Source organism: Chroicocephalus ridibundus, chromosome 2, assembly GCF_963924245.1.
Source record: "Chroicocephalus ridibundus chromosome 2, bChrRid1.1, whole genome shotgun sequence".
In the NCBI taxonomy this organism is placed as follows: domain Eukaryota; kingdom Metazoa; phylum Chordata; class Aves; order Charadriiformes; family Laridae; genus Chroicocephalus; species Chroicocephalus ridibundus.
This window is the reverse complement of record NC_086285.1, coordinates 30,961,561-31,105,739: the sequence shown is the minus strand read 5'-3', so window position 1 is coordinate 31,105,739 and position 144,179 is coordinate 30,961,561. Positions and strand designations below refer to the sequence as shown.

The 144,179-nt window shown below is 41.9% G+C and overlaps 3 protein-coding genes and 1 long non-coding RNA gene across 5 annotated transcripts; all 4 read right to left on the bottom strand.

Moving 5' to 3' along the window:
• Positions 1–48,063: 48,063 nt before the first annotated feature.
• On the bottom strand, positions 48,064–51,392 carry ARL4A (ADP ribosylation factor like GTPase 4A). 2 transcript variants are annotated; one of them, XM_063324924.1, is made up of 2 exons: positions 51,254–51,392; positions 48,064–50,634 (listed from the first exon to the last, which is right to left on the bottom strand). In XM_063324924.1, the coding sequence occupies exon 2, from the start codon at positions 50,548–50,550 to the stop codon at positions 49,948–49,950; it is 603 nt and encodes a 200-aa protein (XP_063180994.1). In that variant the 5' UTR covers positions 50,551–50,634; positions 51,254–51,392; the 3' UTR covers positions 48,064–49,947. The 2 variants fall into 2 exon arrangements, with proteins under 2 accessions (XP_063180994.1, XP_063180993.1); XM_063324923.1 differs by lacking the exon at positions 51,254–51,392 and adding an exon at positions 50,899–51,047.
• Positions 51,393–67,196: 15,804 nt separating this feature from the next.
• SCIN (scinderin) lies at positions 67,197–119,517 on the bottom strand. Its single transcript, XM_063324922.1, has 16 exons — positions 119,287–119,517; positions 113,423–113,577; positions 111,766–111,927; positions 99,123–99,272; positions 83,660–83,752; positions 80,681–80,813; positions 78,842–78,930; positions 78,415–78,630; positions 77,092–77,213; positions 76,817–76,907; positions 74,184–74,354; positions 73,675–73,852; positions 73,068–73,189; positions 71,246–71,323; positions 69,861–69,921; positions 67,197–68,906 (listed from the first exon to the last, which is right to left on the bottom strand). Exons 1-16 carry the CDS (start codon positions 119,483–119,485, stop codon positions 68,773–68,775), a joined length of 2,154 nt encoding a protein of 717 aa, XP_063180992.1. The 5' UTR covers positions 119,486–119,517; the 3' UTR covers positions 67,197–68,772.
• A 729-nt stretch (positions 119,518–120,246) lies between these two features.
• On the bottom strand, positions 120,247–133,582 carry LOC134510598 (uncharacterized). Its single transcript, XR_010069667.1, has 4 exons — positions 133,444–133,582; positions 122,371–122,550; positions 121,504–121,617; positions 120,247–120,462 (listed from the first exon to the last, which is right to left on the bottom strand). It is a non-coding gene; the product is annotated as an uncharacterized LOC134510598 (long non-coding RNA).
• A 1,910-nt stretch (positions 133,583–135,492) lies between these two features.
• LOC134510562 (uncharacterized) lies at positions 135,493–143,621 on the bottom strand. The gene is made up of 5 exons (XM_063323857.1): positions 143,567–143,621; positions 140,334–140,623; positions 140,146–140,301; positions 136,394–136,484; positions 135,493–135,641 (listed from the first exon to the last, which is right to left on the bottom strand). The coding sequence occupies exons 1-5, from the start codon at positions 143,619–143,621 to the stop codon at positions 135,493–135,495; spliced, it is 741 nt and encodes a 246-aa protein (XP_063179927.1).
• Between the last annotated feature and the right edge of the window lie 558 nt (positions 143,622–144,179).

The following is a 144,179-nucleotide window of genomic DNA, read 5'->3' as shown; positions in this document are numbered from 1 at the left end:
GGCACCCAATTCTTTAATTTAATTTAAAAAAAAAAAAAAAAAAAAAAAAAAAAAAAAAAAAAGGCTGTGGGACCGAGCAGCAGGAAACAAGGAGGGGAATGGAGAACTTGAAAAATTTTCACGGTCTTGAAATTCATCGGTTACTGCAATCTGTTTGCTATTGCTGATGTGAATAGAAAAAGGAGGGATTAACATCACTGCAAAAAACCATAAGCTTTGACATCTACCTGCAGGTGTAGTAGGGCTTTAGAATAGTTTGCCCAGGAAGGATGTGGAATTTGTATCCTCCGAGGTTTCAAAGAACACAAACAATAGCCATGCTCCTTCAAAGTCTTAAACAAAAGCATAACTTTCACAGGTAGTTACTTTCTTTGAAGTCAATGAGAACATTTGCACGTGAAAGTTTAAGTATCCTTAAATCAGTAGTCTCTATTCTCCCAAGCCATATCCAGAGCAGGAAAAAGAAAATCAGCAGTCCAAATGATTTAAAACATTAATAAAAAAAGCCCAAGTAAGTTACCACTTACTTACATGAATGTTTTGTAATTGATTTTAGCAGAAGTGGTGACCAAAAAAAAAAAAACAACACACAACAACAAAAAAAACAAACCACACAGCAACTTTATTACTAATTTAATAATTTCCAACTATTCTACTTTATTTTTCAGAAGCCTTACTTTCTGAAGAGCAGAATAGCTGGCCTCATGCTCCAGTGATGATGACAAAAAAAAAAAAAAAACAACACAGAAAACCCACTCAAAAATACTCAGGTAATTGTTTTGGGAAAAGAATATTCATTTACAAGAAAAATATAAGGTTTTTACTGTTGAAGCCAAAGACATCAGTTAAACTCTTATAAGAACACTTCCAGAGCCTAAGCTGACACAAATAAGCAATTTATCAGAAAACTCTCAAGTCACGGAAGAAAAATGCTCTCTACAACCAGCATAAGGACTCTTTAGAAAAATCAATTTGGTTCCTAATAACATTAAAATTCTCTAAAAATATTTTAAGATGGATAGGCGAACTGAGAGAACAAGAGGAAAAAACCCACCCCCCAATTATTGCAGTAAATAGTTCTGGCCAAAATTATGTAATGAAAAAAAAATCTCTGTAAGTCCCAACAGAAAAGAAGGTGTCAGAGGAAAGGGTCAACATTCAGGACCTGGGAAAACTTAATATCAGAAGTGATAGCAGGCTTAGTAACCTCAAAGTTTAGGTGCTTGCCTTCCCTCCCACTCCCAGTTCTGTAATGGTACAGGCTCCTCCATGAGGAGGAATGAAATGGGTTATTTTCCCCCCTTCTCTGTATCTATGCATCGTATGATCATTTGCACCCAGACAACGATGTTCTGGAGCATCCTGTCACGGATTTAAAACAATACCAAGGCTACATTTATGCAAACGCTTTGAAAAAATAAGCTTTGCTGATTTTCACTGCTCAGCTGGAAGATGACCAGGAGCTCATCACACTGACTAAAACTTCCAAGAACTCATTAACCCTATAACTAAAAGGAAAGTGGAAAAAAACCACAATTGCTACTGCTCCTAACTTCTTATGCTATTTACTGGGTTCCACTGAGCAATACCTAGAAAGTTTGGTAAGGGCAGTACATAAAACAGTCAGCTCATCCTTAGCTACTTTGCTCCATGTTATGAATTATCATCCTGCTGAGATGGCGCTACGCCTTGTCCAAGTAAGCTTATATTTATTGCATAGCCACAAGTAAATGCTTCAGCACAAGGGAAGTATTAATTATGTTGTATATTAATGAATCTGGATACACTTTTCTAAACAGTGTTTCCTACAACTGCTTTTCATAGGGGTTTCTTTCCACCCCCTACTCCATATGTGAATGCCATTTTGCCCAACGTAATGCCAAGCCATTCTAGTTGCCAGCAACAGCTGCACTCGCAGCACCATCCTCCAAGCGAAAACAGCTTTACAAATGCCGCAGTGCTGTTTTCTCGTTGCTATCTGTGGTAGAATAGTTACGATAGACTGTGAGTAAAACTCCACTTTCTGCAGAAATAAGAGCTCCAAATGCCTGACGGTGTTTGGCATGACACCATCTGATGTTACCCATCTGAAACCTGCAACTTCCACACTACGGCGTGCTGCGCTACCGAGGGAGCCTTCAGACAGGGTTCCTGCAGCCGTACTTCAGCACAGTTGTCAGGTGCTGTTTATCTAATGTCCAAGACCTAATAACACATCTAATTTAATGTGAAGAATGAGCTTCATTAACCAGTTGCGATGGCCAGCAGAGATAGGTGTTAGGAAGCAGGGTAACGCAGAGGAGCCTCCAGGGGAGCAGGCACTACGGACCCCTTCCCAACACAGCGAGTGCAGTCAATGCCTTGAGCGCTTCCCTGGGTGGTATCCGCACATCAGGAAGTCGGGAGCAGTTTCATAGCTTTTTCTGTGATCTGTCACTCGGCACCAGCGTGCCTCTCTGAGCAGTTACTCGGTGTAAGAACCTTCATCTGCCCTTTCCTTCAGTGTGCAGGTCATTTTCTTGCAGGCAGGCAGGATTATTTAGCTATTATGTGTGGCAAGATGATTGAAAGCCTAGGAGACCTACTTTTAGCAGGTCAGCCCCAGTGTTGCAAGGGGGTGCCCATAGGGATTCACATGCAAATAGCTTTAGAAATGACTGATGGGGATGAAGGGGGAAGGGAGGAATTGGTGTTGACATGGCAAGGGCCCACATATCCATGAGAATAAAGGCAGCATAAGAATTATAGGCATTTAGACCTCAGCATTATTCATACCCATCACCTCTCGCTATTGTAGGAAAGCAAAGCACAATCAGTGATTCAGCAGCGCTGGCCCTCTGCACACAGGCTCTCCTGCTGAATGCAAATGCAACCAACAATGAGTAATTTCTGTTCAGGTCTGGGCTTATTCTCCTTGGGAGAGAAACTGGCTGTTCCACTCACACACCATAAATGAAATATTTTCTGCCGTTCAACACTTAGGAGCGCAACCAAAATTCTTAAATTATTCTGCTCCCGCTACAGCTGCTGTTCATGGCTGCAGTGACAGAGGGATGGCCAAGCAAGGGATGCTGTTTAGAAGAGACAGCCACTAAAACAACATCACTGCAGTCAGATTTCTTCACTTACAGACAGCCCTTGGAATCTGTTGAGGTGCATCGTTAACAAATATTAAAAACTTTATCATGAAACTTGACCACAGGTATCTTGGGGGATTTCCTGGCCTTTTGGCTGATTTAATAATAAATACCTGTGGTGGGAAAAAGCAAATGTGTTTACTGCCAAACGCCTATAAGGAGCGCAGGGCATTGGATCGGAAGTGGGTGCAAAGTAGCTGAACAAAAGGCAAGGACTGGTGAGGGATAGGAAACTAGAGATAACATTTACACTTTTCCCACAGCAGTATTTGATTAAACAATCCACACAGGTAACATAAGATATCAATCATTTGAAGCCTTTAGAAAGAGACATCTGGTGTTAAATAAAACATTCCTGCCCTATCTCAGCCAGGAGAACCAAGATGGCTATAGAAAACACAGGGTGACATTTTCTAGATGATCATAATGGTCTGAGTGATGTTCACACCTCTGAGAGCCACCTACATCCCATAGGAAAGTCTGGTGTACTTTTGTTTGTTTACCTTTATGTAGGAGTAAAAGAGCTGCTGAGGAATTTAGTTTCCCTTTAGCATTTTGCAGCCTCTCCCTCTGATCTTCTTGAGGTTTATGTTAAACCAGAGGGATGCTACAGCAAAATACAACCTTGGGAGAGGTGCAGGAAAAACAAGAAGTATGCAAGAGGGCTACGGAAAGGACAGGGTGACATTAAATACCATTTGGATACCCAGAATGGAAGCCGTAAGTATATTAAAATTACATTATAAGTGTATATCTCCAGTTTACAGCTTTAGTAAAGGTTCGTCAAAATTGTCTGATCTGTTAGACCCCATCTCTACTGCAATAAAATTTCACATAGGAAATTTAGAAGAGGGCAACAGAAGCAGTGGGGAAAAAAAAAAAAATCAACTGCCATATTTGATTAGGAAAAAAATAATGCCAGAGACAGATGTGATATTAGTTTTCAAACTAAAAGAAAACAGCACACGATTATTTTTCATGGCTGCTAGGAATAGGAAAATAAGAACTCCAGCTTAATTTGCAATAACTAGCACTCAGCTTGAATACTGGAGGAAATTCTGAAGGCACTGAGAAAGAGATGAAACACTAAGTTAGAGCAGCCGAGAGACTGGAAAATCATCCCTGAAGGTTTTCAAGAGCAGATACTGGCAGAACACATGTTAGGGAGGGCTGAGTACACTTGACCTCACATCAGCACACAGGCACGGATTAACTGGTCCCTGGGATGCCTCCCGGCCCACAGCTCCAGACTTTGTATAAGGATAGAGAATAGAAACTGTCTTATCTGAAGAACAAAGCAAGTTTCTGTGCTTCCTTTTTCTTCAAGTGAGCACAATATGCCTGTCTGCAATCAAGGTATCTCTTAAATCAGTCACTAAACTATGACTATTTCCAACATTGTTGCTGAATAAGGGAATGGAAGTTTCTACTGTGATTTGAAGTCATATTTTCTACCAGATGATCCTACTCATTAACCAAAAAAAAAAAAAAAAAAAAGAGAGCTTCAGTGCACACTCATACTGTAAACTTCAATTCTTTCTCACAAACGTTGCAGAGAACAGAGAAACCTTGGGAAGTCATCGAGTAGTTCATCTTAAGTAAGGTCTAACTCATTTACAAGCTCTGAAAAGTCAGTGAATTTCAGTCTTGCTCCATTGCGTAGTAGGACTGACCCAAGAGAAAATGCAGCTGTCCCAAGACTGGAGCTTGCTTTCTGAAGAGATAAAGATGAGAGCTAACCTGGAGGGGACCACACAGAAAGAAAATAAATAAAATAAAGTCATCTTAGCTTTCTTTCATTAAGTTTATCACACAGTCTACAAAAAAAAAGGCAAAAAACAAACCAAAACTATTACTCCCACTAACAGCATAGTTAATATTAGTCTGACTAATTTTAGTGGGAAGGAAGTGTTGAGGTCTACAGTGAAGCTAAACAGGCTGTATACTGAGGTCATTATTTGTAAGCAGAAAAAGGTACTAAAGTAAGTTCCTTTCTCTCTCTTTTACACGCTTTATTTTGAAGTTACACACACCCTTTGGCATATGTAGAGATGTATCCTGCGGACCTCTGTTAGTACTTCCATAGCATTCCAATTGCTACTCTATGTCCAAAATGCACTACCTCTCCCAGACCAGACCTTTCAAATTATCCAAACACAATTTAAGATCAAACACACCTAACATTATTCAGCATAACTTTCATATTCCTTGTTGTTTCTATCAGGATCACCAAGAACATTTGCTTTCCCTTTTTCTGTTGTTGTTGCTGTTGAGAGCGGAGTTAGCGCTTTGCCGAATAACAAGTGCTGCCTGTTGGTTTCAGGCCTTTTCCTGCTATTTTCCTTCTGCCTTGACCTCCTGCCCCGCTACTCGCAGCTGATGTGCATTTCTTTTGTCACATCAGCTCCAAGCCCCCTCATTTGCCCATGTTACAAGTCAGCCCTTCCAAAAAGGTCTCTCACAACTTCCATATCCTACTAAAGCTTCAGTCCAACCCCACGCCTTTCCCACTGCTGCCACAAAGCATGCCAAACCTGTGCAAGTTCAAAAATCACAGCAATCCACTTCTGCCTACACTTTTATATTAAATATGCACTTTACGCGTATTACATGTGCAAGCTTTCATAATTTTTTTTTCCTTGGTTTCTAGTCATTTAAGAAGTCTAGAGTAAGACTTTTTTAGGATCCCCTCTCCAATGAGAAAAAGAGGTTTTAAAAAAACCCAAACACCCCACAAAAAAACACCCCAAAAAACACCCAAAACCCCACAACACAAAACAAAAACCCACCCACACCCAAAATTCTTAACTTCCAGTCTTTGTGTTTTAAGAAATTTATTAACACTGGAGATTTTTCATAGCTGAGTTAAATCACCTAAGCTTTTTGTTTTATAGGTTTAGATGGTAAAACAGCTTCTGTGACAAAATAGGCTTCCACACTGATGTAAACATGGCCCTGCTAGGCAGAAGACGCTGATTTGTTTCCAGTTCAGTAAGCACCAGAGAAGCCATTACTCTTGACAGGGACACCTCGACTCTGACCCAAATGGCATCAGCTGTTCTAGCCTTAAAAAGTGGAGAGGTCAAAGACCTGGTAGAAAGAGTGCTAAACCAGATGTCATGAATAATTAACTGATTAGGAAATTTACAGCAGGGGAATAAAGAACACTGAATATACACTCAAAATACTGTTTCCATGTAAAGGAGGACACACGACCTTCTCATCAAGAGCCCCCTTTAACAAAGGCAAGTTTTAGAACGAAGCTTTTCTAATTCTCACAAGTACCCCCAACAACTTTGTAGCTCAATAATATAGAGAGGGAAAAGATTAAAAGTTATCCTTGCAGAAATAAAGAATTACTTTATTTCTGCACATCTCTCTCTAGCTCTCTCTCTGTTGTACTCGAGTTGTACAAGGTTTTTATTTTTAACCATAAGCCTCAGGTGGTAAGGGATGCTCTCAGAGTGATGGGCAAACTGCATTCCATTCCCCAGGGAGCGGCCACCTCTCCTAACAGTGCTCTGGATCGTTCAGTACCCAGCCCTGTAATTAATAGGGAATAGAGAGGTGAAAGACTATCCCTTCATCTGAGCCAGTCTAGGAACAGGTAACTCACGATGCCTGCACTGAGCGAGGGTTTCTGTTGACAGGAATTAGCCAGGAACTCCTTGGAAGGCAGGCGTGACTGCAAGGAGCGTGCCTGAACTCGAACACTGGGTTGCCAACGAGCGTGTAAAAAACCAAAAATGTATACAACAGTTAGCTGGCAATTCAGGATTAATTTATTTACGTCTACACCTCTCTGGAAGCAAATAAAAGGTTATCACTTCAGTGAACACTGCTTCACTTGAAATCAGCAGACCCTTCCTAAGCAGAGAGGCTTGCGAGGCTGCACAGCAAAAATAAAAGAAAGAATCCACATTCCTTTACTGTGCCAGCAATGATTAGAAATAAAGGCCAAAAAAACCTCCCAAAATAACAGTTGGATGGTGTTCTGAGCCTGAACTGCTGCCAGTTACTACATTTTGAGTTAAATCAGCAGAGTTTCACCTAGTCGCTATGCAAACTACACTCAATTTCACACACGGCTCTTACGCGAGACCTCAGCTCCACGGCGCCTTGTGCTTACCGCTTTACTTCTAGCGGCGATCCAGCTGCCTGGATGAGCTAGCATGGCCAAAATATTTGCTCCTGATCATTTAAAAGAAAGTGCTTTTTTGAACGGAGCGGCCAAGGGCAAGGCTTAAAAACCCTGTTTCTGAAATAAAGCTCTGTTGCATTTCTGGGGTGGGGTATGGCGACAAGCTGTGGGCTTCTGCTTTGGTCCCAGCTGAGGCAGCCGGTCCCCAGCACGCCCCGCTGCACTTTGTGCCCTGTTATTTACACACCCAACACGCCAGCCCTGACGGCTTTGCAGCAAGTTGAGGAATGTACAGTATTTTCACAGTATTTTCCTTTAAGCCCCAGCTACTGCACATGGTGGTGGGGGGGAAAAACCCAACCATCCTCCCTCTGACACTGTTTCAGGTTTACTGCCCAGCCTGCAAGCCGGGGGAGGTGCCCTGACACAATGCCAATCTCTTGGGTTTCCAACAGTACAATTACAAGACAAAAGCCAAGCCTTGTGCTAATTACAGGTTCACCTGCCTCAGGAAGCTGGAGCTTTAAGGACAAAAACCCAAACAGCTCTTGACTCAGCGGTACAAGCACCTGCCTCCTGCGCCGGGCTGTGCTGCCCAGCACCAGGGCTGGCTTCAGGTAGCGCCCTGCACTTCGGTTGTTCCTGTCCCTTCACATTAAACGCTGAAATCTTCTGGTCACAAACCGTCAGAGGAAAACTGTAACCCAAGCCAATGACATCAAAATGAAAAGGCGCACTTGTTTGCTAGGCGGATGGTGTTTGCTCAATGCTAAGCTGTTCATTTCTATAGGCTTTACAGTATCTCATTCTAAAACTTGAAAAATATCATTTCTGTTAGCAGAGAACAGCATCTAGCAAGAACGATAACACCTCACGCAGCAGATAAGTGGCTCTTTTGACAGGCCAAATAATGTGAAAACAAGTAATAAATTAGCTGAAAAATTGAGTCCTTCTGGATGTAGTGCCTGAGCACGTTTGCTTTGTAATTTATTTCGCTAATACATATAGAATTATTCAACCTTCCAGACTAAGAAGTGAGGTTATTTGTTTGCAACCAACTTCTCATTATACCTGTCTTGATTGTCTTTTCATAAAACAAAGATCCCAAGGTCTTAATTCATGAATTCTTTCTAAAGTGTCTCATGGCAGCAGTCTGGAAAGCCTGGTCAGGTAAAGGATCACATAATCACAGAATGGTTCGGGTTGGAAGGGACATTAAAGATACCTAGTTCCAGCGCCCCTGCCCTGGGCAGGGACACCTCCCACTAGACCAGGCTGCTCAAAGCCCCATCCAGCCTGGCCTTGAACACTTCCAGGGATGGGGCATCCACAACTTCCCTGGGCAACCTGTTCCAGTGTCTCACCACCCTTACCGTAAAGAATTTCTTCCTAAAAGGGTCCATGGATCCCATATCAACGCTTGGAATGGGAAAAAGCACAGGGCAGCTCAGACCACACATTTTCATGAAATCTTTAACTTGGTTTCTTTGGTCATAAGAAAAAGGAAATTGATTTATTTGGTCATAGTTCCTCTATGTTCTCGAACTGCAGAGCAGAAACGGGGGGGGGGGGGGGGAGAATTAATAAAAAATGCTCCAACCTACCACCCCAGGACCTTAATAGAAGGGAATAAACCAACACAAGGCAAATAGAAAGTAAACACAACTCAAGGAAGTCTGCAAAAACTTTTCAGTTTAAGCTGCAAGGGTTTGTTTGTTTGCATTCATATTTTATAAATAGTTGGCAGAGTAAGTTTGCCAGTGTGGACATTCAGGGTAAATTAAAAGCAAACATTGAAAATCATTCATGAGTAGCAAATTTTGATGCAGTAAACCTTATAAGTATGGAATTTCTTATAGCTACCTATTCCAAAGCTGAAGTCACAGACTATATTAACAGCCCTGCTGAAAAGGGTGGGGAGAAAAAGAAAATGAAGCATTTTTCAGCAACATTATCTGTCTAAAACCAAACGCTTTCGACCAGCTACCCATGTGATTTATGTATCTGATCATAAGAGCTCAGCTTTCAAATATCAAAGGCTTTCAGCTCATTCCTAGTGAAGCAGCAACAGACCAAGGCCTTTTTTTTATAAAGTCAGAGAAAATACCTATGAGAATAAATGTTCTTTTTCTGGAAAGCTGCTCAGGGAGCTATCTCAAAGAAGGAGCCCCATATACTTTGAGGCTTGCAGCCCAGGCTCCATACAGCCAGAAGCAGATCAAAACCAGTAACACCAACAGGACATCTGGAGGCAGTGGTTACTGATGTCTGGGTCTGGGCCACCCAGGAGAGTTTTTAAGGAGTAGGTGGGAGAGATGCGAGACAGCAGTGGAAACAAAGCGCTGCAGCACAGCCCTGCTCAGGATCCTCCAGCCAGGATTTTCATCTGTATATCCCCCTTCCCACCCCTTCTCTCTTTCCCTGCGTAAGAAAGGGACTTCAGTCACACCAGCACTTCCCATCACCACCAATTCATCAGTAGGATGTTTGCCTGACACACAGGGAAAAGGCTTTCAGCAAAAGCCCCCTCTGGAGTGACACTATCAGCAGGGGCCACACAAAGGGAGCACACCGACCTCCAACTTCCAGTACTGTCACTCTGACCCTGTGGTCCCACTCGGGCAAGTTAGCAATGTAAAGACTGTGGTTTGCTATCAAAAAAAAAAAAAAAAAAAAAGAAGGTATGGCTTGTTTGTAACTTTTTTTTTTAAAAAATAAACAGCTTCCTATCAGTATTAAACTGAAAGAAAACAAGTTTCTATGGTGAGGGCTGCTCTGAAAAAAAAATGAATTCTTTATCAAAAGAAAACATTTTTCAGGCACACCCAGGGACACTGCAGAAAAAAAAAAAAAACACACCCTACTTACCCCCACAGATATTGCAGGAAGCCAAACTCAAAAATTAGGAAACAGGTCTATGAAGAGAAAACTGTGGATTAGAGATACCCATAGACCTTATAAATTGCAAGTAAGTAAGAATATTATTTAGCCTCTTGAGGTTTCCAGGTAGCAGAAAACTACTGAAGCTATGCAAATCATTCTGGAGCTGCCCTTGCTACAAATTTATCCTTGTTGTAGTACTGCTATGTTTCAGCTTCTAATTCCATTCAGCTCTATTAATAAATTCTCTTCAGAGACCTTGACTTTCCATAGGAAACTATCCAAAAGGGTACTATGTATTCATACCCTTGGTAGCACGCATGTATATGTGAAATCATACTGGAATCCTGCAAAAATAGGAACCAACAAGTTTGGAAACAGGCAAGAGGATCTTCTGTTTCTGTGTTGCAGTCAGTTGGAGACAGACATAGAATGACAGGACAAAAAGTTTGCTACAATACAATTTTGTATACTGTCTGAATCGGGGTGTCTGTTCATTTTGCTCATTGAAACGTCTCCCTGAACTGATCTTTCAGAGGCTACAAGCCCTGTCATTGACATTCAAAGAAGAAATTTAAACAATCACACACACACACCCCCCAAAAAAAAAACAAAACACCACACCAGCAAACAAACAAACAAAGAAAAAACAGACACACCAACAACAACTTTTTAGGAGAATCCAGGCCTGTTGAGTAAAAGGTCTGCAGTATAAGAGAATGTGAAATCACCAGCTCCAGCAATCCAATATCAACTAAGACAGCTGGGTCTCGAGGACAATCTCTACATATCTCACCTCATAGACTAATTCTTTCATTTTTTTCCACAAAAGAGCCTCCCTCTACACATATATAAACACACAAAGGTAGTCAACATTAAAATTGTATCAACTGCCAAGAATTCAGCTATCTGTACTTCCCCTAATTTTACTTTTGTAGTTCCTACACCAAGGAGGCAAACATTTAACCAAAAAAACCCCCCACAAAACCCCCTTTGACCTTCAAGCCATCCTTTGAATTTGACATTAAAGAACACATTCTGCAACCAGGTGGGGACCCTGGCTGACACGTGCTTACCCCAGATAGACCATCTTCAGTCATAAGGAACACCTGCATCAAGTGGGAGGCAGTGCCCTTGGGAAAGCAAATTGGGCAACAGGGAAAAGCAAAAAAAGGAACCGATGAGCAGAAGTCTACATTAAGAGCAATGATTTTTTTTTTTTTTTTTTCCTCCAGAGCTGCAGAGAGTGTTACAATAGCCTTTATTTTCCCCCTGGTTATCTGCCATCAGCTACCGTACATCTTGAAAACATCTAGGAGAAAGGCAAGCAGGCACATCCTAACGTCCTCAGCCAAAACAGAGAGGCACCTTGGGAACAGGGATCAAACACAGTTAAAAACAGATGGTGGGTAGAGTGAAATGGTTGAGGGTCATGGATTTTGGAGGCAGCAGCTTGAGGGGAGGAAGAGAGAATACCTGATCATTATTCAACATCATTAAACAGCAGCCGACAGTTTCTGAAGGCATTCAGGGAACTATGAGCTCTCCCCAAGAGTGACAAGTGCTGCCCTGAGCCAGTGGACACAAAATCTGACCAGGTAGTTGCGGACTGATGGAGATGTCTGGACCCCCCACCCTGCCTGCAAACAAGTATCAAAACCGAAAGATTTAATGGCACCAGCCTGCATTTGGAACTGCTTTGCTTGATCATCACCCCCAACCTGTGGCACTGGGTCACACGGCACAGTGTTTGGGAGGAAAGCATGCGTCACTTCCCTCAAAAATACCCACTGTCACTCCAATGAAACGGAGCTAATTTTCATTATCTCCATAATTCTATAGACCACTTCTTTTGTAATGCTGTAACCTCCCTTTGGGGCAGATTTCCCACCACCGGACATGTACATCCCGTTGCTAGAGCAGAGGACTTTGTCAGAGCTGGCAGATACACAGTCTGACCTACCCTTCTTACCCACTATTTCGTTCTTTGGAATGAGTCTTTTAAAAAGAAGATGGATATCACGCTCCTGTTGTATACCGTACTGTTTACAGTGCGCCAAGCAACAAGAAGCTCATGTTGGATTTATGACAGTGTAACGGGCTGTAGTTTCAAATTTGTGAGGATAAGTAACCTAGCTGTAACATCATAACAGCTGCAGGAAAGCAGTTACACCGACTAGGAATCATCCTTCTCAAGCTAAACCCTGCTCATAGAGAACTGCCTGTAATTAGCTATCCTTTGATGTTGTTTTTGATGAAAAAAAAATTTACAGATTAGCAGCTGTCAATATCCACAATTTCATTTTTCAAAGATGCAAGATGTTGCTAAGTTTGAACTCCATAATCTTTCCTCCCCACCTTCATCCTCGCCATCTCCCCCTGGCAGCGATGGGTTTGAATGTCTGTCTGCACAACTGCCCTGCATATTAATAGCTGGCAGGGATGGGCTCAAGAGCAGAGTACATTTGTGACCAAATAGGGTCACCAAAAGACAAAATAGGGATTTATACTTCATTTTTTGTGCCTATGCCTCCTACAGATGCAGTTTGCTAGTGTGGCAAGCTGGGTGTATCTTTATTCTATTCAACATAAGGAGATAACAGTAAGATCCTTAGTTAGTCATAACTGATGCAATTCTGAAGATAATCTTGACTCTCCACTAACACAGTCAGGCTAAATCAGTAAAAAAAAAAAAAAAAAAACAAACAAACAAAAAAACCAAAAAATCACCACCATAAAAATAACAGTAAGTGCCTGGTCTAGCCCCTCTTAAAGTCAGGGAAAGTCCCTTGCTCACATCAGTTATTTTAGCGATAGTTCCTACTATGAAGACAGTGTATGATCTAAGTTCAACCGACTTAAAACACAAGTTTAAACGAGTTTTCTTGCCATAAACAAACACTACGCAAACCAGTCGTTAAAGAACATCTGCCCAGGTTTGCAGCGCCTTGATGCTGGCGTCCTGCGATGGTCTGTACAGCAGCGCAACGCAGCAGAAAGCGCAGCCCCGCGCTTCCAACTACGTGCTCTCAGACAGGATTCCCAGAGCAGGGCTTGCTGCTGCTGCTGCCTTGCGTAACGTGCTTCTGGAAGGGAGCCAGCGCCGCAACTTGATGTCCATTTTTCTTAACGCACACAGCTCAAACGAGAATCCAGTGAAACAAAAATTAGCTGGCTGTGTTACCAATTAGAGCTTAGGAAACAAATTACGAGTTCTAACTAAGTTATTAGATTTTGGTGGGTTTTCCTTTTTTTTTTTTTTTTTTTAGTGAAAAATTTATGATTGCAGATGCTGAAGAGTATCTGCTATTGAACAAAAAAAAAAATAAAATCAAGTATTTCCCAACTTTGGAGCCAACAAACTATTAGCGAAGAGAATTTTTAGCTGCTTATGCAGGTAAGAGGTTAAGGAAACTTGTGTTTTAAGAAACTGAAAAGATAGGTTTTTACTCTATAATTTTCCACAGTACTGTATTAATGCAGGAAAATCAGTTCCCAAACGTTTTAGATTTTTGTTGGAAGTCTTTGGACTCAGTTCATTGGGGGATCCAAGACACCTGCCTAAGGCTGTATATTTAATCAGACTTTATGGGACCTCTACCCTCCTGGAAGAGCAGCTAGAGGCAAGGCAGGAATAACCAAAGTGCCTGGTGCTGGTTGAATTATCCTGTGTTATTAGGCAAATGAAATGAGGACTTTCTGGCAAGATTCTCTGATGAGGGGAAGAAAACAAATAAACAAACAAACAAAAAAACCACCACAAGCAAACAAAAAGCCAAAACAAAGCAAACAAACAACTTTTCTGCAACAGCGCCTTGAAGTTTCTTTCCCTAGTTCCACAACTGGCTGAATTCTGTTCCTACAAAATGGGCTGATTCTTTTTATACAGATTTTATTCTTTCACAGATGCTTTCAAGGATATAATCAGGACTTCTGAGTTTTTCAAGCCATAGCTCAAAAAAATGACGTGTATCGGATGCAGAGGATGCAGTATAGTTACATACAGACTCCTCAGGGTGAATTATTGGTACCTAAAGGTTTTATCTCTCTGGCTTTCATAGCCTCAGCCATTATTTTTTTTTTTATTATTATTTTTTTAAACACGTCCTATGCTGTTAGAGCTAGCCTGAAGTTTGGCACTGGTGAGGAAACAATATACACCCTATGCCAAACAGGTAACAAATTAGCTACTATCGTGACTATTTATACAAGATTGTGTATGTGCTAGCATACGCGCTAGCATTAGGACCATGAATATGCTAATCTACTTCAAATTCAATTACTTGGCGACTCTGCAAATTGCTGCAGTGCTTATCAGGCATTAATACTTCCTTATGCTTGCTTTAACATCTGCGTCACAGCTTATAAAATAGCAAGCCGAGCCAGTGAAAGTGAGAGTCACGTAGGGTTGCTAAAGTCCCGCGGGACTACTTGTTAAGACTTCAGTCTCCATCCCAAAGCCTGGTTTGCTCAGCTTTAAGAGATCCCTCAAACATTGAAAATACCACAGGGGCTTTCCTAATTAACCCTTGGTTATACGATTATACATAATAAGCACCTGAAGGCTGCATTTCTCTTAATTCAGACACCTTCGGGGAGACCCAAATTCCATTTCTTTCTTCCCTGAGCTGCTGGCAGATAGTAGATAATGATTCCTCTCATCAGACTCTTCTAGGACCTGCCAAGAGTGAGAACTGCTGCTTTGCAATCCTAACAGGTCTCTCACAACAGCACGATGCAGCCACAGGGCAAGGGAAAAAAGGAAAAAAGAACTAGAAAGGACTGTTTATGGAATGTTTTGCTTGGGGTCTTGGTTGTTTTTTGGGTTTAGTTTTTGGGGTTTTTTTCTCCCCCAGAAGAAGGTTAAATCCTTTACTCCTTACCACACCCAAAACCTCTGATTTTACCATCAATGCCTTTATGAGAAAGGAATGCATAGGAAAGAAAGAGTCCTGGAGCTATCTGTGCCACAGACTAAAACCAGCTAATTAAACCTGATAGACACTTAGAACTGTGGTACATACCCTCCAAACATACTGTCTGATAGGATTTTACTTATTGCATTTGCAGCCTCTGATCTCCCTCGAGAATATATTTCTTTTTTTTTGGCTGAAAGCTTTCCTGGCTTAAAAAAAAAAAAAAAAAAAAAGAGGCAGGAGAGGTTTTCGGATTACAGCTGAAGACAAGGAGAGACTGATCTGCTGACGGCCTCTAGAACAAGACGCTATCCCCAACCTTAGTGAGCAGCGTCTCAGTGAGACGAAGCCACCAGCAGAAAAAATCTCCGAACTAGAAACAAAGCCTCAATTTTACTGGAATTTAATCAAACATGTTTAGATTTACGGGACAGAAGCAAAAGTTACTATTCCTGTCAGGCTTAGGAAAAGCATTGGTACTACCAAAGACAATCATTAGGGTGGTGAAACGGCAGCAATGCCATGAACTCAGGGATATCACTGCATGAAGACCAGTCAAAACTCGTTCTCTCTCACTGGAGTAATGCCTGAGAGGAAAAGAATTGGGTTGTATGTCAGCAGCCTGAGCAGCTGGAAGCGACGAGGTACATTCCTACCAGTAACACTTTACATCAATTAAACACCTTTCATCCAAAGCATCTTAACAAAAGGAAGAACGAATTATCCTCATTTTACAGGGAAGGACTGAGGAATGCACGCTTGGTGTAACTCACTTGGATGCCAGAGAGGGATCTGTTTGCACTACATACTGTGGGCTTCTGCCAAGCAGATGAAAGTTTTTTTTCAGTTGATGTGCCATCCTGGAAAAAAGAAACATCTGCGTGAGCGTGTTAGGACAGCACCAAGGCCCAACTTCGCAGAGAAAGTCTTTCACCGTGACTTTGTAGCCTCAGGCGTGGCACTACCTCAGCTAACATGGTCACCTGGTTTTAAAGCAAAACGTATAGGTAGATACGAGTGCATATCTGCCTCTGTGTCAGAGGCTGGACGAAAAAACCCTGAGACTTACAAGCCTGAGTCCATAGAAATTAATGAGAGCTTGGCTACTAATGCAGCTAAAGCCAGGTGTTCACCACAGAGCTCTGACTTGCATGAGCACTGCCCAAAGTCACTTTGCGGTATAACATGCAACGGGCAGAGCCAAATTTCCCAGCGCACAGCCTAAACCTCACCAGAGACCCAGAATAAGTTAGGTGTCAGTCCTCTAGCATAAAAAATTAGAAGTGACAAGGGTCCATCTCAGTTTTGTTTGAGACCCAACGAATTTGCACCTGTGCTGTCATACCAGCAAAGCTATTGTAATTTCAAGAGCCAACTGGCACTAAAATGGGAAAACCTACTCAGAATGCCAAGCACAGAGCAAGTTTCTTGAGTGAACATAATGTACTCTAAGAGAAGAGCTTTCCGAGATAAACTCTTGGTAGATGTTCTGCTGGTCAGGAAGCCCAGCCCATTATTAAAAAAAAAAAAAAGGTCCACTAAACATAATAAAAGCCTATTGTTGAAAAGCATTGTATAAAAATAAAATGAAAACATCAGGTCACGGGGTGGGAGGAGTGGTTACACCACCTGGTCCCTTCTAGGAATGCTACGTCCTAACAATTTGCAACTACCTACTCCAACAGAAGACCACATTCAAATAAACCGTCCTTTATTTGATGACATTCTGATACAGTCTGAAGAATTCAAATTCATTTCTTCCTACACCTCCCTTCACATCACCAATGTATTTTTGTTGTTGCATTGGACTGTATCACAAAAATATCCAATTTAAAAAAACAAACAACCGGTCAAAGAGTAGCTGTGCATAAGGTTTTGGCATTGGTGCTCGACTTGGATTTGTACTGACCTCAGGGAAGAGCTCAGAGCTGCTCTGATGCAATTGACAAACAAGATTAACCCGTTGCATGAAAAGAGGCTGTGCTCATAAAAATAACGTCATCAGAGAGAAGTATGGTGACACAGCACAAAACCAACACCCACAAACAGACATTGTTAATTGCAAGAACTTTCAACTAAATTGCAGCAATAAGACAAATGTGTCCCCTACTGGATCCCTGCTTTGAGCCCTACTTACCTTCCCCCGCTGTGAACATGAGCAAAAAGTATTTCTATCCCAATAAAAGGGGAGGAAATAGATTATTATTTACCTACCGAATCTTTCTTACCCCAAGTTAGCTACAGACTGTAAAAACAAGCCCACGTATTTAGGGGGCAAAGACAATAGGCACTATGGCTGCCCTACATCCTTGCCAAGGAGAGTGTTTATGATTCAGAGGGCGACAAAGCCTTTGTGTCTGAGCACCACACGCTTTTCAGGACGTGTGCTATTCGGAACGGCGTATTTCAGAGCAGTTCGGAGATGCCATGGTCCGTCATGTCACCCTGAGTCACCTTGACATTTCTAAGATTATGCATCATTGAGATGATAGCCTCGGGGCTATAAACCTTCTTTTTAATACATTATTAATGATAATGGCTGTTACAGACTGACTGCATAGTCCTAACACCTCCTTTTCCTCTCAGAAATCTAACCGCAACTATTGTGTGCTCTTAACACAACAATATCCTGCAGGTCTAGATTAGGTTTTTGAGGATCACAGAAGATTGTGAGAGACGCGACTGTCTCAGCATTAGCGAGCGTCTGCACAGGAAAGTGTAGTCCGGGTCCCCAGTTCCCCCCCTTGCTTTATGAACCAAAGGACACGGGAATTACGAAGGCACCACTAGCCTTAAGTGTCATCTAATAGAAATCTTGAATGTAAGTTTGTTGTTTCCATTAGCCCCACAGTTAACCTAAGTTTCTCCTGACAGTTGTACTGAAAGATCTAGACAACATACCTATCCTACACATAGAAGAAAACGTTTGCCAAGCTCTCAAATTGTACACAGAATTGAAGAGTAACGTTAGTACACTATAAAGGAGACTACACTGAAGGCAGCCTTCAGTCTATTGGGCACAACTTAGCTAGGTACAAAAAAAAAAAAAAAAAAAAAAAATTTCTGTCTGGAGACTCCCTCCAGAGCCTTTGGTGGTTTCCAGGAGCTGAGATGGCATGCAGCTGTAGAGCCTCACATTCTTGGTACCAAGAAAGAGCTTTCCAGAAGAGCACTAGCTAAATCCCTGCTGCTTGCATGCACTTTGCTTACTTGTGGGATGCGATACAAGGGTGTTTGATGCAGAGCCTCCTCTTCTTTTACCTGCCAGTTTCATACAGGAGGTACAGCTGGGTTTAGTTGGGTTTTTTTTGTTTTTTATTTACTTTTAACAACTATCCAAAATAAAGGTCAGAAATTTCATGTACACCCCTTTTTCTCAGTGGGTTAGCCCAGCCTACGTGTTACAAGCAGGAGTGCCTGGCTGAAAGTCTTCCATTATCTCTTGAAAGTCAGCACTATCTGAATATTAACAACATTACATGGATATTCATCTCCTGCTCTGATAACACTGTTATCTCCCCAAGCTCTTGGGTGTAGAAGCAGGCGGCTCATATTCCCGGCTCGGCTTTGCACATCAAAGGCAAAGCAACAATAGCGTGGCTTTGGAGGGGAAAAAAAAAAAAAAAGAAAATGCCTCAAACTGGCCAAAGTACAGGATTCATAAGCAGCCGGAGCGTTGTGTTTATCTGGCGGGCGGGTGGGGTCCAGGGGCACCGCAAGAGCCCGGCCATGGAGCGGCAGCTGCCAGGAACAGCCCCCCCGTCCCGTCCCGTCCCCCCCGCGCTGCTCTGACTCAGCGGAAAGCAGTGGGAAAGGAAACGCGCTCTTGGATTTCTAAACCCCACCAAAGCCACCCTCTCCCCTCCTCGATGCTGTCATCACAAGAGAGGAAAGGGGCTCCGCCAGCACACACACAAAAAAAGAAAAAAAAAAAAAAGAGAGAAAGAGTTTAGACAAGATGAGGAAGAAGGAAAAAAAAAAAGTCACTTGGAAGAAAAAAACCACCATATGGCATCAGCGCACTTGACTCTTTCTTTGACCTCATGCTTACGCTCGTCTTGTACAGTTCAGGGGTGAATGGAGCCACACACACCTTCCCTCCCCCAGCAGGGCCACAGCAAGCCAGTGCTGGCACGGGGAACCGCTCTGCCGCCGTGCTCTCCGCGCTTTTGTGTGTGTGTGAGGGGCAGCCACATAACACACACACAACCAAGTACACAAGTGTATATGTTTATGCATGCATGTATACACACCATCATTACAGAATGGCTTTCTAAGAGCTCTGAGCCTCCCGCACCAGGGGCTCAATTCCTGCAGTGCATTTTAAACAGTTGCCAGAGTTCAGGAACACGAGGTCAAAATATTTCCATCTTCTATGTCATTCCAGAAAGTCTCATTTCACTTTTAGACAGATTTTCAGTTGTTCAGCTATCTTTTCTCTACACCAAAGTACAGTGTTTTTGATACATGTTACGCAAGCGGACAGAGGCATCACTTTGCAGGGGATGAAGAAAAAAACAGGACTGTGAAATAAGAGAGCAACGTAACCACACATTTCCTTCTGCCTGCCTTTGTTTCGCTCAGCAGAGTGCCACTTCTCAGGTCCACCTAATCAGCATTCATCAGTAACACGAGATATCAGGGTGCAGGGAGAGCCCTAGACGTGTTTATCTTCCTCTTCTCTGAAACGTGAAGCTTTTCAGGGGGTATTTTCGCAAGACAAGAGGATTGTTCATGAGTATCTTGTAGATCAGCAGTGTGACTTCGCAGTGATTGCTGAAAAGCAGAAAGGACAATAGAAATGCTGCATCTCTCAGGAGCCTCTAGCCTTTCCCTATCTGTCTCATTCTAGATATTTGTGATCTTTTTTTTGTCCCATATCAGAAAGACAGACCCGTTAATAGGTACCTAGAGAATCTGGAAAGATTTTTGTAATGCTATGAATAGCCAGAGAGGTTTCCTGGCCAGCAAAAGCAGCGCTGTGTTTATACCCAGAGAACGTAGACAGAGGAAGATAACAGTTTGTTTTGTTTAAGGTGGAATGACTTTGGCATAGAAGAGTTGTATTGTTACTAATTTTTATACAATTAAATACAACAATAAAATCTTAAGTGTACTTTTCAAGGCAGTTGCAACACAGACTTAAAGACATCTGGAATAGGGCTGGTATACCAAATTGTCAGCATAAATACATAGATCGAGTCACAGTGATATAACACTGACAGGGCTTTTTTTTCCTTTTTTTTTTTATTTTTATTTACTCGTTTTTGCTGGGGCACACCACTGTACGGTGGTACCCTGAACACCTTGTATTCATATGAGAACCTTGCAGAGCCGGGCTGGAGCTGCACGTTGCACAGATTTGCACTACAGTAACGTTACCTACTTCGGAAGTCTCCTGCATAACGCCCAGCTTCCTCTCCTCCAAACCGCTCTCTTGTTTTCATCCATTCACCCATCCACAACTGCTTGGCACAGTTTCAGTTCTCCTTCCAATTTCCCCTCCTCCAGCCTGCCCCCCTCCCTTTTTTTTTTTGTTTTCAATAGACTTTGTCAAGTCCACTCCTAAATCTTCCTGTTCATTTTGTTTCAGGGTCATATTTGAGGTGGTTTAATTTAAACAAAAGAAAACACAGGGGTTTTCAGGTAAGACTTACTCACAAAGTGAGCAACGAGGAGTTACAGCTCAACTAACAACACGTGTCTCCACGTGAGCTATGCCAGCTTCCTGGAAGGAAGAGGACACACAGTACCCCCAACTGCAGCTCCAGCACTTCTTGCCATAGGCTGCCCTTTGAGATTCAACCCAACTAGCTCTGCAGCATGTTTAAGGGCCTATAAGGAATGGTTGCCATAATATTGCAGTATGATACCCTAGAGAAGGCATGATGAACACCACCGACACCAAACAAAAAAAGTCTGTGGCCAGAAAGAGCCCATGATGAAATATAGTACAATAATTCCCTCCCTCAAGTGCTGGTGTTGCCAGACAGCATCTGCTCTCCAGTGCTGTGCCTACATGCTCCACAGGGCATTAACGAAGTCCACGGGGCCACGCAAACCTCCTGCCTCCCAGCCCAACCCTGGGCACATGCTACCGATCCAGCCTCAGAGATCAGGTGCCCTCTATCCCCCTTCACTTCTGCCCACCAAGCCACACATGCTGATTTCCTGCACCAGCAGAGTTCGGTGTCATCTGACTAATATAATAATGCTTTATATCAGCTCCAAAATGACAAAGTAATCATAGAATCATAGAACCATAGGGTTGGAAGGGACTTCCAACAAGAAACTGTTGCAAGCGGACGGATTATTATAAAATAACTGGTTTAAATGAACGTTCCATCCCACAAACACTTCATTATAAGTCTCAGTCAGAACTTGCATTGCTTTTTCCACTACAGTCAATCAACTGAGATTTTCAAATTCATCAAAAAAGTCACAGAATGGTAGGGGTTGGAAGGGACCTCTGGAGATAATCTAGTCCAACCCCCCTGCCAGAGCAGGGTCACCTAGAACAGGTTACACAGGAATGTGTCCAGGCGGGTTTTGAATGTCTCCAGAGATGGAGACTCCACCACCTCTCTGGGCAGCCTGTGCCAGTGCTCTGCCACCCTCAGAGTAAAGAAGTTCCTCCTCATGTTTAGGTGGAACTTCCTATGCTCAAGTTTGTGCCCATTACCTCTTGTCCTGTCCCCAGGTACCACTGAAAAGAGCCTGGTCCCACCCTCCTGACACCCACCCTTTAAGTATTTATGAGTGTCGATAAGATCCCCCCTCAGTTGTCTTTTTTCCAGACTGAAGAGACCCAAATCCCTCAGCCTTTCTTCATGAGAGAGGTGCTCCAGTCCCCTAATCATCTTGGTAGTTCTCTGCTGCACCCTCTCCAGCAGTTCCCTGTCCTTCTTGAATCGGGGAGCCCAGAACTGGACACAGTACTCCAGGTGTGGCCTCACCAAGGCAGAGTAGAGGGGGAGGATGACCTCCCTCGACCTGCTGGCCACACTCTTCTTGATGCACCCCAGGATGCCATTGGCCTTCTTGGCCACAAGGTCCCATTGCTGGCTCATGGTCGTCCTGTTGTCCACCAGGACTCCCAGGTCTCTTTCCACCGAGCTGGTCTTCAGCAGGTCAGCCCCCAACCTGTACTGGGGCATGGGGTTATTCCTCCCCAGGTGCAGCACCCTACACTTGCCCATATTGAATTTCATAAGGTTCCTCTCTGCCCAACTCTCCAGCCTGTTCAGGTCTCTCTGTATGGCGGCACAGCCTTCCGGTGTGCCAGCCATCCCCCCCCAGCTTTGTGTCATCAGCAAACTTGCTGAGGGTGCACTCTATCCCCTCATCCAGGTCATTGATGAATATATTGAAGAGGACTGTACCCCATACTGACCCCTGGAGAACACCACTCGTCACTGACCTCCAACTAGACTCTGTGCCCCTAATCACTACCCTCTGAGCTCTGTCTTTCAACCAGTTATCTATCCACCTTACTGTCCATTCATCAAGCCCACTTTTCCTAAGCTTCCCTAGGAGGATGCTGCGGGAGACCATGTCGAACGCCTTGCTTAAGTCAAGGTAGACCACATCTACTGCCCTCCCCTCGTCTATCCATCCAGTCATGCCATCATAGGAGGCTATCAGATTAGTCAGACATGATTTCCCCTTGGTGAATCCATGCTGAGTAGTTCTGATAGCTTTCTTTTCCTCCACATGTCTTGAGATGCTGCCCAGAACGAGCTGTTCCATCATCTTTCCAGGGATGGAGGTGAGGCTGACCGGCCTGTAATTCCCCGGCTCCTCCTTCTTGCCTTTTTTGAAGACTGTAGTGACATTGGCTTTCCTCCAGTCCTCAGGCACCTTGCCTGTTCTCCAGGACTTTTCAAAGATGATGGAGAGCAGCCCAGCAATGACTTCTCCCAGCTCCCTCAGCACTCTCGGGTGCATCCTATCGGAGCCCATGGACTTGTGAATATCTAATTGACCTAACTGATCCCTCACTTGATCCTCCTCAACCCAAGGGAATTCTTCTTCTTTCCCCGTTACTTCCCCCAAAGCCTGGGTCTCCTGAGGGCTGGGCCGAGCAATAAAGACCAAAGCAAAGAAGGTATTCAGTAACTCCGCCTTCTCCACATCCTCCATCACCACGTCTGTCACCACTGGCTCATTCAACAGTGGGCCCACTTCTCTGGTCTTCCTTTTGCCTCCAATATACTTGTAGAAGCCCTTCCTGTTGAGCTTGACATCCCTAGCCAGGTTTAATTCCAAGGCAGCCTTGTCTTTCCTCGTTTCATCCCTGCACGCTCTGGTGGCATTCTTGTAATCCTCCCAAGGGGTCAGTCCCTTCTTCCACTTATTATAAACTTCCTTCTTCCACTTGAGCTTTTTCAGAAGCTCCCTGCTCAACCATGCAGGTCTCCTGTGTCCCTTGGCCGATTTCTTGCTCTTAGGGATGCACTGATCCTGAGCTTGGAGCTAATGTTTAGACTCAATGCCTTCAAGCTATCTTACACAAGACCACATTATTCAGAGGGATTCCACCAAGAAAGAAGAGGCCGAAATAGAAGAGGTGCGGAAATAAATACCTATATGCACACATGCACTTAAAATTTTCCAAGAAGGTGTCCCTGTTAAAAACAGGAACCTAAGATATACCTTGCCTTGATAATCTGTGTACTCATGGGTGTATATAGTTCTTGAAATATATATTCAGGAATATATATCCTGGTTAGCTAGAAAACCTCTAGTTCTGTCAGCCAACTTCAGTGGGGTCAGCCTGGTTAGCTTTGCAGGGAGACAAGGCGCTTCAGCTGAGGAACAGCATCAGGCTGATGTAGCTATGCTGCGTGTCACTGAGGCTAACGTGGTTTGTACTGTGCCATGTGGACATATCAGCCACCTCAAAGCCAAATAAGGACTCTGAACTTCACTCCAAAGAGTGGGTACACCCATATGTTTGCACATTGAGGGCAAAGTACACGCAGGTAGTTAAATTGTCTGCAGAAAGGCTTTGGAATCCATCAAGCTTTTCCACTGGGGTTACAAATCGTAGAGGCAACTTAATAAAATAAGTAAAATAAATCTCACATGACTAAAAAAAAAAAAAGTCTTTAACCTCATATGGATTAACGTGCATTAAAATCTTAGTCTGCAATGGTTTAAGGCAGGGTGGTTGTTTGTACGTACACACACACACCCCCCACAAGCCCCAGCCCCTTATTCAAATCCATTTCCCACCACTTAGCAGAACAACGGTCAGAAGTACAGTGGTAGATAAGACCACGTTTTAGGTTTGTTAAACTAGCTTAGATGACTACGAAAATAAAAAGGTAGAAAAAAGAATAAGCAAAAACCAAGGTTGGTGATGTCTCAGGCCAAAAAAAAAAAAAAAAGAGAGAGTGTGTTCTCGGAAATGAATTTTCTGTTTGAGGAATCTTTAACCAAGCGTTCCTCTTTGGTTTTGACAGGTCACAGGGTTGAGCCTTGAATTACTCCTTCCCTGTTTATCGCATCAACAGGAATTTGTACGCATGCTCTAGAGTTTCAATTTTGTCATCCCTACTAGGGATGACAAACCAGGTCACCACCCATGACTAAAAACAGCACCGAGTACGATAGACGTAATGCAGTCCTGGCTAAAACTTGCCATAAACTGAAGTAACAGACAAATATAGCTGTGCACATGCCAACACGCAACAAAGGTGTTTCTTCAACAGTGGAAAGTACAAAGATAAACTAACATGACTTCCTAATGACAAGCAAAACCTTGCCCTGCAGACACTACCACTCTAGCTCACACGATGTGGGTAAAGTTCACATGAACTCTTACAGTGGTCTCATCCATTCCATGTTGGAGTAACGTCACTTCGAAGGTAGGTTAATTATAGCAGGATGCGACAAGATTAAAAAAAAAGGACAGAAGACAACTGTGTGAGCATGAAGCAATTTAAGCCAAACAGCACCCACCTACACATTGCAGAGACCTGTGTAGACAAGAACTCATGGAGCCAGACCTCAGATAGATAGAAGTCCAGGAAAATATGCCTGTTTAGAACAAATCTGACTCCATACGTTTATTTAGATCCAAACTAAGAGCGGTCACTACATTGTGGGTGACCTATTCGTTACTGCATGCCATTTATAGTTCACTGTTTTTCAGAATTAATGTGAAATGGGAAGATTCTCCCACAGGCCCAGTAGCCATCTGGTGCTATTGCTGTACTTCATGAAAAATTCATTGCCATTTTATCATAGTAGGTTATTTCAGAGATTGTAGTGATTTATGTTTTATAAGCAGAATATTTTCTTCACTTTTGATGTTCGCAAATCTGCTTCAGCATCACAGTTCAACAGATTATGTTCTTTCTGGCTTCAGCCTATGTATTTCTAGCAGCCTTGAACGCAGCAGCAGCTGAAAAAAATTAGTTTTAGTAATAGCTTTATAAAATGGATGTCACAGAGTAGTCTGTTTTCCCAATCTAAATAAAGCAAAAAATCAGTGCCAGTGAAACATGTCCAGACATTAAGAGCCACATTACAGCTCCAAACTCTCATTCAGCCATTCAACTCCAACAGAGCGATCTGTCAACTTGTGTGCAGTGTAGTTTGATGTTCACTCTAGCTCAAAGAAATTTGACATTTCTGTCATGTTCTACTCGCAGGAGATTCTGCGTCCGGAAGTGTTTCAGCAAGCTGTACAGAGACCAAAATGAAGTCAGTGGGTTAAGGAGCGCACAGGCTAAACCCCTCCTTGCGAGCGCTGGGGGAAGCGTCAGCAGTGACGGACTGGACTCGTAACAAGTTCTCAGAAGCTTGGCTATAGCACCCACCCTGACGCTGGCCCGTACCACACCGGTATGAGCTGCCTGTGCTGTGGCTTTTGACTCGGAGCACTTAAAGTTTATATGCTTTTTCTCTCCCCCCTTTCAAGCTAACATGAATAAGGCCAAAAGAATTCAGGTAATATAGCCAGGCAATTCCTTTAATCAGAATGAGAGTGCTTGTGAGAGTTGGCAACACCTGAGGAGTGGGTGTAGAATATGTCCCAAACAATTCAATGCACAAGAGGCTGCAGTAGGAAGGAGCTACTAAAATTGAGAAGGAAGTGAGTGAATATTCATAAGTTCTCATCAAAACTAAAATCACCTTTAGCAGTCCCTATTCATATCTGCAAATACTTTATCAGCCCACACAAGACTTCAGTCTCAAGCTCTGCAAGTTACCTCAACCGTGGGTATTCATATATGCTAGTAAGGTACCTTTTTTTTTTTTTTAAGTCTTAAAAATATTGCCTTTACCCAAGCAAAATCTCAGGGCAGGTATTTTACTTCCTTAGTTAAAAAAAAAACAAAAACACAACAAAACCAAACAAACAGCAAAACGACAAACTAAAATTCTATGACAGCCCTGAATGAGTTGATGAGATCTCACAGAAGCACGCAGAAAAAGTAGGATGAAGGGAAACAGGGACATTGCCTAGGTGTATAGGGATGGTCCTAGGGAGGCTGAAGCTCCCTTGGAGCCAGAATCTGTAAAAAATGCAAGAGGCAACAACAAGGGCTTCTCCTGGTACAGAGTCAGCAATAGCAATATTAAAAAAACAGCATGGTTCCATTGCTGAATGGGCTGTGGGACATGGTGGTAACAGAAGCAGAAGAGGACCTTACTGGTAAGGTCTGCTCTCAGGCCTTTTCGGTTCCTCTGCCTAATGGAAGAGTCTGGGAGAGCAGACTGAATATCTGCCTGGTCCTACAGGCTCGCATGGCAAATGAGGGCACTGAGACTCCTGGCCAGCACCACTGAGATGCCACTCTGAATCACCTTTAAAAGGGCATGACAATTTCATAAGGACCCCAATAACTACATAAAGGCAGAAATGTCACATTCCTCTTCAAGAAGGATGATCTTGGGAAACCACAGACTTCATCACAGTCCCTGGAAAGACTGTGGAGCAAATCTTCACAGAATGGTTCGGGTTGGAAGGGACCTTAAAGACCACCTAGTTCCAACCCCCCTACCATAAGCAGGGACACCTCCCACCAGACTAGGTTGGTCGAAGCCCCATCCAACCTGGCCTTGAACACTTCCAGGGATGGGGCACCCGCAGCTTCCCTGGGCAACATGTTCCAGTGCCGCACCACCCTTACAGTAAAGGATTTTTTCCTGATATCCAATCTAAACCTACCCTCTTTCAGTTTGAAGCCATTACCCTGTGTCCTATCACTACACTCCCTGATAAAGAGTCCCTCCCCATCTCTCCTGTAGGCCCCCTTCAGGTACTGGAAGGCTGCTATAAGGTCTCCTGGGAGCCTTCTCTTCTCCAGGCTGAAATCTTCAAAGCCATTTCTAAGCACACTAAGGATGAGAAGGTCACGGGGAGCTGCCAATAGGGAGTTACCAAAAGGAAATGGTGCTCGACTGACCTGGTCTCTTTCTATGAAGAGAAGGGTGACCTCGAACAAAGGAAGAGCAGCAGATATCATTTACCTTGACTCTAGCAAAGCTTTCAACAGCCTCCCTCAGCATCCAGATCAGTCAAATCATAGAGGTGTGGGCTGGATGGGTGGCACAGAAGTAGAGAACTGTCTGGGCCATCAGGCTGAAAGGGTAAATCATCAAAAGCCCTTTGCTCCCTTGAAGAAGGAGGATCAAAATAAGGATGACCAAATATTGGACCAGGCTGCCCATGCCCATGGAGGCTGTAGAATCTCAGTCCATTGAGACAGTCACAATTTGACTGAGCAAGGCTCTGAGAAACTGTACCCAGCTTCAGAGATGGCCCTGCTTTGAGTGGGGAGTTGGACCAGGCATCCTGCAAGAGTTTAATTCAATGATCTTGAGTGCCAAGACCCAGGCTGTTCTTGTCCAGGGAATAAGAAGATACTCAAGTACAACCTCACATGAAGTTTCTTTCACCTAAAGGAGGGAAGAAATAATTCAAAGTGGGATTTTCAGAGGCACTCACAGTTCCCCCTACTTTCCATCTATTTTTGAGACGGAAAATTCCAATCTCTTGGACATTCTGAGCAGAATCCACAAACAGGCAGAAGAGGTTATAAACTGCCAAGTTTAAAAGAGTAAACTATGCAAACTGCAGAACAGCTTGAACTTTCAGCTTTTGTGCATTACAGATGTCTGCATGGTCAGGCTCCAGTTGCTCTGTTGAGCTAGCTTTGCAGGAAATACCCACACACCTAAACAAACAATAATAGCAGGAGAGGTAAGAGCCCTCATACCCGATCGTTCCAATAAGATCGCCTCAAGATGGTGTCAGAAACATTTACATGCCAACCAGTCAGTCAGTCAAATCCTCAACTCAAAAAAAAAAAAATATCTCAAGGAGCAGGGAAGAGACTTTGTGCTTTCAGAACAGTTCTTTCCCACTTAGGACAGAAAGAGACCGTGGCCTCTCTTCACCTATATCAATCTTCACACAGTAACATTATTACCAACTGCTGTGGCATAAGGCAGGTGGCTGTTTTAGTTAGTTATTGCGTTAAGCTGCTGATAAATCATTTCCCAGGGGAGAGAGTGGAGCCATTGTACCTGCATCAGTTCTCACAGACGCTAACACCTCTTTCCAAAGCCAGCAGCATTAGCATTCAGCTAACAGAAGTGAGAATAATCCCCTGCTTCCTTCCAGTACATCTTCTGTCTCACCCATTCCAATCTCCAAGGGATAAAGACTATGAATAGGGAGCCTTCAGCGTGGTTTTCCAAGGCATTTTTAGTTTGCGGTTCAAAAAATAAAATAAAATTACTATAATATTCAAAGCACGGTATTTCTGTTGGAAGGGGTCTAATTTAGATGACAGCACTAGGAAACCTCAGAAGCCAGAGTTGCCCCTGTGTTTTGTTTCATTACCAGTATGCTATAGCTGTATCCCAGCTCTGAAGGATGCTGGTCTTACATGTGGCCACATAGCACATCAGCATCTGGTCACTACTCTCTTAGGTTCCTCCCACTTTCCATCATCCTGTGTTCCTCTTCTTCCTATTCATCTCATTTAAATTACAAGGCTGAGTATGGACATTTTGGTCTGCGTTTGCATAGCCCTTTGCACAATGACATGCAGGTCTATAAGTAGGTCTTAAGTGCAATGTTCCTACAAATGAGACCAGTTAGATCTACTAACTGGGAGCGCAGCGCTCCCATTACAAGTTCTAACATATTTTCTTCAGTCACTCTAGTTTATCGTATAGTAATTCGACTGCTGTCCCAATTCTAACAACAAAGCCACCAGCAATATAACATGAAGTTGCAATAGAAATAATATTGCCACACTCTACAAGTGAACTCCTCTCTCCAAAAAGGAGGTGAGCGGGATGGCTTGGAAGCAATTAAGCAATTCAGTCAGTGGACAAACAAGAACAAGAGATTTCAGAATCAAAAGTCCCTTCCAAGGAAAGCCAGTTTTAGCATTCACTGCTCTGAGAGTCCTTCTGTTTAACTGCCTCCATCAGTGTCAAGCATGGTTGCTCATTAGTATTCCCAGTGCTCGACAGGTTTGGTTAATAGCCTAAAGCTCCATCTCTGATAGGCAGCATTTACTTAACAAGGAGATAACCCACGGGCTTCAGTGGGATTGCTTATTTCTGCTCATGCTGTAGCAGGCCCCAGACATTTTGTACTGATGGAAAGGAAAGAGATAGGATCTGGTCCTCCTCAGCTTACATGTGAGAGTCTTTCTGCTAAGAGGGAACAGAACAAGAATCTGAGTCAACACCCACTGAAATCAGTGGAAACTCTCCCATCCTTTTCTACTTGCTTTTCCCCACCCCCATGTCAAATTCAAGGCTTGATCCAAGCATATGCAAGTAAGAGACATGTTTTACTTTTGGCTGCATACATTGAATCAGACCCAGAACTTAAGTTTTGGCTTCTTCAGTTTAGTTCGTTTTGTTTTCCCAACCAGAGCAAGATGACAATCAGTTTAAGAGCTTTTATTGCTTGCTGTATGTAGATATGTCAGACACCTAGCTCATTTTAAAAAAAATAATAAATAGTTCTTCAAACACCACCTCTAGACACACAATTTGTTCCTAATATATTTCCAAGTTTGTTGCAAGAAAGCATCTTCCAGTGCAATAAATTCAAACTTTCACTTCTAAAGGGTCTTAGCTAAATTGAGACTGTTCACAAAAAAGATAAATATAGTTTTTAAGATAAACACATTCTTACTAGAACATTCAATTACAGTGTTACCGTAGTAACAGTAATACATACTTGCACCTCTTCACAGCTAAGAAAAAAAAAAAATGAGATGAGGCCAACTGTCAGGCAAGCGCTGAAGTAAAGTTCTCGGATCACATCCAAAAAGAAGTGGTCACATCAGCTGAGGTGGCATCCGGCAGCGTGACTGATATTTCAGTAACTCACTTTGGTTTTCATTAAGGCAGGAATGCTGATTCATATAATCCAGCTGTCAGGTTTAGCCAGCTAAGCTGCTGCAGCATCATTTCCTCAACCCAAAACTGCCCGTGCACACAGTGCTGGACACCATTAGTAGTCATTTGCATCACACAGAAAAAGCAGGAGTCTAAGGCTTCTGCTACAAGGAGTCCAGAGCCTATTGCACTTTAAGATGTATAGAAAAGAGATTGCCTCGGAGTTCAATTTAATTTCAGCAGCAAAGAGACACTATGGTTTTACCTGTCCGTCTGAAGGAAACGGTAACCAAAATTAACTATTTTTAGTGCACTGACCAAGGGACAGTGCAAAGCCTACAGTTTTCCTAAAATCCAGCTGCATTGCCTAGTTCCATTCAGGATCGTAGCTGGCCCCGCTTGCCTTTGAAACATGCGGTGCTTGGCCTTCATAGGGAAGACCTGGGCTATTACAGCTGCCTCAGCCAGTCCTGTGATACTGCTGAAAGGACTTTGCCTCCAACATGCCCTGGCATGGGCCATAAAGTATATGGTATGGGGGAGGTGTCCACCCTTTCCTCCCAGGTGTGCCAGAGCCACCTCATAATAATAGACTTGGTCAACGAATGAGAAGCCCCAAGTCCACTATACACAGCCAGGGAGGCAAGCGGTCACAGTGGAACAGTAGCATCAAGACAGTAACAGCTCAAGGGAACAAATCTTCGTAGTCACCATGGCAGACGACAGGTTAAGGATGTTGGAAAGAGCTAATTTAGGCAGTGACAAAGACTTCTCCATACATGCAAGTGGCTATAGCTGTGCTAACGGATGCACTGGCATTGGTCCCACACGCCTTCACAACCTGTAGAAGGAAAGAGACTTCCAGATAAGCATTTTGTTTTCGAGCAGAAGTGACAGTCTTCCCTTTGAAATTAATCTTTTCTAACTGTTTATCACTATTAGCTTATATGATCAGATTCAGATTAGGTAGGATGAGAAAGACCCACTAAGATCACAGACATACCCAAGATAGACTAGTAAAACTGGAAGGTCCTTCCTTATCTGCAACTTCATGTTATGAGAAAAAGCATTTGTTGTGGTACACTGCTTTAACTTCACTTACCTCACCAGCATAATTATACCAGGACAAGCATTTATTCTGTTATGATCGAGTCTACACCACCAGTACATACGTGTAACAGCATTGCCAAGGTGTCATCCTGCACCAGTGCTTTGCCAGGTAAGGTTCCAAAGATGGAAGCACGAAGCCCAGCACGTAAGAGGAGAAACAATAGGTACAGAGATACAACTGCATCTTCGTCAGATCTGTCTTTTTAATACCCCTGCCCCCACCAAAAAGTGATTGCTGCAGAAAAGATTACAAAAAGAACAGGTGTATGAAATACTAGCAGTGCAACGGTAGGACTAGCAGCTGGGGACAGCAAGCAGACAAGTCTCCCACGAGAAGGAGCAAGGGAAATATTCCCAAAGGCAGTACTGATCCCTTACATTTGATCTTATCCCCACATCACAACTCTACACGTTGTTTTTTGGCAAGATGACAGGTAGATGGAGAACGAGTTAACTTCTCTATCAGTGGGATGGTTTGGCATGGTACAAGAGGCACGTATCCTATAACTACAAAGTCAGAAGACTTAGCAGAACCACCCTGTTTACTTAACGAAGTGACGTCAGCCACACAACCACGCAGGCGTAGCCTTTGTTCTTTCCTCCAAACTATTCCTGTTTTTCCTCGATGCCCTCCAACTAGCGTCTCTAGTCTGTAAACCCTAAAGTGGGTACTGCATCTTTTTAACATCCAAGCATGGTCCAAGTAGGAACCTTAAGTACCTAAATCATGATAAACCTGAATATAACTGCTGGCAACTGGAACGTTCCTAGAAGCTCCATATATATATATATGTTTTACCATTAATAAATTCTGCTTTAGGAAGTTGAGTGCTTTGAAGATGTGATTATGCTTCACAAAGTATGTATGAACATCTCTTTGTACTAAGAAATTACCAAACAATTGACAGATGGTGTTACACCATCCTAAGTTCAATTCTTTACAGTGATGTACCTAAAGATGGTGAAGCCTTCTATTAACGTGCTTAAGACATGCTACTCACGTGTGGAACAAGATTATGGCGTCTATTAATCAATTCTATTGAGGATAAATTCCTGATCTATAAAGTGTGACAGAAAAAACAATTACCTAATACAATGGCAGACTAAGCAGAACATATCTCAACCGAACTGTAAGATATTTGCCTGTACATCACAAGACAGGCAATTAGGATAATAAAGAGAATCACACCACTTTTTATTATTATATTTTAAGTCTCAGCAGGCTTGTTTTCAGTCATTTCAAGATCTTTTATCATCTCGCTACCCAAAGAGACACAGAAATCACAACGAAGTTTGCCAGATTTAGAGGCAAGTCACATCCCTCAGCTAAGACTGTTTTCACTTTAGATACTGCAGCAGAACGTCATAATCTATCTATTTTTGTCTAAATAAACACACAAAAAGCAAGGCTGCACAAAAGGTTAGGGGGGACCACATCTGAATTGTGTTTTCATTTACCAAACAATGGGTACATTATTATTATTTTACACGTATAAGCCCGGGTTTCCGGCCTGATGCAAGCAGTGCCACAGGATGCAGTGGGATGAGCCCCAAGTCGAGGTCTGGCTGGGCAGGAGGAAGAGGGATGCTGTGGGCTGGAGGCAGTTCCCCTGACTGGCAGCAGTGGAACCTGCAGCATCCATCAGGGACAGCCCAAGCTCCTAGTGCTGTTGCAACAAGGTGTTAATTTAGAAGGGAGTAAAGAAGAGGTTGAAACTTCCTTAAGTACACACACACACCCCTTTAAACCCTAATAAATCGACACACAGGAAGCGAGAGGATGGTTTGCTATGAAAGAGGGAGCTCATCTGCGTAAGTTCCAGTTTACGTAGTCACCAGAGTTGGAGATGCCTCAACAGTGAGTCATCAGTTCCCATGGGTCAGATGTGACCAGCAAGACAGAAAGCTGCCCTCCGCCAGAGCACATCCTCATAGCATAAGGAGAGCACCCAAACCGTTCAGGCACCTTGCAGGCAGCTATTTGGGCTGTCCAGAAGCAGTAGCCTTCCAGTACACACTGGTATTTCTCACCCCAGGAGCGGCCGCTGCTGCCCCTTGCCTCACAGGCTGCCCAGCTGGCAGGGGGAGGGAGGGAATGGCAAGGCTGTTGTGCCAGAGGAGATCAATTACATCCTCCTTCTCAGTGTTATTAGGTAATCTAATTACTAATCTAAGAATGTGACAGACTGACAGTAGCCAACTCTGCCATTACTGCCTCTTTTAAAGAGTTATTTATATCCATCTCAAAAGAAGCTACAGCTCACCTCCTTCTGAAAGGAAAATAAACACTGTCTGAGACAACCAAATAGTGTTTCACTTCAAACATTCAATTCAAAAACAATGAAACTGGAAGTAAAAGTGACATTCACTTCATCACCAAAACAAGCTTTCATACATGTCTAAAATTCTCTAGCCAAGGACTGAGTTGACCAAGATGATTTGAGAAGCCGTCAGCGGACAATATCGCTTGAAAAGTTGAATAATGAAATTTGAAGACAAAGAATTCCACATCAGAATTTAAGATGCAGTATTGCTCAATACTCAAGACAGCTATTGCATACTTTGAACAACCCCACACTAACTGAGGAAACAAAGGTTAAAAAGATAAGGCACCTACAACTTAAGCAAACATGACATTTTTAAGGTATCATATTTTTTCCCTACAACATTGGTGGGAGAAACAAGAAGAGGGAAAGGAAGAAGTACAGGTACCATTAAGATCAAGGCCTGCCTTTCTTACGCGCCACATCAAGAAACAGTCAAGTGGGTCAAGGTACTGTAGTACAATCCTCAGAAGACACAGTTCCTTGTCCTCAACCACCATGAGATCTCCAGGCTTTATTGGCCAACCTTCAGGGAAGGGTCAAGTTCTTAGTCTTCTGTCCTTGCAAGTTGGGGCCCCCAACTTGGGGGGGGGGGGGGGGGGGGGGACAGCAACAAAAAAAAAAAAGCCAACACCCAACAACTAGAACAAGACCCCCACAAAACCAAAAAACACTACACAAAAAAAATCCAACCTTCAACAGTCATTACAGGTCTTGTAATTGACCTCACACACATCCTGGTACTCCAGAAATTATCAAACGTAATAAGGGTTTTCACCCTCTGATTTCACTTTTTGCTTCCCAGGTGGTTGCTTTGAAGCTGAAAGCAGGCTTATAGCATTATAGCCTACAAAATTTCCTGTTCTGCAGAAACAAGCCTGTATTTTGGTCAGTGAATCAGAGAGTGAATCACCCTAAATATACATAGCAATTACATACTTACAAAGTTTTCAGAAACTTAGAATCCTTGCTTTGAGACTGAAAAAAATGCCATCGGTACACTCTACAGTGATGTAACAGATGTGAGCGTGTGTCAGAAAAATATCAGTCATAAGAAACCTTTGTAGATTAAGGCAGACACTGTCAAGAACTGAGGTTCACCTCTTGCTTCTGCTTACAGCAATTTCAGCTCTTCATTTTGGCGCTGGCAGTCAGTGAGACAAACGACACCTATCTGGGAATCCTTTGGAGTCTGTAATTATATTCTTTTTTTGCAGCTTTCCAAAAACAAACAAGAAAGTACCATTTTATTGAATTATGTTTTGCGCATGTTGTTATTACTTTGCAAACACACCAAGGCTCTGGTTTCACGGTCCAGAGTTCTTCAGCAGCAAGAGCGCTAGTTTAAGGTACTGCCACTGCTCAGCCCCACCTCTTGAATCCCTGCACGCTCCCCCGCCTCCAGTTTTACTGTCACAGGAGCCTGGCCAGCTGCAGTCTGAACTGGTAAACTGGAATCTGAACTGGTAAACTGGAAGTTAACCCAGAAAATTTTGCTGAAGCCAGATCAGCTCACTGTAAGGGCCACGATACAGCTGTACAGGCGACGGCGCCAGCACAGCTACAGGATGCAAGGCAACACTTTTACTGAACACATCATACCATAACGACACAGCCAAAGAACCTAGCAGGTTTTCTGAGGGGAGGGGACTGTTGTTCGTTTTTCTCGCCCCCTCCAAATCTTCTGCCTCATTCTATAAGAGTCAGAGAGATATAAACAAGTCAAAGATTCCACTTTTTAAAAAAATCCATCCTTAATATTGGAAGAGAGTTCGATAAATAAATAGATAGACAGACCATAATCCAAGAAGTTGAATAAAACCCCCAATCTACTTTAAGGATCATTAAAAAAACAAACTGTTAAGAAAATGCTAATGCTGGAAATAACATTCTTAAAAGACTGCAAACTCTGGCTACAGGAAAGCCTTTTTCCAGGCAACATTCCCCTGGGACAAGCAGCACTCCACCGGATTGTATCTCTTGTGCTTAATCACAGCGAAGAAATTGAGAAGTTGGTAATACCTGGAAGCCACAGAAATGTTTCCAAGAGGAGACACTGAAGGAGCTTGCCATAACAAGACCAGGCACACACTACAAGGCACAGAAACGCACTGTGTTTTGTTGAAGCACTAGAGAAGGTGTTGGGCACGTATTGCCTGGAACAGACACTCCCCCCGTCTTGAACAGGTAGTGGGGAACAGCAGACCCATCTCCCCCTCTCTTCCAGAGGATCCTGAGGCAACGCCACACCAGCTGTGGTGCCCAGGGCTTGCAGAAGAGGAGGCAGCAGCCCCCCATGGGGCTGCACCGTGGAAGCGTTATGCAGCCAGGAGCCGCAGTGGGAGCCACTGCTGAGGAGAAGGCTGAGGCTTGGCCCATCTCTGCATTTCCACTGAAGGAAGCGGTTTAACTGAGTATCAGAAGAAGAAATTAAAAATAAAAAAAAGGAAATAAATAAGGCTAGGCCCCGCCTGTCAACTCCATCTGAACACTTCCCAAAGCACCAATTTATTCGAGTGTGCAAACCCCCCAGAGTAAAACCTGCACAGAGCTGGTCTCCAACCGCGCCTGCCGAGGCTGGGCAGAAGCCCTGCGCACGACATCCACCCTGTCCCCAACTTGTTGCAGCCCCTCTCCTTGGGCAGGCTCCCGAGGTGAGGCCGCCAAGGGCTGAGCGCCCAGGCCGGCCTCTCCCGCCCATCCTGAGGGACAACTGCTCTGCGTGAGCAGAGGACTTTGAACCGCAGGGCCGCCGCCTCCAGCTGCGCCTGCATGTGACCGCATAGCGAGGCTGCGCTCTGGTACGTTGTCACAGGCCTGCCAGGAGACCTGAAGCCTTGCTGAGGAAAGGAGGAAGACAGAAAAGCCATCACTGGGATATACCCTGGGATGGGGCAGCACCTCCAGTCCAGTCACACAGAGGCAGGGGCTTCCTGGTGGTCCCCCGCTCCCCCTGCTTTGCGCCCCTTTTCCCTGAGGGAGAGCCTGCCCATCTGTAACCAAGAGCCCCTCTGAACACCTAGCAGACCGAGAGTCACCAGTGAAAGTATCCAAACGGGAGACCTAAGAGACATTCACTGCTTTTTCCATGCCAGCTTCAGCAAAAGATAGATCATTTCACCAAACCAGCACAAACAGAGGACCACGGTGCACGGAGAGGCGAGCGTCAGCACCAAGCGCTGGCAGCGATACCCACCCCACCGCCGGTCCTTCAGAGAGACAGAAACATGACACTGTTCAACTCAGCATTATGCAATAGCCTCTGTCAAAGTCACTCTAATCGCTTTCCCCAGGAGAGATTTCATGAGCAGGGCAGCATATTTTGGAGCCCGCAGAGGTCAGATGAAGCCTCTGGCTGGACAAGCACAGAGGAGGGCAGCACGGATGGCATTGCTCGGCAGGCCCAGAGACACCAAGGCTGACAGTTTCTAGCTCTAGACGCCACTGACAACTGACCAAAGAAATGCAGCAAAGGGCTCTTCAAACACAATAACAACAAATTAGTCATTAGTCTCCCTATCAAAATATTTCTCAAGAGATCTTATCCTGTTTTTACATTCCTTATGGAAGAGTAGCAAGGTTATTGCAATACCCTCAGTGTTTTCTTTGAGCTCTTTTGAAGGTGAGGAAGAAAGAGAAAATTCAGCAATCTGCGTGGATACAGGATTATTTGATCCCCATCAGGATTTAAAGCAAGCTTTTCAGAATCACACTACAGGACACAGGTGGAAACGTGCTGGAGTCCAACACCATTGCTGCAGGGACAGGAACCTGGGGTATGGCGGGGGAAAGAAACACACAAATTGTATTCACATTGAACTGCTATTGGCACTGTAAGAGCTTTTTAGTGCATCGAAAAGGTGCTGTTTGGGGATTCCCCCAACTGAGCTGGGTCAGGCAGACTACCAGAGCCCAAGCAAGCCTGAGGAAAGGAGAGCTCTCAGCTGACAGCACACAAACCCTGGCTTTGGGACAAAAGCCACCTAGTACCTATATCAACTCAGCATGCTGAATGAAAGGAGCTCACCCACATTCGCTGCCTAGCTGACCAGCCTGTTCCAGAGGGCATCCTCGGGCCCTATTGCTGAAGGCCATTGAACAGCTTAGGAGGAGGAGTACAATTGTAGCTCGCTTTGCACCAAAAAAACCCAACAACAAACCACCAAAAACCAAACATGACACCTTGTGAAGTATTACTATTACCAAACAAAGCCTAGAGCCATTTGTTTACTGAGGTTCGTTTACTAGAAGGCAGCTATTAGGGCGAAATAAACAGATATGAGAAAAGTTTCTGTAATTAAGTTTAACTTGTCACCCACTAACTAGTGTTTACAACCATGTTCAATAGCTTTTTTTTTAATATATATATATAATGGCTTCCAAACGTTGTATTTTTCTTGCCGATTGCGTTTTTTGGTGTTTTTTGCTTGTTTGTTTTAAGTCTTTGTTCATAAATCTCTACATTTCAACACATAATAATAATAATCACAACAGGCTCAAAAAAAAAAGTCAATGGCGCAACAAACAACATTACTGCACACATTAAAAAGGAAATGAACGCTTTCCAGATTCCCATTCCTGGAACAGGGAAACTCCGTTCTGTCTGCCCCAAACATCCAAAAGCACCCCTGTTCGTCTTCTAGTCCTCTGCAGGCTCACACCCCTGCATCACTCCCCTCTTCTTCAGGACTGAAAACTCTCTGAATCCCAGCAAATTCAGCGCTAGGAAGTGGTTGCACTGTGTTATGCATTATTAATTCACTGCCACAGGCTCGAGAAGCAATAGGTAAATGCTTTCTACGCATATCTGCATTAGAAGAGAGAAAGCAAGCTAACAGGCAGAGCGCAGCTTTTCGGCGGCAGTCTCAGTTCCATCTCACACGTCCTCACAACCCCCGTTTAATCCACACAATACACAGAGCGACCAGGATGTTTACGGAAGCAGATAGTATCTGCTTTGGAGTTTATGTACAGTTATTTTCTCACTCGAGATAACTGATGGGACGTCACAGCACCTGGTCTCACATCAGAGATAACAAGCCTGCTGGAGGTGCACCCTTACTGTGCTTTCACATGATGATATGGTGATACAGGAGATGCAGATCTCCCAGTAAGCCTGCACATTAGCTTTCTTTTGAGATCAAACAATACCTCAGCAAAACAAAGTCTCACACTTTTCCCCAAGACTACAGAACTGCACAATACGCTCAGCTTAGTCATTCCCTAAACACCAAAGCTCATAGCACCGTGCCCCAACATCTTTATGTTCTAGGTGTCTTCCTTCTTCTACTACACCTCCCAGCATGTCAGTTTGGCTACTTAAAGAAGTTACGTGCAATTTCAAACCATTGGCTATACTGGCTTTTGAACCCTTTAACCAACAAAAAGTTTGACCGTAAGAGATACTTTAAAAAGTATTAAATTATTACAATTTTCAAAACATAAAGACAAGGGAGATCCCTTTTCACACCCCCTCCTACATCAGGGTTTCCTCATCAGAAAGATGATCAGTTGCTCATACCTTGCTAGACAGAAGGAAACCTGGAAACACCAGGGCAATTCACAATCTCCTCTGCTTACAGAGCTTCTTACTCACACCGCATTTATCCACTCAGCTAGCAAACTTTCTTTTAACAAATCTCTCTCAGCCTCTAACAATTTCATCCTGATTGCTGGTAGCCCCTCTGTAGTCACAGGAGAGTGATTGCAACTCCCAGCACATGCAGAAGCAGGCACAGGTGTTGCTAGGCTCAATTACAGTATCAACGAGTAGGTGGGGATTTACTTACATTTTCCAAAAAAAGGAACATAAAAGTTTACTATCTAAAAGCTTTTTAAGATGGCAGTTTTGTTGCACGATTCTACCGCCTTATCTCGCTCCCACTGAAATCAATGAAAAAGCTACCTTTGCATACACAAGTAGTTTGACTGAGCTATAAAACACTCTAAGAGGAAGTAATTTGGTTTACTGGTTTCTCTAGCAAGAATAGCTGGACTGTGAAATGTAATGTTCACTCTAAATAAAAGCTTTCACTTCACTTTTTTCTCAATATATATTATTTAATATACCGGTCCTTTTATTTGCCTTCTACGAACAGTGTGGTCATTAACCATCAGCCAGAAGCACCGGGGTGGCTTTGCCAAGGAGAAGCACTGCGACAGCCCCTCAGCTGCTGCAGCTTGACACAGATTTCTAATGGCATACACCTGCATTTTCCAGCAGAGTAGCTGGCACAGATCTGGGGCTATCATTTAGGATATAAATATAGACAGTTGGTGTAAAAGGCAGGTGTCTATATTTGAGTTAATCAGCTTAGGCTTTCTGTAGAGCAGGGAGAGAAACAAGCCACACCACAGGGTGATTTATCTGACCTGCCTTAGATGCCGTTCCTGAACTCAGATGAATCATACCCTAGACAAACATATTTCTTTCCATGAACTGTAAAAAGATCTAGAGATGCCTAAACCGGACAAGAAGGCCTAATTATTGGAGTTCTATGACTCACTAAAGTGAATCCTGACTGTTGTGCCTGTATTATACTGAAAACCCCCAGCACTGCTCCTGGGGGGGCATTATAGACATGGAAAACTTTCCTTAAGGAGGTAAATAAGAAAAGGAACGAGGTTGAGTGGAAGGGTACTCTAAACTTGACCCAAAGTGCTTGAAGCGAGTAAGGATTTTCCAACACAAAATAGATAATTATGGGCACTCCACTGAAAGTGGGAGATGCTGTTTGGAAGGAAGGAGAAAAAAAGAAAAATTGGGATTTTTTTTTTTTTTGACTACATAGGGTCTGTGCTAGCTATAAAATTGGCTGGGCAAAGTAAGAGTGAAGAGCGTGTCTAGTCTTCTGAGCAGATCAACGCTCCCTGGTAAGGAAGTGCAAGAGCTGCTCTGTGCAGGCACGTACACGCAGCTAAAATTAATGCAAAGGGAAGATAAAATATTGCAGATTCAAACAGCTGGATTCTACACCCCCTGTGCAGAGGCTTAACTGAATCCATAAGGAAAAAGCCAGAAGTGATTTAGGTCAGACTAAAGCCATCATTAATACAGGATCCCTGTATTAGTTTTACCTTTAAGAAAAAAACACCCTTCTTTGCAAGAAGATACTACGCCTAGGCAAGCTCTGCCCTTGGTAACCCTCAGGATAATCTCAGGGTTATCTAGATGGGGTGAGCAAACATCAAAAGATTCAGCACTTCTAGTGAGACTAGAGCCTTCTCCAATTTTTATTTTTTTTTTGATGGTTTAGAAAACAGCCTGGAAATCTTACAAGCACAGGCTTTTCCACAAGAGAGAGAAAACGCTGCATTTCATTTACGTTTGTGCACCATCACTGCTAAGAAAACGTACTTAGTGAATGAGAGCACTTGAAATTATATATTAAAAAAACTAAGGAAAGACATGCCCATGCTTCTGTTCTCTGTATATGTCCAATCCTACAACTGTTACTGCATAGGAATAGCTCTACTGACACTCATGAGAGAATTTCACTCACCGTGCGTGAGCTCCGCAAGTTTGCGTGGTGTGTGTAGGTCTGATTTGCAAACGCCGACGACTGCAACTTTGAACTTAAGAAATTTTTTTCAAAGTTTTCCATTTGGAACTATGAGTTCAGACCGTTGCATTTCAATAAATAAAATTAACTTTGAGATAGAAAAGGCAACAAAACCCAATAAGCTTATTTTTTTGTTTATTCACATTCCCCTCCGATATATATTTTTATTTCATGTGGTAAAAGGCAAAATAAATACTCTGTGCCAAGTTTCAGACAAGTGTGAAATTTCAAGGCTTAGTAGGTTATTAAGCTTCTGAAATAAGGATTTATATTTATAAAAGAAACGCTGACACAACCTGAGCCCCGAGCAGTGGTAATGCCACCACAACAGCATGGTTCACGTGCAGCGTGAACAGCCCGGATTACCTTATCCTAATAAAATGAATGATTTAAAACACAGGAAATTATTTCAAAGAATCATATTTCTAGTGCTGTTGTGTTTGCAGTCACATTTTGGGTTTAAATAATGGCAAAACGTGAATCTATTTATATATATTCTCGAGTTACACCCACAAAACTGGATCCCAATGAAATTCTCGCAAACAGGGTTTGCAAGAATACAGCAGAAGTGCGTGTGCCGAGATGGATTATGCGTGTAATCAACATGTAAAGCTCCATAATGCTGAAAATAATAAATTGTTGTGAACGTGTAAGGGTGGAAAGTGCATTTTACATGGATTATCTGCCCTAGTTCCTGTTCTTATTTTTGGAAAGCAATCAGCTCTTCGTGAGAACTCAGCACCACGCTGAGCCACCCTGGGGCTTTTCATGGCCCAGCCCTTCACTTTGCATTATCATCTGTTAGCAGCCACATCCTGTGCAGACTGATTCATTACAGCCAAGAAAGGCAGGGAGAACAGGAGACCCTCTGAATGCCGAGGTCCGAAACCACTCTAACATACTCCCCTCACTGCACTACGTAAAATAAAGCTGTCTTTTCAAAGGAATTTCCAGCCATTTTTGTTACTATACCAAATAAATGCTTATTTTAAGATAATGTGTTATTTTTAACTCAAGATCTTCGCAGATCACCTTTACTTGAAAACTTGCATATGCCTGATTTGGAAGGCCATGTGTTCACCCCAATTTATTTCAAAAATAAAACATAATTTTGACTACTTTTGCTTAACAGCTATGGTCAAATGCAAACAAAAATCAGGTACAGATGATCCGGTTTATGAATATTTATTCACTGATGAATATGAAATACATTATTACTTTCAACAACAGTAATATTTTTGTTTTCTGTGAAGCTGAAGCTCATGGGGTCAGAGACAATACAGTATGTTGAACTTGTATTTTTAAACTCTCAAAAGCATTATTTTTGAAATGGTATGATTTCCTGGTGCCTGCCTGACTATTGAACACAAATATGTTACAAGTCAATGGAAAAATCCAAATTACTGTTACAGTCTCTCTATTACACCGTATTTCTGTAATATCTTAATATCTCCCAGCGCTTTTAAGCATGAATTTAAACATAAAAGCAACTATGAGATTCTTGCTTTACACATAGATAAAGAGACTTCAGGGATACAATGACCAGCACCCAGTGTCTGGGCTGGATATACCAATCTTCAGTCTTAAACTTCCAGCTTTCCTCATTAATTCCGGTACTTTAAAACTAAATTACACAGCTTGATGTGTTTGTTTTAAAGTTGCAGTGCACAGCTGAGTTTTTGTACAGATTTTTTTCAAACAGTCCCCTATCATGATTACAGCAATAGCAGGACATAAGCAAAAGTTGTACATAAGCAAGTTGTATATGACAGAGTGGCAGAAATACAGTTGCTGAACCATATAGAAATATAGTTTGCTGGTACCAGTGCTACCACAGCACACAGTGAGGGATGCGTATTGACATGGCAATAGGAGATCTGTCAAAAAGAATCAGTGTGGGCTCAGTCCACGAATCCATTAGTCTCTCACTTAACATGACTGATTACAGCTGAATTACAGAGACTTTAAATGTACAAGTCAATTTTCTAAGCTAATTAAAATCAGGGAGGCTAGTATTTCTAAGGTTAGTACAATTCAGCTCCTATACGAAATACAGTATAATAAAGAAAAATGGAAGTTCAAAGGAAACAGTGCTACTAATAATCTGTAGATTGCCATTTTACTGTACCACTTTTAACAGAAACCAAATAGGAGTAAACTGTGTTTGCAGTGACACTGACACATTAATCTATGTTTCACAAAGAATCGAGTTTCTTTGAGAAATGAAATTGACCCACAGAAGCACCCCAAATAGCTAAAAACATACATCATGGATATATAAATTCAGTATTACTGTGGAGACCTTACACTCGTGGGTCTGCAAACAGCTGAAGGCATCTTAGAGATCATCATGCAACTGGTGTCAAAAACCCAGCAGCAGCCCATGCCTACAACAGCATCTGATAATTTTAAGACCAGTGGAGTTCAGATAATGTTAGAAACGAGAAGATATTTTTAGAAAATTTCCCTCTTTTAGGTCACCTTTGTCCACGTTAAGCCAGCTTTACAAAAAGCCTGGTTTTAGCTAACCCAGTCACTGCAGCAAAGGTGAACGCTCTTTCCTGACCCTCTTCACTCATGAACTCATCCCTGTGACACCCAACTCAACGATGTTCCAGTATCAAAACCTGTTAAAACTTTCAGGGCAAGTGACACTGGAATGGGAAAAGGCTGAAAATGTTATGCTCCAAAGGAAATTATTCTTATTTATCATTCATAAAGTGGTAATGGAAGATAAGCAGGTGCAGGATTGGTGGTACCTCTGGACCGTGTGTGGTATCTGAGGTATCAGGCTTCCCACCTTTACCTCGCCTGACCTAAATTCTACCATTCTGCTATTTTTAGAAAAGACCTTGAAATGCAGCAGCTTGTGTGCCAGCCAGGAGCCCTCAGCGCGGTTAACAAGGCTCAACACCCCTGCTAACCTTCTCCTTTGTCACTGGACTCGGAGATTAACGCGGTGATTAGGTGGTTTTCTTAAATGAGGTATTGTTTCATTTCAGCAATAGGAAAACTAGAGTGCATAAAACAATAAAGATTTTAAACCAATTAAGCGGCCCAAAAGCGTACTTATTTCCCTTAGGACTCAACATGTCGTGAAAAGCTCGGAAAACCCAACAGTTCCAAATCCTCTCTCCCTCCACACACCGCACAGCCAACAACTGTACTCGACCTTCTTTCTAACTGTTCTGTCATCTTTAGCTCTTAATTCTGGTGGAGCAGCTGCGTAAATATAGCTGGAACTAAGAAATCATAATCTTCACAGCTCAGGGATTAGCATCTCTCACCTTCCTGAGCTGTTTGCAAGCGGGTATTTCGTCTGGAAGCGCTGTCTGGCCTCCCTCCCTGCTTTTTCTCCTTAGATTTTGGGTTTGCCTTGGAATAAAAAAAAAATAAATCACTATGTGCAGACTGAGCGAGGGTGCCACTTGCCAGCCTGGTGGCAAGCAGGCAGAGTGCTGGCAGCCGGAGGGACACCAGCCCATCAAACAGGGCACTCCCAGAAAGGAAACTCCCAAGTCCTTAATTTGCTGCTAACGATATTTTTTTTTTTTCCAGCTAGGTCTTTGAAACTGCATTTTTGCTTCTCTACAGCTTGTTTAAGACAACTGACTAATGCTTTAGAGAAGGTGAGCTAGCAGCTGTGTATCACCCCTTTATTTGGTCCTCAGAGAGGTGGGATGGCTGTGGGAGCATCACCCTGCTGGGAAGTCTGGCTGTGTGTTCCCCCTTAGTTTAAAAGCCCAGGCAAGAGTTTATCCACACAGCTCTGCAGTCTCCTACTGCTCCTAAAAATAATCGCAGCCTGCAGAGCAGCGTGAGAGGGGCAGGCCTTCGCATACCTATGTCAATCAGGATTAAAAAAAAAAAAAAGAAAAAGGAAAAAAAAAAAGAAAAATATGCTTTCCTCATCCCCCAGACTAAACAAATAGGAGCCGCTGCCCATTGACAGCTCCCTACGCATCCCTTCCAGCAGCAGGGAGAGTTGCTTTGGCTCAAGGACAGGAGGCTATCGGCTGTCAGAGAGGGGCTGCCAGCTGTGACCCTCTCAGAAGATGGGTCACCCACCAGTAAAGTGAAAACACCGATCCAAAAAGCACCAGCTCATGCCTAGATTTCTCTCTCAAAAGAAGTTCAAGTACACATTTACGAGCCCTCATGCATTGCAACCTGCACGGCTGAATCAAGACCACGTGCTGGGGTCTGTCCCCTACACGTCGTGTGTCCCGATTGCCTTACATCTTCCACACTCTGCCTTACCCACCCCTTCTTTGTAGTATCAATGCAGCATCTAAATCCTTCTCCAATGCCAAGAACGACAGTCATCCCAACAAAAAGTTTTGACCGAACACTAACTAACTGCTATTTGCAAACAAATTATCCAAGATGCAAATAACCCCACCCCCCACCCCAAGAAGGCAGAGCTGCCTTCACGCAGACCTGCTGGGGTCTAGGAGGGCTTATCTAGCCCTCACCCAACCAGGACTGCTTCCAACTGCTCTGCAATCACTGTGTCCCAGGTAATAAACTCCTGCTGGACCAAAGTGCTGCATGAGGTGGGATAGAAGCACTTAAGTCAGGCTGGGAACCACTGACTGGCCATGGGTACTGCTTTTCACACACAGGATCAATCACGTCTCAGTAAAACATGAAAATTTAAAGAGAGGAAGGTTTCACCTATCACCCATCTGTAAAAAAAAAAATTTTTTTTTTTTTTTTTTTCAAATGTAAAGGCACATCCAGCGCAACACAACTTAAAAGCGATGTCAAGAACCTGAAGGAGTCTCACCATCCTACACTACTTTTTGTAGCTGAAACAGTCATAAGCTAATACACAGCTACGCAGCCAGAAAACAGAGACCAGATCACGAAGGCTGGTTAACTTTAAACGAGTGGATGTGCCCGAACAGCTGAGGCAACGCCATACCACCTTTTGTAAGTCAAGACAACAGCGATAAGGTTACAAGACCTTGGGGTTTGTTCTTTTTTAACAGCCGCTGCACCGATTGAAATGCAATTCCGTACCTCCTTAAAGTAGCAGCAGTTTAAGGTATTTAATTTAACTAGTGCCTTGAAGAACAGAGTGCCATTTGTAGCCCATTTTAGCAGAAACATATTTCAAACCTTAAGTTGTACAACTCCAGCATTGTAACAAAATTGCACCTGCTTATTCAGTTCCTCTAAAGATTTTCTTACCCGTACCGGTATTTAGGCCAGAACTGCCAATTCATCGTATGGAAGAAAGTGATCCCAGGCTGACAGAACTGTGCCAGCAGAAACTCAATCAGCTAAGACACCTGATGCTTTTACCACAATCATCATTTTGCTCATAGTTGAAGACTTTGTCACAGTAATACAAAATACAGTTTCAGAGGTACAGCTACATTTGTACAGTTTACTCAGAATAGCTACTGTAATATTCCAGCAAGAGTTCTAGTACAGATAAAGGTACAGCTTGAACGTAAGACTCATCCCCACTCAAAGTTTTCTACTTCCAAGTCAGTATTAAATATCACTATAACAGGCATAACATCTTAGAAAGACTACTCTCCACCTTTCCTCGCTTCTTCCTCCTGAGTGCTAGGAGTGCTAGTCCTGTCTTTGTATTTCAAATCATTCACTGAAGTTTTTATACATAGAAGAGTTTAGGGGAATAGTCATCGGATAAACACTAGCATGTTCAATATGCAGAACAAAATACAGTTCACTTTTTCCAAGCAGGATGCCTTTTCAACTACTCCCAATAGAAGCCCAGTGAATACTCAAAATAAAGGAATTACTACTTGGTATCATACGGTTTGTTTACTGGGTACAAAAAGCCAGCCTGTCATCTCACCTTCCTCAGCCTAAGTAGTACTATGCACCTGATAGGAAGGAAAACGTTAGCCAGATTATACAAATTACACCCCAAATTCATAGGACTCAACATCCCTAAAACAGCTTTTTCTCAAGACTGACAGTTAATAACCCACATATTGATGTGCCATCGGTTACATAAACAGAAATGAAGATATCAGGTTTTTGAGAGATAGGTTTGGATGTTCTTGTTCAAGCTTCGCAATTTTGATTTGTAGACTTCTAGATGAGGTTTATCTCTTGTTTATGTTCAGGTCCTGAACTAATGAGAGGCTTCCGTATCTCTTGCCATATTCTACTCACTGACGTAAAATCCAAGGAGGAAATTCACCCAAGGCTTAAGTACACGTGAATCCCTCAGACAGCTTCAGATATATGAGCCTGAAGATACTAAATTAAGTACCACCTGTGAATACACGTGATAAATGCCCAACATCACCTATTACACATTGCATGTAACACAAAACAGGTTCGGCTATATAAAAGATTGTTCAAATTATGCAAGATCCATCACTTCAGAAAGGAGTCACTGCAGTTAATATTTCTTCTGTCAATATACAGATAGGCCATTGATTTAAAGTTTGTAATGAAACACCTGCAATTTGTAACACCATGAAATTTATGAGCCTCATCACATTTATAAGACTTTGGTTTTCAACACAAGTAGTTCTACTGTTATTAGAATCAACACGTGCACAGAGGTTGATGAGAATGTACCACTGCAGTACAAGAAGTCACACACCTCCTCTCTGCAGGCTTGTTTTGAATTGTTTATTGAGGTTTAAGAAGTCATCCACATTTCTATAAATATAGACATTACTTGAGTAAGTGACTTACAATGTCACCAGTGCAGGTACATATATAACCGACATACAAAAGCTCCACTGGAAGCTACTTCAGTTTATTCAAAAAGGACCAAGATGTCATTAAAAAAAAAAACAAAACACAGCTGTCACTTTCAGTTATTGAAGACACTAAAGTGCATTTTTGGTTACCTCCCAGACAACAGCTGCTAGTTAAAAAGTTTGACTTTCTTTTTAAAAACATATCTAAGTTACATTGATTGACATTCAGGTTTGTAGCTGTCATCCTCCTAAATACATGGCAGCAAGTAAAAAAAAAAAATGTATTACTTTGCTGGTTGAGTAAAAGGAGGAAACAGATTTATAGATTTTGCCTTTGTTTATACTTTTTTTTTTAATCCGGTATTTCCACAAAAGTTTAAAGAGAATCTAACATTCTGATCAATTTTTACAGCACCACTAAAGTTAGTCTTAAAAATCCAGGCTCTTTTTTAGCCCTTTTAATTGCCAGCCAAGTATCTAAAGAGTCACTTGAAGCTCTGTACCAGTAAGAAAAACCACCCTCCCTTTCCCGTCAAGCACTATCCTGCCCAGTTAACACTGTTTCACACTCTGTAAACAAGAACAGCTTAAAGCATAATTAAAGCAGAACACAGGCCCATCTTGAAAATCTTCTTCCCCCACTCCCCCCCCCTCCCCCCCGGCAGTGTCAAATGTTTTGAGTGTATAAAGCATTATTACATTCCTAACCACAAAATACTTTAAGAGTCACGATAAAAAAAGCATACGTTGAAAGTGACATAGCAATACCACTTTAATAAAATGGGGTATTTTGGGGAGATACAAGATGTGCTCTGCTAATTTTAACTCCATCTTTACTTCATTATAATTTTGTTTTATTGCCAGAAAAGTCACCAGTAGAGCTAAGATTGCTGCACTGGTTAGGACCATAACAGCCAGAGTTGTTCTTTAGAGCTCCTTTACTGCAATTAATTTACTTTTAACTTGATAGTAGGAGGACATAATACTCAGCATTCAGAAATAAATTACTAATTTTGAGTAACAGTTTAAACCTGATTAGCACTGTATAATGATGAATGGCTACTTCTAAAAAATAAAAAACTTACATACCAAAAACATGCTATATGTTGGGAAACCACTTTTCCATGCTCCAGCGTGTTGTTTACATTTTTTACTTATCAAAAAGTCTTTCTTTTATCAGTTGAAGAATCCACAGCACTTAAATTTCAAGTATTTGAACTGAACATAATTAAATTTCAAAAAGTGCCAAATTAAAAAAAAAACCTACACGTGTAGCCAAGCTTTCATAGAAATCCCCAAACAAGATAAAAAACAGCCTCTCAAAATAATGGGTTACTAGCTTCATACATGTTTTTAAAGCTGTATAATGTTCACCTAAACACTCCACTTACGAGCATTAGAAGTTTAAAAACACAGAACACCTTCAATGCAGATTTCTTGCAGAGGGCACCCTCAAACATATGAATACAACACTAAGCAAAAAACCCTCGTTTTATTTGGCTATTTAGACATCCATGTCACATATACCCACCCATCCATTTCCTGATAGTATTACATCATCTATTAGGGCTTCTGAAATAATGCAGAGCCATAAAACTCAGAAGAAACTAGTTTAAAAAAAAAAAAGTTCCATTAAGTGCACAGCCTTCCACACGGCAAGGTTGTGCAACTGATTGTTTAACGTAACTAAGCTTAACGGCATCCAAACAAGCAGGCCTGGATTTGGAAGCTGTCTTATGTCAAATTTTGACCATGTAACTACTCTAAAATAGAAAGGTCAAAACAGAACTCATCTCTTCTTTTTCTGCTGCCTCAACATTTTCCTTCGCTTAATTATCATATCATGTAGTTTCTCCAGTCCCTCTTTGAGTCCATCGCCAATGATTGCACAGGTAGGCTGCAAATGCCATGGAGTCGAAGAACTCAGCTCACTCATTGCTAACATTTTCTCAATTTCAGAAAGGGAGAGAGAGTTCCTCAAGTCCTGCTTGTTAGCAATGATAAGGACAGGCACTCCTTGATTTTCAGATATCCTAGTAATTTTGTGAAGTTCTGTTTTGGCCTCCTCCATTCTCTCCACATCGACGGAGTCCACCACAAACACGATGCCATCGGTGCACCTTGTGTACGACTTCCACAGCGGCCTCAGCTTCTCCTGGCCGCCTACATCCCAGAAGTGGAAAGTGACCGTCTTCGAGTTGCCCAGCGTCACTTTGATTTTCTCCGTATTAAATCCTTTAGTGGGGACAGTGTTGACAAACTCATTGAACTGCAGTCTGTAGAGCACGGTCGTCTTTCCGGCGGAGTCCAGTCCCAAGATGACGATGTGGAAACTCTGGAAAGAAGGCAAGCTGGAGAAGATCGGCGTCTGGTCCGAGAGTCCATTCCCCATTGCCAGGAGGGAAGGTGACAGCAGGCTGCCACGAGCAGAGGCCGGCTCCCGCGGCTAGGCTCGCCGCCGCGCTACGCTCGGATCCTGCCAACGACACGACCGGCGTTACCACACGGCGGACCCCCCCACCTCTCCGGGGCCTCGGCCGGGCTTTAGCGGCCACAAGGCGCCGGCCCAGCGCTGCCGCCCCGGCTGCGGAGGAGACCACAGGCAGCGCAACGCGGAACGACACACGTCCCCCGGCCCGGCGGGCTTTGCCGCCCGGCGACGCGACGGCGGCCGCTACCGACACTGCAGCTCGCCGGCCACCTGCGCCCCTCACCGCCACGGCCACCGCCCCTCGCCTACCGCTGGGCCTCGCCGGCGGGCACGTCCCTCAGCGCGGGGAGGCGAAAGCAGCCCGCGCCCCCATGCCCGCGCGCCACCGCACGCGCTGCCGCTGCCGTCGCGACTCCCCCGCATCTGGCGGTGAGGCGCCTCCCAGCCCGCGCCTAGCCCCGCGCGCCCCGCCCCGCGCGCTCCCATTGGCCCCGCCGCGCGGCGGGGGCGGGGAGGAGCGCCCGCTCCGCCTCGCCGATTGGCCGGCAGCAACGGCCACTCATGGCAGACCCCGATTTTATTACCGGCCTCTACCGGACGCTGGGGCTCAAGCGCGGCTGCGGAAGGCGGCGCCGCCGCCTCCTCCGGAACGCTGGGGACGTACCGTTCTTTCCGCCCGCGCCCTGCCTGAGCGACCCCACTCTTCCCTCCGCGGGGTGGAGTCGCTGCCTCACACGGCCCCTGCGGGGAAAGCCGCCGATACCGCGCCCTTCGCCCACGGGCCCGTGGCCCAACGGGCGGGCGGCGCCAGCAGCCTCTCACCCGCTGCGGCGGGCGGGCGGCAGCGCCCTGCAGGCCTCGGCGCCCCGCCCCTTCGCCGGGGACGCGCGCGCTCACTGGCTGTGGGCGCTGTCACTCTTAACCCCGCCCCCTAGCGGCGCGGGAGAGCGCTCGGCGGCGCCTCGCGGCGCACCTGCGCCCCGTGGGGGGGACGACGAGTAGAGGCGGCAACGCCTTTCTCCGGCCGCCCGTTCCCGCTGGAATCCCCCCCGCCCCGGGAAAGCCTCCCGGTGCGGGTCGGGCGCCGCCTCCCCCGGGGCGACGAAGGGCCGCGGCTGAGGCTGCCCCGCTCGCCCGGCCGCGCCCGCTGGCGCCGCGCGCCCTCCCGTCGCCTAGCAACGGGCTCCAAACCGCCTTTCCGCAGCGGTGGCCCCGCCCACGTGACCCGCTGCGCGCGGCCCCAGCCCCGCCGCGCTGAGGGGACGCCGCCATGGTGGGGCCGGTTGTCCCTCTGGCGGCCGCCCGGAGCGGGGCCGGAGAGGCCTGGGCGAAGAGCGGTGCCCCGGGGAGGCCGGGGTGGCGCAGCGCGGGTGGTGCTGCGGTCAGAGCTTCGGTGCGCGGCCTTACAGCTCCTCATCTGTCGCAGTGACGCAGCAAAGTAGGCTTTAGGCCACTGTCCTGCCTCCGCGGCTGTGGAAAAGCGCAGGGGCTGCCTCGCCCTCGCCACCGGGAACCCCAGCGGACACTGATATAGGCGAAGTTAGAGGAGAGGGAAGCGGTGCGAGCGGGGTTTCTTGCTGTTGTTGCATAAATAAGAGTTGTCCCGGGCCTGGCTGTTTGTTCATATTGAACTCGTGCGTTTCGCTTGTCCCCATGAAACAGGAGACAGTCCTGGAGGAGCTGAGGATAAGTGAGTGGATGAAATGGTCTTTTAGATGCCTGACATATAGAGATAGCAGCAGTGCTCGGGTCTGAATGAACATAAACATCACTTAGCTTAGTTACAAGGGAGGTTTCCCACAGCACAAGGATATGTTAAGTAATTCTGCATTTTAATATCTAAGCCTGATTTGAGCAGTGAAGTCTTTCAAAGTCAGAACTAATTACTAGTGTTTAGTAAGACATTTTTATATGTTATTGTTTCCAGAGCATACTGGTTTTAGATGAGGCCTGGAGGAGCAGTTTGTCTCAGATATTCTTGCTACGTCTCCATCATTTTCTTCCTTCCCACAGCTCTCTTCACTGAGGTGTGTTTGCTACTAGTTTTCATACAGCTGTGGCAATTTAGATGGCTACTTCTGCCTGTGTTGGATGTATACCAGCTCAGCGTAAAATACCAATAGCACACAAAAGGATCAGATTTGCTGACTTCAGAGCAGGGCATACTAGGAAAATCTTAATCTATATCATAGCTAGCTAGAAATAAGTAAATCAGTCTTTCTGATAAAAGCATGCGTTTAACTGATAACTAACAGCTACTGAAGTCTGCTGTTAAAAGTGTGTGTTTTCTCTATTGTACCACAGTCATTCAAGTCTTTGACCAGCTGGGCTCCAGTAAAAGAGAAAAGGGGACATTTTCAATATTAACCTTGCATTTTTTCTAGAGGACTTCCAGTTCTCTTGATGTAGCTCCTGAAAAGTGTTGAATATTAAAGAATATTCTGGCAATCATGTTTTGTTTTGGTTTTTTTTCGTTGAAAACATTGGGCTTTATGTGTTAAATCACAAAGAGTTATTGAAGAGCGGCTGAACATGAGCCAGCAGTGTACCCAGGTGGCCAAGAGGGCCAATGGCATCCTGGCTTGTATTAGAAATAGTGTGACCAGCAGAAGGAGGGAGGTGATTGTCCCCCTGTACTCAGCACTGGTGAGGCCACACCTTGAGTATTGTGTCCAGTTCTGGGCACCTCAATACAAGAGGTGCTGGAGCGAGTGCAGAGGAGGGCAACGAAGCTGGTGAAGGGCCTGCAGAATAAATCTTATGAGGAGCGATTGAAGGAGCTGGGATTGTTTAGTTTGAGGAAGAGGAGGCTGAGGGGAGACCTCATCACTCTTTACAACTACTTGAAAGGACATTGTAGAGAGGTTGGTGCTGGTCTCTTCTCACAGGCGGTTAGTGATAGAACAAGAGGGAATGGGTTCAAGCTGCAGCAGGGTAGGTTTAGGCTGGACATGAGGAAAAAATTCCTCACAGAAAGAGTGGTCAGACACTGGAATAGGCTGCCCAGGGGGGTGGTGGAGTCACCATCCCTGGATGTGTTTAAGACTCGTTTAGATGTGGTGTTAAGGGATATGGTGTAAGGGAGAACTTTGTAGAGTGGCGTTGATGGTTGGACTCGATGATCCCAAGGGTCTTTTCCAACCTAAATGATTCTATGATGTATACAAGTAATTTACTAGTAAAAGGACATTGTATAGCAGCAAAGATTTCACAGTGTGCTTTAGGCAAGGTTTTATGTTCATAAACTGTTAAGATAGTCATTATAGTCCTGCTAAAACCAGCAAAATTCTCATTGGTTTACATCTGAGATTAATGTTTCATTGTTTTTATCTTTGTTAGTTATTTACATCCTGATCTTGCAGATGACTCTTTTTGGAGGAAGTTTGTATAGGAAAGTGATTTTATATCTATAGAAAAGTAGGGGTAAGTTACTATCCCTAAGGCCATGTAGTAAGATTTCTGCTTTGGCAGCATTTTATGCTACTTTTGCATAGTATAAAGAACAGCACAGCGCACAATGTAATAGGAAAGCATTTGTAGTGACAGTAGAAGTAGGCCTTAATTATTTCATGGATGGTTTTCAGTAATGTAAAATTGGTGGAAACCAGATAGAAATATCTTGTTAAGGACTATTACTAGAGATAATAGATTTATTCATAAAACGTGACAGGCTGAAATGAATCAAATTGACCTTTATCTCCACCTACAACATTATGTATTCCCGATTTTTAATGGAAAAATAAGCCTGTTGGATATTAAGGTCTCCTAAACTTTCATGTCTGATTGTTACCAAGATCTGTTCACGCTTTAACACAGCTTCATAATAACCTATTTTACAATTAATTCCACAGGGAGTGATATGGTCCAGCTCCTACTTTTATTGGAGGTATTTTAATTTTAACCATAAAGTGCGGAAAAATTGCCTTTATCCCTTGCTCTGCTGAAAAGCAATCAATACATAGTAACAGATTTTGGTGCCCTTGACAAGGGAAGGATACAGAACTGATGATTTTCTGGATATAGCACATCCAACACACAAGGAGAAGAAGAAATCTCATAGATATGTGTTGCTTTGGAAGGAGAGTTTTATGACATCACGGAGATAACTTTAAGATTAGAGAGAAATTAACATCTTTGGCAAAATGAGCATATCTGTATTTGTAAATATATACATGAAAATGATCCACGCTGTCCAGAACATGCTTGAAGAAGGAGATTGTTTTACTTCTCTCTCCCTCCCTCCAGTTAATTTATCTCATCCACCTGTTGTAACTTGTTATAAAGTGAATTATGAACTCTCTTGGGCAGGGACTATTTTTCATTGTAAGTCTTCTTTGTGTTTAGCACCTTGATCTTAATTAATGCCTGTAGGCATTTCTGCAAAACAGCTATTAAATAACAATCCAAGTTGATCAACTCCTCCCATGCACTTCATGCTACTTTAGAAGTCAAACGTGCAGACTGGGCAGGTGTTCCAGGTGTTATGAAGGGAGTAATGGTATCTAAATTAGTGGGAGTGTAAGAAGGCTGACACATTCAACCTCTGATCATCGAAGGTAAGGGTGAAGCAAGGCTTTGAGTATCCTCTAGAAGTCTTGAATGAAGGAGGGTGGACAGCAAGAAGTATACTTACTTTCTTTTTAAGTATGTAGCTAAATGGGGGCTAGGGGGTTGTTAGTAGATGGCAGGTGATGATAACCACAAGTTGCGTGTAGGAGGAATCTGAATGGAAAAAGGCTAAAGCCACGTGCAGACTTTGTAATGCAGAATAAGGAGCTGCCTAATTTCTGTGTTGAGGTCATTTCGCCTACTGATACTTCCCTCGCTTCCTACCTGACTTGTCTGTGGCGCTGAGTTCTTTCTGGCTCAGCATTCCTTAGCTCATGAAAACAACTGCAACTTGAGCTTCTCTGGGCTAAAAACCTTCTTCCCTTTCCCCCTTGATACCAATTTACCGGGGTGAATGGTAATATATTATTTTCTACGTATGTTTCATATGTATAGTTTACATACATTTTTCCACACAGAAAAGGTAGCCTGGGACAAACCTTTGTGTTTCAAGAAAAAGAAGCAGCACCTGCATAACATGTGGTTTCTTCATTATAGTAAAATAGTTTTTTGGGTTTTGTTTTTGTTTTATAATTTCCTAAATGGTCCAGGAATAATTGTGGTTCAGGGGAGGCTAAAGCTGCAGCCATTGACTACCTCTATGAAACATGGATAGCCTTATTAGGGGTATGGACTATGAAACTGATAGTGGGGAGAGAGGGGTAGTAAATGTTGCCAAGAAAGAATTGGCATGGAGTGGAAAGAGAAGACTCTTGGAAATTTTAATTCTGTTACCCAACAGACATTTAGGTTGCCTTTTAAAACATATGACCTCATGTGCTGCAGGAGCTATCTCACAGTGCCCACATAACAACAGAAATGCAAAGGATCATCAAATGTCCACTTGCAAGGCTGCAGGTGTACTTCACAAGAAACGGTCTTTCATATGGAAATAGCAATTCATGGAAACACCAGTGGGCTTGAGTTTCCTTGGCCAGATTAGCACAATACTCCTTTTGTTTCGGCTAAATACCATCATTCTGTAGAACAGGCTAGTGACATTTATTATCCAATTCAATATCTAATCGCCTTAGCAGTTATTTTTTAATAACACTGAGTGTTGTGAGTCACAGGCAAATCAAATGAAAAATGAAACATAAGACAAATAAACCAAATCCCACATACTGCAGATGCAGAGGGATATGGCCAGAGCTATAAACAGTAAAGGACAGAAGCGAATGTGAGCAAATGCGGAAGGAGGGAGAGGAAGAAACCAGCTGCATCATGGAGCTGCATTAGTCATAAACCACATAGGAACGAAGTCACGAGGAGAACAAAATTCTTGCAAGGACGATGCCCTGGCAGCTACAGGTACCTGGCATAGAGTGATGGGATCCCAACACCTGTCTTCTACATGTTGGCAACCTCACACCACCGATTTTTGCTGCTCCAAGCGGAAACCGAGCTCATTTCTCCATGTGTATAAAAACAAAAGTCAATCGCATTTCAGTACAATGACATGGCAGGCCTCAGCTAGGGTAATGTGTATTCATGTATATGTAATAATATGTATTATTGTTACAGTAACCAACTGTAGCTTGGTTGTACATTTAAAAAATTGAAGTTACTCCTCTTCAACTATACCCTAGATCTAAGATTAGAGCTAAAAAGTATTGCTTTGAGATGACGTTATGTGGTTCTAAAAGAAGATCGAGTTGCTACATAAAATACTACAGCAGTTTCACCGTGGATTTTGAGAACCCCCTTGAAAATAAGCAGTAACAATGAAATTGCTGACAAATTGCAACACATGAAGTTTTGCTCTTAAGACTGTCTCCTAAATTGACATACAAAATGTTTTGCACAAAGCAGCCTTTTATCATCTTTGCTAGGTCTGCTGAATTCTTTTATGATAACTTACAAGCTGCATGAATTATTTTGCTTTGATTATTAAAAAGTAGCCAGTGGTAGAAAATCTAATTTATTTCCTCACAATAAATGCCAAAGCTTAGAGCAGTAGGAGATGGAGTCGCTGTGTTTTACAATTTAAGTTACCACTCTGATTAGACCAGTTAATTAAACCTGTTCTCGTTTCGTATGTACCTTCACATGAAGTCTAACATTTACATTTTACTGCTTTTATTTTCATAAATAAACATTATGCCATATAGCAGGCTAACAAACAAAAAAGCCTTGTTCTTTGATACTGACAGTCGCGCCGAGTTGCGTCTTGAATGCTGTTAGGTGCGTTAGCTGAAAAACAGTGGTGCTAGCTCATAAATTTTCTTAGTCATACGGAGCAAGTGTTCTCTCCGGGTGACTAAAATGGTAATCTCCGCCTTCCAAGTTCTGTGAATTTGGGTTGCGTCATCTCCCGATGGGATGGCTGCGATGGCAGTGACTCCAGGCTTGCAGGGCACAGGGAACAGTCGGAGGGCTTGGTGTGGGTGTGGGTGTGAGTAGCGCACCTTCTTCTGACATGGGGCGGAACAGCAGAACGGCTGTCCCCAACAGCACCTGTGTATTAAGGACTTGCATCACAAAACTCTCTACCATACTGATTGTTTGTTGAATAGCAGCATGTAATTAATAAAGGTTAAGCATAGATCCTATCTTTGTATTATACAAAGTTTATAGTCACCAAATCCAAACGGGGACATACAACTAGTTATGGGGAAGTTTTAAAGAGCAGAAAAAAGCATTATTGTTGCAGGCACCCCTGGTTTCCAGTCTCCTTACCCCTACTTCACTAAGCCGCTGGCACTAAAAAAAGCACAGCAAAGATGTTTCTTTAATAAATGGAAAAAATACCTCCTGCCTTAATCCTTCCGTGTGTGAGGTAAGACTCTGCACCATGAGAAATTCAAGAGCATTCAATGTGTGATACCACATATGAGCTTTACAGCCTTGGCTTACGTATTTTCGTCAATGGTTTTATACTGAGCAAAGACATCTGTACTTCTGTTCAACCCAGCAACAGGTTCTCCGCCCCTCTACCCTGAGTTTGTGATGCCATTTTTTTTCTAGAACTACTGATTTGAATCAAACACGCTTTTTTGCTGAGAATGCTGGGTCACTCTGCTGCTATTCAAACATCTTGCCGGTTACAGCACCGGTTCCAAAAGCTTTATTTTTTTCCCCAGTATTTTTTCCTCAGAAAAGCTGTGGGCACTTTGTCATACAAAAAAAGCTCTAATCTAAATAGTTTAAAATTCTCTTGAGATTTCAGTATCGGCTACCATCTCCTCACAACGCTTCCTTTAAAGAGGGTTGTACAATTTCTGAATACATCGCTTTTCTTTAATACAGTTTGCAAGCAGATTAAAAGTACTACACTTTCAAATACAAGAGCAGCATTTGCTCTATTTTGTCCCTGCATAGCTAGATTTAACATGTGAGGGTATTTTCCCCGATCCAGAATAATATTGGAAGTAGTAGTAGTATATTAAATACTGATGTTGGCTTTGCGATACTGCTAGCACAGAGTAATAATGAAGAAAAGAGGAAAATGCAATTAGATTTTTGCGTTTCTGAAGAACTTTCTAAATATTGTGTAAGTATTTAATATAAGGGTGCTGAGATTTCCTGGGATTATAAAAGATGAGATGAACACAGGCCTTGAACATCTGGGAACTGCTGGAGAGGGTACAGTAAATGGCTACAAAGATGATCAGGGGACTGGAACACCTCCCTCATGAAGAAACGCTGAGGGACTTGGGTCTGTTCGGCCTGGAGAAGAGAAGACTGAGGGGGGATCTTACCAATGCTTGTAAATACTTAAAGGGTGGGTGTCAGGAGGATGGGACCAGGCTCTTTTCTGTGGTTCCCGGCAACAGGACAAGAGGTAACGGGCACAAACTTGAACTTAGGAAGTTCCATCTGAACATGAGGAGGAACTTCTTTACTTTGCAGGTGGCAGAGCCCTGGCACAGGCTGCCCAGGGAGGTGGTGGAGTCTCCGTCTCTGGAGACATTCAAAACCCACCTGGACGCGTTCCTGTGCAACCTGCTGTAGGTGACCCTGCTCTGGCAGGGGGGTTGGACTAGATGATCTCCAGAGGTCCCTTCCAACCCCTACCATTCTGTGATTCTGTGATTTTTTGATGAATTTGAAAATCTCAGTTGATTGACTGTAGTGGAAAAAGCAATGCAAGTTCTGACTGAGACTTATGATGAAATGTTTGTGGGATGGAACGTTCATTTAAGCCAGTTATTTTATAATAATCAGTCCGCTTGCAATAGTTTCTTGTTTAAAAGCCATGCTTTGTCTTCCAGGTACTGCCTATATCCAAAAGGAAGTGCAAGGACAGGAAGAAGCGTTTAGCAAGTAGTTCACAGAGTAGGACTTGGCGTGCGGTTAATGAAATGCTTTAATGACAAGTACTGTGCACTGAAACAGTGCTCTGAGAGAATTTCAGAGACGGTCACAAAAGACAAAGCGCTGCAGCTCCGCTGATTCTCAGGGACCAGCCTGTCCCTGCAGGTGGCAGGGAGCACGTGCCCATGCGGCGCACACACAGCTACCTCTTGGACGCGGTCTGACCCTCGTGGAGCAGCTGAGGGAAGGTGCCCACTGGAAAAACGAGCGGGCTGTTCATCTGTAATAGCTTTGTGTAAATCAAGAAAAGTGCCCACCTCGAAGAGGAAATTCAGTTGTTCATCTCTCCTAAAAATGGCATAGCAGCAATAGAAAAAGATTTCACAGAGATTACGGTGTATGGAAATAAACTTTTGTGGGAGATATGCCTAAACTCCCAGGAGGGCTGTGAAAAATCTAAACTCTCTGCTTCAGTGTATGATGTCGTAGGTAGTATAGTGATAATGTCACAGCTCCTTGCGCTTGGTGTTCAGAGGCAACAGCTAATATAAGTCCCTACTGAGACAATTAAATAGAGCACGAACAATTCGTTTGATGTTCTCCAGCCCCTGTTCTGTTATTTATCAGTGTTCCTAATAATAGGAGCTTGCGAGCGCTCCTTATAACTCCTGGTCACTTACAGAACAAATACGTGTGGAATAAAGCCACTCTCTGACTTTCTGAAAGCATCTCTCTCTTAGATGAGTGAAAAGAAAGACCTACTGGCTCCCTAGATACAGCGAGAAGGGTTTTTTTTTAAAATTTTTTAAAGACAGCAACAATTTATTATGGATTTCAGCCAGATAACTGAGCTCAAGCGTAGTTGTAATTTCTTTAATGATGTAATTAATAGATTAACAATGTACCTGAAGATAAACAAGACAATATATGCTTTCCCAGATAAATTAACATCTTGTTTTTGTAAACCATAGGAAACTGATGAAGTCCACTGAGCATCTGTGCAGTCCACTAGTCTCGGAGTGGAAAGAGCATGTACTCCCTTGCTTTGATTTCTAGCATTAAAAGCAGGCTTCAGCCAGCAGAATAGGAACCAGAGCGAAGCATTCGAGATCGGATTTTTCCTCAAGCCTAAACAGAGTCGTTTGGCTGCAGGTGATACGAACTCCAAAGTTGCAGTGCAGCCAAAGAAGTTTCCCCCAGGGTCGTGGACAGTTTCAGTCTCCTACATGGAGACACAATGGGCAACTGATAACTTGTGTTAAGTACTGGATATTTCTTGCCGTTTCCAAAACTTCAGGAAAAAAAAAAAAAAAGGTAATTAGTCTTCTCAATCACAATACTTAAGAGTATCAGTGAGAAATCTGAGCCTATTACTGTGTGCTATATGACCGTAGCAAAAGGAAAACCAACCCTTATCCTAGGGAACTCAAGCTTGTATTATGGTTAGGTGAAAAAAGAAGGAAGAAAGAAACCAAAGAAAAGAGGAGGATGAAAGAACAAGGTTTCAGGGAAGACAAACATTGTGTGGGTGGGGAACAGTAGTTTCAGCTCCTTGCTCAGCTACAGTCTAGAATTTTTCATTCTTATCAGCTCACCACGTCTTCTTTTTAAGTTAACAGTAAATCTCAAAATTACTTCAGTGAATGCAAGATTGGGCCTACTGTTTGCTGAAGTTTAAAAGCTAAGTCAATTGAAAATTGATTTGAAAAGCTGATCACGAGTGTGCTAGGCAGAAAGCTTGCTTTTGCACTCCTAGGTTTCAATTCGTGGATGGAAACAACAGTAAACTCACTTTGAAGACCTTATAAAAGCAGTCTCCGCAAAATCATTTCTGCTTTCATCTCACAGAGAATATGATTCAAACAAACCACATTATACATTCCAGTTTCATAACATTGAAAAAGAGTCGAAGTCTTTAAGGGAATCTGGCGCCTAACAGCTGCTGCCACTCTAGTTGTAAACTCTACTTACGTAAAAACCTGCCAAAATACTAATTTTTAAATACATACATTTTTTAAGCCTCATGTTGACATCACAGCTTTTTATCAGACTATAGGTTTCCCCTGCTCTGGCTCTCATGGCCACGCCACTACTTAGCAGGCTTTCAACAGAGTAAGGAAGGCAGATAAACAAACCTCGGGAGGAACAGATTGTTTAGCTGAGATTTTAATCACGTCACTTAACTCCAGTGAAGGGAGACAACACTGCAAGAGCCAGGAGTGCTGCAAGGGTAAGCTCTGCAGTTTTCATCCCATGTTTGAAGGCCTTCCTCTGCACCTCTGCCAGGATGGGACACAGAGATTAAGGAAGAGTCCAGGCAGGACTCGAGGAGGCAGAAGCAGCGGCAGGATACTATAAACATAATCTTATTTTTTTCCAGTTTACTTATTCCCTTCAAGGCCTCTCTACTGCTGGGATATAAATGGAAAATAAAACAAATAATGCCTCTTTATGTAAGGAAAAAATAAGCACGGACATACTGTCAACAAAAAGGGACTAGTTGGGGAATTTTTCATGCTTTGAAGTCTTTGTTTGTCAGATGGCAAGTAATGTGATAGATATATGATGCATATGGCTCATAAGTACATGCAACCCCAGTCTGAATCTTCAAAGGAAGCATCAGAAACCTTGAAAGAGGACAAACGGTTGCATCCCTTCCTCCTATTTTAATGATGGAAGGCCTCTGAAACCGTAGGTTATTCTGCAAAAGCCTGTTATTAAGTCTTAGAGATGCTACCTGCCGAGTCGCGCTTTGGAGCCCAGCACTTTTGTTTAGGGACACCAACATCTGCACGGTCTTTCATCTCAGCACAACTCCAGATAGTGGAGTTTTTAGGTGAGCACCACCGCACTCCCTTCAAATCACTGATCTTGGAGTCCTTGCTGAGGATTGATCGAAGGCCCAGCGGTCTAGCACATGAAGCATATACCTCTTTCTGTGTTTTTCAGACCTGTGATACTTCAGAGTTGAGATAAAACGATAGCTATTAGCAGCCACCATGGAGTCCCTAACTCCAAGCCTTCACTCTTAAAGAACTAGGAAATTCTTCCTTTTATGTGAAACCATCAGACATTTCAAGAGTGGAGATACCATTAAAATGCAAAATTAACAAGATATTGGGCAGTTATCATCATCCTTCCATCTGTAGTCAGCAGGCACTTTTTGGTCCTCTCATATACTTTACTGTGGACAGAACCCGTCACGCTCATCCTCTGGATTGGAGCCATGTCAGCAGATGTCTGTTACCCCATATAATTCAATAATGAAAGAAGAAAGATCCCATAAATTGCCAACAGCCACAGTCCCCGAGTCACCCACAAAATACCACTTGCCAGAAAAAAAATGAGCTTTACTGCAGAGGGGCCTTGTGTCTTTAACAGCAGCGGCAGCAAAATGTAAGGACATGGGAGATGAGACAAGTTAAAAGCAAATGTTCTCACTCTCCAGGTCAAAGTAAAGAGGCACCTGAGGATTCTGCTATTCCTTTGTAAACAAGGCGGAGCTTTGTCTTCCCCTCACACTTACTGTCCCCAGAGCAGCCGCTCCTGATCTGGAGAGGAATCCTATGGACCCGATGCAGATGGGCCTTTAGTTACGGCTAACGAGTTCTCTGACAGAGCAACCCTGAACGGCGCTGCTGGGGGGAGTTATTTTCGCTCGTATTGTGCTAGATTGCAAAAGCTTCACTTCCCAGCTGAGCTGGCTCCAACCCTTTCTCTGCTGCCCCAATGCCACCGTGGGTGGAGCAGCACCCGTGCTTCAGCAAGTCTCCAAGACATCCCGCTTAGCTCGTTGTCTCATTTTACTGTGAGCGAGCCCGTGCAGCTCGGCACTGGTAACCCTGGCAGCTGTCTGGATTATGAGCAGCGCCCACAAGATGACAGTGCTGAGAAGCGACTTCACTAGGTCAAGCATTGTACAAACACACGGAAAAAGACAGCACAGCTTAAATAATCAGGGAAAGGATGGAAGAAATCCTCATTTAATAGGTGGAGAATAGAATAGAAGCACCGAAATGCAGTGATGTACTTCAGGTTACGCAAGGATGCACACACCACAGGAAACGCAGGTTGCCAGAATCCTTGTTTGCTGCTTTAAATACACGACAAATTTCCATCACCTCTCCTCACACAATCTTAAAAACTATCACTTTGAGTTTTGGGAATTCACCTGTGGGATATTTAGGTAGCGGATGCTGGAGCACATCTGCAAATGCTAGGATGGGACAGAGTCTGGCAGCAGAAAGTGTGTGAGATACCTACTGTTGACTGGGATTATCTATCAAGAAAGTACGGAATCGTTAGAGCGGGCTTCTTACCTGTTGGCCCTGCTGATAAGACATTCACTGCCACTCCTGTCTCTTCTCCCTGCTACAACCAACTTCTTGCCCAAGTCCAGTAGGAGAACAGCTGGTTAGTGGTGGGAAGGACAGCAATCTCTGGCACCAACAAAGGTAACTAGAACCCCACTCTGCTGCTTAAACAGGGATTCGGCTGTGCTGCCATGCCTGGGATGCCAGGACATCTGTGGCCTTTCTGAGCCACCTCTGTAAAAATCTAAGCCTGGAGGGAAATTTGTCTTCGGTCCCTCCTTGCCATGCTCTGTTTTAATCAGGATTGTTGCTGTAGCTGGTTCTGCTGCAGGAAGGGCATCAGACAACACAAAGCACTGTCAGCCGTCAGGTAGATGGTGTTAAAATCACCTGATTGCATTCAGCCTTGATGTTAATATTGCCACCTGCTGCAAAATCTCTTCTAGCACCGGTCAAGAGCCTTTTTTAGAATAATCAAAGCATTATTATTGCTGCCAAAGCAAACGTGCCTGTCTCTGGGCTGCGTGGTGAGATGCTGTTCAGGTTGTCCCAGCCTCACTGCTTGGTTGGTTTCCTGATGCATTCCCAAAGAAACATTGCACGTACCTTCACTGCCGCCACCCGGGTAATTTTCTGACCAAACCATCTGTAGTCTACCAAACAATAAAAATTATTGTTTTCACTTAATGCTTTCATTTCCTTTACGCAGAGGCTCACATTTCACTGCTGACTGGTTAAATGTGCTGGTAAAAGGTACAATCTTGTGGATTTCAGTAACCTCATAGTGTCCTTTTGAGGAGAGAGGAGTTGCCGGATGGAAGCGTGGATGCCTTTAGGAAGAAGCTTGGTACAGGCCAATTCCCCTTGTAACTGCTCCCCTGGAATAACTCAGTTTGCTGTTATTTGGAAGAAAAAATAAAAATAAGTTTACATCTTCTGTTCTGTAGGGACAAATATTTTTTTTTTCTGTAATGCAAATATGCTTGAATGTCAGGAAGAAAATGACATGCAGGGGGAGAAGGGCTAGCACAGTCATTGACTAATTTTACGGCATGGTGGGCCTCCCAGTTCCCTTTGGTCGGCCCTTCTCCCTCTAGCACCTTGGAAGCTTAATTGAAGTGAGTGTAGTTTATTGATTTTTAGCATAAGGTAATGTGTTAATAATCAGAGGAGGTCAAAGTAACTTTAGGCCAGTCTAGAGAGGATGTAATGAGACATTAAGGACGTGTAGTGGATGAAAGATCTGATTGTGTTTCTAACGAAATCAAAAGTTTCCTTGATTTTAGCAGCAAAAGTCCTAGCCATAAGAAGGGAAAAGTGTATTATTTCTTTATCTATACACAAATTTTTTGTCTTTAAAAAGGAAAAATGTGCTGAGTTGGAAAGTCAGCACATTAAAATATTAGCTAACTCGGCTTTTATGAGATAATAATTTAGTTGTCTTACATACTTACATTTGGTTACATTAAGCCATAAAGGCACAACTTCAGTGGGATGCTTAAGGAAGCATTTGCAGGCTTAGGAAGCATTCTAAGGCAAAGTTTGCAGATTTTTTCCAAGATTTCCTTTAGAGAAGTGGAGTCTGGAGAGCAGCTGCAGTCCGTGGAAAATAATAAGCTTGTTTTGTTGGTTTTTTTTTTTTTGCCTTTTTAGATCTGGTAAAAATGAAGACTACAAGAAGATGGCAAGATTTCTAACAGTTGTTCCAGTAGCCTGTAGAGGTGCCTGAGCACGCCTCCCGTTGTAGTCCAGTGAGCAATATATTTGCTTTGTGATTCTTTAGTTCTCCTCTGAGGGTTAGTACCATGATCTCACTGTCTGCCATCTTTATGATTTTCTTCTTGTTGCTCATGTGAATCTGAACTGGGGAGAGATCAAACTGTTCAATTGAATTTAGCTGCATTTAACACTCATTTACAGGAGATCTGATGCTATAGACCACCATGTGCTATGGTCAAAATGGGTATTTAGAGCAGCGATTCCGGAGGCTGGCTCCTCTCCTGCATACAATCTGTAGTTATAGTCTAATATTATGGTATTTTATGTAAACTAGCAATACTGTGTATAGTATTATGATGTCCTATTGGCTCTAAGGATTCCTAACGTTATCTTTCTGTTGCAATGAAATTCTATAAAACAAAGATGAAAAATGATGCTGTATTTACAACCAATAGAACATATGACTACTTGCTGTTTGGTAGCATAATGAAACTGCTAAGTCAGGGTCTAATTTTGCCATAACGAATAGACTGAAAATACTATTACTATTTGATAATAATGCAAGATATAGCTTCTTGACTGAACTTGACTGTGCTGCAAACATCTGCATATTTTTTTCTATTCTGAAAATAAGGCAGATGGGTTTGGTACGCGTATTTATAGTTATGTGCTTAAATATTTTCTTGAAAACAGCCTAATCTTTAATATTTCCAAGCACTTACAGTCCATCCTGTCTGTCCTCCCTCCCTCTCTTCTTCAGAGAGAGACAGAAATACGTCTTTGTGCGTACTGCACATATACTTATGAAAAATAAACTTCCTCGCTAGCAAGTAAACCCAAGAACAATGTTGGTAGCAGCTGTCGTGCTTATAAAGCCCAGTTGAGAACACTGCTCAGTTATGAGCTCTCAATGCTCTTCTCAACATCAGAAATCAACGTGCCAGGACAATGTATTGTAAACCCAAATGCCCGGGCCAGGAGACCACAAAAGCTCCTCTGTCTTCTGCGAGGGAACTGAAAAGAAGCTTTCATAGCGCTGCAGAATACGCTTGTAGACTGTGCCGCGTTCATAGCCCTCAGTGTTCTGGAAGATGTTTATGTACAAGGAGGGCAAATCTTGTCTAATCCTTGGTTAAGAAGATACTATAACTGTTATTTTTAAAAATGAGAAGAATCATATGTATGTGTCAAAGACAACCACCAGATAATTACAGGCTGCTTAATGGCTGGATGAACTGCAGTAGCTCAGGGACCGCAAAGGTCTTTGTGCTCCTTGCAGCAGGAGAAGGACATGTTACCTACCCTCACAAATAAAAAGCAAGACCTATCCTTTAAAAACATACACCTATTTCCTCCTGCTTTATAAAAGAGTGATTTCTATAGTAAATCATTTTTGCAAGCAGGGAGTTACAAAGCCAAGGATTTTGATAACGACAATGGCAGTTGTTCTTAAAGATGAAATCATAAGCTAATAAGCACCCAGTTCTTCAGTTTTCACTTAGGTTTGCAACTTTAAGGTTGTTGGGAAGAGTTAGCTCTCCTTTGGGTAAAATGTCACCAAAGTAATAAAAAACCCCAGTCTTCTCATCGCATTGTCCATCTGAAAAGGAAGGTATGCAGTGGGTCTTTTAGGATGTTTTGCTAGACATCAGTGGAAGCACTGAGCAACGGTATGTCAGAGAGAGGAAGATCAGCTCGGCATACAGACTACTGGTTTTTGTAATTTTATTTTAAATGAAATTGCATTCACATACAGCCCAGATATATTAGCAGAGATTTAAACAAATGTTTAAAGCTAACAGACTCCCATAATTAATCTCTTTCTTAGCTTCACAGTTCTTTTGTCATTGATATGGATTATGAGCTCAGACTAAGTTCACTCTTTTGCATTACTCAGATTCAAAATCGCAAACGTGTTAAAAAAATACAAAAATGTCTAAAGTTTCGCTTTCCAACCTAGCTTCTAAGAATAATAGAACAGTCGAAACGCCTTCATTAAAAAGCCATGTTGAGATGAATTACAGCTGTACAAATTGTGTTTTAAAACAAGCATTATAGGATAATTGTTCAAAGCAGCGCTAAAGATTTGAAGCAGATTTTCCCACTGCCCTTACGTAGACTTTTCTAGCTAAGCTACAAATAAAAAACACTTTCAAAATGTACTCTTATATTCACCAGAATAAAAAAAATCCCAAATAACTATGTCTGAGAGAAAAGAGAAGGCCATATTCTACAGTGCGTACTCACACTCCCAAATTCCCAGGATGTGGAATGCTACTGATACAAGGGGTTTCCTTGCGCTTCACGTACTTGATATTTGACTAAGACCTGCATAGAAAATGAGTAGAAACACGTCCTGCAGCTGACAAGGTGAGCAGTCCACATGCTGGAAAAGAATTGAGTACCGCTGAGTAAGGCAACCGAGACAAAGCATGGCTTAAGTGCCATGTGGTTAAGGCAGAGTTAAGTATTTTTGAAGCTGTTACTTGTTCTGCTTCCACTTAAAAGCACTAGTGCACTAGAATGTGTCTAAGAGCTTTGGTTAAAAAGACCTGGAGCTGGAGGCTGGTTCACAGAGATAAATCTAAAGAAATCCGTTACAATGAGCTAGACAGTCCCTCAAAAAAAACCATTATCAACTTGATATTCTTAAAACTCTACAGTCCTAAGCTCCAAATGTATGTACTAAGAAGACAAACAAACATGTTAAGCACAGCTTTCTCAAAATACCCATCTCTTACTTGCCCCCTGCAAGACACAGATCCCACTCTGCATCAGGGATCATCTGAAACTGTACGTGAGTGAGTGTGGCAATATTTTGGCCTAGTAAGTAAATCATATCCTGTCCTACCCTCGCAACAGATGTAAAATTAGTCCTTTACCAGGTCAAATTCTGCACAGTATTATGCTGACCTTAATCTAAAGGAATTTCTTTGGCATTAGTTTGGATTTTTAATTGAATGCAGAATTTGGCCCATTTTAATACATTAAAATAAACTGATGCACAGCTTCTGTTTGAAGAATCAATAGATTAAGCGAAGTATTGGCAGCACTTCCCATATTTACTACATGAAAAGGCCCGCTCACCCTCTTTGACCAGTTTATGATTATCATTTATCCTTTCCAGTGCTAAGAATTTCTAGGTTATTCTCAAAAGTATATCAAACCTCGGGAAACTGTAACAACAGATGCATCATATTGTTGCATAAGCTTATGCTTAAAAATACTAGGAAGTAGCTGGGCTCTGATCATTCTTTGGCTTGAAGCTGAAGCCTCCTTGGATTGATCAGTTCTTCCATTTGTTGGAGTCCCAAGCCAGGAACCAGCCTGTGAATGTCGGGGGTTCGTGCCCCTGCTTCACGATTACAATGGGGGTCCCCTTATCTCTGCCGGAAGGATCCGTTTCAATATAGCGTTTGGCTGAAACCAGAAAGGAAATAAAACATGTAATATATTAGTTCATTCCTTTGGTATAAAAAATACATTAAAAGCCCCAGTGAAAGAGCCCAGGGCTACTATAATACAGTATTCAATTAAATTATTTCAAAGGCAATGAAATGATCAGGTAGTTGCTGATTTCTCCCAGCTGCCAGTGAAAGAATTTTCCACGAGGTTAAAAGAGAGGGATTGTTTCTCTCATCAGTTCATTCCACACAGCTGGGTTTGGCTCTTGAACAGGAGGAAGCATTTGCTGGTGCTGTGCAAAGGGACAAGCTTCATTCCCGTTTTTCCCATGTAAAAGACAGTATAGTTGCCCTTGACACCACAATGTGACATCAGTACACATCGGAAATGCAGCTAGGTAAAATCCTAGCTGATCTAGGGCCACTCCTGCAAGCATTTTTAGCAAAAATTTTGTCAGAACGGCTCAGCTATGTGAACTCACACCAGAGATTACGTGAATATTCAAGAAGGTGCACTCCATGTAAGTTGTCTTGTTTTGTTCTGCAATTGGAATTTCCTCCTCCAAATTTAACTCAGTGAAGGGTGTCAGTGTAAGGACTTGAGGATTTCTTGGCATTCCTTTGACTATATACATTAGCGTGGGGTGCAGCTCAGAAGGTATCTCCTTTTAAATTCCACCTCTTTTGAGTGCAGTTTTTTTTCACAGAGCTCTCCTATATGCTCCTTAAAAAGCTCTGCAGCCTGGTTGAATAATTTTACTCTTCATAAATTTAGAGCTAAGAAAGATACAATGAGCTTTAAATCACATTTAAAGGAGAAAATAATCTTCAGGATTAAATCCCTGATAAGTTCAACAACCCTTTTAGACACTGTAAACATAACTAGATTTCTTCTACATCATCTTTTTTACTTCTTTAATTACTGTTGACGCTATTCCTCTTAGAATTCTGCCAAATCGATTTGATTTACCAGATTTAATGGATTCCCGTCGCTCAGTTTCATTAGCTTCCTTCCCAATCCAGACAAAAACCTGCAAACAGAGGTGAGAAAGATTTAGCTCCCATGCTTTTATAAGGATGTTGTGTACAGCAGGTGAAATACAAAATAGTTAATTCCACTAGGAGAAAGAATACACACTATGAAAAGACTGCAGACATGCACAGCTCTCTCAAACCAGAACTGATGATTTTTATTTTTTCCCTTGCAAGAGACTGTAGCTCTATCCTCTGAAATCTCACCGCTCTCGTGACGCTGGAAGGCCAAACCTTTACGCGCTCTGATGAAAGGAAGTCGAATTACCTTTTGAATGGATCTCTTTTACAAGTTACCGTGGAAATTGCTCTTTAGGTGCAGGTAAAGACACTGATCAGGAGCTGTCTCCAGTTTGAGCTCTGCGTGTGCATCAACACTTGTGCCCTGTGACTGATGCTACCCAGGGTAATGGCTGGAGAAGCCACTGAATAACCCAATATCCAGAGCCTTGATCTGCAATCCCCACTATTTATTTTCTCTCAAGGATCTTTTTGGAAACCAGTTACATTTCCCAAGGCTTCTTTCCTTCTTACCTGAGTCCATATGTCACAACCACTTTCCACCCAGCCTTTCCACCCACCTTCCCCCATCACTCCTTCCCACACAGACCTTGGACGTTCCTTTTCATTTCCAAAAACCTCAGCCTTCTTTCCTTTAGAGTTAGGCTGAAGAAGGCAAGTAAAACATGTGATCTGTGGCCTCCTCCCCCTTTCCCTCCAAGGGAAGAGGAAGGGTAGAGAGATATTCTGTGAGAAACAGATGCACCCTCCACACCTGCAGTAAGTTTGCCTGTCATCTAAAAGGCTTTCAACGTTTTCAGTTTTCGGTGAACCTGGGAAAATGACGGAGGTTGTTTCTGTCACCCTCCACCCAGTTCTTCTGAAAAAATATCTGTGTATGAGTCTAGTATTTGTCCTCTTCTCTAGGAAGAATTTTTATGGGTGCTGCTGTTACATGGATTTTGTGGCTTCTGAATACCTTTTATGGAATAAATGTCTGGGGTTTTTTTAATTAATAAATTTTAGTGATAAATTCAAGAACATTATTGAGAGCCTTTCAGAACGCTGCTGGGGCTTTTATCGTGCAACCTCCATTGGTTTTAATGGGAAGTGCCTGCTGTTGTCTCACATTATGCTTGGAAATTCAATCATGTAGCACACCATATAGCTCAAAAAATATAGCTCCCTCTGGTATAATTTAATGAAAACAAAACCTCTTCCATTCTCACAAAGATGATTTTTCCCTCCCATCTTATGATCTAAGTGATTTAGAATAAATTATTTTTGTTACCACAAAAAGCAGTGGTCAAGTACACAGCTTACCTGTTCCCAAGCATCCAGCAACATGACATCATCTTCAGCCAAATCATCCTGAGTGAATTCTCCCGGGACCTCCTCAATCTAAAAAAGGGATATTATGTTATTTTCTTTTTTTTTTTTTAGTTTTTTCAATTATTTCTTAAGATATTCTGATTTTGGACAGACCAAATATGTTTTAAAAAGAGACGAGTCTAGAAGGTGGTGTGCAATTCTTTTTGCTCCTAAAGGATCAAGGTCCAAACTGATTTGATGAATGTGTCAAGGGTCTTTCACTAAAGGAAACAAATCACATGTCCTATAAAATCAGGTCTCAGTTTGTCAGAATTGCTAGGACATCCTCAGGAGAGGCAGAGGCTTACATTGTAATTGTGACTATTGTAAGTTGGGACCGAGGTCTGCCAGAAGAAAGGCACAGGGAAATTTCCAGAGAGCACGTTGTACCAAGCAAGCTAAATCAAGCACCTGATATCAGTTGATATATCCACACAGGTTACACTCATTGATAAGGAAAAGAAACTGCTTTGGTTTGCAGTGGGTGAGCTCAGTGATGAAATACACACCCAAGCAAGCTTTCCAGTCACCTGACAATGGGACGTTACAGTTGACGAAGCCATTGAGGATTAGTCCCCAAAGGAAAGGCAGACTGCTTGCTTCTTCCAAGGATGTGCAGGCAGATAGGAAAGGATATCAGATAATCTTATTGTCTATGAGAAGGAGAGGTAATAAGGTATATGGTGGTCAGCCCTCTACTTTTATAGGACTATCAAGGGTTTGGCTAGGCTTGGTCATGTAGGAGTGCTAAAGGAGTGCTAAGCAGCCATTGCAAAAGATACTCCTTTCCCCACCCTTTGTTATGGTGGCCAGAAGGTCAGAGTGATCTGACCCACTTCTTCTGGTGAGCTCTAACAGTGGTGATTCTGTTACTAGAGAAATGCTACAGATAAGAGGGGATTTCACAGAATTTGGAGGGAATTTAAAACAAAAACCAAACAAGTGCATAGCTCCCAGCAGACTATTATGGGAGAGGCTGGTTCCTATAACTGTATTTCACAGCAGTGTTTTAGAAGCTTGTTAGAAGAATACCCTTTACTTCTCTCATAGGATTTTAAAGTCCTTATTAAAGGATCTTATTTGTTTTATCTGTCTCCAAATGAGCGGGCTGTGCCTCAAGGAGACTGCAGAGATGGTAGCCAACTATGTCCCCTACCTAAAAATTAGTGCACCCTTGCCAAACGGTGACACAGTGTTGCCCTCCCAGAAAACAGTAAGTAATTAAGCCTGAATCACAGGCTTAATACCCAGTGCACAGGTCTGGGTATTTCTGCTAAGGAAATAAGTCTTCCTACCTCCTTGAGCACGAGCCAATACCTTAGAGGCATAATTACATTTCTTAAATCTCTATGGAAAATTTCAGGCTGATAGGGATTTTTGGCAAGGGACATTTCTTTTCCTCACCACCCCTATCAAACACGAAAGGAGCAAGGCACTGACCTGCACTTTCTCAGCAAAATGATAGCAGTCTGGCAATGCTCTGCAAGAACACAATTGCTTTTGACTGGGCAAACGCCTTATCTTTTTGCATCTGCAAGCCTCTAGTCCCAGGCTGGAGCAGGCTCTGCGTGTAAACTTCTGCAGTATTAATTCTTCTGTCCATCTTTTGCATTTGGAATTATATAAAGCACCAAACCTCAGCTCTCTAGCTCTCACCAAGCACGGCTAACTAAGCCAGATCCCCAAATTCACTTAACGTCTGCTGATTCCCAAGGCAAAATATACCAGAAACTATATAATTAAACAGAGGGGAAAGTATCCCTCATATACTCACAATAAATCTGCCAGTCTTATTAGAACAACCATACAGGCGAGGAGGATGATCTTCAACCTTTGTCAAGAGTTGTGATGAAGTCTGATATTTTTTTTTACCTCCAAGTGCTTTCCAGAATTCCTCTGAAATACACAATATATAATTTATTCACCAGTGGATTTAACATTTGATGTTTTAGCTTGTTAGATACTGTTTCAAGAATCCCCAAACAATATCTTCTTTGCTGTCTCAAAGATGGGTGCGTTTTCTTACAGTTCTTCCCGCAGCTTGTCAAAATAACAATAAAGATATCACTTGCAGACTTAGACAGGGCGATGCACTGTCTTTCCCCCCTCCTAGGCACTCATGATAAAGAAAGGACCGCATTCTTCTGCAGCTCCTGCTACTGACTCGTCCTACAGACTTGCAGGGCATCGCACTGCGTGTGTATCAGCCAGTTCTGGATAGATCTCCATGGTAAAATGTCACCTTGGATTTTCAAAGAGACAGAGTGAGCATATGCATCTGCCTACAACATATATGATCACGAAACCCCCGCAGGCTGTGGTTCCATGCAGTGCTGTGTGTTCTCAGTTGCCTATTAGCAACCACATGGCTTCATACTAACCTGGTTCCTGGCCTTCATTAATCTTAGCAGTCTGGCACTTAAGAACACTGGCAATGTATTGAGCCCCTTGTTCCTCTTCTTTGTTTGCTCCTTTTCCTACCCAGGTGTAGCCAGAGTTGTTTGGCAGTTTCAGAACAAAGACATCATTGGAGTTCAGTGACATTGCATCAACATCAACCTAGACCGAGAAGGAAATTGTATTATTCTTCGTATTTGCAAATAATGTGGTCACTATTTTGCATTTGGCAGTAGGAAAGACTATCTCATGTGGGTTGCTGACTTCTCGTCTGTTCTTTGTCAGGTGACAGTGTTCGCTATGCATTTTGTTAGAGTCTGAAACATGGTTGTAGCCAGTTATGGCATATTCCCTTTGATTTATTAGATGGGTTGGTCACCTAGAGCAGTGATTTGATTTGGAGTTCTGTGTTCCTACCACATGTGACTATGCAAAAAGATTAGTTGGAGAGGCTCGTGGCAGCTATGGCATGTTCCATAGCAGGTGACCTTACCTCCGCAATCCTGGTAATGGCTGCCAGGTTCCTGCGGACTTGGAAGAGTCGCGTGGATGGAGCAGGTTTCTGACCTTCCTTCTTGGATGTCCCATCCTTGTAGACAATAAGTGGTTTGTTTTTGAACAAGCTCAGTAAATGTGCAGGCTCTTTGCCTTGGCTGACTCGGATCTGTACATACGTAAAGAAATGCAATAAAGGAAACAAAAGGAAAGAGGTAGTTATTTTTGGTCTTTGTTGAATAGCATAGGGGAAGTTAGCCAATAATGTTAAGTATGTTAGCAAGAAAGAGAAGTGGCAAGCTGAGAAGATCTAAAAATATAGTTCCGGACACATTGAAGTTAGAGCATTTGTGAGTTTTTTTTGTCAATCATGCTGACACAAAGACAAGACTCAAACTTCTAACATAACGTTTAGCTGATTAAAATGGCTGCTATTTACTGTAATAAGAAAATTACTCTTTTTCAAAAGAGCTGTCATTTCATAGAGTTTTATAGAGTGACTTAATTCCCCTGAAAAACTATCTTGGAAGTTTAGGTGCCCTGTGCTTAAGCAGAAGAGAATAGTTATTCATCCTGTTCATTACTTCTATGTGTATTTTATCTGCAAGAAGCTGAAAAAGATGAGCGTAAATCTACCTTGCAGAGGGTAACATGGATGACAAAAATTAACTTCCATTACAGATGCAAAAAATGTTATTGCAATCTCAGAAAAACACTGAGCTATGAAGAACGACTATTTTTAGGTTAACACATGATGAAAGTTATTTGCATACAACTGTTTATTCTTCCTTTATAACAACACCACATGCCAAGGCAGAGGGCTGTGAATCCCGGCCTTTCACTCCCGGAAAGAAAGGGGTAAAAAAAAGGGACTGAGGCATGCTGTGTAGCCAGCAGAGGATGAGAAGTGGGGAGCCCCAGCCCTTTGGCCCTGCCCGGTGAGGCTGGGGGCAGCGAGGAGCCGGGGCCCAGGAGGGGCGGCTGCAGCCGGGCAGCCCAGGGTGGCCAGCAGTGATCGGTCTGGGGCCCGTGCTTTTGCTTGTCTCACCGCTGGATAGACTGGTACAGTCGCCTGATAAGGATACCCTAGGACACGCATACTTGTAGGAGCCAAACTGCGTCAGGGTTTTACAAATACCAAAAAAAACCCAAAACCAAATCCACAAAAAAAACAAACGCGGAAAAAAACCCCACCACAACCTGCTGAGGGAAACATACTCCTGCAAAACAAATAGAGGAACCACTTTTTAATAGTCATTGGTACTGTAGTGCCATCTAGTGCCCACAAAATAGTACATTTAAAGCTTTCAAATAACGCTAATACAAACGTTAAGCACAGGTAATATATTCTAGGTAGCTACATGCATACAAATGTACACATATATATGTATGTGTGTATATATACATACATATATATACACATATATATGTGCTAAAAGTACTTTTAAGTATCGTGTCCGTCACAGTAAGATGGATCACCTTCAGCTTTAATAAAAAAGCTTGTAAAGCACATTGTTATTGCAGTTGTCAGTAGTAATATTATTATTACTTCAATGTTAGTATTGGCCTTAGGTACGACGCAAGACCATATTGTGCTGAACTTGGTCCAAATATAGAACAGGTGTTAGGAATATTTCAAGGAGTAATGACCTAATCCTTCCTTAATATGATTTCAATCATAAATCATAACTGATTAATAGCTGAAAGTGTGGTCTGCCATCTGAATTAACTGTACCTTCGTGGGTGGGGGAAGCCCTTCACTTTCGTAATTAAGGAATGGGAAGCACGGAATTATCTCCCGCTGCCTAGAAAAATCTCTGCCTGTCCCTAGTCATCCTCCAGCTTTAGCCTTTCTGTGAAAAGAAGAGACCTCTCACCTCTCCACCTACCCACCACTCCTCAGTAGTGACGAAAGGAGAGCACACACCCTAGTCATGCTAGGACCGGCTTATCTCCTCACACCTTTTAGCTGCCAATGTCCTGCGCCTTGCCTTGCACATCCCATTTCTGCAAGTGAGGATGTGCATCCTGCTGTCACGGAGCTGCAAGCACTACGTGATGGGAAAACCCAGGTTATGTTCCTCACTAAGGCAAGGACAAGCCAGACCCTGTGGCCCACAGTTCCAGCAGGCTCTCCCGTTCTGGCTGTTGCGTGGCCTTCATGTCTCCCAGGTTTGGCCCTCTAAACGTAAGGTGTCTTGTCTGGGCTAAACATCACAGCTTCCTCTGTAATCAAAAAGAGACGGGGGAGCTCACACAGGGCTATCGCTCTGTCAGACACCTGCTTCAGAGTGAATTGCCCTGGGAGGATCTTATCTTTCGGCCTCCGCTGACCTGAGTCTGTAAGGCTAGGCAGGACTAAAACCTAATTTTTAGGTGGTGAAATTCGGAGGAAAGAAAAGGCAGTTTTAGGTTGTCTTATATCTGTGTTCTTTTGGACATCTGCATTCAGGAAGGACGATTCAAATGGGAAATCTCTGGTAACTTTAAAAGGAGCCCATGGTGCTTGGCTCGATACGGACCATGTGCATTTGATATTCCCAGTCTTCAAATGCTACCTCCTCCTTTCAGCTCTCATTGACATTTGCATATATTGCATGCTCTGTTGAATTTTATCAGAAAGACACTAACCTGCACGGCCTGATCGTTCAATAACCGATCCAGCTGAACAGTCAGAAATGCAGACGCAGTCAGTTCATCTTTTGTAGTATGGGCTCCCTGCCTGAGGAAGACAAGGAGAAAGACAATGGTTAAGTCCAGTTTCAAAATGATCCAGAGCTTACACTGCATGACAAAGGCACAGTAAACAACCTTGCATTTACATGTGGTTCTACTCAAAAGGACATAACATCAGCATAAAATAATAGCCACATGCTGGAGGTCTGTGCAAAGCCGACCACATATACCATGTGTAGATGATCTGCCCTTTAGGGTAGGTGTAGAGGATAATGTAGCAGTCACCACCGTAGAACTGTCCGTACGTCTCGGGTTCCACAGGAACTCTGCCGCTGCTTTCCACACGCCAGATCTGGAAAAACAGAGAAATCACTGGATAATGTTGAACTTCATCCTGACACTCCTCAAGAAACAATTTACTGTGTCATCCCTTGAGTGACCATTGTTTCTGTTCCCAAGTGTTGTGGAATAAAACTAGGAAGGATTCTTTATGAAGTAGATAGATACACCCTGCGCCCACTGAATGAATGAATAACGACCATCAACAAGCCATTCCAGTACACTTTTCTTTGTCTTGATGCTTTAATGACACATGCTTACTTCATAATGCTATGTTGAACTTACTTTCTTAACATCTTAAGATGACGATACGACACGAATGGCACAACATTATGATTCATCATAGAACTATCATATCATTTGGGAGAGGCACACTGCAGTCAGATAACACACTGTTAGGCAGATTTCTTCCTATTTGATTCACTACAGCCCAGTTCAGTTAACAACTGCTCCCCAAAAACATGTTGCTAAAATTATACAGCAAAAAATGCTTCGGATCTAAGCTGCTTTGGCACAAGCCTATGGACTATGGACCGTCCCAAGTATGAGGTTAGAAACCCAGAAAATACACCAGTGAGACTGTAGGTATTTATCGCTCCTTTGTCTTCCAGAATCACAACTTGCAGACCTGCATTCAACAGGCTGTGTCGGTACAATGCCAAACCAGCCCTGTGTAGTCCAAAGATTTTCCTGCAGTGGGATATGGATATATCTAGAAAGACTGTACAGTTAGTCATCTTTTTCTCCTCAAATCCAGGCTACCTGGGAGATACACTAGGGACAAAAAAGGTTCCTCTAGAAAGCAGACTGGCTACATACATAAAGACACAGAATTAATTCCTGACTCCAAGGGCAGGTTTTTCCATTCCAGATTTCAAGCTGATGTGAAGCTTTTCTTTAGGCTAAGGAGCATATTTAAAGTATATCTTTAAAAGGTACTGTGTAAAAGGGGTAATTTTTCAGCTGTTTGATTTCTACTGGTGACTGGTACAACATAAGCACCAAAAAACCACGACACAGCATACAGCTGACAAAGAGATTCACTTTCCACTTCAAAGTACCTTTTCCAGTGGTAAAAGTAACGCTGCCACTAATGTAGTATTACTCTACACAGCAGTTTAAATTGCAAAACATAGAGTAGCAGCTTATCCTGTTACAAGTGACAGAAAAGAATTAGGTAGGTGGGATACAATCTATTAAAATACAAAAATTACCTCTACTTTCCCTGAACCATCATCTACCATGTTATGCTGGGCAGCCATTTGTGGAGACTCATGTAACTTGGTAGCATCAAATTCAATCTGCTCAATTTTAGCCACTCTCTCTGTGACATATACTTTGCCGAAGCCATCACTTTGATCTTTATCCTTCCAGTCTTTGAAAAATTGTTTGAAAATTGGCGTTTCACCTCCTTCGGGAAGGACTTGAATCTGAAATGAAACAAGCCACCACATGAGGTGGAAGGAAAAGAAAACTGATAAAGTTATTAAAATAAAAACTTTTCTCAATTATTTCTTAGTGAGACATTGCCCTTATTGTCTTATAAGCCCTTAATTTTTTAAAATTTTTTTTGCTGATTCAAAAACAAAGCCCTTAACAGAACTAATGTTCTCCTGGTATCATCTTATAAATAGACCACACCTGTGTGTTGGCAGGATAATTCATCTGCTGTATGAATTGTTCAGCATTCTTCATGGCAGCTTTTCTCTCTTGTGGGTTAGCATCTTTGCCTGGTTAAAACAGAAGGATAACAATACATGGGAAAGGGCAATGAGCTCACAGAGCCTGCAAAAACAAGATGTCCTTGAGCCAGGTTCTCCTCAACATTGGTCTTGCCTCAGCCTTGAACAAACACAAATGCTGGACATAGCACAGCAATAAGGTGCACACAAAGTTTAAGGCAGGGGAGAGGAGAGGAGGGGAGGGGAGGGGAGAGGGAGAAAAAAGGGGGCATTGATTTTTGCTTAGTATGTGCATTTCTATCAAAAAATGCTGTTCATGATATCTGCTTGGTTCAAGGTACAAGAAGCACCCTGGCTCTTTTCTCTGAATCTTCTCTTACTGGGCTGGTAAATAAAACTGTTGTCCAGAACTGCCTTCACTTCTTCAAGCAGTGTCACAGTCCGAGTAAAAGAAATTCCCATTTCATCTGGCTGGGCTGTGGAATTTACCACCACCCTTCCCCACCCACTGCTCCTTGTTCAGCAGTGCTCAGTGTTCGACATCTCTGAAAGTCTCTGTGGGATGATATTGGATGTCAGGTCTCTGTCCCAGCTGGCTGCAAATGACTATACTCCAAACACCTCTTAGTCTAATAAGATGCTCTGATAAGCTATTCATTGTATTCCGTTTTGAATGAGACTATTAACGAAGTAATTCACACTCAGCTTAGTGGTCTGAACATTTCCAGCAGAGATGATAACTGCAGCCTCCCATTGCAAGGGTGACACTCACAGATTAATGGGGTTTTTTTCCACACATTATTGTTACCAACAGTAGGAAAGTCAGGATGCACAGAGGAGCACATAGGACCACATTCAAAAGTTCTAAATAGTATTTTATTTGTTTTATACCTGATCCTGTTGGCTTGATTCTGCTAGGAGCTGGCAGGTAGAGAATGAAAACCAGGAATCAGGGGGTCAGGTAGACCTAGACCTTAGGCAATCTGAGCACAGTGCTCCCAAAAATGCTCTCTTTTAACGGATTTTTCCCTACCCGCAAATTAAGTTTTCAAGCAAAATGCTTACAATGCTTCCCAGACTGACTTCAGCAGTTTGACAACTGCACTGATTAATTATTTGCTATTGCACATGGTAAAAAGAAATGCAAATGCCACAGAATAATTAATACACTGCCTCAGACAAGAAAGCACTCAGCACTGGATGCAATGGCAGCAGAACAATCCAGCTACAAGGTGTCCAGGCCTAATTCCCCAGTAGTAATATTCCCCTGGGAAATGTTCAGTCAAAGCAATTGCAGACACTCCTGCAAGCACTGATGATACCACAGAGAAGTATTCACAAAAAAAAAAAAAAGAAGTGCCAAAGTATTTGTGATCTTATGCTTTTAGTTGATGCCTGGCTCACTCACCTTTCAGTTTCACACTTCTGTGGAGTAATGTATGGAAATATAATATCTACCCATTATCAAACCTCCAGAGTCCGGATTTTGTCCCAGAAGATAGTGATTTGATGTCAATATACAAAACTTGTAGGATTCTTTGTGTTTGCTCTATAATTGCGTTTAAGCACCCAGGCTTACAGATGCCTCAAAAATAGACAGGGTCCATAGACGGGACTTGGTCTTGAGGCCTCTACTTACGAGAGCAATCCTTGTCCATTGACCGCACCAAGGAAGATCTGTCTGCAGGGTTCTGTGTCCAGCCAGCATTAAATTCTCGTTAGTGTCCCAAGGGTGTTGTGTGAACTCCTTAGATATGTCTGTGTAGCTTCTGCATTTGCAACAGAAGTGATCTCTTACCTTTCCACACAAAGATCTTCCTTGCAGCACCGTTGTCCAAAATGAAGCACTCCTCAGACAAAAGCATAGCCATGGAGAAGGGGTTTTCCTCTGCTACCACAGACACCTTCATGGATCCACTTGCATCTGACACCTAAGAAAGCAATCATTTCAAATTTAGATCAACTCTGCCTTTTATAACCAAATTCATTTCTGCTCCCAATATTACTAAAAAAGTCAGTCGCCATTCCTATATAAACAGCTGTATAAAACTTGCGTGCTGCTGGAAAGTAAGGTAGGCTAACGATTACTTTTTTTGTTTCATTTCATTTAACATCCAATAGAGGGAGATGTAGTGTTAATTTTAGTGAGGTTTTTGGACCCCTGTCTCACAACTTCTTAAAATAAATCCATTTCTCTTCCACTTTCAATTCAACTGCTCATGCAGTGAACACCTCACAGTTAAAAAATACGTATTTTCTTCAGCCCCTCCTATACAGTCAGCCGAACTGGCGGAGTCCCTAGGTGTCATCTTCTGCTACCAAGCAACCCTCACTGAAGCCAAAGGTATACATATATGCTGAACAAGAGCATTTGAAATTATAATAAAATAGTCCTACACTTAGATTAACAAGTGAAATACCTACATTTGTAACCTACAGTTCTTTAATTGGAAACTGTAATATAAGACCTATTGGAAAATCTCCTATGTAACCTCTACCACCACTGTACGTTCATGGAGACCTTTAAAACCTTTTAAAATCCACTCCTGCATGGCTGAAGAGACCAGTTATTACTACTGAAAATAAGTTATTCCTATTGTAATAACTTTTCTGGCAATCTTTATTTCCTTTCACAATTAAATATTAATTTTAAATACACCATTATATCTTATATTGTGTATTATGGAAGCAGAAGATGGAAATCACCGCTGCATACAACAAATACAAATCAACCATTATACCTATTGTGAAGCCTCACCGTAGACCTGTCTCTTGACTTTGACACTCGCCATTATATTGCAGCAATTTAAGTTTAGCGAACAGAGCTCTGGTAGTAGAACCCATGTACTTAGAGGAATTTATTAGATATCCACAGAATTTTCTGAGAGTTCTTAGGATTCCAAAACTCACTGGAAGCACTTTTCTCTTCTCTAGTATTGTCTTACTACAATGGTCCTGATCATACCCGCAGGCCCTCTTTTTCTTTTTTTCTTCTTTTTTCCCCCCCTCCCCCCTGAACTACTGCTATAAAGACTATAAAGATCATAGAATCATAGAATCTTCATGGTTGGAAGGGACCTTTGAGATCACCGAGTCCAACCATATGCACACAAAAAAACCCCCTACAATCTCTGTCACTAGAGCATGCCCTGAAGTGCCAAATCTAGACGTTTCTTAAACACCTCTAGGAATGGTGACTCAACGACCTCCCTGGGCAGGCTGTTCCAGGGCCTGACCACTCTTTCAGTAAAGTCATTCTTCCGAATATCTAATCTAAACCTCCCCTGCCGCAGGGGATTAATATGTGCACAATTTTTTGTCAAGAATAGAATGATTAATGGGAACTGAACACAGCACATAGACAACAAGGACTAAATATGGCCTTTTAGCAAGGATCTCACATAGGCTTCTTGTAAACCCCAGCCACACGTGTGGGCAGGGGAAGGATCACGTAACAGGCAGGGAGAGGGGTGGCTCCATCCTGCTGTGGTCTGTGGGATGCAGGAGCTGCGGAGGGAGTGACTGACCCTCTCTCACACTTCACAGCAGCTTCAAAGCTACTGTAGATGGCACCTAAAAGGTCACACATGGGGATCCAGTAGCACTTAGTGCTGTCAGAGTGTTGCCACTTGTTGACCAAACCCTTCTCGTTACGTGACTATAGGGAAGCGTGTCCATTGTATGCCAGTGGAAGATTCTTTTCTACCACACAAGGCAACTTCACTGCATGAGCCAGAGCACAAAGTGCTGAAGAGAAAGGTCCAGATCTCAATGCTAATGGGGGCTTATAAAAAAAAAATAACTCTTGCAATCTTCAGAAGAAAATATATTTTTTTCTCGGGGTGGGGGAGGGAAGAGGGGACAGGGAATAAACGTCTTTTCTAGATTTCATTAAAAAAAATCCCCTTTTTCCAAATACTTCCTCACTTCTTTTCTCAAGTGGGAGAATATGAAAGAGAGGGGATCCATGGGGGGAAAATAAAAAACAAAAAAAGAGAAAATACAGGCCTGGAAATACAGTTCTTCAGTTTTTCAGTTCAGTGGCTTCTTCCAATGAAATGAAATGTCTACACATTTCAATTTTAAAACATATTTTTTTTTTGTGAGAAAGGATCAAATACAAAAAAAGCAGGTCTGTTTTGGCACTGGTAATGAAGAAAACATTTTGGACTACTACTAAAATTAATCACAGTCTTTCTGTTGAATAATGTATTCCATAAATGTAATAATAAAATTCCTACTGATTTAAATGCAGTAAAATATTTATCCATTTTGTTTATAGGTAATTTTTCTGACATTGGCATTGTCCCAGTTGGTGATAAGCAGCTGAGGGAGGAGGAAAAGGGTATTGCAAAAGAAAGGAGTTTTCCGCTCAACTTCTATTGGATTTTGATTAGAAAAATATAACATAACTGTCCATCTCTCAAACTCTGCTAAGAATAATTAAATCATATATGACTACTAAACTCTCACTTTTAAAATCAAGAAGACAGGAAATATAGTTTAAGACCAGTTAATTCTTCTTTGACCTGCACTGAGTGGTTCACAGGCCATGCTTAACTTGTTTTCTGAGTAAATAGGACTGTAATCCCTTTTTTTTTTTCCCAAATTACCTGGGCTGTCGTGATTGACATCCTTTAAGAAACTTGTCCATTGGCTGCAAATCAACTAACACAACTGCAGTTCGGTAACTGAAGGCAGAACTCCATATATGAGGGCACTACGTGCTTGAATACTGTTGAGTGTACCTAACTAAAAAAAAATATAAAATACTTACCATATATAGTTTAGCGCTTCTCCTGTTTGTAATATCGGCCAGCTCATCATCATCATCATCACAGTCGGGAAGCGCTGGCTTCCTCCCTAAAACCTGTACAACAATAACAAATTCAATGCAGAGAGAGAGTAGGTGCTGTAGTATAAATACCTAAACGCTGTAACATGTTGTGCCAGTAATCGGTTAGTCAGGATCATCTTTACACGTAACCCAGTCTAATTCCAAACTCATGGATGACCTGTTCACAAATATATGGGTAAGTTTAAATAATTGTCAGATCTCCAGCAGCATTAGATCTACACGCTGTCTTTCCTGCAAGGCAACTTGCTGGTCCTCTATAGACTGGGATAGGAAATGCTGTAGAGAAAAAAGCTTCGAAGGATCCGTACACACACACGTACACAGAACAGAGGTTCACAGGGTCCTGCTCTACGTGTGTGTTTATATGTCTGTCTTCCACTTTTCCTCCCAGTAACTTCTAACTGTCAGCAAGCAAGTCTTATAATTTTTGGAATGACGTTACTCTTAAAATGTTTGAAAATACTGAAATTGAAGTAGACAAAGTGAAATATATGGGTGAATTACCTTTTAAAAATATTCAATTGTCACTATAAAATATCTGATTAAGAGTTAAAAAATCTAAAAATTGACAGATTCTTAACCATATTTTAAGGAGGAAAAATTAACGAAGGTCTTGAAAAAAACTTATAGGGTGAGAAAAACTTATTCTTGCTCCACCACCAGTATGTCAATTTTAACACTATGGTAGTTTTACATCACAGTAATTTTACACCATGGGTAACCTTATAACAACTATCACTACAAGAAATTTACAGAGATTCATCATGAATAGATAACAGTCAGGTAGCCACTATTAGATCCCAGTGACTCATTCTTAACGATCTTTCCTTAATGATTCATATATGACCAGATCCAAATGTTACATACAGAAATTTATGTATTTCTATGACATTATGTCCCAGAGTGAAGGCAGTAGTAACTGATATGTCAGAGTAACTAAATCTCAACATCAAGTACAAGGGTAGTGCCAGCCTTCTTATTGACACAGTGCATTTGCATGTAGCATGGAGTCACATGCAAAACCACTGTAAATATTTGATAACAGGGAAGCCTGACAAAGCACACAGCTGCAATTTGGAAAAAAAACACTACAATATAGCCTAAATATTTAATATATATCTGCCATCTGTGGACTCTCCTGCCCTGGTAAAGCCCAGTGAAATACTTGGCCTTGTTAAGTGTGATCACTCCAGTTTAATCTGAAATATTTCATTCGTTGAAAAAGTCATGTCCTGAGTGTTTAAGAAAGATGTTACCAATAGCTTTTCAGTAGCTATCAGTCAGCATTTCCTGAATTTATGCTACATGGCTAGAGATTTACTAATGTATAGGCCAAGCAGGGCTACATTTTCGTAGCAGAGTGCCACCACGGTGGTGAATGGCTAAAAGCAACAGGTGTATGTGGCATATCAGCACAAGCTTCCTACACACATGCTGTAGACCACCAAGAACAATGTTGTCTTTGTAATGCAAGGGTCAGAAAATTGCCAATTAATAGGCATGCTTCTTTACCCAAACAGACACTGAATAGGTTTGCGGTATTTATAACGTTTGACTTTCAGCAATGATTAAGATGATAAAGAGACTTGCTAATAAAACTTCCAGAAGTCCACACACTAGTTCTCTGCTTAATTAGGTATTTCCAGCAAAAAAAATACACCAAAAAAATTACACAAAAATTGTGATTCCTGATACAGTTAAAGTCAGCATTTTCCCTTACTGTGCATATAGAATACCTGTGGCACCACAATTATTTTGCAGCTTCATTGTAAGATGCTAAAAGCAATATAAAAAGAAACTGCTCTCAAAATTTTCTGCTTGCCCAGGGGTCTTTGAAAACTATGTGAGTGACATGGAATATTTTTAAACAAGGCTAAATAGTGCCTGTTGGTGTACATGAAAGCATCTTGACAGAAGCAGCCTCTCTAGTCACAGCACAATGTGTAGGCACTCCACTCTGGTGAAAATTAAACCAAGCAGCCTCTATAATTTAAAAATTGCGCTTTAAAATCGGCCCCAGCACAGTTTAGATTTCTGGCCTGACCTCTTGGTGCCTTAAAAATGCATGTAGAAATGTTTTTCTGAACTAGATAGAGAATTATTGTCAGACTCTCTAAGTCTTATCTCAAGAAATCTCAGTTCATCAGTATTGGCACAGTGAGGGGGGTCAAAACCTCATTTGTGCAGGTGCAGTTATAGGTACGAGATGAAATGCCCTGGAAAGGGCAGAGACGTTCTGGTTCTGGGGAAATCCGCTCACAATTCACTAAACAGCAGCTTGCATAGTAGCTTCTCTGGCCAAAGCTAGTCCTGCGCTTCAGCATAGGCAAGCAGAAAAGGAACATAACTCATTTTTGTAATTCTTCTGCAGTTTCTCAGAGGAGCCCAAAAATAAATGGAGAAGGGTCTTGAGGGTGCTCCCTTCTCCTGCATTTGAAGTCACAGTTGCTTGTAGATCCTGGTATTTTGGGGACCCTTGATAAGAAGCGAAAATATGTGCTTCTCCTCCCACCAGATAAAAAAATACAGGATTTAGGAGGGCTGTGCAGCCAACACAGCCATTGGAATAAGCCTTGAGATCAATCACTAACAGGTGTGTATAGCTATGTGTGTTCGGATCAAAACCAGAAGATGATACAAGGTTAAAATGACCTGAGGCATGTGAAGACATCAATTGTGAAGAGATACAGCGTGCCCTATAGATACTTCATATATGAAGTGATATATATGAAATACATATAGTCAGTACGCTTTTGTATTGCTGGGAACAACTTACGTCATTCCCAACATGCATTAATTTCAGCCAGTTTGTCTTACAGACTGGAGGATGAGACAGATCATGGAAGGAAAAATTCTGTGCTTAAACAGAAAGCAATTTATGCTGAAAAAAATGTTATGCTCTGTCTGAAAGAAATGCCTTCCAGAGAAGTTGTCTTTCCTCCTTCTAGGGCAAGCTCCCATGCAATGGCTGAGTCCGTATGCGGCCACACATATGGCTGGATGTTATGACAACAGATAATTTTATCAGTAAGATTACAAAATGTGTATTGAACAACAGCTAACTGCTATGCTGGAATTGGGTTGTGTTGTTACTAAGCATATGGCTGGCTGAGTTGCAGCTCTTCAGGGCACCTCATCTTTATACAAATAATTTTCACGCAATACATCAAAAAGAAAACAAATCGTGCCAGCTGAGACTATAGCCAAAGGCTCCCAAAGCTTTTCAGCAAGGTTCCCCAATAAAATGACTTAAACCAACAGACACTTCAAAGGACATTGAGTCTTCTGATTCTTATCTACATATACTCTTAGGTTCACACAAGTCCTGTGGTAGCTATATACACAGGACCTCACTCGTCTAATTCTCCCTGTACAGACAGTCAGGCTGCCCAAGTGGGTCCTTACGTCTTATGACCCAGAGCCTAGGCTGGCTCTTCTGGGCTGCTCGGAGGTTCCAGACCCCGGCTCACAAACCTGCCAAGAATTCAGACCCACAAATCCACCCTACACACCTGAAACTAGCAATGCTCTCTCGGGGACACAAAACAGCCTAGCCACACTTTTCCCTGGACGTCCAACCATATTGGCAACTTCAAAGCATACCTCTCATAAATACACAGGTGCAGAGACAGGTTTTGAAAACACTTTTAAAATCATTATTATTATTATTCTTTACTGCAGTAGAAATAATCTAAAGAATAATTATGGGTCCTGAAAGCAATACCCATGCCCCAACTTCTTCATTCTGTGGGCTTAGCATCTTTCTTTGCAGCTACTGATTTCCAAGCCACAGAGATTCTTCATATCACTTCACCTTATCTGCCACTGACAGATTAAGGTATCAAACCAGCCCTCATTCTCTGTTGCTCCACCACAGAATGATGTTTACCCTCTCCCCAGCATTGCTTCCTACGTGCAGGTTTATCAGAGTCCTGCAGAAAAGCCTGAGCGGCTCCGGCCTCAGCGAAGGCGCACACAGGCGTAGTGCCGCTGTTCTGCAGTGACTGCTCTAACCTCACGGGCTGCGTGAGGTTGTTTAACCACCCGGGGCTTGATCTGCTTCACAGGTACTTCAGAATAAGACATGCCCGTAGCTGGCTATGGCAGAGCCTCGCTTGCTTTACGTGGCTGTAGCCTAATGCCAGCTTATTTCTCAATGAGAGCATCAGGCAGATGAGTTAGTGTTGTTTGAGCAAAAGTATTCATTAACTCCATACCTTTAGATCTTGTCTATGGGGGGGTATAACAGGAAGTCAATCTGCATTAATTTTATAAGTTTTGGTTTTTTAAGTTCTGTTAAACCTTTGTGTTAATGCTCTTGGGTTAGCACAAAGATATCATAGTGGGAACCGACAGAACATCAGTTCTTCTACAACCACTGCCCAAGTTCACTCTTATCTTGGGGAAATGCAATGGAGCTTATTCTGCCTGCAAAACCATAATTCCCTTCCATATTCTCATGTGCATGAGCCCTTCTCTGTAAATATCCGCACCCCCTCAGAGAAGTGCAAAATACAGAGACAAAACTTTTACTGACAAGTGAAATTTCTCTCCCTTGCCCTTAAAAAAGAATAAACGAAATCACAGCCAAAAGGTTTCTAATCTGCAGGAATGTGACAAGGTAAATAACTTAAAATAAACTCATCAAAAGAAGAAATTTAGCAAACATTGTCTTCATAACTGGAGAAGCCAGCTCTGCAGCATAATATAGTTGATATTGATTTAATAGGAGCAAGAAGTTTAAAGAGTTCAGTGAGGCTGAAAAATCCAACTAGGAAAACAATACTTGAGGAACACATCAGGTGAAGGTTAATTAAGAGAGAAAACCAGTTTTGTACAGTTTAAGTTGTGTACACTAGCACTGTGTTTGTGTTTCTTTGCACTATAAACAGTTTGGGTTAGGTTTCTGGGTCTGAAACTGAACTGTTTGTTGTGGCTGTGATCCCAATTGTCAGACCTCAAAACCACTCAAATTCCCCTCTTTATATGCTATGAGCAATGGAAAGAAAAACAGGACATTTACATAGCTTAAAGCTGTCTTGTGGGCCTGACATTTTATCACTTCATACTTTTGGAAAACAATCAGTCTCATCATTTACTTTCTTCAACGCTCTGACGTAAGCAAGTATATCCTGCTCCTGCAAACTCAAGGTACACATGTAGGCTGTGACAGAGAATAAACCCTCCGTGCAGGACAATAGGCCTGAACTATTGGCACAGCGTGAACTCATTGGCAGATAAAGGCTTAGATTTTTATTAACCTCCGAAGCCAAGAAAAGTGTTACAAGGAATGTCTCTCTCAAATAAATACTGCCTCAAATATCTACTCCAGTATCCTGAAAAAGGGAAAAATCCAGCAGAGAGAGGAAAGGGTGAACATGACGCAGGCTAGTAACCACCTGGCTGACGCTGGGTACCGGCACAGACATACACCCTGAGGCTCATTGGGAAAAGGTGGCTTTAGGGCTTTGCTGCTTAAGGAACTGGCCACGGTTTCACTTCTAATCATTTTAGCTTACTGGTTCTCCTGCCGCAGCACAATCACTGCAGAGGATGTTCTGCTCCAGACAAAACTGACTTTTGACATTGGTCAGATTATGAATAGCCGAACACGCTTATTTCACTGCTTATTGTAACCTGGAGCTCTTTCCATCAACCTGAGCAAACATTCATTGTCTTAGAAAAAATTACACTTCCATCAGGAAAAAAAAAATAAAAATCCTTTCGCTAAACTGCTCCCAGGTAGCCAGCAGGATTTCTGCCTGAAATTGCCTCTCACTGGCAATGCCAGCAACAACAGATGTCATTACACTCTCACCTTGAGCAGAAGACCTCCCACCTGCCTAAAGAGAGATTGAAAATAAGATGGAAACAGCCATAATGCACTAAGCAACGGACAAAAGGATGTTTTATGTTAACAAATAGTTCTGGTATGCTGTTAATATTTGAGGGTTTACCATGGAATTTATCAAAAAGACTTTCTGGTATTAAGGTCTAAACCTGATCTATATGCAGTCAGGTTGCTATAAAATAGCAAAAAAGCATCAGTTGCTCATGGCACTTTTGACGCAGGAATTATGGCCTACATTTTTAGCCAGTTTCTGTTGTCTCAGGAATTTCAAATGCAAATCATAATTTTATTCATAGCTCTATGCTTAACTTCCTAAAAACAGGACATTAGGCTTAGGCAGCTTTTCACACAATATTTGCAACTTTGCATATCTGTCTGGGATAATTTGAATATAAAGCCTTTACTAGTATGAGAACAATATTCTAACACTGATTTTCTGCTCTGTGAAACAGGCCACAGATAACATTTTCACAAAAAAAAGTATCTAGATCAGTCTTGAGAGTACACATTGGATGTTTTTCAATAGTTCACCTCCGAGGTAAAAAAGCCACCTTCTGTCCTGCCGGGACTGCACAGCTGACAGTATCTAAGCTAGCTATTTACACGGAAACTGAGTGTGCATGAAATGAGCTGAGGAAAACCCCAGCCTATGTTATCTTCAAGCGCCTTCAAGATGAACAGTGATCCCACGCTAAAGAAACTAGGGGAGCGACTGGCAGTAACTATGCAAACACAAGACTTTTTGTAACCATTACTGCCACTGAACATCGAGAACTGAGCTGGTCAGCCACCTGCCTACCTGCAGCATAATTAAAAATACAGTAAGTAATCCCCCCTACATCTTTTTTTGCATTTATACTAATCCTTTCTGCCTCATTTTTTAAATCTTACTCCTTTGTTATATACTGCTCTGATACCAACAGAAGTGTTAGAAATGAGACTCAAATCCTGCAGACTTGGATGTATGCTTGAGATGCCTGGTTTTTCTGCTTTACTGGGACATAAAGTCAGGCACACACTGACACCTCTGTAGCTTTGCAGATCTCTGTTTGAAAGCTTTATGGATAAAAAAACCCTATATGAGCTGCATGACAGTTAATGCATGCTTATGTGTTGGAAAATAACTAACGGTAATAATTCAAGTAACTAGCGCCAACAGGGAGGCTCAGACACTACCTGCTAAAATTCAGAAAACTCCCAGCTTTTTGTTTTGTAAGCACCCATATTTTTGCAGCTGGGCATTTGCAGTGCCACCACTCAGGCTGGTGCCAGGGCTGTGGCAGGCTGGTCTATAGCAATAGTGGGGTGAAAGGAAGAGTATGGCAAATACCCTGTGGAGCTTGAAGCAGCAGGGAGCAAGCTGGAGGAAGCAGCAGGCGATTGGCAACCAACCACCCTGCTAGAAAACCAGTGTTCCCAGGGGAACTAGAGTGGCTGGAGGGAGAAGCAGGCAGCTGTAATACCTAGCAACATCAGAGTGAGCAGAGGGAGCTGCAGCAGGGCGTTTCAGCGCTCAGTCCATGAGATGGGAAGGTGGAAAAAGCTACTCAGGGCACTGAGATATTTTCCCAGTGCACCACTGTCTGTATTCACAAGCTCAGCATTTCCAGTCCCATAGAGCCCAATAGATCAGTTATGCCGGGGGATCCTCTCTGGTATGACACCCAAACTCTTGCATTCTTGACAGAGCACAGATTTGGGCTCTAATGTTTAAGAGAGCAAACCAGAGATTATTTTGATAAATTTTCTCTAATGCCTCCTGATGAAGCTTGAAATCAATTAAATATTTATTAGGACAGAAAAAGAGCAAGAATGTTGCTTTCCCCTGGTTATATAGGAGATACGTCCTGCTTAGCTCTTTGAAAATCGTTTCCACCTGCTAGTTTAGGTCCACTAACTGATGTCTGTTTTTAAGTCCCTACACCTCCTCAAAATTTATTTAGAGGAGACAATATGCTCAAAGGGGCTTTGATTTACAGCTCTTAAAAAATCAGAACTCGAACCACTGATTACTCCATTTTTTAAATCCATCTCATGTAATTTTATCTACCTCTTATTTTTACAGGCAAAGGCAGGTAGTATCAAAGTCATAGGCAGTTATGGGAGCAAAAGACTTGGCCCTAGTAATCTGCTTTGCAGTGAACACAACAGTTACATTTACGTATTTCTTCAGTGTTACACAGTCAGTGGTGGTGGAAATACTGAAACTGATCCCACAACACATTTCTTCTATACAGCTGTTCTTCAACCTTGCCCGGATGTGAGAAGACTTTTGCTCCAGTGTTATATCGCCTGGTTAAGAACAGCAATCTGTGCATATCCAGACTCCTCTGAAAAAACAAACAACCTACAAAAGTTTTCTCCCCTGAGCCCTTCCTGCACTTCAGACCTTCCACTTAAGAAAATTCAAAGGCAACCTTAAGCAGAGATCCCTTAAGAGCTGCTTTGCACAGGGGCTGGGATGAATCAGACCTGTATAAAAACCAAGGAAAAAAAAAAAAAACACCAAGAAAAAAACCCAACACGCCTTTCAAGGTGTATTTGTCTTGGGGAGACGCTGGATTCCAGGGACAGCATATCTCTGAGCTCTTTATATAGCAAGGCAATTCTGCCCTTTCAGTTCTTCTCCATTAAATCCCCCTGTTGCTAGACAGTACATAGAAATAACTGCTAACAACTCCACTTGGAGATAACTGCTAACAACTCCACTCTTTTCTTTGGCCTTGTCTTCTTAATTGTGCTCATTTAATAACTGAAAATTATAGTGGTTTTTCATCAATAGATTTCTTGATAGTCTAGCACAGAAAGGAAAAAAGCCATTACAAACTCCATTAATATTCTAACATGTAATTATAAGATTATAATTGACTAACATGGTAACCCTGCAAGCACTACAGCTGCTGGAGAAAACATAACAAAGATGAGTGGTTTTCTCACCCACAAGAATGCAAACGAGACACGTTATAATTTAATTCCAAGCACTTCCAGAAATTCATTACGATTTTAGAAATTCACTAAAATACCTAGTGCAGAAGCATTTTTCCCAGCACAAGAAAACCATCTATTATTAGAGCTGTTCTTAAACTATGTAGTTCATGCCATGCAGTACGACATGCCTGAACATTTTCTGAAGTAAAATTTCTAATGCAAGCACTGAAATTTGTATTTAGAGACTTAATTAAAAGCCTGACTTTCAGATGTACTTGCCACCTGCAGTTCCTGTTCAGTTCCCTGTCATTTAAGTATGTGGCTTCAGGCATCCAAGATTGAAAACTGCAGCTTGAAGAACATTACGGGTAACTCACAACGTTGCTGAAGATTCCTCCTTACCAGCCTCTGCCATTCTCGGGCAAACCCCCTGCTGATTTACAACCTGGGCCTGGGGAAAACACCGGGCCAAATGCTCAGCTGGTGCAAAGCAGCTAAGCCATACTGAAATCCAGGCCATGCGTGTTTATGTCTGAGTACAGGTGGCATAATTAGTCCTTTAAATGGAAATTTGCATCAAGAAAAAGGACTGTCCTTAATGAAGGAGATACACTCAGTAATTAGAAAGAAAACGGGATGCCTGGTTTTGGCAGCTTGAAACTGGCTCCCTGCAGGGACAAAGGGTTTGTACTTTGTATCCACATTCATAGCCCATCATAAATTCTAATTTAACGGTGTAATGATTAATAAACTGCCACTCTTCAGATTGGACAGATGTTGCTGTGAAAGGTGCACAAGCATATGTAGTATTTTTCGCCCTAGACTACTTCGAGTTCATATCCTACAAACTCTCACTGTTCAAAATGGCAAGACCCAAATCATGTTCTTGATGACACCTGCATATATCCCGAACCATTCCAGTAAAGAAGTGTATTTAACTTCCTGAGGGCTAAATTTGACCTATAGTTTGAAGGGAAGGCAGGTACCAAACTGGTGGGGCATGTGCTGCCCTTAAAGCCTTATGCAATGATCCACGTGACAGGACCAGAGACTGCAGGAACCTGCCTAGCTCCTTCAGAGAAGCATGCCCTTGCACTGTTAAACCCATTTATGCTGGTCACAAGTCACAGCAAGCCTTTGTTTTTCCCAACTACCTCACTGCTCTGTGCTGCTCTTAGAAATTATCTTTGTTTTGTATCAAATCATTTTTAGGGGCTTGAATTTAACAAGGAAGAAGGAGGTGGTCCTGCTCTTCTGTCCATATGCCCAGACACGTATCCAGCTAATTTAAGATTTACTGGAGCTTGAGGTTGTAGTGACGTTTACGTTATTTAGGTCTCCTCTGTAACCTACATTTGCAATGGGCTCTTAAATTTCTCCGCCCTTGAGATTTTATCCACATGACTGAGTTAGCACCGTGTAGCGCTACCAGTCCCTTTCCAGTTACAGGTGGAAAGGTGTGACTGGCTGTAATACGATCAAGGCATTCCCATACCTTTGTGCATAGTATTTATTCACACCACAGGCAAAACCAATTATCACTGAACACAATGACATTCAGGAATTGTCAGGATGAAGCATTTCTTAGGAGACTGAAAGAAAAAGGAGGGAGGAGAAAGGCTGCATTATCAGAAAGGAGGAAGAGATTCCCTCTGTTGCTCAATATTTAAACTAGATGAATATTTATACAAGTATTTTATGAGAAGTGAGTTTACATTCTGCTGTTGTAAGGCCACTAGAACTCCAGCAAAACCAGGCTAATGACAAATGGAAATGCTGAGCAAACAAAAGTCGAGCCATTTTTTGTTTAAAGGCAGAAGAATGATTTCAAAGATGAGTACTAACATGATCCTTCATTTTCTTGTGGTTTTAGACCTCAGCAGTCATGTTTCTCAGGTTTCATTATTTCAGCCATGAATATTAAAAATCTTTAAAACAATGAAATAAAAGCCAAAAGCCTCAGCAGTAAAAACTGCAGCAATCACATGCTACCATAAGCTTCAGATTTAAGGGAATAATTTGTAGGGGAACAAGAATACAGTCCTAAGAATCAGTTTTGTCTGCAGAGAAAACAGAACCATCCTGTTAGCTGAATACTTACGATTAAATAGAAGGGACAAATGCAGGCTCTATACTTAGTTTAGTTAAGTATCAGTCTATCCTACCTTTGCATAGGCTCTTATACCCTGCACACAGACTGTCACAGGTGCCTGAGATGCTTAAAATGTATGACAGGGAGATCAATCTATGTAGTCAGAACAGCACTGTAAATCTAAAAATCTTATCGGGTGTCTAATATATTTATTTAATATTTCAAATTACACAAATATAGTAAAACAAATATAATAAGACTTTCTCTTCTTCTCCTACTTCATCTCTAGATGTATGAAACCAGATCAAGGTGCTGGTACGCTACACACGGAGGATTGGATGCTTTGCATCGTTCCCTTGGGTGACTCAGAACTGAATTTCTGTGTTTCCTGCATTATTGCAAGCAGTTTCAGCTTGCTGACTGACTAGGAAACTTCACAAAACCAGGTATTTCCAATTCCTTCTTTGGCCTTTACTCTGAAAACAGAAGTGCAGCTTACACATTCACTAGCCAAATAGTGGACAATAACTTCCCTGAAGAAAAGAAAACAGGGTACCTCAGTCAGTCACTCATCCCACTCACCATTTCACACAGTGCTGAGTAATGAGGTCATGGGAAACTAAGTTTAAAATTTAGCTTCCCCAGTTTTGTCCTTTCTTCAGAATTAGGGCAGAGGTTCCAGTTAGAAAATTGTCTGCCGTGAGGATGGCTAGGTGTTAACTGTGGCTGCACTCTCAGACCTCAGCCACCTCTTGGGTACACAAACGCAGTGCTGCGAGATCTCTGCTCACTGCTGTGCAAGCAGTCAGAAGGACAAGCACCAGTGTCAGTGCTGCCAGCCCAAGAGGGTTTCTGACAGGGCTAGCAACTGACCCTAGAAGGTTTTGGTCCTAGGTTAGCTCTGAAACCATCTATTTAGTGCTTCTTTTGGTCAAAGAAGAAAAAAAAAAAGAAGCATTGTTAGCTCTAACACTAACATGGTCACTCTAGAGCAATCAAACTGACTCATGCATTGCTAAGACCTATTTTTGGATTGGTCCCATGCAGATGAAAAACCTCCTGCAACACAATTTGAACACTCAGGCCTAAGATTCAGCAGAATGAGTAAGTCTATTCAGCTGTTTACCTGTGAAAATCAGCAGAGTTGGCCTCTGGTGGATTTTACTATGGGCATCTGCAACTGTGGAGACCAGTCACAGTCACTGAGCAGCAGCAGCAGCAATTTGTCCAAGGTGGTCAGCTTAATTTTTAGATTTCCAAGGCAGCAACCCTATACAGCACTGCTTATTTAAACCTGCCAGTCAGTACCTCACCTAAAGTGCAAACGCAGAGGTGAAACCAGCTAGGCTGAGTACTTGTGATGTGCTTGCACACAAAGTTTCTGTCTCATCTTCGCAGTCGGAGAGTTCTAGTGATTCCTGAAGTATCTTAAGAGATACGTGCACGTGCACCCACCGCAGGTCTGAGCTTTCCAGACACGCCGCATTTCCTGAGCGCGAGCACAGGATGGTCCCTGTTTGTTCCCAAGTGGCCTCTGGTCACTACAGCAGATGAAAACAGAGCTTGCTGCTGTCAAAACTGCTGAGGTACCCAGTTTCTAGCCACTCTCCTTTCCCAGGGTGAACGAGCTGCATCTTGCTGGCCTACCACTGCAGTCCATCCAGCCCTACAGCGTGCTCCAGACAGCTCTCTCCCATGGGGAAATTGTTCAAGCAGTGCCAGCCTGTTCCCAGTTCTTGCTAAAAATGGTAGTTGGGAGCAGGCAAGCACCCTTGTCAGACTAGTTCACCTCACCCGCAGCTGCCCAGCTCTCAACAGGAAAGCAGGCTGGCTGGGAAACACCAGCCCGGCATGGCCACTGCTGCCTCTGCTAATCCCACGGCAAGGTTTGTTGAATCAGCCTGTGCCTTGCCTCCACGGTGGGGTGTAGGCACAGCGCTCTTGCTTTACTGCCTGGGAGTGACAACTCTGTGCTTAGAGAGTAGGGATAAGATCACTATTAACTCTTTCCATTGGTACTTGTGACGGCTATGTCAGCCCCTGCCTGGTGAAGACTTTTCTAGCAGTGCTGCACGAGCAAGTTTAGCCACTGATATGGAAGCAGATTTCTAGCTCACAGGAGGGGGAATCATTCCTGACATTTATCAGAGGAGGTAATTTTAGGAAATCTCATTCTGATTTCAGTGGCATACTGGGTGACAAAATGAATATCTAAAGTACATAATTCTTTTCCCTAGAAAATAAATCAACCTTTTTCTAAGAAAGCCAGAGATTGCAAAAATCCATCCTTCCTGATGCGGAGGGAAGAAACAGGCACAATGCTGGATTCAGAGCAGTCAGCCCCAGCAAATGCTACAGCAAGTTAGAGACAATTTTGTGGGAGCAAGGAAAAATCAAAATGAAGAGCACCAGGAACTGGATACAATTTGAGCAGGAATTGGGATTAATAGCTTTTACATATTTGTGAGGTTAACTAGCTTCCCAGCTTATTAGCAGCACATTTCACAGCTTGGACTGCGGAAGCCACGGCCAAGCTGCAAATGCCGTTATGTGAGCAGCACTTCCAAAAGCATATTTTCCTAGGATGATACAGACTAGAAGGTAAGCCCTGGTTGCTGACAAACTCACTCAAATCAGGCTCATTATGGTGGTGGAGATAAAAGCCACGAACCTACTTGCACTGAACTACCCATTTTTCTTCCCTCTGCATTCACAATCCAAAAGGAAAAGCAGAAACTTCTTCATACACTGCTCAGCAAGTGAAAAAAAGTCTTACTCCCTGATGCAATAACAATGCACTGCAGGATCAAAATGCAGCCTTGGCGTTTTTCCTGCTCTTAATCATGTGTCAAGGTTGCTACAAAACAACAGTTGCACTCAGCTGGGAAAAAAAAATCTGGCAAAGAGATGCAGGGGTGAGGCCAGCGTATCTGTGTCGCTTATAGCCTGTCAGGGGGAGGAGGCAGCTGGCCGCCTGATGGCCGTCCCTACAGTGGCACAGCAGTCTGACTTCCCATCTGCATCTGTACCTTAGGCAAGAGGTACAAAGTGCAGCTGTTCTGATCAATGCTCCCGAACTCACACGTGAGCTTATCAGAAGTCCCGTGCAGAGCCTGGAGCAGTAACCCTGGGATGGGCTGGGCCCTGGGAGGCTGCTGCCAGGGGACCTTGCCAGCAGGTTCCCACAGTGGCACCCAGCCGCGGGCTGCAACACAATACCGTGATTCAATTCAGGAGCAGGAGGTTGGGCTCTAATTGCCAACTTGTGCTCTTTTCACAGAAGTTTTAGGTGTAAAATGTGTGCCACATCAGAACCTGTGTGAGAAGTCTGTACACGGAAGCAAAAGCCAGATAGAGGATTGGTTGGTTTCGTTTTGTTTTGTTTTGTTTTTTCTTCCTTCAAAAATCTCTGGTGCACTGGGTGCCACCTCCCCTACTTCTAAGCACAGCCACATCTGTACTCACACCCACAGGCAAAAAGTCTTTGCCGGCAGAGGGACAGATTATCCAAAGGCATCACCACAGCTAGCATGGCCACGGGCTGGCAGCTCAACACCTGGCATGTTTTGCTGCTTAGGCCGTAACTAGTTACAGTTTGTGTGACAAAACCAAGTGTAAGCACCATCACAAATAATGGCATACCTGCGTGCACCATTAGCATTACTTCCTGAAGTTAATCCGAAGTACAAAATAACATTCAAATTGTACATTTTCCATTTTATTGAGGGACTGCTTTATGACCCTGCTTCCCTTGTGCTTTTTTAGAGGATGAATGGAAGAAGCTTAAATTAGCACACAAATGCCAAGTGACAACGCTTTTATTAGTATGCAGCCTGCAACAACACATCAGTACTCAATTTTTTCAAGTTCTGACAACTCCATAAATTGGGGAATATTTTGTTTTTCAATCTACTTTGATAGACTGAGTTATGAAATCTAAATTCTGGTGTTTAAGAAAAAGGTTAAATTTTCTAAACGTACGAGGAATGGGCTCAGTAGGGTTACTAGGGGTTAGGTGCACAGGAGATCATAATAGAAGTGGTGATGCAAAGCGGTGTGCTTGGCCCCATGCATCTCCATGCAATTTGCTACGTTTGTTGACATCCTAGGCACAGTAATTCTATGTACTTCCTCTGGTTCAGTGCTGGCTCACCTCAATGCTTCTCTTCCCTCATACGGAGTAGATAGCGTGGTTCGGGTACGAGCTGTGCTGTTAATTCAGTCACCCTATGGCTAAATCAATCACCCTATGTCTAATCCAAAAGCGCAAAATTTAGTACTTGAAAAAGTATTCTCAGATGGTTAATTATCTCAGACTCTACTGCCCAATAAACTTAACACTGCTTGGATAAGGAGGGAAAAGTAGTATAAACTGGCCTACCATAACCTAAATCTGACTTCCTGGAGTCCTTAAAGAACACAAGGCTTGAGCCCAATCCTATTTAAGTTCCTGAGGTGTAAAAACATTTTATTCACAGCTATTTTAGTAACTGGTATGCATATTACAATACCTTTGTGAGCTGGTATGGTTCACTCCCTTCTTCCACGGTAATTAATTTAGACCTTCCATTTCGTTCATTGTCCCGAATGCCAATAGCAACTTGAGTAGCCTTCAACCGCTCGTATTTATTGCATGATGAGCCACACCACTGATAGATTTCCTAAAATAATTAAAAGCACACACACATTAGCAATAAGATTAAACACTGAGCAAAATTATTATTTTATTAATAATTATCTTACTGGATCTAAACCACCAGAACATCAGTGAAGCTATATCTTTCAGAATTAACTTTCCAGAAGAGTTTTGCTAAATCACCTAGATATTTGCAATATGCAAGATATTTATGTAATGTAATTTAGCATCTGCATCTTAGGAGAGCACTCAGAATAGTCAGAGTTTTGGTTTGACTGAGTTTTATCCTAAATACAGATACATCTTCAGCTATCTAAAGAACCTGAAACTCCTGAATTTACTACTGCAAATTGTTTTTATTTTATACCTGTTCCTCTTCTATGCTACTTCAGCAGTGCTGGTTCTCTTCTGTGGCAAGAAACAAAGTAATTTCAAAATCTCAAGGAAAACTCCGACTGTATCTGCTACTCAAAGGTAAAGTTAGATTTTTCAATCCAGTTTTTATTGTGGTGACTTTTTGCTGTATAAAGATATTTAGCATACACTCTGCTGCATCAAACCACAAAAACAGCTCAACTGCAGACAGATGACACAGGTGTTTTCAATAAAAAGTCTTCTTCACTGGAAGATTTTTCCTCAGTGTACAGCTGATCCAATGCTCACAAACGTTTATTAAGCTCAGATTAATGCAAGCCCTTCCAAGCGTAGTTATCACGAAAGTCTTTATAAATTACTTCTAAAGATGTGAGGAATACACGGTTTTTCTGGTCACTTAAACCACCAAGTTCCTCCCCAGCAGAAGATGGACACATACCTGGTCCCCCTTCCTGCCTCAGGAACTGACTAAAATAAAGACAAGAGACACATCTGTAAAAGAAGCCTCCATTCGGGAAAGACAGCACCTAGGAGTAAGCTGCTGCCACAGGTGCAGTCCACCCCATCAGAGCTGCCACCTTTACAACGAGCTCCTCAGACACTGCAGCGCGGCTCTTCATGTTGATGAGCAAGGACTCTGGTGGCATGAACCCACTCCTAGATTCCATCTTGCAGGCCTTCAAGGCCTTCCTTTCATCTGGCTGAATAGGTAGTGAATGGGTACGCCCTGCACATGACCAGGAAAGAACGATTTAACCGGAACGGAGCATATTCCCAAGGCACTTCTTAGAAAGGAGGGCCACCATAACTGGCCTAAGACAGGTAACCTAATCCAGTCACACCACAGACCAAGCACCACCAGTTTTGGCAAGTCCCATTATTCATCCTGAATGCAAAGCATTTCAAAATAAAGAATTTAGATTTCAGTCTTGATTAAAATTACTAAGAAGAGGCAGAACATAAGATGCAGAGCCACTAGAGGCTGAGCTGGAAGGAGCTAGTCAAAGGAAATTAATCAACTTGGCTGGTTGTTTTTTTATCCCCTCCCTTCTTCTGGAAGAAAGTAATTTGATTCTTCTTCATATGATTCTATCAAATAGTCCAAATAGCACAGCAAGAAAAGGACACAGTTGTTTTCAACTTTAAAAAAAGGTTGAACTGGTTTGTGTTCATCTACAATGCAAACAACAAGGACTTAATCAGAGCCCTCACTGAGCAAATTATTGGGGTCTTAGTTTTACTATGTGTATACAAACGTATAAAACTTAGATTTGAGATTAAAACCTGTTTCATTCAAAAAAATTTTTTAAGCTAATTCTGCTGACCACTGCTGTTATTTAATAGTACTTGAAATGGTGGCTTGAGACAAGTGAGAGATGAAGTGTAGCTTCTCAGTACTGGCAGATGCAAACTTTTAGAAGACAGCTGACATTGATGCCATCTGCATGCGAAACAGTGCTGATACCTTCTGATATTTACTTTTCACCAGCTTGGACACAAAAAAAATAAAATAAAACCAAACTCAGTGATCTCACGGCCAAGTTCCCTTCACTTCCCTTTGGAAGCATCCTTCAAAGACAAAGCTTTAAGCTTACGTCAGGATTACACAGATTCCCAGAACTGGATCCCTTTCAACTTGCAGATGTTATGCAATGAAAGCTGTGAGATTTTCAGCTTGCCTTTACCAAACTGACTGTAGGCTTAAGACAAGGAAGAAAAAAAAAAAAAAGAAGAAGCTTCCAAGTTCTAGTTTAAGTACTGTCAGCTTACTAAGTATCCAGAATCTGGAGACATACTTGGCTTCAGGTCTGAACCTTATCTTAAATCTGACTTTCAACATTTACACAGGAAAAAAAAATAATATCTGTGCATACTTGGAGAAACAAAATTTTCTGAAGAATTAATGAAAGACTGCCTTGAGTGTGTAGAAAGTCAAACGTTTCAATTTAAGCACATTTCTTTATATAGTTATTATAGGCATGCACTGCTTCAGCCGTCTTCTCCCAGATTTTGGGAGACTTCCCAAAACACAGACGCCTTCAGTTTCCGAGAATTTTGGCACTCAAACTTACCCATTCTGATCTTGGCTTACATCCTACTAATTGATCTTATTTGAAATTATGTGAGAAAACAGGAGTCACTAGAGATATAGCAGCAATAAACAGGAACTCTTTCTTTAACAGAGTCTACAGAAGCAATAAGGAAGAAGACATATAGAGAATTAGCTGAAGAGGTTAAACAGCTCTTGCCTTATCTCAGCATGCATGCTGCAATTCATGGCGATTAGTCGTTCAAAAAGGTTAAAAGTTCAGTTTCAGTTGTATGAGTCAGCCTTCTCTTGGTCTTTTGGTAACTGACCACGCAGCCTCAAACAAGTATTCTCATCTACAAAATTAATAGTATTTACTGTACTGACCACAAAGGATATTGTGAGACTTAAATTGTCACTGCAAATTACAAAGAAAGACCTTTACTTCTCAGACAATAAATTCACATTTTCTTTTCTCAGCATCTCCTAAAGGTCCCACTGCACAGCGTGCCCTGGCTACCCTGCATTCACAGCGTATTCTCCCACTTTGCCTTCAGTCCGCAAGTGACTAGACTGAGCTCTCCAACAATCCACTGGCTCTAGGCTGAAAATCAGCCTGAGGAAGGAGAAAGGCCTTTGCAAATCTACAGTAATGGATTTCAGATTTTTGATTTGCAGACTTCATTATTTTCCTTATGGAGTCCACCTTCCTGAACTACAGAAACATTCCCACAAAATGATGTGGTCTAAATACTTTTGTCCTAAAATAAAATAATTACATATGAAATTTTGTTATCTGTAACCTTGAGAAACCTTGTGTGGTAAGGTTTTTTCCTGCTGCATAAAAAACCCCACCTGAATCAACAAGCAGTGTCTGAAAACATCCTTGATCTGGACTTCACATGGATGACCCATACCATTCCTATAAGCTCCATGTTCCCTAGTTATTTAAAAAATAGTGATTTTAAAAGGTAGAGAAACAAGAACCTGATCCCTTTCGGCACTAGATATCAAAGACAGCATTCTTTTTTAAAACACTGACAGCTAAACTTCACATACTGTGTAATTTAATAGAAGGAAGTGAGCAGCCACAAGTCATGAAAGTGTCCCAGAGTAGATAACATTTTGTTATGTTTACTATGAGCACTAAACAAATACCTTAAGCATTCAGTGCTACAAGCCTTCAGGAGCTTAGATTCAGTTAATTCTCTCTTCCGAAGTCAAATCTTCTCAATTGTTTTTAAATGTATCGAATTTTGAGGCCTCATGGTAGACATTCAGCTGGATATTTACAAGTTTGTCTTCCTGATGCAACTTACCCATTTCATTCTCCACACAGATTGGTTTTCTAACAATTTAAAGCCAGAAAAAGATATTTTTAAAAGTTAAAGCCACAAGGCTAATATTTAGATCTGGATTTAACTGAAATACAGTCAGCTAATTATCTAACCATGTCCAACAGACTTGAGGCACCCGAGGCACTGAGCCTTTGGCTTGTATTTTATTACTCATGTATTTATTTTTAGACATATATGTAGTGCTCAACTAGGGACATAATAAGGTATTCAGCTTTAGCTCACTCAGTGCTTTCACAATTTCTTAGCTGTACTACACCTTCACTATTTTTAGGCTTGTTTTGCTAACCTTGTTTTGAATTGGCCAGCTGACAAAAAAATGTTTCCAATAAAATGAAAATAGAATAGAAATGTTCACTCCCCTCAAAAAAAAAAAAAGGAACTTCATTCATCAGTAATTCCTGTGACAAGCCCAGTTTATTTTCAGAAGTTTGTACTAGCAGTATTTATTTTTCGTAATCTCTTTAACAGGGTTTGAGAGAGATGCTATGAAGAGTCCCATTCTGCTACCCGATATTAATGGTTGTTGATATCAATATCCTTGTTGGATCACAGTGGGACAATTAGCAGCTTAGAGTGAGAAAATGTTGTCATGAATAATCACAATGACTACTCCAGAGTTCCCGAGGAAGGTTGGGAAGGCAAACCAGGTCTGTGATGTGCAGACTGTGGTCATATTGAGGTCTCTCCTCATCTGAATGTCTCGTGGTCTTTGGGGCATGCAGTTTGGTTTTCCAGTTCTAAAGTATCAGGAGTCACTACTTTTATTCTTAATAGCTTCTGGCCTGCAGAGTGACCTTGAGCAAGTCACATGAGATTTCTACAGCACATTAAAAATGACCCAACACTTAGCTTCTATACAGAAGCATGTGGCAGGATGATTATGTATGGCTTGTGTAACTCTTACTCAGAGTACCTTGGCACTTTTCCCTGCGTGGAGAGGGATTGTGAAAGTACACCTCCTGCTTTCCTGCTCCAGCCTCAAATGGCATGTAGAGCAAGAGAAGGAAAAATAAAAAAAAATTGTGTATTTCAGAAGTGACATAAAAACCAAGTTTTCCTTTCTAATACATAGCCACCTCTGTATTCAACTGGCAGCCTGCTCGGTTTGGAGGCAAACAAAAATATACTCTGCATCCTGGTGTCTTTTCTATGAATCTTAGTCAGGACTATGAAAGCAAAACCAAGAAGCTTAAATCTGTGAAGAAGTCACAATTTTGTTCTAGTAACTAACATGCCATGAACAGAAAAGTGTTTTAATCCTATGTCTTTGTTGAAGTATCTATTAATTTCCAGCCCATACTGTAACTGCCTATTTGCATTCTCTTACATGAACAGACATTAAAAAGCTAAACAAATTAAATAGGTTTCAAAACTCTATTTGATGTAAATTTGTTGCAAAACTCCAATTTCAGTAGAAATAATAGTGAAATGTTTAAAGGATTGAGTCACTCATCTTAAAATATTAAAATAAAAATTTAAGCTTTCATTAAGGAAAGACTTCAAGCCAAGAATCACAAGCTGGTGTGCCTCTACTCTCTTTGGCAGGCCCTGTTGTACTCCAAACCTGTCCACCTTTGCCCGCACCTACACCAGAACATGCACCCTGAATGTAATTGCACCTTAATTAAAAAAATTACCACTCATTTAAGAGTCAGCTAAATCTATAGCGTGGATAGTGTCATGTCAACATGGTGTAGCTTATGCTGACTTCATGTATGTCAGTCTGGATGTTGTCTTCTGTTCCTCTAAACCACAACATCAGTTGCTGAGGCACGGCTATGGAAACAGAGGTTCTTAGTGCAAAAAAGACCTTCAGCTAAACCCCCCTCACTCATGTGAAACACCACATTCTCTTTACCCCCACAACTCATACAAAAGGGTGAAAAGCAAGAAAAGAGGGTTTTTTAAGTTATTACTTCCTTAATTCCTCTCTTCTCTTTGGCTTAGCTGCCTCTGTTTATTAGAATCAGATCAGAGGCTGGGCAAATAACCACATCACAGAAAGCCACAGCTTCTGTGGTTCACTGGTTTCACAGTAGGTAGAAGAAAGGCTTGTAAAGAAAGGTGGGTCAGGAGGAGAGGAGCTGTGATACAGGAGTGCCCAAAGGACCCACACATGCGAGTGAACTTAAGACATCACTCTCCTTGAGGGAAGTAGAAAAAAGAAAACCTATCGAAGTTATGGGCAAACTGAACATGCATGAGTATTAGCAAAGCTTTTATATGTATGTTATCATGCTCCTGTGTTTGTATCGGAATACTTGGCATGCGCTTAGATGAAACTCCATTCATTCTCTTCATGGTCATTACTAAACAGCTGTTCTGATAAGGCACAAGTTCATTCTAGCTGAAACTGGTTTTGTTAAAGTCTAGTCTCTAAAATTAACAGATTTAAAGGAAAATGCCAATACAAAATGCAGAAAGACTTGCAAAAAAAGCTTTTATATGAACTGCAAGCAACAGAAATACTTCCAGTGCCTTCAGTTCTGTAAATAAAAGTATTTGTAAACTAATGCACTTTACCTTGGAGTTTATAATTCAAATACCAAGTTCTTGGAAACTAAATGGAGACCCCTAAAGCAAGAATGTAGAGCTTTTTGTGCTAAATCAAGAAAACAGAGTGTAAATGTTGGGGAAAATAACTGAACAGTAAAACTGAATAAAAGTGACTAGGATACAGTACTTTTTGTCAGTTCACTGATATTCAGTTTTTTAGGAACTGACATGTATATTAAGAAGAATGTTTGGATTGAACCAGGTTAATATAGACCTCTGGAGACATTTTTCTCCTTAAATTATTCAGTGTTTTTTTTTCCTTTATTGGCTGTTAAATTCTTGATATAGGCAGGGAAAAGAAAAAAAAAATAATTTCACATATTCATCAAATCTGCCTTTTAACATTTGTTGAAACTGTAATACAGTGACCCATTGAAAGTTGTGGAGTTTTGATAATCCAAAACAAACTCTGAATTCATTCAGCCAGAACACTGCTGAGGCCACCACAAGCCTGGCCCTGGTATAATTACAATAGTGTCTTTGTAATCAGTCTTGAAGTCTCCCAGTTGATTCAACTGGAACAAATTGCCAGAATAAAAATAAGTCAGATGTACCACAGTCATACACTTACTACGTTCATTTTTCCTCTCACACCTGTTTTGCTAGTATATTCTGGGAATAGCTGTTGCTACTAGGAGGATATTTATTCTAAATAAGAGCAGCTCAAGCAGCGAAACGTCTGGATTTCCCATAGCATCAGAAAGACAAGTAACCTAACTAAATCCTTGTGCATATATGTATGTCCCATCCACCTGAACCTTTAATGGTGGTCTCTGTTTCAGCCACTTTTCTGTGTACAAGTGGGGGTGAGGAGAAGCTTTCCTGTCCATAGGGTAAGAAGGAAAACTACATACCCTGAATACTCTAACTGAAGTGGGCAAAAAAAAGGCTTGTTATTTATTTTTCTCCATCTAATGACCCAGGGACTACAACAGTTTCCAGAATGCTGGAGTTCATGCTACTGGAGCTGTAAAAGTGATTGGTTCACAGACTTACTGAAAAATGAGATGCTTGCTTACCAAGATACACTGTGCATAGCTATAATCACATTTTTAAACTATTAATAAGTCCATAAAGTTAATGAAGAACTAAAGCAGTTTAGTTCTTCCAAGCTCTGCCACTTGTTTGGCAGCTCCCTGCTACAGCAGGGCAATAGTTTAACTCTCAGCTGGGGGAAACTGGGGAAGAGGTTAGTTGTAGGAGAAACATGTGAATGAAAAACATGGAAAAAGGACACAACTAGTCAGCTGTTAGTGCCAGAGAAAGCAACTAGAAGAGAAACTTAACAGTGATGAACTCCACCATGCAAGAATCTGCTCTTCCATTCCTGTTTACACCCAAACAGTGATTTTATTAAAGTGCTGACTGTGACCTGGTTTCTCTAAAGGAAGAGAAGCAAAGGCACCTAGAAGAGATAGTGCAGGCAAGAAGGCAGGGAGATTACAGAAGCAAGGAAAATTTCAACTTTGTTTAAGGTTGCAATGTGATGCTGAGTCATACCCTGTAGTCATAACCATAAAGCAAGTATCTGTCCTCTTGATCCTTTACTGTTAAAAAGCAGAAGTTAATTTTTTTGTAAACATAACAATCTATAGCAAGTTAACAGTTTTTATAAAAAGCAGCTGTGAATAAAAAAAACCAGCCTTTTTTGCTTGATGAATTTTTTCCCAGGTCTTCATGAAAGACAGCAATCTTTTTCCTTTTGACATAATACCTAAGTCAGGAGTTCAAGTAGGAACATACTGACAATATGCTGACATATAAAAGCATCACAATAGCTTTATTCAGTCTCACACTTTTGAGTTCTAACATCATAATATTCACTTGTGATTCATGGAGCCCTTGAGATGTACTTATGTTGATTGCCGGATGGCACAAGTTGTTTTTAAGCACATCGCAGGCTCTTAAATTTCAAACCAGCAACCCCGTGTCTGTTTATAAATCAGTTTATAAGCACCCCTATGGGAATGGGAAGGATGGACAACTGCATGCAGTTTACCTTCAGTCTTCACTTAACTTAAGACACAGTTAACACCTCAACGTCTGCATTCTTCCTTTGGGAAGAAGGGTAACATTTTATTAGCAGAGCTTTGTACTGACAAAACTTTCCAGCCTCGATCAGGCCCAAGCTCAGAACTGCTTGTTACTTATCACACACCTTATTTTACCAAGGGTCTCCTAATTCCTTCCAGGAGGCTGAGTGGTACACTGCCCTCTTCCTGCCCCCTGCAGTCACTTGACTCATAGCACTGCTGCTGCCTCCCATCAAGAGGGAAGTCAGCCAGACAGAACCAAGTCTTACATTTTACAAAGCTCTATCTGAACAAACGTGTAGAGAATATTTAAAGGATACAACTATAGACAGCCTTCATACAGCAGAGCTTCCCAAACAGAGTTGAGAAGCGTTCAGTAAAATCAGCTGGTCACTTCATGCTGTTTTATTGTATTGCTGCTCCCATTACTTCTGCTCCATGTTTTGATAACCAGCCAAATAATCAACAGGTCCCAACATTCACATTTTGTACATCACCAGTGTATACCAATGCACGTAGAGTGAATTTCACAATACTGAGAAGTTTCCTTCCCACTTTAAACCAATCACTAAGAAAGTTGACAAAAGAGATTAAAATCTTTAGCACATCTTATCAGAAATATACATATATAAGCTATATTAACATATGCATCTGGATAATACTAAAATAGCCTGGGGAACAGCATGTATGTTATTCACTGAGTGGCACAATGATTAATCTATTTCCTTCCTTCCCATTTTCCATGCCCTCTTATGCTCCTTGCTCTTTTGAGAATTTGTCTTGGTGATGGAGGAAGAAAGAGGGATGTGGCTGGAGGATGGGGTGGTGCAGGGAGAGCTGCATCTGGAGGTAAAGGGGACAGCACAGACCAAGGACAGACAGTTTATAGCCACCAAGAACTGCCAAACCCATCCTGGTGCTTCTCAGGTGGGACACCAGGAAGAGCTCAGCACCCTCCAACCAAAAGGATGGAATGGGAAGTGAGGCAGAAGACCATGGCTTCTGGGAGGACTTGAGCACAGCTACGCCAGGACAGGACACACCAAGCGGCACCTGACAAGGTAAAGTGTGCTTTACTCCAGGCCTGTAAAAAACCTTCTCAGCAACTGCCTTGCACTTGTCTTGCCTGCCCTGTCCCAAGGGCTCCCTTACAGGGAGATTCTCAGGTTCATCAAGGACATGTCATGGAAATCCCTTGTAGAAAAAAATTAAAAAATAAAATCATAAATCTGGGTCTGGCACTCCAGGCACCCTCCTGGATCACTCATTGCACTGGAACATCAGTCTGGTGGTCACAGCGCTCATGTGATGGTCTTACAGGAGACTGAATAAAAGGTCTTTACACATTACATACAGGTAATGACTCCACTCATATCAAAGACAGTGTTTTCTCTGCCATCTGCAGCTATTTTCTATTCCAGCCTAGAGAGTTCAAAGGAGGCAAGATAAGACCTGGGCAGGATATTTGAAGTGCTGTAGATGTGGTTTAGTACCATATCTAGGTATGAGGTAACCATCAGAACCTGAACTGTAAATATGCGAACCTAGCTGGAAATGCACATAAACACTTTTTACTTAAGGCATTTTCACTGGGAGGGAAACCTTAGTGACTTTAATGATTTTATTCCTGATCATTATTATCTTTCTTAATTTTCCCTTATCTGTTCAAACCACAGGTTTCAAATACTGCTGTAATTGAGCTCAGTGGGAAATCTTATATGATTTTTCATTATATTAGGTAAAGCGGCTTGATAAAACGTAACAGCAAATGGACTGCATAAGCGGTTTTGCAGTGCCATGGAGACCATCCTTCTGGTTAGCTAAGACATTGGGGAAAGTAAGTCTTGGAAATTCATCTTATTTGACATGCTACAATAATTTGATATTAAAAGCACTGACCATAAGCTCATTATTTTATGCAATTACTGCCCATTATTCTCAGACAATGATTCAGTAGTGCCCTGCAATAAATCCCAAGACTCAAGAGCAACCCTATTTAAGATTAATTTTATTTCAATTAAGGAATCTACTTGAGCCAAAATCTTTTTTTTCTTTTTTTAAAGGATCCCTAAATTCAATTAAGAGCTCCTGTAAACCCATTTATAATGAACCTCTAGTCATGGACCCATGGAAAATTTCAATCTGAAATACAGTTAATTCAGCTTGAAATATAGTTCATAGAAAATACACTGTCACAGTAGAAATTGTGAGCAAGTTTTACACCACACCTATTTCACTATTGAAAGTTACTAGACTTACATATTTTCATCTTGAAGTATGTCACGCATTGCCTTTTCATCCCCCACAGAAAAGGTCTGGTTTATATCCTAACCTATGATGAAGTTACTACAAATGTCTGGATGCTGAAAGACTTTTTTCCTTAACACATCCAAGGAAACACATCCCACGTATACCACTGACACGGCAAGACCAAAGAACTGTTGTTAGTCATGTGATTTGACTGATATTTCCCATAGCGTGGTAAAGAAGATATCTAGATGTTCACGTCTAATCTTTCTTCCTGCAAAGGCACAATGTTGCCTTGCTGCTTAACCTCTGTCTTATCAAACAGGAAATCAGAAACCAGAGCGATGTTATACTAAAAAAAAAGAAAAAGGCTCATAATGTATGTTCAGTATTAGAAATCAAGACTTTAAAGCCATATTACGTTTGAATTACTTAGTGACAGTGCTGTCCTCTCGACAAGTCTCATCAAAAGGGATGAACCCCAAGCTATACACATAATACCACTATTACCTATAGTGTGTTTCATCAGTGTCATTGCCACCTCTGTGGTGGGACCTGAGTATGAGGTGAACTGGGTAACTGTGGCACAATGAGGATCAGGACAAACCAAATTAATGGAGTACACCCAGTTCCATGGGAGGTTAACTCCAAACCAGAAAACTCAAGCCCTGTGACAGCCTCACTGCAAACGCAGAATTTGCTATCAATGTTTAGTTCCAACTTTCCCATTTCCCATGGGTTAACTCTGAAAGGGAATAGATGATTGAGTCTTCTATGCATTCTTAGTACAAAGTGTCATTGAGAGATAGCTGTTTGGATACTGATGACTTGGTTGTTTCGGATGATTAGACCACAGTGCCAAAGGATAAATGGGGATAATGTTAGGAAAACATTGGTTGTTCTATCTGAAGGCTGCTAAGCATGATAAAATTCTAACAGACAATCAATATAGCTACTTCATACCAATATCTTCAATCATCACACCAGAGGATGCTTTTCAGAAGAAACAGCCAAACCCGTAACATGAGTTCAGAACTCCTTTTTCAATAGGTCATGGAACTCTTCTCTGAAATCTTGCTGAAATAGCTGACCACTTCCTTGTGAAGCATTACAATTAAGACCAACTGCAGTTGCTGTCTTGCAAATGAACTGTTTTTCTCTCATACACTCTTAGTTTTATACATGTCAGCATATCAGGCAGGGGCATACTTTCAAAGTGATAACTATCATCTAATAGCACAGACTACATCCCAGCTGCTACTTTTAGAATTAATTTTAAGACTTTGATACTAAGGTGACCGTACTATACTTTAAGTCATCTGGAGCGAGCAAAATTATCTTATCTGTCCACATGCTTCTGTGCAAAGTCTCTCTACTTGCTTTCAGCAGAAAGCCTTGAAGTATGGGATGGCTTCTCAAGTGACCTCTTGAAATACTGAAGTAGTTTTATAACATATTGTATGATAAGTTTATTATGACAACTTTTACAGCTTTTTTTTAGCGTGAATTGTCATGATCAAAGTTTTATGAGTATCAAGAAATGCTCTTAAGGGAAAGGTCCAATCTGTGTTCTGCTCTGAAGCCTAGCACTGATCCCATTCAGCTGGCAGACAGTGTCAAAGTCAGACAGGACTTACTGTGAACAGCTTAAGGTTCAAACATGAGTAGTAAAAAATGCCAATGCCTTGAGCGGGAAAGAGAACTGCTTACCGAAGGATAATCTGTGCATACTTCAGAAAACATTTAGGGCAGTTTTGAACCTTCAAAGTGTTGTGACACTAAAACTGATTTACTAAAGCAGATTCTTGTCAGTTTGTGTGAGTGACAAAATCAGTTGCACGGTTTAGGGGATGATTCAGACCTTAGAAGGGATGCTGCATCTCTTACTTTTCAGTGTGTTTTGCTCTAGGAAATACTTACAGTTCCAAGGTCAATAATGAAACAATCTCCTCTGTTGAAGCTGGTCCAAGCCAGGGGGACTTCTGTGGCTCTTACAACTCTCCGGCCCTTGATATGCAGAAGCCTCTGAGCACTCAGATCATTAGTAACAACATGATTAAATCCAGAAGCAACACCACCTGCCTGAATAAAACAAAACAACAAAGCAGCAAGCTTTATTTTAGTTTGATTTCTCAAGTTTACTGTTTTGCTACAGCTGAGGAGCTAGCAGGGCTAAAACATAGTTTATGCAACGAGAGGTTAGCCAAAATAATATACTGTTTAACAGTGCTGGCCACAGACCAGACAGACTTGGGGAACACTGCTGCTGCTGAACTCTCAGGTGTGAGCCTTTGAGGAAGAAGATGTCACCCCACTTCAAAAGGTTTTCAGATGAATGGGGAAAGGGAAAGCACATTCCTGCATCATCCAGATAAGGTAATGCTGAACCACACTGTTAGGACAAAAGTCAGTAGGTTATCAAGTAAGGACTGAGGGAAAGCAGAGGGATATGGAGCTTCTGTACAAGTTTTCACAACTTCCTTAAATTCAATAGGTCTGGGTGTTTTAGTGCCTGGTTACGTGTAGAGGGAGGAGGCATTCCACAGCAGCTCTGTGATTTTCTGAAAAGAATATTTGCAACTTAAGAGGCAAGTTAGCAAAAAGCACCAAAGTTGGGTAAGCGAGACCAAACTATTGATTTACAATCTATAAAGTGTAAATTTAAGCCTCATTTATTTCTGTAAACTGGTTCGTGAGGCTCTGTGAGGCAGTATTCTCCACTCCTCCACAAGAGCCAGATCTTGGGTTGGAATAGAAAATGTCTCTTGAAATTACAAAGAAAAGAAGTTATGTAAAGGAGTGGGCAGGTCACTGTCAAACTCTTATGCAAGCAGAGTTAAAAGCTTCAAACTGGTTTTGTAGACAAACCTCCATAATGGGGAAAAAGGCTGACTGAGCAATAGCTCCCAGAGCTCCTGCTACAAGGAGACTGTCAGTACATGCATTATTTTATTTTTAAACACAGATGTCTCAAAAAATTTCCTTCCAAAGATTCTGTTTCTGGAAGTGGCACAACAAGGAGACTGACAGTACAGCTTTTTAAAACATTTAACAAGTTTAGTGAAAAGTATTTGGGAGTATTTTTACCTACCTCAAAGAAAAAAATTGCAGTAGGACTGCAAAAGCACCATTTTTAGACTAAAATGAGGTTTTGGTCTTTTCCACTCTGCTCGTGTTTTTAACCACTTAAGCACACTGGGTTCTGCATTTGAACAAAATGATTCAGTCTACAACCTAAAATGGTTTCTGTGAAATTTGCTGCCTCCCGAACACAAAGAGTCCCTATGGTGAGCGCCCTTAGGCACACAAGTATGAAAACCCAGGATAGCTTGATGGGGGTGGGATGAAAGCGGGATGAAAGCGGGGCGGGGGGGGAAATCATTGGGAAAGCTGCTGCTTTCTGTACAAGTACTGGGACTCCTATAGTTTAGGATAGGTAGTTCAGATCTGAAACCACTAAAAATTAAGAAACAATTTTAAAACTTTCAGTAACAGATACAAAGTAAAAGATTTGTTTTTACTCGGAAGACAGTGTTACATACATTTTTAGAATATATTTTGACAGCTGGCACTTTACCTTGTATTTAATTCCTCCTTTGAAGTAGCCCACAAACTCAGTAGACTCATATCCTTGAATTTCTCTACACTGCACAGGCTTTCCACCTAAATAGTCATCCATTTGAACAGCAAAGATAGCTGCAGCTGTGCTTTCATCCTGGGTACATTCTTTCCCTGAAATAATATGAAATATTATGTCTATAAAGCACTAATGTAACTTTGAATTCTGCTGGAGAAATCATTTCTGTGACAATCAGGCACTGCCTTCAGCAGGTTGTAGAGCCCTTGTATGTTGCAACAAAACACTACACCGTAACCTTTTTCACCACCCAATGCATGATCATCCACACCATTTCTTAACTACTTGTAGAACTGCCTTCATAAGCAAAAAAAATGAAAGATAGCCAGGTTCGTCTTCTCTCAGTCTCTTTGAACAAGAGAATATTTTAATTAAGTTTAGCATGGCAAGTGCCTGCTGTAACGATTTTTGGACTTCGAGTTGAAGTGCAAAGACTAAGGAAGGTCATGTTAAAGGACTGATTAGATGGCAAACCATATATTTATGCTAAAAGCAACTCGCCAAGCCATAAAGTTAAAATCAGAAGCAGTCCTCTGGACACTATAATGAAGCAATGGGCATTTTGCGTAGATAGCTTTTATTAGATCACCTGGTACAGCTGGGAGAAAGAAAAGCAGCTTTGGGGCTCAGATATTTACTTCATGAGGTCACACATCGTTTCGTACCTTTCAAAGATTAGCCTCTTCTCAGGAATGTGGCAAAATGGGCCCTTTAACTAGTGTGTTGATGGCCTAATCACACTGCAAAGCAGGTTGTATATTAAAACAAAACTTCTAGCATGGGCCCATACAGTTTTGATGAACATTTTCAGCAGTTTTGATTGTTCCAAGAGCAGTGCAAGTAGGATTGAGTCTCAAAAAACTAGCTTCTCAAGAACTTTTGAAGAGTGAGGAAAGGCAAGGTTTGCCGTTTGGTTTTTATTTGTTCTTTCTCAATAAGAGGAAGAAGCTGGTATACAAGCAACAGTTCTCAAGGGCAGCTTCTCACTTGCATTAACCATTTCTTTGCTTCTAGGTGACTGAGTGGAAAAATAGCACAGAGCTCCAGGCAGCCCAGACAGAGATACCTCTCTCAGGCTGTGGGAGAATGGGAAGTGTGTAGTGCGGTGTTGGTGTCACCTCAGGGTGTAATGAGTCGTTGTTGTCACAGGAAGCCTGTCAGTAAGGCATTAGGAAAGAATAAAGCCCGGGGAAGGGGGGACAGGGATGCCTAAGTGGATCACCAAGATAGCTCCTCAGAGGGACAATAAATATGCTATTCATGGCCCAGCAGTGCAAATGCCACAAGACAACTCCCACTGCCCCCCAACAACTGCGCTTCTCTGAGAAGCAGTGCCACCACTGCCACCACCACAGCTTCTGTGGGGACACAGGTGCAATAGAAGCCTCCAGAAAGCAGCAAGGATGAAACAGGGAAGGGATACAAAGAGTAATGGAGACAGGGGGAAGAGAAAAGCATGAGGCCTTACCCAAAATGGTAAAAAAAAATAAGTTACTGAAAGGGGATAACACAAGAAGCTCTGAAAAAAATATCCCCATCACTCAAGTGACAGAAGAATTTGCTATGTGATAATACCCTTTCTTAGAACTGGGTACTTCCTTAAAGTTGGTGGCAAAGTTTTGTTTGCTTTTTCGTTTTTTTTTTTTTTTTTTTTTTTTTTTTTTTTTTAGGGTTAGTCATGCCCATTAGGACTAGATCCTTCAGGTTTATTGCTTGTAATTACACAGCAGGGTTCAGGGCTGAAGAAAATTGTTTTTGGAACAGTGTTAGAGATAAGAACAACCACCAGGCTCAGTCTCTGAGCTGCTGTGCAGTAAAATAGTCAGTGAAACCCTATTTAAATAAAGTGAGCATCGATCCAAGTGTAGGTCATTCAAGCTGTATGGAAAACAGATTTACCTTATAGTTTGAGGCACAAACAACTATAAATAAGCCAGAATACAAAGCCAGACTGGATAAATCTTATCACTTAATCTCTGGGGACAAGGGTTAAAAAAATAGTTAAAAGTCCCATGCATGATTTTATTAAAGATATTAAGTGGGATAGAGTCAGGCTTACTCCCACAAGTGGCTTCATAGTGCCATTTCCACTAGTTATAATTTCAAGTCAAGACAGCTCCCTTCAGTTTAGTTTAGCTGCTAAGGTATTCCTCAAGTGCCAGTGCAGACATCCAAATCAGGATCTCTAAGCAAAGGTAAAAATGGATACAGCTACCATGACAGATCCATATTGATTGCTTGGCCATGCCCACATCACTGCAGCACCTGAGTTGGCTTGTTCAGAAACTACCTGACCTGGACAGCACTTCACCATATGTGAGGTAAAACATTGGCTTTCGCATAGGAAGCTTCAAGCCAATGGAACAACTGTGATAGTGGGAACAAAGGCAGGCCCAGAACCTCAGAGTAACCAGTGGTGGTTCGCTTAGATGCCCAGAGAAGCATTGCTGCCCTTAGGCATGGTTTTAGGATACTCAGGGATAAGTTTTACTAAGCAAAAAGCTGTGAAGGGGACTGTTAGGTAAATCAAGTTGCATAATGTTTGAAATCCTTTCCTAAAAGTAACCTTCTATTGTAATAGTGGTCACCCATGTCTGAACTTTATACTAAAATAGTTGGTGTACTGGAACGATTTGAGTAGAAAGTTTTAAGTATTAGGTGACAAAAATCAGATTAAACAAGGATTTGTTGTCCCCTAGGACTCTGGTCTCAGGTAGTAATGAGACACATTTGGTGAAGAAATTCTGTAATTTGCTTTCTTTAGAAGTTTTTTTCCTAATTAGTTATTATTAGTTAATTCCAAATTCTCAAAACTTTTTTCTTTTGCAAATTCACATGTACTGTTGGTAAGGACAAAGTACCATGCAGGCTGTAGTTTCACAGCTGATAGACAGAAAAGGTGTGAAGTAATCCTCCCTCAGAGATCACTGTATGTTTCACCAGCAGTAAAAGAAATTCAGGTGCCTCCCTGCCCTCCATGGTCTTTAAAAAAGGCTCTTTCACTGTACACATTCCAGAGAAAATATTTCTCCTGTATAGCTTTCATATATTGTTGTAAATAGGTGTGGAAAGCTGTACATTTATCGAGTTCTTTAGCAACAACTTTAGTTTTATTAACCGAGAAAGGCAAAGTTTAACAACTTCAGAGACACAGTTCATTTATCAATATTTTTTTGTACTGAACTATATGTTAAGAGAGAGAATACATTTAAGATAAAGCTTGCATTGCACTGAGTTAAAAAAAATAAACCCCACACTAATCCTAGGATACAGTGCTAGTAAAGACTAACTTGCAAAGTAAAGGGGCAGAGATTTAGCATCCAAATTGTAACCAGAGATTCTGCATATTAGTGACATCTGTCTACATTTTAGTTTTCTGAAGAAACACTTTGGAAACACGTTCACCTCTGTTTAAAGAGAAGTCAAAAGGGGAGGAAGGAGACAGTTCAGCTGTTTGCATGGGACTGTGCCATTCACCCTGCTAGCTGAAGAGCAGGCCTGGGCTGTTAAAAACATACACAGAGATAAAAGCCAGAGAGGGATGAGGGAGAAGAGCTATTCTGAGAGTGTAGGGTGTACCTTGGGAGAGCTAACCCATCACTCATCTCCTGGCTGTTTACATCCTACCCAGGTGTGAGAATTTGTACAGTTTGGTCACTTTAACCCTAGGATGCCAGTCACAGCACAAGACTGCATCAAGGTCACAGACCATCCTCCCATAGTCTAGACTTCCTATGGGTATACCCAAGGGTACCCTACCTACCCCATGGGTATACCCAAGCAAGGTATTAGGAGGACTTTTACCACTATATAATATGAAAATTCAATGGTCTGCTTTTATTATGAATTGGGGATCTTTTTTGGTAAAGTCAGAATCTGTTCAGGCTCAAAGCTACCACATGAGACCACAATAACACACACCACATGACAGTCAGGGGTAGTGACAGTGTCGCCAAATCGCAAGTCCCTTGTTAAGTATCAAAGTCCAAAGTGTGCAGGGTTTCCATCAATCTCGTTTCACAAAAGTTCTTTGCATCCCAAAGTCTGACTGTAATTACTGCTGTTACCGTTCAGAGACTGCTTATGGGAAGTCTTTAGAAAAACCCTACTGAGGTCTTCCTGGCCCACAGGTTATAAAACCTTTGCTCATGAGAGAAGTTTGGTGTATGTAACAGTAGTGAGAATCAGTCATCAAAAAATACCAAAATTATTTCAATTCCTACTCTGAATGTGCTGCCCTTCCCCATACACCATGTATGAAGTCCTGATCTCCTGTTATTAAGCTTGCAGCAGTGTTTGAGCACCTCCGCCCCAATACTAGAATATCTTGCATGCAGAAAGGTATTTCCCAGCAGTTCAGCACTCTGCTGCCAACCTGCTAGTTGCATAAAAGAACGATGTGTGCCCTGAGTACCTGAAGCTATTTACAATATCTGGATATCACCCCATCAGCATGAGATGTGCATCAGCACATACAACTAAAGGTCTTCAGCCAACAGCAAAGAGGTTTTAATTAGTGCAAATATCAGTCACTTTTTACTTCACTTCCAGTTGCAAGAACTCTTCACATCGTTCCCTAGGAAGTATCTAATATACCTTAACTACTACATAAATAGTTCTAACTTCATTAACGAAGGTCTAAATAGCCAAACCCTGCTATTGACTAGCAGTGCTGTTGACATAAGAACATCTGCCAGAAATTCATTTATACTGCCATCTATGATTATACTCATCAGAGACAGACACTATCCCACATGCCAGCTGGATAACTCATAACACATGCAAAACTAAACAAGCTTCAAACATTTAGGCAAGAACAATCCCAGCTTTATCTGCTATTCTTTTTCAATGCATTCAAAAGTACAATGAGAACCACAGCAACTCAAACACATTAATGTTAATACACATTGACCTGTCTTTATGTGCATTCACCGAGATAATTGCCTACAAACACAAACCTTGTGATGGTGAAACAAGAACAAAGTAATAGATCTCAGGCGGCTACACCAGCAACCACTGTGGTCAGATGACTTGGTGACCAGGCAAGGAAGCCTCAAGAAAGCTACAAAAGATGAGGAAGTCACCTAAAATGCATCCTTATGTCAGACTCCTGTTTTTCTGTAAACACTCTGCTAGTCAAGGCTGAAGGCAAAAGACATCAATCCAATTCAAGTGTTCCCAGTTGCTTCAGGAAGGGCTTTGCTAGGCTGTCGGACTGATATTAAAGAGGTTTTACAGAAAACCTGGTGACTTTGCCTCCAACTTCTGTATCATCAGAAAGCAAAATTAGTCTAGCTGAAAAAGGCAACATCTGGACACAAAACAGTGTAAGAATGCCACAGGGAGATGACATAGATGACATTTTGGTCCTAGTGGAAACAAAGGCAAGAAAACTCTTCATCTGAATGACGGCAGGATTTCACTTGCGAATCTTGGTTGAATGCAGCCAAGACTTGATTTTAACCCTTCCCCGCTTTTCCAAACTAACATCACAAAGCAAGCAAATGTTCACCTTTCTGTCATACCCCACCTTCTCATCCCCAGACCCCCTCTGCACCACCGCATCAGAAGTGGCAAGGCTTGGCATCGCCCAGATGCTTGGCCATAGCCCTACTTCTCTTATTAAGTGCCTCAACTCGGAGGCTTCACACACGCAGTACTTCTGAAAAGGGAAGCGGAGGGGGGAAAAGTCAGCTCCTGATTCCCTTTGGAACCCAGCAAGAAACTTCAGGAAGAGCCCGGGCACACACTGCCGGCCGGCGCTGGCCCCCGGCCCCGAGCCCCCCGGCCCCCCCACTGCCTACCGAGCCAGTAGTGGAGGCGGTAGGCGGCGGCGGCGGGGCGGCGGACGGTGTGCAGCACCAGGTAGGCGTCCCCCACGAAGAAGTCGCCGTGGTGGCTGGGGGGCACCGGCACCAGCTCCAGCCGCTCGACCCGCCACACCTGCAGCCCGCTCTGCTGCCCGGCTTCGGCGAAGGCAGGCGGGGGCCGGTCCGGGGCCATGGTGGCGAGCAAAGATGCAGCACCGCCGGCTCGCCCGCATCGCCTTTATAGGGCTCCGGCCCGGCCCCCCGGGCGGAGCGGGGCCGGCCCCGCCCGGCAGTCGGAGCCCGGCGAGGGGAGCCGCCGGTCCCCGCGGGATGCGCCGTCCCGTCCCGGCTCCCGCCGGCGGCCCCGGTGCAGGCTGGCTGAAGTTTTGTTTATTTTTTCGTTTCTAACACGCTGTTACAGTTTGAGAAACCCACAACAACTTATTGTCGTTTAGACAATTATTCCATCACTCCTCTGACCCCTCCCCACCCGGGAAGGGGAATCGGGGAAAAGCAAGGAAACACGAGGGTTGAAATATGTATAGATTTAATAGGATAGGACTAAATAATTCACATTAATAATACTAAACAACCAGTCTTGATCCCGATACCAATACAAAATATACAAGATCATACTCAGCCCGTTCTATCAGCAGGAAGCTGTGCACTCCCAGCAGGGGACAGCAAATGTGGGACACTGCGAGCGCCGTGGCTTCGGGAGGAAGGGAAGGGCTCAGGGGTCCGGCACGGGGGCAAGAAGTTCCCTAGACCACCGCCTTCAAGGGAGAGAGAGCACTTGGCAGCAAGCTTTCTAATTTATGTTGAATGTGACTTTCATGGTATGAAATAATCCTGTTGGCCAGATTGGGTCTCATCTCCGTCTCACTCCTCATCCCGGCAGCTGGCGAGCACAAAAACACCAAGATCTTGAAACCCACATAGCATAGATGGCTATAAAGTAAATATTTTCACAAATTCAGACACTGAAGTCTTCTAGAAGTGCAGTTTTCCCAAGCGTTAGAAGAGAAATTAGTCCTGTGTTGCTTAAATCAGGACACATGCCTACAGAACTCACCCAGCACACCTTTTCTTTCTGTGCCCCAGAGCCGGTGCAGAGGTGTTATTAAAAAATCAGCCTTCCTTGCTGCAAATGGATCATTTTTCTCTATTCTAAAATGAGAAGGAAAAAAAATAAGTTAAGAAAGCAAAGCACAACCAGCCTAATTCAGTAGCTATGGGTGTTATCGTGCTGTGTATTTTGCCTATATAATTATCACATCTGCCTTGTTTTCGTAAGCTGTTCATATCAGAATACAAATAGTTTTTAGAGCTTGCACTCACTGCTGGGCTCTTTTTTTTACCCCGGGTTGGAATGGCAAACCACAACTCTCATTCTCCATCTAGTAATTTCATTCTGTTTGTCCAATATTGCCAGAAATCTTTTTGTAGGGTGAAAATTTTTGTATCTTTTTGAAGATTACAAATCAAGCCCAGAATTTGTATAAATTTCCCTTTCTCAGAAAATGTAAAGCATTGTGCTGGTGTTTTTCCAACATCATGCAACAGCAACCCAAAAAGGTTAAACTTACTTCCTCCTTGTCCTTTATAAATGGTTGGTACATCATCCTAACATGTCATTACAACATGAAAATTATAGCAAATCACTGCTTTCATCTGATATTGTAGGAGGTAGGTTAATCTGGATAGGATACAGATAGGTACAGCTCAAGCTGTCTATATATTTCAGAGAGGGTTGTGTTTACGTCCATTATCTTATCCACCTGGATTAATTTTGAGGCTCGTGATTTCCCCACTAGTTTGTTTCAGCAAGTTAATACAAGCAGAGTGCAATTATTCACCTGCAGGTCGATTGGGGCTACCTCAATAAGGAGGGAGAGGCACTGCTAAATGCAACAGATGGAGAGCATCTTCTCTGGCAAAAAGTTAAAAAAAGCACCACATCTAAGAAATCCTTTTAACTATCTTCCCTGCCTTCTTTTTATACTGTCTGGTGTACAGTTTAGCTATTGAGGGGAAAGATGCCATTACACAATATGTACCTACCACCACTTCCCATTTTGGTGAGCACCCTGTCATCAGCTCGTCAGACAGAGGCGTACGGGCACCCTAAACTCTACCCCCACTGTTTAAAAAAGGAACCTGCTGGTGCTCTGCTTTGCCCAAGGTCCAGCTGCACATGTTACAGCTCACCTTCAGCAGTTCATGGCCAAGCATTTTATCCTTCATCCCTCAGCCAAGGGCTGAGGACTTGATGAGGCTGAGCCTGCGTGATAAAGCACTATGCCTCCTGGATGAAATTCTTTTCTTCAGATCGTTCACCATGTGAAGAAGAAAAAAAAGTTTAGAAAGAGCAGCCAAAACATTACAGCAGTTCCAGTTTCAATATGGTATCAGATGTTTCAAAATGGTATCAGATGTTTCAAAATATTTGTAAGTGATTTCTCGGATTTACCCTCCCAGTAAAAGTATTCTTTTCACTTTTACTCACTTAACTACACCAAGCAGTTTTTCTTTCTCTCATTGCATGCCTTTTTGCACTCTTGTGCATTAGTTAGTGCAGGTAGAACTTACCGCATACTCCATAATTGTATGGATTTACTGTTTCTTCTGAAGTTGGCAAGTTGCACCCACTTTGGATTGTGCTGGGTTTTGCCCATACATGAGCTCAAACCAGCCCGGTGTTATGCAGCCTCATGTCTCCTACCTGTTCTGCCTGTCTTGCCAAGCTACGATGGTTTGTGCACAGATTGCACAGGCCAGTTGAGTCAAATTTACATCTCCTTATTCTAGCTTTAAATTTTCAATCGACAGGCCAAATACTACTCTCAGCTGTATCCCTGTTTCTGTCCTGAGATACACACTAATGCTATTTGCTCAGCATTGACCGTGCCCAGTATCACACACCAACGGACAAAGGTTAAAGACACAAGAACAGTTTAATTGTTTTGTCTTGGAGTCTGTGGCACTACTCAGACACAAAAGATGTTAGTACTGACAGCAGAGTTTTCTCATTCCCAAGTTTGTCTTACTAGGATTATGTACTATATAATCACTTACTGGCTGCTAGCAAAGAAGATCTTGGGTTGAAGTTTGTATAGTACGTGCCAGGAGATTTGTTTGTACTCTTCAACATTAATTTTTGTCTGTTTGCAAATCTCGCTTTTGCAATCCACTCCTGTTGTGTATGTCTGTCTTCTTATGAAAGTTGTATTGTCTTCTGCCTTGATTCGTTTCCATCTATTTTTTTGTAGCAAAAATAAGCACTGACATTGTTAACATCACATAGATTTTCATAACATTTTAAATAATCAAAAGCTTTCTAACATGCAGATTCAAAGCTTAAATTTTAGAGAAAGAAAATTAGAAATATCCTAGGATTTGCATATTCAGAAAGAATATTTAAAATTACTTTTTATGTGTTTTTGCATGTTGTTTGATGTAGTAGTCGAAGTGGAGGGGACTACAAAACAACATTGGTTTTGTGACTCAGAAGTCCCGGGTCAAACTGTAATCACTACACTCATTAGAAATTGCACTAGAATGGAATTTCAGACTACCAGCACATTTCAAAGAATTCTGTTCTAATATCCTAAAGATTGTATTTTGCTAATAAACTATGTCTTCCTCAAAAGGATGGCAAAGGCCTACTGCTGTTTTAGCTTTGGAGTAACACAGAGAAATAGTTTTGCCTCACACCCTTTCCTCAGGGGGAGGTTGGATACAGCAGTCGGCCGCTGTTGCAGACCAGGAACACAGTCATAGAGTAAAGATGTAGATTTCTACCTGCTTGCCTGCCCTGTCTGAGGTATGGTCATCTTTAAATGCCTGCTTTTTTTTCCGAGTTGCTGATAGGTCACACAGGAGTGTCAGAAGTTGTTCCTGTTCCTCATCTAGTCCTTAAAACAGTAGAGATTCAAACTTGTACTGAGTTTAAAGCTTTGATATGAGTCAGAGAATTCGAGGACTTATGAAAAACTTTGCCATTTAATTTTGCTAATATCCTTCCAAAGTCTTTATTTGGGTAATGTTTAAGTGGTCTTTTTCCCTTCAAGTGTTGTTGTCGTATACTGCATATATGCAGGGTGGCGTGTGTGTATATGCATATGAAAAACCAGAACACAATGTAGTGAGTTCTGATTTTTGTCCCAGTCAGGGATAAGCATTGCAACAAAACAAGGTGGTGCTTCCAGATGATATACACAAGGAACCCAAAAGGCCTTCCAGGAGCTGAGTTCCAGCATTCCCAGGAGGAATATCTTTCAGTATGTGTTGTTTAAGTCTAAGGTTGAAGTCCTTCTTCAAGGCTGATGCCCAGCCTTGAATTAGAGTTTCAGGAACTAACAATGGAAGGAAAGAGGAGGGAATGTGAGGAGAGAACATTTTCAAATGTCACGAGTGTTTTCCTTCTATGAAGCTTATTTCTTCTTCCCCACATATACCAAATACCCTCATGAACTCTATGACCCTACCTCAACAATAGGATTAGAGATGTTTAGTTTTTCCTCCAGTTTCACATTACAAAGTTTGCTGTACACAGAGTATGTGTGTCAAGAGTATGTGTGTCTTGTCCAAACAGTCACAGAGGTCAATCCCTGTTCTCATCTGTTCTGTTGCTGAATTACAAATCAGTAGTTATTTCAGATTTACACCAAATACAGTAAGACAGTCCATAGATCGGAGCTAAATTCTTGTTTGCAATATACTTCTAAAAAAAAAATAAATAAAAATTCACTGTTACTGTATGAGCAGAAGGATAATTAGACCAAACAGCTTTAAGAAACGAGTTATCAAAGCCAGGCTACAGAGTTTTTTTACCGCTTGCTAATTCTCTCCATTCTCTCATGATCCCTCAAACCACCCTGCCTGGTAGCCCAGCTTCAACAAGAGAGCCTTTAGCAAAGCCAAAAAGTGCTGAAGAAAGACCAAAACCTAGCTTTCCTCCTTACTGGCAAAGTTTGAGTCATGAGGGTACGAGATGAGAGGTATGTAGAATGCCAGGCAGTCCCCTGACATAAAAGTAATAAGTCCTCCTTAAAAGTAATAAGTCTCTCCTTCAAGAAAGGAGTCTGGTTTTAATCCTCTTCAGTTCAGTGCAAATAAAGGGCCTCAGTGTGTAGCTTTGAGGCAGGTATCTGAGGCATAGAGAGGGTAGGATCACAGCTACACTATGTGCTCCGCTTGGCAACTGGCTGGCTCCTACCTACGTCCTGCTCTGCTTGCCCGGGCATTCTTTCATTCTCTATGGCAGTGTCTGTGCTCCCGGTACAGGCAATGAGGGGTTCTTCAGTGGCACCCACCACTCTCAGCCGTGCGGGTAAGGATGCTGCATGCCCAGCAGCTGGGACGCTCTGACTTTCCAAATTCATTCTTCAGCAATGGTGCCAACTAAGCAGGGCATGCAGAGGAAGCAATCCAATTGTTGGTTTCAGTCAAAGAAGCTAGGAAAATGTTTTTGACACTGAGCTAGTGAGAAGTATTAATTATTAAGTATATTACAGCTCCCTGTATTCTTCATATGTTCTTCCCCTGAAATATTCAATGAGCAGCATAAAAGTTTAATCAAGAAATTCTGATTATATGTTCATCCCAAGCCGCAATATATTATTTCTCAGGGAGTCAGAGAGAGGGAATTGAAGCACTCCTTCAGCAATCCCTGTCTTCCAAGAGATAGAAGGTTTCCTTTATGTTTATGTGACATGCCATTTCATTGCATGGTCATGGGAGTAGACAAGATTCAGAAAAACATCCTCAGACTCACCATTTTACCCACCTTGGCTACCTACACAGAGAAATACTGCCATTATTCACACCAATGATTTACCAGCCTGTCCACGTTTCCTGCTTATTTGGTCTACCCTAGGAATAAATCATGCTGTTCTCTACGGATACATGGCTCAGTAAGTTTCACCAAAATTATCCCAATGATCCTTAAGTTTACTTCTTTATATTCCTTATATATATCTGCACAAACCAGTGGTTCTTCTAGACATCTGCTCACAAAGGGGGAAGGGGGAACAATCAAATCTGTAGAAAAGTGGTAAAAAGCAAAACTGCTGGTAGTTATCTACACTGAGGTACAGTTTCTGTTTAATTTATTTCATTGCATTCTTCAAATGGTAATTATTTCCTTCATTAATTCCTTGATACTGATTCATCTGAGAGAGTTACTAAATTTAATATAAAAAGGAACAATTTTTGTGAGACATTAAACTAAGATCCTAAGGAAAGGATATTTTTCCCAAGATTCTAATTGCAGGTGTATTTTGAAATAAAGTTATTCTCAGACAGCTTTTTCTCTTGAATGAAGATAATATGTTAATGCCTTCAGGTGTTTAAAGGCAGTGTGTGTGAAAAGCAGAGTACGCAAAGTATGTGCATCCTCTACCCCCGTTTAGCAAGTAGTGCCTCTGAATTCTCACAGAAGGAATAAACTCCTTCATTGTAGCTGATTGCAGTGGTAGACATCCATGGAGTATTCTCTATTCCAGGCAAAACAGTTGTAAGATTAATTTAACCGTGAATAAAAATAGGCTTTGAGCTTCTTTACATCTTCAGAGTAACACAGATCACTGTAGTGGTATGGCTGCTTTTTAAATACAGAGTAGCTCCTCATTAAAAGGTATCTGCAAGTATTGAGCTGAGTACTTAAAACTACATTTTTCATCAAATCTCACATATAACTTTATTCTGGATTTGGAAACAATATATTGAAACTATTTTTTTTCAAAGCATTCATTGACCTTCACATAAAATTTGAAACACGTTCTAACAATTTTTTCAGTTTTTAATTCACCGAGCCTGAACACTTACCTAACTCACTCAAATATCTGAAACAGAAAAGAAGGGAAGGGAATGAAGGAATGTGGGAATGAAGGGGAAGACTTTCTGTTTTCTAACTTTTTGAAAAATATCTGTTTGAAATTTTCTTGAATTTGACACACTAGCCTGGGAAAATAAACATTTTCTAGATTGTTCAAAACATTCAGTTCTTACCAAGCTCATATAGGAGAGTATTTATGCCTCCCACTTCTTTTCTTAAAGCACAAGTATATTGTTATACTTCAACTAATGAAAGGCTAAGGTGGTTTCAAACTCTCCGAGAAGAAAACATTTAAGAATTACGAATTTTGTTATGGTATGTCAGCTTTTATGCATTAGCCAAATTTAATTATACCAGCACAAAACACTAAGATCACTAACAAGAGTCCTGTCACAGCATTTTAAAGCTAATACTCTCAGCATTGCTTCAGTTTGAAGAGGGCAGGAAAGTTTCCTCGATCAGCCTTCCCAAATAAAGTGAATAGTTTCTAAAATCACCGACATTTGTCGGGGATCTACCCATTGAGTTTAGCAGATCTATATGCAAAGCTGTCTGAAGGAGAACAGAGACATCCATGAATTTGTTTCTACATCAGGATCACCAGAGTTATAAAATTAACTTCTTCCTTTTCTCTGAAATATTGAAAGTGTACTAATTCATAAAAAAGCTGCTGAGATCTGCAAACCTGCTGGAGGCAGCTTCTAAAATAGTTATCTTTTGGTAGCGCATGTTCAAGATGGGGTCTTGATGTTGCTCAAGAGGTCTACAGAAAGATCTGTTTTTAGTCAAAGCTTGGTACTGATTCCTGTTTCAAGAATCTGAGACATACTTACTGGAAAAGGACCCAACCTCTCTGTTTTCTGATTAGCACTAGAAAGCACAGAGGTGCCTTGACATTAAAAGTTATACTGTCAACATAACATTTATTTCAAAGTTGATTTCATAAATCTAAGTGACAAGGAAACACACAGAACAATATTTGGTTAGGTTTTTTGCCACTCATCTGGAACAAGTTTTTTTCATGAGAAAGTCTGAAGAACCATGACATTTCATGTCAACTCAAGTCTGATTAGCAAATCATGCCAGTCCCTCAGCCCTAGACTCCAAGGAAAAAATTAAGCTTATGAGAATAAATACATTTCCTTAATGTTTTGTTTTAAGGAGCCTATTGTTCTACAGAAGGCATGTCCTCAGGGACACAAGTGTATTATCGTTGCAGAGCCTGTTCTCCTGAATCCTATTCCAATTTGTTTGTCCACTGACAAATGGCAGATACCAGATAAAATAAAGTGTGAGGCAAAATGCGTAATTGATGTGAGACAGTGAAGTGCGCACATTATTTACACACCCTCAATCCTAGCTAGCATTAGGCATAGTTCCCAGAACAAATGAACCCTCTGGCTGTAAAAAGAGAGCTAACGTCTCATTTCCTTTGTCTCCCCTCATTTCCTTCATGTCAATAATCCTGTACATACTTGTGCTCCCAAACAGAACTACAGCATTCACTCCTTCCAGAATAAAACTGTTGAACAGCTACAAAGCACCCTTTAGCTTCTCCCCCAAATCAGTAGTTTAGATTCCTCATTTTCCTGGGTCTCCAGTTTATCCTGCTAATGTAAATCCCATCCCACCATCCTGGTGCATTGCTCTGAGGTCTCTGGCACTGTCCTCTCCCATGTTTCCAAGGTCCTGAGCCTTCCTAACTAGATCTGTCTAGAAGCCAAACATAAATGTTACCTCTATCCCAACCATTCTCCCTTCCTTGCTTTATGTATATATGACTTCTGAGAGTATATTTCTCTAATTTCTACTTTTAAAAATAAAATCCTGAACAGCACTAAAGAAGACTGGGGGATGCCCACTCTTATGGGATCTACAATGTTGTGAAACTGTGATAAACTGTGTGGTCCTAGAAAAAATAAAAAAAACACTGCCCCAGCCCACAAAAAACCCAGATCAATAAATTCAATAAATAAATTTGATAAATTTTGTGCTCTTTTTTCTTCAAAGACCCAGCGACACAGCAACACAGCACTACGTGCATAGACTGTGTGCTTGAAATTCCAGATCTGGAAGTCACTTAAGGCTTTGTCCAACTCTTCCTGGATTCAAGAGAAACTTTTTCCTTACTGAGTAGGAAAGGTAGCCAGTATTGTGTGATGACACAGCCTCTGTGTGCTTGGGCTCATGTTTCATACAGGACATCCCAGCCAGCTCTTAGAGTCATGATCAGAGAGAAGGGTGCATATTGATATACTATTTTAAAATACACCAGGCCATTATATTCCCTTTCCTTCTTTGCCTTTTCCACGAGGCCAGAAAATTTCCTCTGTTGGGAAAAGAAAAATCCCTTTGGTGTCCTTGGACTTTCTCTGTTTCTAGTTATTTTCACTAGTAACACTCTTTGATATTTATTTTCAAAGGTACATAACCATCAACAAGAGCAATTATCCTCGCAGGAAAACACGTACAGGAACGCATCTGTTTATGGCTCTGTGGTTTGACTGTCCACTGGCTGCCAGGTGATTGAAGTTTTCCTATCCATCTCTTGAGATGAACATTCAAAGAATATCACCACTACTTAGCTACTATCTCCTTCAACTATGTAGGAAGCAAGTGAAAATAAACTGACTCTCTTCACAAAGTAAAAGATGATAGCTAAAGAGTCTGCTGAGGAACATGCTATTACAGTTGAGTTTATTGTGCTAAGTATAATTTTAGTACAACATACATAACAGGAGCTTCCTTGTTTTATTTTTCCAACTAAGTAAAGGCCTCTGTGGAGGAAAAGGAGCACTTCAATGTTTATAAAGCTTTACGTTTTAAACAGTCACAGAATAGACCTTGTGTGTTTCACGCACTGCCTGTTGGTTTGTAACTTGAGGAAATCCCATGGTACTAAAACTGAACTGGCTCTTTATTAAAAGAAGCGTGTGCAGGCGTCCTGCAGCAACAGCAGCCTTTCTGGCTGCGTGCATCCTGCTGCCTCCTCCGAGGCCCTCTCCCCACGGATCCCTACCCTGCTTCTCTCCAGTGTCCTCTGCTTGTTGTCCTTTGCCATGATGTGCACAAAATTCAGCCAGAACGCTCCCAGCACTTCCTGAGCTGTTACAGACGTTGCTGGCCAAGTAAAAGAGGGCCTTAGACTTATCTAAATGAAAAGAGGCATCCCAGAACATTTTTAATTTGGTCTTCGCTCTTTTATTTAGCACTGCACAGTTCTCCTACGTGTCTTTGTGGATGCAGTTAGTGCCTTTTTAAAAAGAGTCCCTTATTTAAAATAAATTAATATTTTCTTCCTTATATGACTGAAACAGCACAGTGTTAGCTAACTGCACTTGTGTTATTAAGGTAAAAAAATTACCCTACTGCTATCACCATAACACATTATAACGATAAGTTATAATGCAATGCTCAAAGCAATGTTTAATGGAGCAGAGAAGTATCTGGCAGAAAATTATTCTTTGCATTTTTTCCAGTATGTTAATTTTAATTGTGGTCAATACGAGTTTTTTTTCATTGCAAACAAATCGGCTCTCTTTACCAGGTTTTGTAAATCAGGTCTCAGAAAGATCTTAATAAATTAATAATAATTCGTTAAACTTTAGGTTGTTAGTCTATTGTTAGTCAGGTTGATTGTTTCATGTCTTTTTAAGATTTTGTTCCACTGGAAAGGCATAAAATTTGGTATTTCAAAGGCTTAGTGTGACAAGGATATTAACACTTTCAGCACAAACAGTATGATCCTGGGACCATTTACAGTACCTAAAATTTGCTGACCACCTGAGTACTCCACATGTATGTGCTTAATTTTTCAAATGTATGGGTTTGCGATGGAGGGAGGATATAGAGAAGTGTCTTTTAGTTGAACTTGGGCATAAATTCATGGCAAATAAATAATAAAGTTATAGAAATGTGACAGAACTTAGATTGGGAGTCCTGTGTATAATTCAAACATTGATTTTAATCTGCGTGGTAATCATTCACAAGTAGGATCTCAGTTCAAGAAATCACAGGACACATGGCTAAATCTAGCCCAAAGTACAACAGCTTTAGAGATAACATTGAATTTGAAGGTGGGGGGGAGGAGGTCCTGAACAGAGACCCTGAAATCTTTCTGTCTGTTTTATAATAAAGATGTAGGTTAAGTTCTACACATACGCAAAACAGCAGTATTAACTTTCAGAATCTACTCATTTGTCTTTATGGAGTAAGCGTGTGTGGGTGGCACATCTAAATATACTTTTGTGCAACACTTGCTTCTCCTAGTCATTTGTAAGATCACGGTATTTACAGTTAACCGATAAGCCTGCTTCTTCCTTTTAGCATTTCAGAAAGTATCCAAATTTACTCTGCATTTATACAAGATGTAGAGGTTTTTATAAAGTGATTCTAAAGGAACAATCCAATAGTGCTGCCTAGAACAAAAGAATTCACCTCCGTAAGCCTGTTCCAAAATACAGCAGTCAATGTAAAAATACTGATTGACTGGAACAGATTTTAGATCAGCGACATTTTTGGTAATGGATACTGGTCATTTCTCTGGGCTAAGAGGTGTCCACGCTGCAGTTGACTGTGTGCCTAAATGGCTGACAGGGCTGTCAGCAAGATTTACAGTGTGTTTGCACCCCCGCAAAGAGAATGCAAAAGTAAAAACGATGAAAAGATTTTGCATATATCTCCAACTGCTGAGACATGAGAACATTACTTTAGCCGGTCCTTGATACAAAAACTACACTCCGCTTTCTCTGAAGTTTAAAAGCTTTGTGAAGCAAGTCAGAGGAGATGGAGATCAGCCTGAATGGCAGACATCTCTGAGGGGGGATCTCAGGCCTCTTTGGACCCTGAGAGAACTCAGGTGTGCAACAGAGGGACGAGGAGATGTTAAGCTTGGGCCAGTGTGAAGAGCTGCCACAGCACTCTGCTCGGGTGCTGCACTTCTTCCATGTGCATCTATAAACCATTGCCATTGGCAATGGTACACAGACACACAGCAAAAGGCCGGTGACCCTGTGCTCCGGCTGGGCTCTGCTGAAAGCTGGAGTGCACCAAGCCGACCTTGCAGCAGAGGCAGAACCACTCTCCAGAGAGCACCTAAATGTCGACATTGTATGGCAGCGTCGCCAGCTTCTTCAGACCAAGCTACTGCATTATACTGGTAAGCCTGGGAGGGTAACAGGGGCTTCTAGCTGCACAGCTGCCCAGCAGCACTGCATCTGCCTCTCACAAAAGGTACAGCTGGGTGTCACAGCCCTGCGGGAATTTGGAAGCAAGATATCTGTCCTGTCAGTAGCAGTAATGCTCTTTAAGATGCTTCCTAGCAAGGAAGTGGTGTTGGAGAAAAAAAACACTTTATACTTCTTCATAGTGTTCTTAACAGGAAGAGTTGTTTTTTCTTACTTATATATATTGCATATGGTAAAGGTATATAGTATATGTAATAATTACATAAAAGTAGGTGAACAAACTGAGACAGCATTTTCAAGGAACTCTTAGGTTTGTAACTCTCAGTTTGCATTCTTATGTTATCTCTTATTGTATATTTGGCAATAAAAGCATTATACATGCATAGAATTAATGCAGGTACCATGGTTTCCTTAATAACCCCTGTACCCCAGAGGCTCTAGCGACTTGCACTCTCCTCACTGCAGAGCAGCCCTGTGGTTTTTTCCCGGCTCCTCTAATGAAAGAGTGAAATTGCCCAAGTCAGGAAATGAGTGTCTGTAACATGCGTGTCTCACTCCCCACTGCAAGAAAGTACAAGGGGCTTCCTCCATCTTTTGAGTCAGAATGAAGATATATCTCTGTCATCTACATTTTTAAAGATGAGGTGTCATGCACAGAGGTTAAAGACAAGTTCATTCCTCTTTTCCTCAGGAACACTGGAAATACACCCACATTTGTTATAAGAGATCAAGTTTACCTGCGAGAGTTTGCCTGAAAGAGCCTGAGAGTTTGCCTGAGAGTTTGCCCTTCCCTCATGCTTTTGGTGTAATTCATTTGCCTCCTCTGTGCCTCTTTTTTCCCATCTGTAAAAACACAAAGTCAATAGCATTCCTTCGAAGGACTGCTATGTGCTTCACTTCATTACACTGTGTCTCCTAATACTATGGGGAGGCCTAGCTAAAATTTTATCATTATCCATGATTAGCACAGATGCAATGCTATTATGTTATGATTATGTCTACCAACAAGAGCTCCAGATCCTAACAACTTCTGAAATCGTAATTGTCCTGAGTCTTTCATTTGCCATGCACAGAGAAAGCATCATTCGCAGGGCTCAGTTTGTCTGGCATTCAGAAAATGGGGAATTTCCAGGCAGACTGGGGACTTTATTCTTTCCAAACCCAAATTAGGGGAACCACAAACTTCCAACGAGTGTCTGGAGATGCAGTGCAATTGCTCCCTGACCGATAGGATGCTCTCTTTAACAAAAGATACGCTCTTTTTAGTGTTAACATCTTACACAATTTTTTTCTTTTCACTAAGGGTTGCATCTAGGAAATCCTGGAGAAATGCCAAACTCCACAACAGTGCACACAGAGCTATGAGATCATTGCTTAAGGGATTCTTACTAGTGTCCCAATCCAATATGTCATTTTCTTATGCTAAATCAGTATTTGGGGTGCATTTACTGTGCAGCTTACTTACAGTTTAAATCTAGAGATTTGAGTCCAAACCTATCTCTGGATATACCTCCAATGCCCTCAGCTATGCAGACTATGACTAAAAAGTGCTTCCCCCTGTTTATAAAAGGAATTGAAACTACCTGACCATGTTGAGCTTTCAGCAGCCAATGCCATAGTAGAGTCAAGATTAAAGCAGCTGTCCCTATCAAAGGAAGAGGAACCATGGGAGGTTTCATTTTGGCACAGTCTGCTGGTCACCAGCTCTTGAGTGGAGAGGACAGGGATTTTCCAAAGTAAGCTCATGACAGCACTCAGCCTCTCAAATTCTCAGGAGTGTGGTGGGCTGTGCCATTTCTCTTACCTCCAGATGACTGAGGTCATTCTAGAGAAAAGAATTAATGAATTGAAAGACTCAAGAGGAATTTATTAAGTAGAAAGAGATAATAATGCTGTCTTACATCTTACATGTTATTTCAGCAATCAGGGTGTAAGAGAAAGAGGTGAAATACTCACTAACCCATTTAGTGTGTTTCTCTTTCACTCTGGTATTTACAGTAAAAAAAAAACAACAGACATTTTGCTGAAATATTTGAACATCATTGATAAAGGGGGCTCTCTGTGCCAGTTTTTGTATTGTTTGAAGCATCTAGGCCTGCTTCATTACAGTGGCTCATACCTGACCTCACAGGACAGACAAAAGACCAGCTCAGGACCACTAGTGTCTTCCATAACATGTGCAGATGAACACATTTCTTGGGACCAGAAGTCTGGTGCATTAGCATGGGTAATGGTGTGGAGTCCCTATCACATTGCTTTCTCCTCAGCACCATGCTGTTTAGTCTGGGGTTCCTGTGAAAGGAAAAACATTGTCATTTAAATACAGTCATCACCCTATAAGGTCACATCGGGCCATCAAACATGATGGAAAAAAATGCAGTTTTACAGGAAACTGGTTTCATCAGTGAGAAGATCAAGATTTTCCTCTGTGAGAAGTTTGTTCTAGACAAGATGGAAGCAGAAAATGGTGTATTTCATAGACATTTTTCTCTTCCTCCCAGGACTCTGGCAGCTAGGCATGGGGTTGATGTTGGAGGGCACTGTAAAGTGTCAGCAGCCCAGGAACATTGAAGGAGAGATATGTTGGAAGCTAAAAAATTGTCTCCTAACACATTAAAAAGCAGTCCTACTTTCCACCTGCCTTAGATGCCACCCAACATGGCCCTTCTTTGAGTGGGGGTTATTCCCCAAGAGTAATCTCATTCAAGAGATTTGACAACCAGAAATACAGAGCATCCTGGCTATAGCAGCAGAGGAGTCTGCTTAGGCAAGTGTATTTTTCCAAGAAGCACAAGCTGGTCCAGCGAAGGTCAGTGACGTGACCAGCACATTTTCATTGCTTCCTCTCACTCAGATTATCACCACCGTAGCACAGACTCGGAGACAATGCTGCATTTTCTGCATGGATACACTGAGCCCATGTACGCCAGGGTCATCCCGGATGCTGCAAGGATCTCACTTGATAGCAACCTTTCCCCGGTGCAAGCCAGCATGGGGAAAGGCCAGCCAAACTCTCTGCATTTTTAACTCTGGTCTCAAAGAAAGATTTGGGCCTATTCAGTTTACTTGGGTGTCAGTGTCCTCCTGACCCTCCTGAGCCAATGGAATTATGACTTCTCCCAGCACCTATCAATCTTTTCTCATCTAAGACCACAGGAGACCAAAGTCATGTTTGCCCTCTGAAAGAGACTAGATCCGATGTCCCTACTGTAGCAGAATCTCCAGCAGAGTGAACACTCTTGTCTCTGCCTGCGTCTCCCTGCTGCAGCCGGCGCAGCTTTTCCTCCATGCAATCCAAGAACACAGTGGGAGCACCACCACACCACCACATGTACCTCTGAGAGCAGAGAAGTAGAGGTACACTAGAGCTACAAAACGGAACAGGAGGGGCTGTCATGAGAATGATCTTTGACAGGTTCATCAAAGAACTCATTCTCAGATGTGTTTCAGACTTGAATCAGAGCACAACATGTCAAAATGTTCAGCCAATTCTTGTGCTTGTGTTTTACAAATGTGCATGTTGACTTGCTGCTATTCAGTAGAGTTATGTTCACAACTTGGAATCTGTTATCACCTACACTGATTCCCTAAACAATTTATTTTCCCCTCAACTCACTATTTGTTAATCTTCAATAATGTTAATGGGAGCTGTTTTAGAATGAAAATAGAGACATTCTCTTTTTGGAGATCTCTACATTTCAGTGTTTGATGTATATTTATAAACCATCAAAGCATCCACCCAGTCTCTGTATATTCTGAAATAGTCCGTGTCTTTGAACAGTTTAATATGGACACCTTAGTTCCTACAAATGAATTGCCATGTGCAGTGCTCTATAATTTTCTGCTAAAGGCTGAAATAAGAGCGTGTTCTCCAAGATAATATTTTTCCAGACTCCATCAAAGTCGCCATGAGCTGGAAACAGACTTATATTCCTGAAAAGCTAAAGGAAATTGTTGGTCCATGTCCCTAGATCTCCAGTACAGTGACATTTCCCTTAGGACATGCCAGCTGTGCCCCTCAAGTTCAGATATTGCATGATCCAAAACACTTTGAAATAAATGTAATTCAGAATTAGTAGCAGTAGTAGCAGCAGTAGTAGTAGTAGTAGTAATAATAATAATAATTTTTTAAAAGATTTTGATGTAGAGAACAGCAGGGAGTTATCTTTTAATCTAACTAACTGCAAATGAATCAGATTTTGGTGGCCAGGGATTCTTTGGTAGTAGCAGCCGTGGATCCCATTTGCTTTCACAAGGCTTGTATGTAAGAAATCTCCTATCAGAATCCTTTTGCTTTCCTCTCAGTGGGTCAAGTCCAGGATCTGAAAATATTAAGCAAACTATGGGACAAACTGTCTGGACTCTAGGATTTGAAAAGCTATGTTTATTGTTAATCAGATAGGATTCCAAAAAAGGAGCACCCAGACATATGTGGTAAAGATTATAAGCAAAAAAATATTCTGTCCATGGCCTTGCTGTGAATGTACAAAGTAAGTCGCGTTTTATGATACATAGTAGGTGTGTGTGTACTTTAACTAATGTGTAGTTAATTATTTTCAAATAAGCTATTCTTATAAGAGGTGAAGCTACAGAAACTACACTAAAGGGCGGACATCCCATTATGGGCAACCCACCACAGTAGGAATGCAGGTATGGACTATTGTATCTACAATGAGGACAGCAGACATTGGACTTGATTCAGTTTCCTGGGAATAAACCACCATTACAAGGTTGAAATTCCAGTCTTATCAGCAAATCTACATTGGCAAGCAGATTTTTGAGCTAATAATCCTGCTTGTATCCAGTATCCTTAAAACTGAGCGTCTTTGCATGAGTGAACTAGTGTATTTTCTGTGATCTGAGTCTGTTATTTAGACCTGGGAAGCATACTTTCTCTGATACTGAAACTTAGGGGAAAACATTGCTGTTTGGTTGTTCATCTTCATCTGAGGTCACTTATGCCAGCTGCATGGCAGTAGAGGGGTTCTGCGCTCTTACTCCTGCTGGCTACTGTTCACGTACTGAATCCTAATTTCTTTAACACAGTGAATGCGCAGGTTGTGCAAGGACTTACCTATGTTTAAATCCTGTGATCTTAACTTCAGATTTAAAGGATGTCTGGAGTAACTTATCACAAGATTTGGTAAATTAGCTGTATACTGCACCTGAAGAGGAAAACACATTGTGACGTCAGATAAGTCATCATGCCTAGAACAAGGAACATTGAAGTTAATTGAAGAGTAAACTTTACATGTTGGATTTAGGTAAGGTAAAAAATATACCTGTAACATTTCTGTTCAAAAAAAAAGGAAGATTTAGGAGATGTAATTAACTGTTAATTAACTTGTTAACATGTCAAGCTGTTGAGATGACAAGAGTTACGGTTTTCCGTGACCTTAAAGTTCTTTATTTACACAACTCCTATCACCATGGTCCTGATCTCAAATGAGTCCAGTGGCCTCCTATTACAATACAGATAAGGAATAATAATGTAAACAGAACACCCTTCTAGAGAAAGGAGCTGTGATACTAAAACCACAGGGGATGCAATTTCTTGGTATAAATATGTTGCATACTTTGGAGTTATTTACATGAAGTAATTTGTGTTATTTCTCAAACCTTTCCAGTGGATTTAATTAATCATTAACATACCCCGCAGTCATCTGCATTATGATGAGCTTAAGAGTTTTCTGTTGCTGGAGAACTTATGAGAGGTTGAAAGCAAGGCTGAAACAAGGGGGTCATTTAAAATCAATGACATAACATTTTTTAGATATGAATTCTCATTGTTTAGAAGCAAAAGTGATTTTGCATTCAAAGTGGGTAGGATTTTAAAAAGCTGGTAATGTTTTTTGCCAGTTGCAAAAGGAAATCCTGAGTTTGACTGCTGGTAGTGCTGCTCTTCACCAAACCACATTTTGCAGAGTCAGATAAGTGTAGGACAAGATATGACACCAGTACATTGGTCTTAAAATCTTTCCGAGACTCAGTGTTTTAAAAGGGTGAGTTTGCTCCATCATCCCATTCTTGAAAAGCAATTTGCTTCTTCCTCTAGAATGTGACTGACAGTTTTCCCTGATCTGCACAGTTTGAAATGGATATCATAAACCAGTTGATTTCTTGTGAATTACAAGATAAAAAAATCTATAACCGTGATGTTCTGGAGATGTCAGTATCATCTGCATGAATAGGAAGATATGTTTCTTTGATTAACTGAACAAGATAAAATCAAAATGGGGGGGTTAGGCAGCAGGACAAGAACGTACCCTGTGAAATCAGGGAGGGAACATAACGGTGCATGAAGTTACATGTTGAAAACTTGGTGGTAATGAATGTTTAACTGTGGATTGATGGGTGTGGTGCATCTTATAAGTGTCTAGGAGAGAATGCCACAAGGAGAAGGAAACACTGTGCACTAGTAATTTACATATCTTACTTGTTGCCTTTCACTTAATACAACTCTTTCTTATTTTTTTTTCTGAGTTCTGGTTTCCATTTGATGAAGCATTTCTCATTGGCCTGAATGGTGAAAAGGGGACTTCGCATCTAAGTGAACACAGAAATTGCCTCTTTTTATCTGTGTAAGTCCAAGTCTATATTGAAGAATTTTGGACCAGTGCAGCTAGTCCTTAGGCACATTTTTTATTTAGCAATCTTGCACTGGGATTGCTCATTTCCTTTTAAACTCCTGACAACATATCATTAAGGTTTCTCCCCAGGGGACATTTTAGTGGGGGAAAAAAAAAGAGTAAAATTCCTTGCAGTGGCAAGTCCTTAGTTCTACTGAATTTGCATCACTGTACAGTCTACAGTCTTCTGGAACCAGGTAGCCTGAAATTTCAGTTGGTTGAAAAGTTAATGATCTACCAAAGCAATTAGACAATATGCACTATTTTCCTCTAGACCTCAGAGTGCAGGTCCCCTCCACCTCTTGTCCAAGTCCTTAAGAGAGTCTGAGAATGTTTTGCTGCTGTCAGGAATTTAATGGTTAATTTTTGGTTGCAACTTGCTTTTTCCTTATTTCTTTTCAGATGTGCTGAGTTATTTCACTCAGGTAGAATTTCACCAAAGAAAACCACTAGTCCACAGATCAGAGCACTGACTGGTGACGCTGAAATCCCCAAAGTGCCTGATTTATAACAAGGACCTGAAATTTGATTTCACATGCACAGCTAAACACCTTGGTCATGTAGTTACTGGACCTTCTGGAGTTAGCTTTTGGAGCCAGTCAAATTATTAAAGCATTAGTTTTCTCCTGATATGGAATGGGGAAGGTTCTGAAACCTTGAGAACACTTCCTAAGATATGGATGCTATTGATTATCTTGCTATAGTCAGGCCCTCTGAAGCAGTGACCTTACAGAGCACTTTAGAGTTGTGGGACAAACATGCTTTCTTTTCCCCTTCCACTGGTTTTGCAAATTTACATTACTGGTCAAGACTTGAGAAAAAATAAGACACAATTACTTAAAGAGAAAGGTTTTGTTTAGCAGGTTTTAGTACAAATTAGCATTTAATTACTATTATGGAAACTTGATCATCTTGAAATAAAGCAAATTTTCCTTGAGACAGGATATTATTAGACAAATTTCTTCTGGCTGTAAAAGCTAACTAGAAGTTTGCTTCTAATTGCCTTAGGTAAACTCAAAAACAAGGAAGTTAAATTCCTGCTATAGCAGCTTGGCAAATACATGAAGACATGATTTATACTCTCATGAAGACAGAATGAGGAAAAACATATTGTTTTCCATGGAAATGTAATATTGGCTATATGCCATTTATGTGGTTCTTCAATAAACTACGCATTCAGTTATAAATGTTTGCTTTGGAGAACAGAAGGTATTTTGTTTACCGTCTCGGTTTTGTTTCTTATTTTAGAAATAGTAAGTTTGCTGAATTGCTCTTTGGGTGAGATTCTTTGAAGGGCTCAGAGGAGAGGACATAAGAAGGTTTGTAATTAAAAGTTAATAGAATATGGATAGAATACTGAATCTTAATAAAATATTATTCTTCTCTCTGTTTTTATGGCATCTGATTTTAAAAGATATTACAAAAAAAGACAACCCAAAACACCAAAAAAAACCACCCAAAAAGCAAACCAAAGAAAGAGTCTCTGAAATAAATAAAAAAAAGAAAATCTAAAGAATCTGAACAAAACCCACTTAGTTTGAAGATTTCTCTTCCTTAGCAGTTTTAATGTTAAATGCACTGATTTTGGGGGAATGCGCTGATCCAAGTTATACTCTGGATTTTTTAATTTTCCTTTGCAACTTTGCAAACTTTTTTGTACATAATTTGATTTTCAGCTGTTGTGAAAAAAGGGATAGTTTCTCGCCATGTGTTACAAACAAGAGTTAGCACAATGAGATGCTGGTCTCGGTTAGGGCTGCTAAATGGAAAAATTATCATAAAATACTTCCATCCAGCATGTCAAGCAATTCAACTGCTACCGCTTAATCTGGGGAAAGCAGAAAGTACAGGCAGACATGTCACAGAGAGCAAGGGAAAGATGAACTGATTAGCCCTGATGTCCCTATTTCAATCTGCGCTGCCAAAATGAACACCATCTTGTCAGCTACAAAGCACAGTAAAACATAAAGGTCCAAACCTGCATTCATTAACTTGCCCTACAGAAGTCTTTTTTGGCAAATAATTCGTGACTACAACAGTTACCTATGAAAGTTGGAGCCCAGCTGTTGTACTAACTGCTGGGTTTTCTTTTTTTTGGGGCTACTGAGACTGACATCTAGTGGCTTCATTTACAGATCTCCAAGCATCCTCTATTTCAGTGTTTGCTTTATAAAAGTGTGGGAGCCAGACACTTTACCTGCCTATAATCATGTGGTTCGGGGTCTTCATACACACCAGTCTTACATTTGCCATTCTCCACAAACAGTATTTTGGCCTCATAAGAGCCGATCCGTGGAAAAGCAAGTGACAAGCTGGGGCAAGTCCCTTTTGTTTTCTGAGACGAAGGAGCAGCCTGGACCTAAGCCTGGAAAGCTGTTGCATGACTATGAACTCAGAGGTAATTTTTGGCTTCAGTTCCCCTTTTCCCCTTTCTCGTGGATTCAGTGAAGGGTTAGATGATCTATAGAGCTGGTAGCTAAAATCAGGAGGCTGTTTTAGCCATATATCTGTATTGGCTTTGGGTTGCTGCACTACAGTTTGTCGCTGGGAGAAAGGCAAATCAAGGCTCACAGAAAATTGTGTTTGACTTGCAAATAAAAATTTTTGCTTGTCTTGGTGGAGGGTGAACATAATGGCCGGATGATGGATTTTTTTCTTCTCAGATACTGTAATCCCTGTCAAAAAGAAAAAGAAAAAAAAAGCAACACACACATATACAACAGAACTTCTATTTTTGATTGTTACTTGCAGTCTGGCTACCCCTGACTGTATAACCTAGTGCATTCATTGAAGATAAATGTATACTTGTACTTCAATATTATTTTGTACCTGTGCTTACATGAAGAACTCTTGCTTCTTGATCCCCTCTTCCTCTCAGTTCTGTGAAGTAACCTGAAGAAGCAGACTCCTAACCCTAGAGAAAGCCCATCTGAAGTCAAAAGCTTTGATGTTCAGGAATCTACATGTTCATACCAGCCTGTAGTAACAGGAGCTCTGGTTTTTATTTTGCCTGAAATGCCCACCACTAAGTAGGATCACAAATACATCCTCTCCTTCAAGTTTTTATTCATGTTTCATTAACCAGTACATCCTTGAGGGGAGACTAAACCTATGCACATGCAGCGCAGCATGGCAGGAATTTGGTGTTAGCTGGGCAGCGCTGGGTGCACAACAGCCTCACTTTACACAAGCAGGAGTGACAAAACGAACCTCAAATCAGGGAAGTGTTGAAACTCCAGCCTCCATCCTTCCTGATGTATTTTCATGTTCCTCCACATTCCTGGGCTCACCCAGGCCACAACATCAATTAGAGCTGCCCCATTAGTATCCTAATATGTGCCCAGGTGTTATGTCCTGCCGTGGGCTATCTCATCAGCCAGTGCCACTCGAGCTTCACCTTTTTGCCTGGAGGGAGAAGGAGGCCCTTTCATATACCCAAGGATGCTTCTGGGCAGGGTGAAAGACCACTGGAGCAGCACTAATGCCCTAATAGGCAGCAAAGTATTTACCTGTGTGCACCAGCTAGATACTACGTTATCTCTATTCTGTCTCTTGCTGATCTTAAAGACCCACCCAGACTCTGTTACCTTTCTTACACCATATCTGTAATAGCAGCCTTAAAGAGCTCCTTGTATGTCCTGAAAAATCCAGAAGAAAGACATAGGTCTTGCAAGACATAAGGGTGTTGCAACAGGCCCCAAGACACTACAAACTACTTTTTCCTGCTTCCTTTAATATTCAATGCTTAGGAAATCTGAAGGAAAGCTATAACCTTACAACTTTCTCTTCTTTGTGCTTATTCATTCTGAGGACAGAAAGTTGTTTGTTTTTTTTCTAAGAGAAGACGGCGGTCCGTTGTACAATAAGGGCAAATGGAAATGTGTCCTTACCAACAAAATTGTGTTTCTGAACAGGGATTTGGGTAGGCAGCTTGGTGGAGATAAAGTAAGTTCCCACAAACTGTTTTTGGAAGGTCACATTTCTGTGCTCTCCTTTTCAGATGATTTTGGTTCTCAAGCCATGCTCAGCTGTGCTGTGCTGTCAAGCCAGGCTCATTCCAGTCCAGGACCCCACTGGCTGGAGCACTCCCAGCTGCAGCTGGGCCCCACTGCAGGACAGCCTCCAGGAAGGGGCCAAAACTGGCACTCCCTATTCCACAAATTATTCTCAGCTTATCCAAACACCGAAGCACAGCCTGGCCCTGTTCCTGCTTGGGAGGAGGTGAGCAGGCTTGGGTGGGCTTGTGTGGGTGCCCTGCTTTTGTCCTCTAATGTGGCCCTGGCTTCCCATCAAGTGTGTGTGTAGGGGCAAGCCAACTGATCTGATCATTTAATAAATTGAGGAGAAAAACTGACAGCTGGTAATTTATACATTTAAATCTGCCTTTTCTTGTTTTGCAACTAAATGGAGATACTGGCAGACTCACCAGGCCATCTTCAGGTACAGGTACAATAGGGAGTTGGCAAAGTCAGCAATCAGCTGCATGAATAATAGCAAAGGTGTTTTGTTTTTCTAACCATTGCCAAAACTGTAATAACCTAGACTTTGCATTGCTGCTGCTGCCGTCATGAAAAGGGTATATATGGACTTGCCCCTCCACATGTGTCAGGAGCAGAAAGTTCAGCTCTGAGGAGCTGTGTGCTTCTCTGTACCCTTCCTTCTACTTGGCACTCCTCCCTCCCCATGGCAATGTCAGTCCAACTGTCTGGAGGCAGCAAAAGTCAATTTTTTGCTGATATGGCCAAGAAGTCTCAAAGTCATGCAACCCTTTGCAGGGTTTGTGCTGAAAGGGTAACTCTTCTCTGTTTCATTCGCTGTGTGACATACACCACTAATTTACTAGTCACGTGAATAACCATTTCCTCCTCACCTCTTGATCCTCCACCTGTTTGTTTTCTCCAGCCCCTGTTTTTTTTCCTAAAACCATGGGTTTGAATCCAGAGGAACTTTCTGAAGCTATGCAATTCTATGATTCTCCGTTAATTTCACCAAAGCAAGAAGTCTGTGTATTTTCACACATCACACCTCTATCAGCTTTGTTAACATTGATTTTCCATGCATACGCTTGTATCCTAGAAACTGAAACTCACTGATCCAAAGTACCTACAGATCCATATGTCCAGTGATGAATAAGGACCCCAACGATATGCAGTTAAGACAAAAGACAGAGATACCACTCACCACTCTGCAAAAACAGGGACTTCCTGACAAACTTCATATGCTGTATCACTGAAGGCTTCTCATTCCTCCTAGGGGAAGATAAGCAAAGGGATGAACTTGCAGCACACCCTTATTCAGGGAATTGTTTATTCTTCCATTGTACAAAAGAGCTGGAATATACAGTCTACCCATCTGTGTTGCTAAGAAACAGGGCGCTGTTGCCTTGGGACTCGATTCAGAATTCAAAAACGAAAATAGCGTCTCAGTAGACTGCATAAATGCAGCTTGAAACCTAGCAACAAGGCCACAAGTTCAATGTGATTCTCTTACATGTTAGAAAACAAAGGTATGAGAAGGAAAATGTGACTGAGGAAAAGAAAACAATAATTTGAAAACAAAGCAGAGCTGTTGTATCACCAATTATCCTAAGGGATGGAATTATCTTTTTCTAAACATACCTTTATGACCTGAAAGATCTGATGCTTTGCTACCCCGTGCTTTGAGCAGGTTCATATTTACTATAACAAGTGAACACAAAGCAGCATCAGTATTTACACCAGTATTTCCTGAATATTCAGCTTGTGCAGTAGAAGTGACAACACAAGAGTCAGGATAGCGGAATTAATTTCCAGTTTGCATTTCAGTTTTCAAGCCCTCTGCCAACAGAAAAATTTAATAGTTGCTACACACACCTTGAAATGATCATTCTTAAAATGGCACGGATTGCATAACTGGGAGCAGTTACTTAACCACGTACACATAGAGTGTTTTCTATATTTGCTTATGTGCAAGTGAAGTATAAATAAGAACACAGCACATGTATAAAACTATAAATATGTTATAGCACCCTTTCACCTTAACAAACTGTCGTTATGTGCTGTTGGAAATTACATTGGTTTGATCAGCTATTTCATTGTAAAATCTGTTCCCTCTGGCTGCAGAACTTCATTACACAGCTGAAACTTTGGCCAGCACTCCAGCAGAGTAGGCTATGTTTGAATGGAGTAAAAAGGGCTCAGTTATTTTGTTTTTCTTTCTTGATGTTTCATCAGAAAATCATAAAAAGCTATT

Bases quoted from the DNA above. Each gene is read 5' to 3' on its own strand.
- ARL4A (XM_063324924.1), bottom strand. From the start codon at position 50,550: ATGGGGAATGGACTCTCGGACCAGACGCCGATCTTCTCCAGCTTGCCT.
- SCIN (XM_063324922.1), bottom strand. From the start codon at position 119,485: ATGGCCCCGGACCGGCCCCCGCCTGCCTTCGCCGAAGCCGGGCAGCAG. The intron at 78,931-80,680 runs GTAAGAGATCAC...TGTTTTAACCAG, and splicing joins GAAGATCTTTGTGTGGAAAG to GCAAAGATGCTAACCCACAA. The intron at 78,631-78,841 runs GTGTGGTCTATT...GTTTCATTTCAG, and splicing joins ATTATCCTGCCAACACACAG to ATTCAAGTCCTTCCCGAAGG.
- LOC134510562 (XM_063323857.1), bottom strand. From the start codon at position 143,621: ATGAACCTGCTCAAAGCACGGGGTAGCAAAGCATCAGATCTTTCAGGT. The intron at 140,624-143,566 runs GTATGTTTAGAA...TCTTTTTGACAG, and splicing joins AGATCTTTCAGGTCATAAAG to GGATTACAGTATCTGAGAAG. The intron at 140,302-140,333 runs GTCATGCAACAG...GCTTAGGTCCAG, and splicing joins AAATTACCTCTGAGTTCATA to GCTGCTCCTTCGTCTCAGAA.